The sequence below is a fragment of the Canis lupus genome, chromosome 18 (assembly GCF_048164855.1).
Source record: "Canis lupus baileyi chromosome 18, mCanLup2.hap1, whole genome shotgun sequence".
Taxonomy (NCBI): domain Eukaryota; kingdom Metazoa; phylum Chordata; class Mammalia; order Carnivora; family Canidae; genus Canis; species Canis lupus.
In genome coordinates, this window is record NC_132855.1 from 2,638,910 (window position 1) to 2,783,088 (window position 144,179).

The window sequence follows — 144,179 nt, forward strand, 5'->3', positions numbered from 1 at the left end:
TATAAATTTACTGTGGCTCAATAAATACAAAAAAATAATTTGGGGGCTTAGAAACACACACACACACACACACACACACACACACACACATCAAGCCAGTAAGTAAACTCCAAAAAAAGAAGAGAAATTACGTGGGCTTACCAAAATTCAATATAAAATAGTACTGCCATTACAATATGTTTAAAAGTGTTTTATTGATAAATTAGTAGAAAGTCCAAAACTGCCCACAATTTTGAATGTCATGTACCATAACAGCAGGGAAGATAAATATTTGATGAATGACACTGGACAACAGGACTGTCATCATAAGAAGCGAAGTTCCATTCTCTCCTGCGACCTTATGCATTTCAAATTTCTCAATGGATCTGGAATTTAAATATGAGAAATTAAACCATAGAAGTCCCAAAAATATGGGATAATCTTATAATATTGGAATAAATAAGTCTAACACAATATCTACATATTATAAAAAGTAATAACTTCATGTACTTTTAAAATAATTGTATAAAGAAAAAGGTATATAAAAATGACAAGGGGAAAAATGAGAATGTATCTGTAACTCGGCTCACATAAAAAGGGCTAAGTTCCCCGTCAAATACATTTGAAAGGTCAATATACCCATGAGCACAATAAAAAACAAAAAGGATATGAACCGAGAATTCAATTAAAAGCCAATACTTGACGGGATGAGCACTGGGTGTTATTCTGTATGTTGGTAAATTGAACACCAATAAAAAATAAATTTATTATAAAAAAAAATAAAAGTATACAGTATGGGCAAAAAAAAAAAACAATACAAATAGATTTCAAACACATAAATGTGTTTGGTCATACTCATAATAAAAAAAAAAACCCTCAAAATCATGATATGCCATCGTCCCTGGTTTCAGGAGGCACCTTTTGATGCCATACTTAGAGGAAGTGAGATGATATGCATTGTACTTTGATGTTTTGAAGTTCAACTATAATGCAGTTAGACATATTTACCAAATTTAAGATTTTTTACATACCCTGTAAGACAGCAATTGTATCACTTGGTTTGTATTAGAGGATGTGACGATATTTAACTCTGGTCTGACTCTGCATACGTGTGCATAAATATGCCTACGTACGCAGCTGTTAAAAAGAATATAGAAGCTGCATACATACTTACACAAAAATTTCAAGATATATCACTTATTAAAGACATCAGTGTACGGACTACTGTGTATAGTGGGCTGCCTTTTGGTGTATAAATGTTTCTGCTTACACGCCAATGCATGTGCATACCCAAATAATTTGAGACTATCTTTGAAAGCATTTCCAAGGACAGACAACAGTGGGTGCGTCTGGGAGAATAATGAAAAGCTAGCGGCAGGGGTAAGATCCAAGCTCATTTTCCCATACTGCATGTATTACTGTTAGCAATGGGAAAAAAAATAAAATAAAATGTAAATAAAATATAAAAAAAGGATTATACGCTTTAATTGCTCCACCAGTATCAAATCTATTTCATTTACCTTAAAGGGCAGCACTGATGCTTTATTTCGGTTATCTCTTCCTAAATACAAAATACATCTTAAAGGGTGTTCCTCTGCCTTGTGTTCTGGGAGAAGCGTATCTTTGAACTACCTTTATCCTGATTGTTCTTTCCCTCGTTCCATGTTAGCAGATTTAAATTTCACAGTATTATGTAGCTATGAGTTTGGATGGTTTATTTTCATTCTTTTTCTTATTCAATATAAACATTTAGAAAGTACAGCTGAAATGATTTCCGAAAGTCGGCTTTGTGATTTCCTGGACTCATTTACCTTTTGAACTTGCTTTCCTGAGAACATTTCTATTTGTTATCATTAGTAAAAATCAATTTCTTGAAGCTCATTTCTTTAACAGAGTAATTTCCTTTTCTCTACTCTGTTTATATTTAGGGGGTCCTCCCTCAAACTTGCCTCTCTCCACCTTTGAATAATGCCCTAGGTGCCTTTAATTAACCCCATGTTATATATCCAGCTATATGCATAAGTACTCTGGAGCTAATGTTTTTGTCCTTATTTGGCTCACAGGGAATGGTACCACTGGCCATTTCTAAACAACTTATTTGTTATTTATTATTCTTTCTAAAAACTCAGGACCCTCTGAAGATGTTGATGTAATAAGCAAACAATCTACTTGTTCTATTCGAAGGCTTTCTTTTTTTTTCATTTGCCTCCTTGATATCTGGAGGAAGACTTTTTTTTTTTTTTTTTTTTTTTGGAGGAAGACTTATTTAAGCATCATACCCAACTCATAATTTAATAAAGTGCAATGCAGGTATTTTCAAAGGGCTAATATTTTTTGTTTGTTTGTTTCTCTCTTCTTTCAGTGGGATGTCACCTTTGCTGTCTTTCATTCCCATTACTTCCCAAGTTGCCTCTCATATTTTGCAGTTTTTACATACTTATCACTAAATAATTGGTTTCTTGAACATTCCTTTTGACTTCTTTGAACTACCAGTCTATGGAGACCACTGGATGGATAGTTTTGCTTTCTCATTATTAAATATAGTCCCTAACAATATGGAAAATTAGCATCCTAGCTCACAGAGAAAGCGACTTTTTGAAGCAGGGCTCCGTCTTAGCCAAACCCAAAAATATGTGGCATTGACTTAACAGCTGCATGGCAAAAAGTGAGAAAACTAATACTGGAGACTTTAAAAACAGTAATCCATGTTTGTAACAGCAAAAGATTTACTTAATCATCATCTGCAACAAGGAAGGAAAAAAGAAAACCAAAAAAACCACATGTATTTGCTGGGTCAGCTGTTCCAGGGGAGAAGCTAGAAACAGGAAGAATATGAACCCTTGCTGGGTTGTGTGAGCTTCTGTGGGGCTGGATTAAAACCCGTGTGGGAAGAGACGGGTTTATACCTGAACGAACTGGCCAGCTGGCGGGCACAGACGAAGGGATGAAGGGCTTTCCAAGCTGAAACCACCGATTCTAACTCCAAACAATGGAAGATCCAGAGTTTTGGTAAAATATCTCTATTTGACAGTGTGCGGGAAAGAGAGAGAGAGAGGGAGGGAGGAAGGGACCACGAGAGAGTGCTCAAATTTGAGACCTGAATTGAGGTGGGGCACATGGGAGCAAAGCAGCAGGAAATAAAGCAGATTTGATACCTTTGATTGGGGAAAACTGCCTGCCCTTAGGGACGAACGCAATGTCTAGCGAACTTGGACTTGTGAAGGGGTCTTGTTTGCAAAGAAACCGTGAGGTTGAACTAAACACACCATTGACTTTTGGAATCACTGAGACCATTAGTCTTCCATAAGCAGTAGGCTTTAGAGGGAGTACGATACCCAGGGTGGAGGGCCCCAGAATACCCGTTCACAGAAGCCGTGACCAAAGAGCTCGATGGACAGGAGGCGTTTCTCGACGTGTAGAGCCAGGGGTCATGACAAACAATGGGCAAGATAGTTCCTCCAGGAGAAAAGAGCCAGGGCCTCATAAATGCTGGTGTTAATTTTTATTGTGACAGCCCAACAAATGGGCCCTTGTTAGAAACATGAGTCTTAATAATGCTCATCAAATTTTTAAAAAGAAATTTTTAAATTTCTTTTTTTTAATTAAATTTTTTTTTCTTTTTAATTAAAATTTTTAAAGAATTTGACTTGATTCATTTGTATTTGAGAAGAAGGGTGACCTCCAAAATGACTCAAAGGCCACACGTTATTGTTATTTATCATCTATACTCCAACAGAGGCTGTATTGTCTATTACAAAGTATATCGTTTTCCCTCTTCTCTACTAATCTGAACATGTAGGTAAAGGCACCCAGGCACGTGCACGTACATATCCATGTATAATTCTCTAAGAGTATAGCTACTTACATCAATGTTGAGGATTATAACCGCTATGTATACAGACGCACGTTGCTTTCCTTTGTATAAGGACATATTTTGTCTACTACCCGTAGGCATTGCTAAGTACGAAGAGAAAATTTATTTTTAAGAATAAAGAAGACTTCTGGAAACAAGATAGGTGATTACACAGGGAGGAGGTGGGGATGTCTCAGTGACGTGGAAATGCACGAACATTTATATACTTATCATTTACTGGATACTCTGTTTTGTGTTAAGATATTTTACTCACAGTAACTACATGAGAATATTATTGTCCACATTTAAATGAGGAAATATGACAAAAATGAGTTTTTTCTTCACTTTGCACAACCAATAAGTCATAGACTGAGATATATTTTATAAGTGAAAGAGGTACTGAATTGACTCAGTGTAGGGATGACTTAACAAAACCACCTTCAGGAAAATCAGGTTACTCAAAAAGGACACAGCAGTTATTCAGGGATCATTTTACAAGAAAGAGTCGAAATTAGTATTGGGGGTGGTGGTAGGCAGATGGGACTCTACTTGAGAAAGGCTCCCTCTCTGCTGGTTTTCTGCTAGGCCCCATTTACTCATGTTCCACATTTTGCCTCTGAATAAGCCAAAGATGCTGCATTCCCAGTTCTAGGGGAAGCAAGAAAGTTAATCATTCTCTGAATTTTGCCCTAGGCCCCAAACACCTGATAACACCTAACAAGAGCCAGATCCCAAACACGTTCCAGGACTTAGCTTCAAACCAACCTGGGCTGACACTGGCATCAATGCCCCTACCTTTGATTATTTATGGAGTAGCACCTATTGTTCACTTCACATCTGCCCTTGGTTGGAACCTACCCTGAATTTCTGGAAGAATGTGTACCCTCGACCCTTTCCTAATTTAACCCCCTAGCTCTACGTGACATCAAGATTCACTCTCCTTTCCAAGCCCAGACACTCTGTCTGCTATGCCTGTCGTTTACACTACACAATAACCCCTCTTTTCAGTTCCTCTGGCTCATGTTTGATTCCTGCCCTGCACGCAGCCAAGGACCCGATTGGCTAGTCCTGTGGGACCTGCTCCTGGGTTCCGACTGGGTCTGCTTGCATCAAAACTATTATTATATTCTCTTCTCCTTATTACCAACTTTTATTTTAGCGTGAAATTTAGATCAAAAGACTGCATATCAGCTACAAACACATTGATTTTTGAAATAAATTTACCTTTCTAATCATCATAGAAAGTCTGATTTAGTATACAATACAATTAGCATACAATTTAGTATACAATATTTTATTTTTTGGGAAAGTTACAGATTTATACAGCTGATTGGAGTACCCTTAAAACCTTGGGGATCCCTGGGTGGCGCAGCGGTTTGGCGCCTGCCTTTGGCCCAGGGCGCGATCCTGGAGACCCGGGATCGAATCCCACATTGGGCTCCCGGTGCATGGAGCCTGCTTCTCCCTCTGCCTGTGTCTCTGCCTCTCTCTCTCTCTGTGACTATCATGAATAAATAAATAAAATCTTAAAAAAAAAAAAAAAAAACCTTGTAACTACAAATCTAAAATTTGAACATTAGACAAATTATTGAAGGAATCTTTGATAGATAATGACTGATTTGTGAATGATTATGCAATTCATTGGTCTAAATTCTTTTAAACATTGCCTGCTAAAACATTATCTCTAGGTAAATTATTGATGTATTCCTTTAATGAGAATATTACATGCAATTTAAACACGAACTATTTTAGCAGAAATTATTTTTTTAATTGGCTCAACTGCTGATTGTAATCAACAATTAATTTTTTCCTTTAAGAATCTGAAGTCTGATATCCCAGACACACATTAGGCAAAGTAGTACTTCAAAAAAAAAGACTATATGATGATTCTAAGACATGGGGCAGCAATAATACAAAACTATAAAAGGATGAACATTTAGATGGATTATAAATGCAACCATTTCATGAACACTTTAAAATATTATTGTAGAAAAGAAAAAATCAAAGCATTTATTTTCAAAATATTTTAATGACAAACAATATATTTCAGTGTAAAGGAAAATCTAGTTGTCTGTATCTGCCCTGCCATATGCATATAATAACCCTGGAAACCAGTGAGTGACAGCGACAAATGTTAATGACTCACAGGTCTATTCATTTTTGGCTGCTTCTCTACTAAGCAATATGCTGTGATTTGCAGAGATGACCTCTGCTAGATTTAGCTGTGATTGGCCACAGACTAAGTGTTGGGATTAAGTCTCCTCATTCTAGGACACAACCTAAAGGAGCAGCTCTCCTCTGGGACGTGGGGTTTCAGGGAAGAGGAAGGATTCAGAGGAGTAAACAGAAACATCCAGTGCCTCTTCCTGTTTCTGCTCAGAACTAGCAGAAACCACCCCAGCTTGGGGAACTCCTGTGCCCTCATTCCAGGGCTCATTAGGAACAGTTCTACCCCAAAGTTATGTCAGGTGACAGTTTTACCAAATTTTGTTCACTATTTTACATGGGCTGAATATTTTGCATCTGCAATAACAGCCGAATGCCTGAACTATGAGTCTCTAATGCCAATGCCACGCTGTTGAGGTTTTGTCCTGGCAACGTTCTACATCTGGTGTCACTCTTGGCATCAGTCTGGTTTTGTCGTGATCATACACAACATTCAACTGGCAACTCTGATGTTCATAATGTCTTGCATTTAGGTCTTGCTTCAGCGTCTGAGAGTCTATAGTGACTCTTGAGTGCTCTACAGGGTTTATCGTTGCTGGACCTGGACGTAGGATGCAAGCTGGGTGAGACACTGCTCTGTGTGTTTCCTCGCTTTGGGATCCAGGATGAAGGGGCCTATCTTACATGGGATGTGTTCCCAGAGTGGTCAGTGCAAACACACAACATCTCTAAAAACCTCTGCTCGGTAATGGTAAATCTGTTCTATTTGTATTCCACTGGCAAAAAGAAGAAAGAAGAAAGAAAGAAAGAAAGAAAGAAAGAAAGAAAGAAAGAAAGAAAGAAAGAAAGAGAGAGAGAGAGAGAGAGAGAGAGGGAGGGAGGGAGGGAGGGAGGGAGGGAGGGAAGGAGGGAAGGAAGGAAGGAAGGAAGGAAGGAAGGAAGGAAGGAAAGAAAGAAAGAAAGAAAGAAAGAAAGAAAGAAAGAAAGAAAGAAAGAAAGAAAGAAAAAAAAATTACCTGGTCAAGGCAAAGGTCACTGGAAAAGTAGACTTTTTTTTTCCCTCCGTATTAAACCATGGCAAGAGTGAGGAAAAGAGAAGTATCATGAATAAATAATACAAAATAGATAAATACCCCTGCATTTTTTATGTGCTACTGTTAGATCTACTTTATTTCATAAATAAGTATTCTTGAAAAATTATTTCACGAAGCTAGATGACACCATCATCAAGCTGGCTCATTTTGCCTCTCTATGTTGTAAAATTAATGCTATAGTAGTGTATACAAATCATCAATTTTAAATCTATAGCTTTCAATCTCTACACAATAGAACAATACAAAGACTCATGTTTCTGAAATAAAAGGCTGAGACAATTATTAAATAATTATAATTATAGTGACAAGTATTCAAAGTGTGAATGTTTCTAGACATGTTGTGCATCTGGCTAATCAATGTCTCCACCTATATGTTAAGATGTGTTGGAAGAGGAAATTATTGATATTTTCTGCTCTCAAAGGCGCGGCAGTAGCAGAGGATTTGAAGATTATTTGTTTTTACGTGACTAACATATGCATACGGTCATCGAAAAAAGAAAAGGAGCTGTCCTTGCCTACGTGCACGGTGTCATGGATTTCATCACCAAGGAAGGATGTGTGCAGTGATGGCAATTGCTATTTTTCAGCTTTGACAAAAATCTAGCAATGTTATTAATCAGAACGATTCTGTAACGAGTTTGAAATGAATCTGTGCACAAGTAGTTAGACACGCCTACAGGAGACGTTTTGCCACTAAACTTCTTTGAATATGACAAGTCACTAATTGTTTTGCATTGATATTTTATTAAAACATGGCATAAACTAGATTTAATTTATACATTAGAAACTAAAATCCTTGTTCATTAAGACCGGTCGACACCATTTCTTAGGCACACACAATGGGAGTGAATATTACAGATATCGCCTTTTAAACTCAGACCAACCTCAAGAATCCTAAAATCACACAAAATGTTTTTATACCTGTAATGGGCATACCTATTACACCGAAAGCCTTGACTGTTTGCTTAGGGAATAGTGAGCGGCCCTCCAAAACCCATCTTTCCTTCCTTCTGGGAACATGGGAACAACGTATTTCTCTCTTCCCTCGCAGGGAGGAGCGTCCACCCAAGCAAATTACCAATGGAGTGTGAGCAGAAGTGATGTTTTCCACTCTCATGTTGAGTCCCCAGGATTGTGGCCGTATCCTCTCCACTGACAGAGCTGCTAGGGACCAAGCTGATTCAGCGTTGAGACAATGAAAATGCTGTACGGGATGTGGTTTCATGACGCTGGAGGTATCCAAGCTGCCAAATATCCACGTAGAACAGAATTGTTTTGTGAAGGCTGACGATTAATTTAGAACTATTACATAAAAGTGAAATAAATTTGCCTGTTTTTTTTTTTTTTCCAAACGCTGTGATTATGAGACTTATATAAACACCAAAGAACTCATTATGGTCATCTGATTTAGCAACAAGGTGGAGCAATTTTAATGCGACCTACTTACGTGGCACATACCCAGAGAGGTGCTGAGATACAACCTTCTCATCAACGAAAGAGTCTCTCTTCTTTTTCACTTTGTCTTCACATAGGTTAGCGAGTGGTATGTTTTTGGTAACGAAAAGGATGGATCCCATTTTATGTGATTTTGCTAAATCACACAAGATCAATATGCCAAACATCAAAAAGTACTATTGCTAAGTGATATAGCAATAAAAACATATCAGTTTTGAGGTTCCTCACCTAAAGGTAAAATTAGTTATCGCAAATTTCTTTTCAACTTTGTGTTTAAAGATCTTCTTTTCAAAAAGAGATGTTTCAAAGATGGAATGTACTTGAAAGATTCACTAGAAAACAAACAATCTTCAAGATGACATTTGGAAGGATTATACACAAAGCCTAAAGATTCTTACTGATAATATACACAAAAAAAAGTCACTCTTCTGTATTTTAACTGCTTCTCTTGAAATCTAGGGCACTTGGGTGGCTCAGTCTGTTGAACGTTTTCTGCTCGTGTCATAATCCCAGGGTCCTGAGATCGAGTTCCACGTCGGGCTCCGTGTTTCTCAGGGCACCAGCTTCTACTTCACCCCCGCCCCCCGCCTGTCCCCTGCTTGTGCTCATTCTATCAAATAAATGAATAAATTAAAAAAAAAGAAATGTAATTTTTGAAGTTCCAGGAAAAATAACTGTTAAACATGAAATAAGATTCTCTGTGCTTTATTTAAGATGAGTTCTTTTCTACAGTTTAAACCTAGAAACGTACCTAGGAGCGGCAGGGATGTAGGCACTGGCATAAAGCATAAGGATGAATACACCCTCCTGGACAAAACCTGCTTGAAACCTATTAGTACTTTGTAAGTATTGACTGAGTTGTTTGATGCATAATTTTAATGACTCTTGAATTAGTTGTTTTTTCCCTTGATCCAGACAAATAACAGAATAAAAAAGTTTAATCATTACCCACTTGCTCATTAATGACTTTTAAGTGTCCATAGTTTGGGTTCTCCACAGTGTAGTCCTGAGAAGCCCAGGCGGAGAGAGAGGAGAGTGGGACAGAGAAGAGCCCACAGTGAACATATTCATGAGGAAGTTGCTCCTAAGAGCGACGACGGCTCCATCCTGCCTGGGTGTAGGGCCCTCCGAGCATCACCGTGAAACTCACCCAGGACCCTCTTACCTACTGGAAGCAGGTTGACCCTCGCACTCTCCTGTTAACCCTCATCCTGCCCCAGGGGGAGCGTTGCTCACAAGGGTGATAAGCTGCAGAATTGCATCTGATGGTGGGGAGCAAGCTCCCTTAGTGGTGGAGAAGCTCTCAGGCAGAGAAGGGAGACGGACCAGGGCTTCTGGTTAAGAAATGCTGCAAACCGCCTCTAGCTGCCGGTGGCCTCAGATGGCCCAAGGCAGACGTGCTGGCTCATCGATAGCATCTGCCCTCTCGACTTTGTGACTATTATACTGTGTCTGTTTATTCATCCAATATTCATGGAGCATCTTTCATTGGGAAAGAGTTCTAACTGCTTAGGAAATAATGATCAACAAAACAAAATCCTCATTCTTGTGGACGGTATTTTAATAGGGGAAGAGGGACCATAAAAAAAATGCGTATATAATTGGGTGGTATAGATAGAATGGTTAAGATTTATTTTTTTTAATTTTTTAAAAATATTTTATTTATTTATTCATGAGAGACCCAGAGAGAGAGGCAGAGACACAGGCAGAGGGAGAAGCAGACCCCCTGTAGGGAACCTGATGTGGGACTCGATCCCGGGACTCCAGGATCACACCCTGGGCCAAAGGCAGGTGCAATCCCCGAGCCACCCAGGTGTCTCAAGAATTAAGATTTAGACAGTAAAACTGCCTATATCCTGCTTTCCCCCCTCCCACAAGCACCTGTGAGTGACAACCAGCAGTTTGGGGTTTATTTTAAGTAAATACTGTACTCTACAGGCACCTGAAAACAATGAAACAGGTTGTCTCTTGAATGAATTTTTATTGGTCAAGGACAATGTAGAACAATTAGTAGATTATATGAGGTGTTTGATTAAGTGATTACACTCCTTTCTGACTTTGAGAGAAATAATGAATTTTAAACTTTTTTGGATTCTTGACTTAACCTGCAAAAATTCTGACCATGTTTTAGAGTTAAAGAATAATATTTAAAATATTCATGTCACCAAAGAATATGCCTTGAGTCAAGCTGGATATGTCTTTTCTCACAGAAAATCTTCTTAACTGTGTTCAGAGCATATGCATTAATTATTAAATTTCCAGCCTGCAGCCTAGCACCTGACACGTAGTATGTGCTACATTATCTGTCCAAAGTATATACGCATGGACTTATTTTAAGAAATGATTTAAGTATCTTGAAATTATTATTGCATGAGCATTTTAATTTCCATATTTGTTATCAAGCCATCGTCGCATACATTTTTTTTCCACATCTATTTAAATTTTTAAAGTAAGTTGGCTACAGGGTTTAAAGAGGAAAAAAATTATCCTAAAATTTAATTGAGAATGTTCTACAATAGAAATTGTTTAAGTTTTCAATACAGTGATACTTATCTTCTACTGAAATGCATGTTAATTGTGGAAAGCATGCCCCAAACACACAGTTCCTAAAATTTCCTATATGAAGTGTTTTTGGTATACAAATACCAGAAAATGTAAAAGATTAACTTTATGGGATAATGTATACATAAGTTAAGTTGCTGACTTCTCTTGATTATTTTTCTCTGAACCAGAAAAAATATATTAAAAAATCATAAGCCTCTAAATAAATAGTGGAGATTCTTGCCTCTAGGAATAGTTTTAATAAAACAATAGTGCTATATAAACATCATCTCTGTTGTTTCTTCTTCTTTGAGAAATATGATGCAGATTCCTTTAAATAACCATATTTTGGGGGGAGAGAGAGAGCATGAGCGGGGTCGGGAGGGAAGTGAGAGGGAGAGAGAGAATCCTGAGCAGGCTCCATGCCCAGGATGGAGCCCCGATACAGGGTCGATCTCACGACCTTGAGATCATCACCTGAGTTGAAATCAAGAGTCAAACGCTTAACTGATGGAGCCACTCAGGCGCCCCTAAATAACCATTTTAAACAAGTGAGATGGGACACCTGGGTGGCTCGGTGGTTGAGCATCTGCCTTCAGCTCAGGGCATGACCCAGGGTGCTGGGATCAAGTCCCCCATCGGGCTCCCTGCAGGGAACCTGTTTCTCCCTCTGCCTGTGTCTCTGCCTCTTCCTGTGTGTCTCTCATGAATAAATAAATAAAATCTTAAAAAAAGAAATAAACAAGTGATAAGGCACATCATAGCTTAATGTGAATAAAGCTTCAGACATCCCAAGGAAATTACTATGTCTACTACACGTGTATACACACACACACACACACACACACACACACACACACGAAGCAGAGGCTTCAGTTAAATTCTATGGTAATTAATAAAGTTTGTATCAAAGCATTATAGTCTGATACTTCCAAATGAATTTTTAAAATAATTTACATACATATTTTGGTTGATTCCAGAAACTGACAAAATAATGACAAAATCATGGTCATGTGATAATTACTTTCCAGGGATCATTTCTATTAGGTATGTAGCTTAATAATAGTATTTGTTAAGCTACATGTTTTAGATTTCCATGAACTTTTGATATTTGTGTTCTAAAAATGTATCTACATATCTACATTACACCCTACATTATAAAAGAAAAATATAACGTTGGAGAAGATGTGTTTCTTAATCTATATTCACAAGGTATTCTTTGTGTTCAGTTGAGGATGACTTGAGATCTCCAATATAGATTTGTATAGATTTGTTTTTAATGACTTGAGATTCTGAGAACAGCCTTCCTTCCTCATGATGGCATTCTCAGTTCAGATTCCCAAAACACAGGCCTGGTAATAAGTCACGTTTCTGCTACACAAATAGGTAGTGTTATGCTATAGGGCAATGGTGGCCTGGTGTTGAATAAGCATAAGGACACTGTGCCTTAGGGGGGAAAAAACCCTAATTCTAAAATATAAGTGTCACGTTCATTGGATATATGTTAATCCTTACTTACTTGTCTCAGACATATCCTCAAACAAGTTTCCAATCATCTATAGGGAAAATGTAAAAGAAGTTCCTGGGTGGTTCAGTGGTTGAGCGTCTGCCTTCAGCTCAGGGTGTAACCCTGGGGTCCTGGGATCTAGTCCCATGTCAGGCTCCCTGCATGGAGCCTGCTTCTCCCTCTGCCTGTGTCTCTGTCTCTGTCTGTCTCTCATGAATAAATAGATAAAGTCTTAAAAAAAAAAAAAAAGATGTGGAAACGGACCTTATGGCCATTTCCAAATATCTAATTATTTCAATAATTTTGCTTTACTTAGATCATATCTACAAAGGTGATGTACATTGGTGCATTTAATGTAACAATAAAGCCGGTACATGTGATCCATTCATTATATCTCAATCTGGTTGCATGTTTAGATTCGGTCATATTTTCTTTCATGTGACCTGGTTTTATTATATACACAGTTCCTACCATATTGTGTCAGATACTGAAAAAGCCATGGAATAAGCAAACAAAAGAAACAATCCTTCCCTTCTAGTAGTCATAACAGCTTAAAACATTTTACTTAGGGATAGCCAGCACAGAAATAAAGCTTATTTTGTATTGAGGGATACTTGGTAGGACACAATTAATTTGGGTCTGAGTTGAAGAAATTAAGTAGGAGAGCCGTTTTTTTTCCTCCACCTTTTTTTCATCTTCTATATCTTTCATCTCCCCCACCCCAACCCTGCTTTCAGCTTTCCCCTTCTTGTCTCCTTCCTTGCCCACCTCCCTCCCTCCCTCGGTCTTTCTGTCGCATAATTGTATTCGATTATAGTCAGGAAAACAAATAAGAAAACCTGAATTCTTGTCTGCCCAGTGCTGAATTGAGCCGAATGCACAGATGGAAGTGAAGTGAAGGACATGAAATATTCCATATGTTGGTATTAAGCACCGAATACGTATCACGTCCTGAGGTGTATAAAAGAATGCCACACATTCTTTAATTTTCTTTTTCAGGGAAAGTTGGAGTCTATTCTTATTTCCTTTGAATCTGGGCTGGCTCAAAACTGCTTTGATCAATAGAGGTCTGTGCTCACACTCTAAAACATGTAGCAACTTCCATCTTAGCCTCTTGGAGCCTGAGTTACCATAAAAGATGTCCAAATGTCCAACTACTTAGGTGGGAAGACCATCTGGGGAGGCCCTAAAATTATATGGAAGAGGGGTTCTGAGCTCAGCCTTCAGTCTTTCCTCCCCCACGTGCCAGACAGAGGAGTGAAGCCATCCTGAACCATCCAGATCCATCTAACCGCCAGCCAGATACTACCACTGGGGCATTGCTAGGGCATGAAACAGGAAAGCCACCCAGGAGCTGTGCCCATATTCATACCTTACAAAACAGTGAGGCATATTCAGGTGGTTGTTGTCTAAAGCATTCAGTAATCTGTTGCTTATGAATAGATAAAGATCATGCCCTGCAAACATGAGAGAACTCTACTGAGTGTGCTGTTCATATGATTACGGCATATTTTTTCACATTATCAATGACATTTCACATCTAAATATTGTGGTTGTGACTTGGACTGGGTCCGAGTTGAGGAAAGAGAAGAGAATAGCACTGAATGGTTTCTTCCATCAAACACCTTGATATATTCTCTTTTCCCCTTCCTTTGTTTTATTATTCTAGAAAAAGGAACAGGGCCCTGACAGGAGTACAGATACACAAACAGGACAACCTTAGTGGAATGAGTCAAAAGCTAGCCAGCTTGTTGTCAACCCCCGTTAGCACTGATCGAAAGGAGAGACGCCTCCTCAACTGGGGTTGGAAGCTGTGATTCAGTGAGGGCATCGCTGCTTATAACTCTCCAAAGAAGTTACTGGAGAAGTCATGCTCTGTTCAGGCAACTTGCCGTAAGTCTGAAATCATTTTTTTGTGTGTGTGTTTCAGCAGCTCCCAGCTCTGTGACACAGTTTCAAGTTGTGCTTCAGTTTTCCTTTGAAGCTTTTTCTTTCCTTTTTTTTTGCCTACTCCACTGCTTATAAAGGCCCTCTTTCAGCTTTTAAAAAAGATAAAAGGGTTGCATGAAAGTCAATTATTTTCAGAAGAGTAAGATGGAAAAACAATAATAGGAATGGAGAAGTTGGGTGAGACACAATTTTGTGACCTACTTAAAACAGGTCAAAACATTTGAGATTTCTTGATGTCAACTGTTCAAACTGAGTTTAATAACATGTAGTCTTCCAGTCCACATACATAGAGAATTCTGTTCTGTGGTTGCATTGCCCTGGGGAAACGTCACCCAAATAAGACACAGGCGTGTGGGTAGTCACATCATTATCTGTCAGCTTATGCTGGTTTACTACTGACACAGAACTATAGAGAACTTCTCCCCTGAGAAGTGTGACTAAACAGTATTGGAGAAATATCTTCTCTGCTATGACCAAATAATTTGAAAAAATATGGAAAGCTGAGTTGGCTTATTTTGTGTTCATAAAAAATCCAAAGTAAAAGTCAGAATTTAAGAAGTCACCAGACATTTCGTTGCCCAATTTTCACAAAATATTTCAAGTATTTGAAAAAATATGGAACAGTACCCAAATTTCATCTTTACAAGGAAAAACCAACAATCTATTGCCAAAATCTTAGATGATTTTCTACTACCAGTTGCTTTAATGAAATATACAGCAAAAAATAAAGAAATTCTACAGTTTGAAATAATGACTTCCAACAAGGGCTGCTGAGTTCCTATTGAAATACTCATGAGAACACAGAAAAAAGATACAATGTTATAAAACTACTAAGAACTGGGGGTGCCTGGGTGGCTCAGTCCATTAAACATCAACTCTTGATTTCACTCAGGTCATGATCTCAGGGTGGTAGGATCTAGCTGTTTTGGTCTCCACATCGGCATGGAGCCTGCTTACGATTCTCTCCCTGCCCCTCTCCACTGCATGTGCGTACTCTCTCTCTCTCTCTCTCTCTCTCTCTCCTTCTTAAAAACAAAACAAACTACTAAAACCTGAACCTCTGGTCAAGAGTTTTCCAGGTCCCAAAGAAATCGTCACCAGCCATAGCAGAGATAGGACCTTAACACAAAAAAATGAAAGGTGTTGAGAAGATGATGGCAGGTTTCCATCCAATCCCAGAGAAAACAAGTCTTCCCAGACCAGAAAGGATAAATATATGTTCCATTTTCTTGCCAAAACTTACATCCATACACCTTACAGGAGTAGCCTCTGTTTTTTTTAAATTTTGTTTTGTTTTGTTTTTCCAAGAATGTGAACCACATTGGATGCTCTAGTTCTCATTCATTTCCATTTCAGGGCTGAGCTGGACATCCAATGGCCTGTCAGAGCTTAAGATGTGAAGTTCATCACAGGGAGGACAGAGATAGAAAAAGCTGGAGTGTTGGTGTGTAACAGGTTACAGGCACTCATGCTTCAAATATTCCAGTAATAAATTCCTGTCATTAAAAAAAAAGAAAGCCCTTTCATTCCTTTCCCCCCTTTTCATTTCAGTAGAATACTAGTTGGGGACACATTTTACAATTCAGATTCATTTCTGACTTGAAGAATTAGAAGAGCAGAAATAATTTACCTATTCTGTTTATGTCAAAACCTGAGCCAAGTCAGAGCTCTCCCCATTTAACGACTGGGAAACAAAGAACATCTGAATTCCTTAATAAAGCCAATGAGAAAAAGTCAACATAACAAGTAAAATAGCAGTGAAGATAAATATGAAAAAATATAATTGAGTTCTCCTAAAAATTCAAGAAAATATTGACCATATAAAATAGATAAGAGGTGAGATAGCAATTAATTCAAATGAAAAACGTAAGTGACTAACAAAGCATGGGGAGGTTGGTAGGAGGGGAGGGACACTCTCACTGGGATATGAAAATATTATAAGACATTTAAACATTTGTAAAACTTGATCTATTTTTTAATGAAAACAATATAAAATTTAATTAGTCATACCAATGAGAACTGTAGGAATGTACCTTATAATCCAAATAATAAAGACAAATATTTAAAATAGGAGAACATTAAATATAGGCTATTGATAATACAACAATAAATAACAGGTATAAAGGACAGGGAATGAAATGCAACTAAAGGGTAACATGTATCCTTGAAAATAAAAGAAAAACTGATCTAAATAATATAAACATGAATCTAAAAGTAAGAGAAATTGCAAAAATAATTCTTGAGAGAGCACATAGTAATAAGTGTTCAATTACAACAGTCTGGCTAGAAAAACTTTGATTTTTATCAATAGAATCAAACAGAAAGTAGAATCAGTTGTATACATGTTAAAGTATTTCTAATACAAATGGTGATTTAAATTTGAAAAAATGAGGAATGATAAATGAGTAAGGCTATCTGAGAACATATTTAAAAACTATATATGAAAACCCAATATGAGTATATTTTATACCAAGTTATTGATATGCATTCTAACAATATAGTACATAAGACATGATGTGCATGAATGAAATCATATATGGAGTAGTTTGATGAAAGTCAGAATTTATCACTTAATTCCTGCTAGGTACTATCCTAGTGTTTAACACAAGTGAACTTATTTAATATGCATGATAATTTTTTTTTCATGATAATTCTTTCACTTATGTGCTTGTGTCCATTGTCCATTGTTGCTGTGGAGAAGCAAGAATAGAACTGTCCCCTCAAAGGTTCTAGAATTGGATTAAGAATCCAATTGAAATGAGACAGATTAACAGGAGACAATTACATTTAATATTGACATGGAAATTCCAAAGACAGGCAAAGTGAGGGATATACATCACTCTGAATTAAGGAGAAGGGGTAGGGGTCTGGGACTTCAGAGGAAAGGAATGCATTTCACAGGGTGATACGAAGAACAGATGTTTGGTAATGAGATGTTTGCCCTATTATATAAATGGGTTTCTCATATAAAAATTATATCTGTTAACAGCTCTTATTTTGGGAAAGACCCTCAATTTAGATTCTTCTGTGTGGCTAAGGGAGGGACAAAACTTTCTCTTAAACCCAAAGGCTCTCAGGTACCTTCAGCTCAAAATAATCCACATGACAAAGAGGCACATTCTAGGGGGAGGTGGAGTGGGGTGTTTCCTGAACCCCTTCACTCCCATGACAAATCACTTCAAATTTAGGGCCTTAAAACAACAAACCTACTATTCATAGTTTCTGTAGGTTAGTTGTTCAATGAGATTTTTTGCCAGTCTAAAATCAAGGTGTCTCAGGGCTGTGTTCCTTAATGGCAGCTCCAGGGAAGAATCACCCTCTAAACTCACTTAGATGTTGGCTGAATTAACTTCCTGTGGTTGTAGGACTGAGGTCCCCCATTTCCCTGCTGGCTCTCTGCCAAGTACCATTTTCAGCTTTTAGCGGCTGCACACATTCCTTGACATGTGTTCAGAGCCAGCAACTGTGAGATAAGTCCTTCTCACACACGGAATCTCTCTCCTGCTTCTACTTTACGCAAGCATCTCTGGCTGCCTCCTTCCTTCTTTCTTCCTCTTCTGCATCTAAGGGCTCATGCAACTACTTTGAGCCCACCTGTGTAATTCAGGAAAACCTCTCTATTTTAATGTCAGCTGATAAGTAACCTTAATTCTATCTGCAAAGTCCCAAGACAGTGGTACCTAGGTTAGCATTTGATGGAATAACCAGAAGGTGAGACTCTTGGGGGGAACATCATCACAATTTTTCCTACCATAGCATTATTTTTATCTCAGCTTTACAGATGAGTAAACTAGGTGCTAAGAGGTTAAATATCCACTAAGGATATAGGGTCAAAGGCAAAGAAGCCGGATCTTGAACCTAATTACTCCATCTCCAGAGTCTATGGTAGCCATCATTATAGATAAAGAATTATGCCAAAGAACAAATCCTAGCATAACACTATGTTATTGGTGATTCTAATGCATCAGAAATGAGGACAATTACTAGAACCCTGTGACACAGAATTCACTAACATTAATTCCAAGGTACTAAATATTTAAATATAAAAGATAACATTTCAAAAGTACTAGAAAAAAAGTATCAGTGAATTTCTGTGTCAATCTGAGATGAAAAATGAATAACTAACTAAAAGAAAAAACACACAGAATGAAAACAACATTACCTTTGACTATATTTATAAATCGGTACTTTATTTCCAAATCTATAATAAAGGGGAAAAATTCCTTTATAAAATTCATTCCCTAGGTAAAAGTTCTTAAAAATCAATGTATAAAATTAATTGTATTCAGAAATACCTGCGTAAACAATTAGAAGACATTAGAGATGAAAAAGGATCTTCCTGTTGCCTCTAAATTTTGGCTAAGATGAGACAGAGGACAGCAATGTGCAAAGATGGCCTTCCCCTTCCCCTTGGCTCAACTAAACTTCAGACAGCCTCCCTCACTGGAGGCCCTGACCTTGCTTTCCTCAGAACATTCACTTTAGGAAAACACATATTTGTAAATTCTTTCTCTGTCCTGTTAACATGTAAATCTTTTTTAAAAGCCTCTTGCCAGCATCACAACCTAAAATGCCTGTCTGGAGGACTGAGAGCCATCCTTCGAAATGTGCTCCTCAAGGAAGACAGAGTACCTATCAGGAACCAAACTCTGGTGGGAGCCTTGCTCCACGTTGTAAAACTACTTCCTGCTGTGACGATAAGAAAAGGTTATTTTTTCCAGTGGGTAAAGCCAATTAACAAACACAGGTGGCCTAAGACTCCCCCCACTCCAGCTCTTAAAAACTCTCTGACCCTTTAGTTCAGCAGGACTGAGCTCAGACTGAGCGCTGGCCTCTCTGGCCTACTGCGAGACTGCAATAAGTCCTCCTTGCCTGTTCAGCTTTGTGCAGGGCAGTCTTTGCTTTGACAAAACACTTATATTGGACAAGGGAGGGGAACCCAGAAATTATAGAGAGGTTGGGAAACGAATGAGAAGAGACAGGGAAAGAATCTTCTCTGTCAGGTCTCCTAGGCCTAAGTCAGCCCTGAACTAGGGAGAAGGAAAATCTATGAACTTGAAGGGAGATTTAAATTTTAAATTGGATTCTACACTGGAGCCATTATTTTAATACCTCAAAGTGGGTTATAATTACTGAGATAAAATTTGTTTCTGTAACTCAAAGTGTTCTGAGAGCGATGGCTTCTATCTTAGCGGTCCTTCATGGCAGGGGAGGAAGATTAAACGATTTATTTAAAGGCACTTGTTAGATAAAAATATAGATATTTCTTGATGTGCCCTTCCAACTTCAGAACATTTAACCAGATATTTAAATTGCTTTTTAAAACGTATACCACTTATGGTGTTAGTACAGGAAACTATAACAACTCTTAACAAAATACATATAGGACTTTATTGGGGAAAAAAAACCAAAATAAATAAAAATATATACTAAAATTCATTATTAGAAGACAGTGTCTTAGTATGTTAATTATTCCCAAATACATCTGCTATTTCTATTTATTGATTTAAAGATTTATTTTAAAGAGGGGTGTGGTGGATAGGAGCTGAGGGAGAGGAAAAGAGAGAATCTCAAGCAGGACTCCGTGCTGAGCTTGGAGCCTGACATGGGGCTCAATCTCATGACCCTGAGATCATGACCTGAACTGAAATCAAGAATTGCACAGGTGCCCCAAATCTTTTATTTTTAAAATTCAAATTAGATTGCTAATGTTTTTCCTACTTTTTATAACTTTTACTCCACAATAATGCAATGCAATCCACATAGAGTAATGGATTACATATAAAAAGTAAAATCTATAGAATAAAATATAGGGACTTATTTTAATCACTTTGAGTAAGGGAAGACTTTCTTTCTTTTCTTATCTTTTTTTTCTATTTTTGTAAGTAAGCTCTATGCCCAAGGTGGGCCTTGAACCCACAACCCTGAGATCAATAGTCAAGAGTCACATGCTCTACCTACTAAGCCACCCAGGTACCTGAAGGGAAGACTTTTTAATGAAAGATATAAAAACTACAAAGCCTAGAGGGAAACACTGGTGAAACTGACTATATCAAAAACCAGAACATTTAATTAAGAAGAAATATGAATAAGGTAGAAACAAGGATCTGTTTTATATATCAGGAAAATGGCAGTAAACAAGACACATCTAATCTGTGCGTCATGGAATTCCAACTTGACAGACACTGGATTTAACTCCATTTTACTTAACTCCAAGCTCACACTTTTTTCACTATGCTAAAGTAAACATTTTTTGGTTAAATCTAATTTGTGCTTTATTATTTTTTTTCTTTATAGGTCTCTATTTGCCCTTTAATAAAGTAATTGATCAAAATCTCCTCCCCGCAAAAGAAACTCAAACTTCGTATACTTTGTAAAGAATTCAATTAAAATCTAAATTATCTGGATGAACTATTTCCCTTCTATACATCAGCTTGTGGATGGCCACCTGTTTATACTGTACTTAGAAAGCTGCCAAACAAATATATCCTTTCCAGTTGGTGATAGGAAACAATTTCCAGGCCATCACCTTCCACATTATGTTTCATCTTGGCATTAATTTTAATGAAATAATAATGTACTTGGCTCCAGAATATCATTTACCATCCAAGGATCTCCAAGTATGTAACAAACATTAATTAAGTAGCACAATAGCTCTGTAAGAGAAAACATCGTTATCACAATCCTGGAATTGAATAGATTGTCGAACAGGGAAAATAATGACGGGGAACCCATTTTGAACTAATCAGAAGGGGGCAGGTTGCCAACTTGAATCCTTTCAGTTCATTACCATACTCGAGGAAATAGAAAAAGGGTCTGGGATGAGTGGGGGCTGAGCTCAGAAGAGAAGGAACCCTAAACCCAACACTGGGGTAAAACATCTCAGTTCATCACTTAATTTAACGTATGAATTCCCTCTCATAATTCATTTAAAAAGATATTGGATTGACAGCATAAGAAACCTAAAAGCATTATGTGTAAGATCACCAAAAAGTCCCTAATTCAAACCTAGTCCTCAAAAGAAAGATGTTTGGAACTGAGGTAACTAGTTGAACACCAGGCACATAGAAATCTATTAGTAAAACACCACCACCACCACCACCATTGTGGCTGCTGAAAATGACTCAAAACTCCCATTCTGAAATTAATTATGAGATATTTGCTTATGAAATGTAACAACATATCTTTAAATCTAGTATAAAGAGCAAAGTTAACATTGTCATCAAGGGAAGTGACTTATCTGTAAATGAAGAACATGAAATGGAGGGGGGGTTCTTTTAATAATAAATTTTCCGTGTAACACGGAAAATAATAAACAATTTTCCGTGTAACACGAGGCTTTTAATTGCTGGGTCAGGAAGTCACTATGGCATTTTCCATCAGGTGTGGTCACATTTGATTCTTCCTTATCCCAAGGCCCAAGACAGTCGTTATCCCAAAAGAAAGAGTCAAATGAGAACTTCACTAATACGTTATCCGCACCCAACACATTTGTTTATAAGGAAGACGCCTCATTCTCTTTATCATGCAGCTTTGTATGGTTAACTTTATGTACTGTTAGTAATTGCTGGATTTGGGGCGCTTCCGCTCTAAAAAAAATTTCACACGTTTTGCTGATTCGTAATTGGCAGGGCCTCCCAAAGGTAGAGCTGTGAACATCCGTGTTAATGGGCTAATGTGTCACTTGGGTAACACACTACATTTGCATTCCCCGTAGCCCTTGTACAGGTGTTTCGTGTTTGTAGGAAAGATGGTCTTAGAGTTACTTCTGTCCTTTTATGCACAAGGAGTTGGAAAACGTTGAATGGAGATGAGATTGGTCATTAAGCTATGGAATATGCAGAGGACATTCTAATGCATTTCTGCATTTGGGTTGTGTCATCCAAAAAGAGCTCCTCAGTTATTCTGATGGCCTTTTCCAAAAAGACTTGACAGCTGCATGCTCTTCCGATATTAGGAGTTCTCGGGAACAGGCACGTTTGCTTAGTTATAATGTAGTAAAGTTAAGATCAAGCTAATAAATATACACTAATTAAGTAGTTTATTGGGCATTCTAAACTGCTTACTATGAGTTAATCTTCTGAAAAGAGAAATGTGAATGCTTTATGTATTGCACTTAAAAACAGAAAGGTAAATTGATTTTTGCTTAAACGTTAAATTACTTAAAACATATCACAACACTGCTTTTTTGACATCTTTTACCTGAAATGTTATCTTGGCTCCATTTATTCTTATTTCAAACTCTTTAATTTAGGTAAAACATTTCACAGATAGGCCTATTTCTTTAAGAGACTGTTACTTAGGAATCAGGAGTTTTGTGCAAAGAATACGACTAATAAAGAGGAACAAATATTTTCTGGTTCAAACATGTTAATCATAATACTTAATACCTATGGAACAAGCTTTTATGAGACATGTGGCCAATGCTTTTTAAGTATTTGCTCATTTAATCCATATAGAATCCTGTGAAACAGGCATTATACTAGAGTTAACATCATTGCATGTATGTATTCGAGGAATAGGCCCAAAGTAAAAACGTAATTTACCTGAAGTTACACCAGTGACAGACCTGTATTTTGAGCACAATACTGGACTGTGTCTAGCTAAGTGGGATCCATGAGGGATTCCAGTCACCTCTAGGATAGATGAGGGAACATAGGTAGTTCTCATTTTCTGAAAAACTTACAGATTCAAAGCCGGGAAATAGGACTTTGGTTTTCAATATTAGATACGAAAATCTCAGGTCTAGATTTTAAGATACAAGTGATAGTGTCTGTATCCGAAAAGGCCTGATAGATGTTGAAAAATATAGAAGTATAAAACGCTGATATTTTTTCTTGGTGATTATATTTTCCAAAGTTATTTATGAACCATCAAGCCAAGTATCTGTCTCTGTTCCTAGGTTCCAGGAAAGAACATTTTTCCAGATTGAGAGTATGAAATCTCTCCTGTCTCACAGATGATCACACAGTGCTTCCTTCGATAAGCAGACCTGAATGAATTGATCTCTGTGGGGGCTGTGCACTAGAGTCACTGGAACTGGTAATGTCGACTACAAATCGTAGTCAGAATGACATTCTGTACGCTGTGAATTGAAGAGTTCTAGGCTGTGATGCTAAGTTTAAAAGTCTATTGCAACTGACTTTCAGATTATAGTTATAATTCAATAGTCAAATTCCATGCAACACTTAACATATCTCACAGGAAGACACTAGAGCTTTTAAAACAGTATTAAATGCCCTCACGGTACCCTACAACATAAAACTGTAAACTAAGGCAATACTGTGGCAATCAGGGCCACTCATGCAACTGCCTGTGTGTCCACATATTGAACAGATCTACTCTGCAGGGACTGGCGCCCAAGGCTCATTCTGGCGGCAACAAAGCCTTTTGACAGCTGCACGTATCCTGTCACGCATACCATTTTCTGGTTAGCACCGAAGGTTGCTTTTTTTGTTTGCTGCCTAATTTTTTTCCCTTGTTTTTTCCCTGTCTTTCATTTGAAAGAAAAACAAAGTGTTTTGCAAATAGTAGTACAGGTTTTCCATTCAAGTAGAGCAGAACAGTATAGGAAAAAACTAAATCACACAAAGTGAAATGTTGCTTGGCCAGATACTTTTCTTAATGTAACTGACATACTATTATGAAATATCATTAGCATATTTCAACATTGCTCCATGTGAGAGTTAAGAACACAATTACGATCAAATATCTTGGTCCTAAATTTTATTTTATTTTATTTTTATTTATTTTATTTTATTTTTATTTATTTTATTTTATTTTATTTTATTTTATTTTATTATTTTATTTTGAGAGAGGGAGAGAGAGAAAGAGTGTGAGCAGGGGTGTGGAGCAGAGAGAGAATCTTAACCAGGCTCCACGCTCAGCATGGATGATAGGGCTCAATCCCATAACCCTGAGATCATGACCTGAGTCAGAATCAAGAGTTGGACGCTTAACTGACTGAGCCACTCAAGCGCCCCTCTTGCTCCTCAATTTTTCCACTGTTCATGTGTCCTGCTGGGGGTAGCTCTTTAAAGAAATACAATCATGATGTTTAAGCTTTGCCATGTACAACCACTATTCAAGAGTATAATCTAAGGAAATAATATTGGATCAACTAAAACATCGGTAAAGTTCTTATTTCTTTTGCTAGTTTATCTCAAAAATCATGTTCTGTTGGTGCTTCCCAAAATAAACTATGTATTTAAAGAATTTCCTAAAATTAAGAAGAAAATGAAAAAGAACAAAAGGGACGCCTGGGTTGCTCAGTGATTGAGCATATGCCTTTGGCTCAGGTCATGACCCCGGGGTCCAGGATTGAGTCCCTCATAGGGCTCCCCACCGGGAGCTTGCCTCTTCCTCTGCCTAGGTCTCTGCCTCTCTCTGTGGCTCTCATGAATAAATGAATAAATAATCTTTTAAAAAATGAAAAAAAAGGGGTGCCTAGGTGGCTCTGGCAGTGAAGCCTCTGCCTTCAGCTCAGGTCATGATCCCGGGGACCTGGGATAGAGCCCCACACTGGGATCCCTCTATCTGCTGCTCTCCCTGCTTGTGCGTTCATTCTCTATCAAATAAATAAATAAAATCTTAAAAAAATAAAAATATTAAAACTAAAAAGAGGAGGAGGATGTGAAGAGTAACATTACACAATGTATATCCTATAGGAGGTATTACCTTCAACACACTTTATTACCAAGGTACAGAGAAGCTACATAACTCCCCCCAAATCACATGAGTAGTGGAACTAGGATCTGAATCCCCATGATCTGGCTCTGGAACCTATGTTCTTAACTTCTACGTTATACCACCCTTACTATAACTTTGGAAAATGCTGCTTTCCCAATCCTTCACCTCTGTAGGTCTGTGAACTGTTTTTGAACATGAGAACCTACTGATCCAGAAACAGAATATTTGTTTTAAATTATTTTTTTAAATTATAATTTAGATCATCTTTAATTGCATCGTCCATTCACATGCTTGTAATCTTTCACAATGGAAGCGTACACTAGTAAGGTAATCCCTGAGTATCGCACAGCCGAGACCGTGTATATATGAGTTACCTGTAAGTATATCAATACATGCACCTGTATTGTGCTCTGTCCCCAGAGCCCATTCCTTGTCCTCGGGGAATTTACAATCTACTGGGGGGAGTTGAGCACTTAGCAGCTCAATGTCAGCGCAGTATCTAAGAGGTCAAGTACAGGTTGCGGAGGGGGCAGTCTCTACTTGGGAGAGCTAATTCAGTCTAGGATGCTCAGGGAATCAAGAGCATTGAGACCTGAAGAGCACGATCATCAGCTGGAAAGGTGGGAGGGGGGGGTAGAGAAAGGAGGAGAATGCGACAAACCTGCGGTACCATACTCTACAGGATGGCAGAACAGAACAATGGGGAAGGAAGATTCTTCAAAGTGTCCTGGGATTCTCCAGCCCTGGAGAATGACGACCCTCTAGCCCCAGATGGTTAAGTCCTTGAGGGACTCTAATTGCTGCCAGAAATATCTGTGCTTCCTTTGCTCTCCCCGCCAGGGTGAGAACAGCTCTAGCCTGTGCAGCAGGCCCTGAAGGAGGCCCCGGCATAAGAGGACAGGATTCCTCTTGTCTGTCCATTGTGTGGTGGGCTCCCAGTTCCCCAGGAGGATTCCGTTGTCCCTGCTACTTGGCCTCAGAGAGCAGCACCCTCTTTCCTAAGAGGAGAAAGCCGTGGGAGCTGTGCCCACCCCTACAGCACCAGTCACTGAGAAGTGTGCTCCTCCTCCAGCTGCCACAGCTCCCACTCCCTGGCGCCTTCTGCCCCGTGTCTTCCCCTGGAGGATGGAGCACAGCTGACTCTTCAAGAGAAAATCAAACCAGTCGCCTGGGGTCAGAACGATGAGCTGTCAATATCTTCTTTTTCTTCCAGTGCAGACCCCTTTTCTCTGTGTCTGTGACTTCGTGTGTGAGAGACCTAAAAGGCTGCCTCTGCTTAAGTCACATTGGTAGAGGGTTGTAAAAAGAAGGAACCCATCATGTTTACGAGGAAACCCACCTCTTAAAATATTTAGGGCCCTTGAACATACAGGAAACAAACCTGATTTCAGAAATTAGTAACGCACATTGGCTTGCGTGGTAAAAGCGACAAGCGATCTATCAAAATCTTGCTTCTTGTTTTTCACCAGGGCACACAGCACAAGCCACCATCCCAACCTTTATTGCACTTGGACATGGCTATAAACTCGGTTGTAATTAAAGTAATGTGAAGGGAGTGATATGTGCTCCCTCAAGGACAGACCCTGAAATTTTTGTATGTGCATTTCTCCACGCTCCTTCCCCTCTTGTTGTCTACAATTAGAGAAGCCACATATTGAAGATGGAAGGGTTCTTATTGCTCTGGGATTCCAAATGAACCCTTGGAGCAAGACTTCCCCACTCCCTCCCTCCCTCCCTCCCCGCTACCCCAGCCCAACTGCCACACACATACGCACAAGCTTTTTTTTTTTTTTTTTTTTTACTGTCCTGGAATCCCAGCCCTAGACTATTAGATAAGACAGAAATATGTAGGGGCGCCTGGGTGGCTCAGTAGTTGAGCATCTGTCATCAGCTCAGGGTGTGACCACAGGGTCCTGGGATCAAGTCCCACATGAGGTTCCCTGCAGGGAGCCTGGTTCTTCCTCAGCCTGTGTCTCTGCCTCTCTCTGTGTGTCTCTCATGAATAAATAAATAATATCTTTTAAAAAGAGAGAGAAATATATTGTTCTTCCCTTGAGTCTTTAACATTTTGTACGTTAGCTTCTGTAGCTCAGCCTACCCTAACTGACACAGAATCTCTAAGTTCTCATTCTACATTTGTGAAACATTTTATACTACAGATAAATAAAACTTTCTGGCCTAGTGATATGATTCACTTACCTCTTGATCAATTAAATTCCTTTGATGAGGTAAAAAAAAAATCATTGTATATTTACTTTTCTTTTATGGCTAATATGTTAAACTCATACAAGCCAAACTGAGAAAATAACATTTTTCATCCAAGAAAAAATGTTTCGCTTTAATGGAGAGTTCTTTTCTAGGACCACAATTTGGCTGAAGTGCCCTACGATGCTTAATCATGTATTTCAAATATACGAAATCAAGTTCTTGTAATATTTCTCTATGACTCTTAGGATAAGGATTCAAAATGATAAAACCTTAATTTGGACCTCAAATTTTCTCTATTTCAGCACATATTGTATAAATATGCTGGACTTTAGTGTGTTCTTCTGAAGCACAGCTATCAAAGTTTTCTTTATATAAAATTTTAAACATTTTAAAAATGTAAAACCTATTAATAAGCCATAGTGCTGGATATTATTAAAATATCTTTGCACCTAATTGGAAAATTATTAATACTGGTCATGATTCTAAAGTTACTAAAATTTTGCAAGAAGCCCTGATTTATCAGGCTGTATATATTATGTCATGAACATTCAAGGTCAAGGTCCCTGGCAGCTGTTGGTCTAGACCTATGCCTATGAAGGAGTCCTATGAACTTCCACTATATATGCCAAGGCAAATTTCTTCCCACCGCATTATCTTACTTTTTGTACAGATAAGCAAAAACCAAAAACCAAAAAGCAAAAACACCACAAACTCACAAAAATTCTTTCTTTGGTTAGTCACGATCAAAATACTAAGATGCCTACAAGGATCTTTTAACAGAGAGGACTTTTATAACAGGCTCAGTTTCCTGCAAGAGGAGAATTGTGCATCATTTAGCTTGAAATAAAACTGGAAAATTGGAAATTGGCCTTCATAGGAAGTAAATTCCTTTTTTCTCCTCCTAAGTCAGGGGTTTCTTCTTTGTTTAGTGGAACTTGTTACAACTTAGTTAAGTCAATTTTAATGCCATCTAAACAAGCCACTGCTTTTTTCTTGTATCCTGAACGGAAATTAGAAGCAAAAGTATTTTGTTGCCTATACATTCTTTTTGAGAGACTGGAAATTACTTCTTTTTTTAAAATTTATTCAGAAAAGGTAGCCATAGGAATCTCAGAAAAGTAGAGAAGGCAGTAAGTACAGATTCTCATAATACGTTCACGAAGTCAAGCACTCATCATCAATTCTTTGGCAAGGACTATCTCGATTCGAAATTGCCCCCTTCCCTGAATTCCAATAATATATATCCATACAAACATTCATGTGTAAACACATATAAATAATCAAAAATGCTCAGATACCAAGGGTAAGCTGATATTAACAAATAGTTTAAATCAAATAATGGTGATTTCTAACATTTGCCTCTTTTTTGTGTTAAAGAAAAAGGATAAAGAAAAATATAGTATGCTGATTATTAACTTCAGGAAGAAAATACAATGTGAGGAGATACTACTATATACTATGGATTAACCACAGTCATTGAAAAACTCTATGAGTGACTTGTGATTCCAGGAAGCGGTATAGAGATTCCATTTACACCTGGCAGACTAGACACATGCATTTATCACTTATTTTCCACCAATTTTAAATTGAATTCCTTTGAATTAGCAGGAAAGACATTCTTTTTAAATATACAATGGCGACATAACAGGAAAGAGTAAGGGTAACAAAAACTAGAAAAAAGAAAAACAGATGAGATCATGTTTGGAAAAGAAAAAAAGAAAAACCTATCAGCCAGAACAGGTACAAAATGGGACAGTTGTGTAGGTAAGAAGAGGCTTTGCCATACAAGCTACTGGGAAACTGCGAGTTCAGTTTATATCAGCTGAAAGTGAGCTGTGACAAGATTTTATGAGTACCTAACTGAAGGACTACTTAAGAAATAGATCATTCACTCATTGCTATAGGAGCAACTGGATTGTCATGTTTACCTCCAGATAAACTCGTAAACTCAAAAAGGTGGGAACTTCTTTTATTGTTATTGGGGTCAGAGATAGAAACGGAGCAGCAAACCTCAATATAAATCTAGACTTTCACAATAAATATGGAGAGGTAATGGGTGAGGAGGAAAGTCAGCCCTGCTGCTCAAACACAAATAGCACACTCCAAGTACACCTGTTCCCAATTTAGTCATTATAGGCGTCTCCATCTGGCTCCCTATGTCGCAACATGAAGGAAAACTAGCCTGTAGGACAAGGTCATACATTTCAAGATAATTTGGCAGTATTATTAAAAGTAAATATGGGGGAACACCTGGGTGGCTCAGAGGTTGGGCGATTGCCTTTGGTTCAGGGCATGATCCTGAGATCCTAGGATTATATCCTGCATCAGACTTTCTATATGGTGCCTGCTTCTCCCTCTGCCTCTATCTCTGCCTCTCTCTCTCTCATGAATAAATAAAATCTTAGAAAAAAAAGTAAATATGGGGGTGCCTGGGTGGCATAGTCAGTGAAGCGCTCAACTCTTGGTTTCAATTCAAGTGTTGTTTTTTTGTCATGGGATGAAGCCCCTCTTGGGGCTCTGCATTCAGTGCAGGGTCTGCTTGGGACTCCCTCTCTCTTTAAAATAAATAAATAAACCTGTAAAAGTAAATATGTACAGGTGCCTTGAATAAACATTTGCACTTCTGGTGTCCACCCTAAAGAAATACTTGAAATACTTGTACATATGCTTATATATGTATATATATGCACATGAATATTAGTTTAGCATTTTTAAAAAGGAAGAAGCAGCACTAATGTTTATCATTAAGGCACCAATAAACAAAGTACAGTACATCCTTACAAACCAATACCATCCTGTCATTAAAAATTGTGGTGCATGGAGTTGAAAATAAGAACAATGGAAATATTACATATCTTGATTGGAGGGATAGTTACATGGGTATATACATTTGCCAAAAGTCCATCAAACTTATTTCTACATTTTACTGGGTATAATTACATACCTCAACACTTAAAACTAACAGAGAAGCCATCATAACTTTTGCTGTGATGTGTTAGTTCATAAAAACTGGAGATCTGAGGACAAAATATTTTGTAGATATTTATGCTTTAACAAAAAGGAAGGTGCTTATGATAGCAAAGAAGAATGAAGAGTAACAAAAACATTTAAAATATATAAATGTATGACAGAGAATATGAATTACAGACTTTTCCTACCCCAGTAAATCAAAGACTATTTTGATATAAGTACCTGAGAATGAGCAGTTAATGGCTGGTTCTTCAACTTGGCTGCTCATTAAAATCACTGGTAAGCTTTACAGGAACTACTGATGCCTGAGTCCCATTCCCAAAGGCTGTGATTCCATTGGACGAGGGGATCACATGGGCATCAGGAGTAGGAGTGGTGAATGCCTCCCAGGTGATACTACGATGCAGCAAGTCTTAGGGACCAACATTTAATGATTCTCAGGTTGAGCTGAAACCAGTGGAATGAAACCCAAAGGTAAAGATGGCTTTAGAAGCATTTGATGTATTTCAGGTTACTGAATAGATGCTGTTGACATAAGTAAATGATTTAATACACAAACCGTCAAAAGATGGGTATGGGGAGCCATCCTTTTATGCTGCTCAACTAAATGGTATGAGATTTGCTAAAGAAGCTGCATTTCTTAAGATGAATGAAGATCACTTCTCAATCAATAGATTTGTTCTCATTCTGTCTTAGCCTCTTTTGTATTATCTACTCTGGCACAAAGATACTTACAGGGACACTAATTGAAAGAGAGTATATAGGTTTTTAAACCCTTCTTCCAGATACACCCTTCTGAATCTCATATCATGACTGAAGTATGAAAATGGAACAGAAGAATACCTGCTGACCGTCTCTGAAACCTTCCTCTGGTAACCTCACAGTAACATCCAAATACGACCAAGTTCTGGCTGATGGTTGGACTTCCCCCTCAGAAACACTGTTAAGAAACAGTCCCCCATCTCTAGGGACCAGTTAACAATGAGGAGATATGCAGAAAAGCATGTTTGATGACCTACTCTTAATCTTTTCTCCAAAGGATGGGGGCTGATGCCAATTACTGAGCCAGAATGAGCTATTCTTGCTTGTTCTCTAGCCAACATCTCTGTGTGCCCAATCACAATGATTTATACCCATGATGGAAGGACTAAACTCACAGGGGTAAGATAATCTTATCATGTGAAAGCCAAATGCAGATAAGCTGATTATCATGGAGGGTTTGAAGCAAGAGAAACTGGATACAGAACTCTAAACATTTCTTATTATCAGCAAATGTGCACAGCAGCTGCTGGTAATCACCAATCACAACAAGCAGATAAACAGAAAAGGGGAAAATATTGTGGATGCACCCAAATTCCAAATCTTGGCACCTAACTGAATTTAGCACAGAGCATCAGCATGAATTCAAATATGTGTGAATCACAGTAATCATGTGAAGTGCTAAATCACACATTTCATGGTTTATTCAAGCTATCAAAAACACGGTATTCCGTGTACAACAAGTTCTACCAAGCTTTTAAGGGTCAAACTTCTGGAGTCACATCACACATACATCCACACCCCCTTTCCAACAACATGATTTGTTACAGTATTATACAGCAGTTATTCAACAGAAAGCAAACATTAGGATGTATAAATTAGGGATTCTGATGAGAACATTAATCAAAATTAACAAAATACCAATTCAAAGGACTATGTATGTACATGTATGTATACATACCTCTGTCTATCCATCTACCCAACCACACACATAGACACACATACACACAAAAACATATATATGTATATGATTGGAAAATTTACTACTCAATATTTATTAAACATATCAATAGGCCCAATAAACTCATTGAGTCTATTATATAGAGAAAGTTAAGCACAATAAAGGTCGAAGTGAGAAATCCTTGCAGTGATAGAATTGTTCCTTTTTTTTTTGTTTGTTTTTGGTGGTGGTGTTACACAAACCTACTTGTGTAAAACTGGATAAAACCAAATAATACATACACACACAAAAAATACACAAATGTCTGAGTAGAACCGAGTAAGATCACCAGATTATATCAATGCCAATTGATTGTGCTCAGTTACAACGTTGTGCTTTTGCAAGATATTTACCATACGGGGATACTGGATAAAGGGCATGCAGGGTCTCTGTTATCTCTTTTCACTGCGTGTGGATCCACAATGATATCAAACTAAAAGGTTTACATATAACTGAAATGCAAGGACAAGCGTGCAAAGATAAAGGGAAGCACGAGTTGTCATGGGGCACCCGGTAGGGGTGTAGGATCTACATTGGGAGGTGAAAGGGTTTGAGTAGAGAGAAATTAGCCAATTAGCAAGTAAAATTAAAGCCCTCCAGGCCTAAAGATAAGGTTATGTAAACAATATTGTTTCCGTCTAGAACACACTGTGTCTGAGTATTGTTAAGTAATTTTGAATGACCTCTAGGCAAGAAAGAAGAGATTCTGTTAGTAAAAGAGTGAAAGAGTTAGTGAAATGGCCAGTTATTTACAGAATATGATTACGTTGATGCTTATGGATCCAAACCATAAAAGGTATGTGAAGCCCTTTAAGACTTGTATCTAGAAACATTAAAATGACTTAACGGCCATATAATGAATATCACGGAGGGGCTAAGACAGAGGCATGAGGAACACAAATAGTTGCCAAAATCCAGGTGAAATTAAAAACAGAATGCCTATCACAAATTGGGAACTGGGCAAATATTTGCTGAATGAAAGGAGGCAGTGGCTGTAGAAGTGATGAGAAGGAGATGTATAGCCTTCCTTGAATATCCATCCATTGGATATCAATGGTGTGGTAGACAAAGTAATCAAATGACCCCTAGATTTCTCCTTGGGAAAATTCAGAAAGAAATGACTCCAGGGTTACAGATATGCATCCTAAGTATTTAATTATACCTTTAATCTCCATATAAACACAAGTGTTAGCTTGCAATTCCTTTTCTTCTTTCTTTCTCCTTTCTCTAATGAAATACTGTGACCACCTTGTACAGGAAAAATTGAGTGACATCAAAGATCAAGATAACAAGATAAGCAGTTTCAGCTTTTTGTTTAGAGTATCCCAAACCATGCTAAGTCCTCCAAAAATTATAATATTGCATTACATTTTTTATTTCACTTTGGAAAGAAGTGTACGCTACACTTTTTTGTTCCAAGTATTCAAATAATATGTTCCTCCTGGAAATCAAAAGTGTAGCAGTCACCTGGACTACATAAGCAATGACCCTCAATAATTTGCAATGCTTTGAAGACTGCCAAATAGGTGGCAAAAACACTAATTTTAACTTCAAGATAACATAGTGCATTTCTTTTATGATATCCCTGCAGTGGTGAAAATGGAAATTATTGACTCTGGGAACCAGGCCTACAGTGCTGTTAATCACTGTATTGCTATTAATTGATTTCTTTAGGAGTAAGCCAGACCCAGGATGCTACTTATTAGACCTCTTTCCCACTCATAATACAGTGATTTTGATATTCCTTACAGAGTTTTTAGAGGAAAATGTTTGGTTTTCAGAACAGAGATGCCTTTGTATGAAATAAATAAGAACCCAACTAAACTCTACAGTAATAGGTTGACTCTTCCAATGAGACTTGAACTGTTCTTTTCTCCTTCTCAGCATTCTTATAAGTAAACAATTTGAGACTATGCATTCAGTTCTGTTACCTTGCATATGTGCATACAGACCTCAATAACTTTTATTTTGTTTTTTTTTTAAATATTTTATTTATTTATTTATTATGATAGAGAGAGAGAGAGATTGAGAGAGAGGCAGAGACACAGGCAGAGGGAGAAGCAGGCTCCACGCTGGGAGCCTGATGCGGGACTTGATCCCGGGACTCCAGGACAGTGCCCTGGGCCAAAGGCAGGCGCTAAATAGCTAAGCCACCCAGGGTTCCCCAAGAACTTTTATGATTTTGAAATAACATTGAGGGACCTTGCTACTTTGTCCAACATACCTAGAGAAATCATTCCATTTTGTCAAACAAAGCACCCAAATTTCTAAAAGCTAGAAGCTAAAAGCCACTACTTTATTTCATTTTTCCCCATCCATAACTGGCAATGGAGAGCATGAGATTAGATATTAAATAAAACTATAACTCATAAGAAAAAAATATTTAATGGTATATTCAAAATAATAGAACACTAGGCTGACATGAATACATTTATGGACATATTTAAACAATGAACATATGTCTATCTTAACTAGGCAAAATCGGAGCACTATTATCCAACACATTAGTAAGTTTGATTGATTGATCATTTTGCCCTTTTTCTTAATAGACTATTACAGTAGTAGACAAAGGAAGAAATAAAGCGCCCAGCCAATCGATCTGTATCATATTGGAAAGGTCAAAATAGAATTGTACATTACTACTGTCAGAAATGTATAAAACATTAACATTTCCATACTATATTCTCATCACAGAAATTGTAATGGGTACTGAAGAAAACACAATATACCTCCATTCCTATGATCAGAGTAGCTATTAAGTTGGAAATGAAATGGCATAAATCTAATCACGGGAGAGGTGCTGATGGAAGAAAATACTACGGATTCATTCCTTTCTTTTGCAGAATCTTGAGGTCTGGCTCAAGCCATCTTACACGAACTTCGATACCTTTCTTACAAGAAACGCTAACATTGACATATGTGTACTCAAGACTTACAGAATAATATCTGCTAGAAATCGGCCAGGGCATAACAGTATACTAAATAATAGTAAATTTAATAAATATGAGAAAAATAAGCATAATAATTAGGAAATCAATTAAGAATTACATTTTGTGGGGCGCCTGGGTGGCTCAGTCAGTTAAATGTCTGCCTTCGGCTCAGGTCATGATTCCTACATCCTGGGATCGAGCTCCCTGCTCAGTGGGGAGCCTGCTCCTCCCTCTCCCTCTGCTCTCTCTCTCTCATGCTCTCTCTCAAATAAATAAATAAATAATTTTTTTTAAGTCCATAACAGTTAAAAAAAAAAAAAAAGGAAAAAGAGTCACATTTTGCATCTTGTTAAACTGAGGAAGTACAGAACCCTGTAAAAAACTACACATAAATGTAAATATTCTATGAATAGCTTCAAACATTACGATATTTTTAAACATTTCTTGTCACTATTAGCTCTGTCACTGTGTTATTTACAAAGGATTGTAAAAAATACAGTATTTCCAGAGGTGCCTGGGTGGCTTAGTCAGTTAAGTGTCTGACCTTTGATTTTTGGCTCAGGTCGTGAGATTTAGGGTGGTAGGATCTTGCCTCAAGTCAGACATGGCTGGGTGTGGAGCCTGCTTAAGATTCTGTGTCTTCCTCTGGTACTCCCCCCTCTCTAAAACTAAATAAACAAATTTTTAAAATACAATATTTCTTATGGAACTCTGTTAGTACAATACCAACTTTGTATTGTATTATGTGAGATTTAAAAAAAGTCATAGTGTGTGCATGAATTGTACACACATGCACACACACCAAACCATGCATTATGTTACTTAATTAACATGCCTAACAGGACGACACTAGAAGATTCACAGAGCAAATTTTTTTTAGAGATATGAATTCTAAGAAGCATTGAAAATTTGCAGTCCTTCTTAGGCTTGGAGATAATCGTATTCTTTTTCTTCCTCCTGGCAATTCAGTTTAGGTTGAAAATTATGTAGCAGACATCTTATCATAATTCCTACCTCTGGGGGCCCCTGGGTGGCTCAGTGGTTGAACATCTGCCTTCGGCTCAGGTCATGATCCCAGGGTCCTGGGATCGAGTCCCACATCGGGCTCCCTGTGGGGCTCCTGCGTCTCCCTCTGCCTACCTCTCTCTCATGAGTAAATAAATAAAATCTCTTAAAAAAATTCCTACCTTTGAAGAAACTCAGTAATGATATTTGCATGGGAGGCTGCATTGTTATTTTTAAATGCCCTTATTTTGGAAAAAAATAGGTATTAAACTCAGCATAATTGCTGAAGACACAATATTTATGAAAATGAAAACCTCGAGCAAAGTGTTGTCTTTGAAAAAATCAACTTAGCATTAAAATCAAATGTAAATCAATACATATTTGAATGCCTAGAAAGTATAACACTTATGTATTTATTATGAAATACACACATGATAAAAAAAAAGGGGAATGTTCCCAAGGAGTTTATAATCTAGTACAGATATAATAAAAGGGCTGAATACCAATAATACTACAAAAGACATTAAAATATACGGTAGGGAAAGTTAGAGGAAAAAGAGGTAATACGGGTGAAAATATCAGAAAAAGCTTCATGAAGGAAGTGAACAGAGCTTAACGAGCAGAAATGTCAGAGAGAAAGTTTGAGATGGTTATGCCAAATGAAGACATAAGAAAGTATGCAAAATAAATGGGGTTAGTGCATGAAGAAAATGAGCAATCCAGGTCCATCAGAAAATGCTTTAAACATATAAAAAGGTATTGGAATATGAAAGCTGAGAAGTATAGTTGGGTCATATCGCTGACTGTCCTGGATTTTACTTGATAGGGAATGGGGAAATTAAAACTTTTTGGATAAAGATATGAAGAAGAAAGTTAACACAATTAATTGTTGTTGAATTTTCTGAGCCATTTTTCTAATTCACTTATTTTTCAAAAGGTTTTATGCAGATTAAAGAATAATCTTCCCATGCAAGAAAATGGACTCTTAAATTTGAGTTTCTATACACAGGCTTTGGCACCTCAAATACACCTAGTTAAAGAGTTTGGTATAGCGTTTGACACCCAAAAGAGAGGCAAAAAATGTTTTCCAATGATTGAAAGAATAAATGGTATAGAGAAATGGTTAAGCTTGTTTGAAGACCACAGTAATTCTCTAAACAACTAGAAATTAAGGCGTGACGGAGAAAGGAGAACCCTCTTACATTGTTGGTGGGAATGCAAACCGGTGCAGCCATCCTGTTAAAAAGTTAACAACAGAATTACCCTACCATCTAGCAATTACACGACTATTTACCCAAAGGATACAGAAATACTAATTCGAATGGATACATGAACTGCCATGTTTATAGCAGGATTATCAACAAGAGCCAAATTGTGAAAAGATGTCCATCAACCGATGAATGGATAAAGAAGATGTGGTACGTATATATATACATACACACAATGGTAGATAGATGATAGATGATAGATAGATAGATTGATTGATAGATAGATAGATAGATAGATAGATAGATAGATAGATAGATACAATGGAACACTACCCAGCCATCAGAAGGAATGGAATCCCCTATTTGCAACGATGTGGATGGAGCTAGAGGGTATCATGCTAAGGGAAGTACAGAAAGACAAATACCATATGATTTCAGTCATATGTGGAATTTAGGAAACAAAACAAATGAACCTGGGGAGGGGGCAAGGAAGAAAACCAAGAAACAGCTTCTTAACTATAGAGGACAAACAGATGGTTGCCAGAGGGGAGGCGGGTGGGGAGATGGGTTAAATGGGGGATGGCAATTAAGGAGGACGCTTGTGATGAGCACTGGGTGCTGTATGTAAGCGATGAGTCACTAAATTCTACACCTAAAACTAATATTTCGCTGTATGTTAACTACCTGGAATTTAAATAAACATTTGGGAGGAAAAAAGAAATTAAGGCACAAACTAGGACAGGGCAGTGGTAATAAATAGAAATACTGAAATTTAAGATAAAAAAGGGAAATCAGAGGTTTGATTTCAAGGTTTTGATCTAGAGGACTCAAAAGAATAGAAATCGACTCCTCAAAATACAAATGAAGAGAGAGCAGTTTAAGAGTAGTAGGATCATTCATCGGTGTTTGAGAACATGCTAGGGATGCCTGGGTGGCTCAGTGGTTAAGCATCTGCCTTCCGCTCAGGGCGTGACCCTGGGGTCCGGGATCCAGTCCCACATCGGGCTCCCTGCATGGAGCCTGCTTCTCCCTCTGCCTGTGTCTCTGCCTCTCTCTCTCTCCTTCTCTCTCTCTCTGTCTCTCATGAATAAATAAAATCTTAAAAAAGAGGCACAGAGAATACACTAAATTGCAACTATGCATGAAAGATAGGGTGCAGGTAGGAGGATAAAGTCACAATCATGGGACAGGATTTCTGGAAGGAGGTAATTTCTACATGTGAAGTTTTGTTGATAAACACACTATAGAAATGATTGAAACAATGGAATTAAATGCTACTAAAAAGATAGAAACTATGAAAAAGGAAATCAGGGTGCCCGGTGACTCAGTTGGTTAAATGCCTGACTCTTGATTTCGGCTCAGGTCATGAACTGATGGTCATGAGATGGAGCCTCACACACACACACACACACACACACACACACACACACAATCAAAGATGTTACCATTTAGAAAGCTTACGTATAAATGAAAGAGGGTGAGCCAAATAAAGAAGTCAGGCTGAAGGACAAAGATATTTGGACTGATGATGAGCATGATTCAGATGATATTGCTCATAACGAAGATGGAAATAACATTATATGCTAACCACCGTACCAGTTATTTTTAAAGCTTTTCAGATTTAACTTTCAGAACATATCTATGAGGTCTAGATTATTATTTTTCCTTTTTAGGTATTGAAGAAATGACATCTGGAGGGTTTAAAGGGAGACACAACCTCAGAATTAAAAAAAAAAAAAAGAGGGCGTTTTTGAACTTAAGGACCCTAGATCTTAACCTTAAAAATATTTCTTTTGATAGTAAGAAATGAAAGCAAACAAAGCAAAAAAACTCAATGCTGTGTGACCACAAAAATCCATCCTCCATGAAAGTAGGATAAATCTGCACACCTGGAAGCACAGTATGTAAATACATGAGACAGAAGAATACTATATAATAAATGACTTTTATTCATTTATTTATTGCTATTATTTAGCAAAGAGGAAGAGGTCATTCCTAATTGCTTTCAAGTTGAAGTGGGGGAGAAAAACTTAGCATAAGCTTTGGAAAGCTTCAGGAACTGCTGTATCAGGTGCTGTGAGAGCCTGGGCAGCAGTACAAAAAAAATGAGAGCTTGATGGGAAGTTGGTTAAAAAAAAAAAAAAAGCAGTCTATATTTGTCCCCCGTGTCCTATACCTGATATAGACACACAGTGTGGAAGTTTACTCTCTGCATTAGGTCTCTCACGAGCTACCCCTTTTTCCTAAGCAGATCCAGAAAAACAGCGGCCAGATTTATACCACGCAGGCGGGAGATCTGACTGCCTTACAGTAAATTCAATGCACACAGAGCTTCCAATCAATTTTTAGTGCCTCGTTTGTAAATATAAATGGGCTGCCAACATGTAAGGATGAATGATCTAGACAAAACAAGCAAATAGGAAAAGGGAAATGGTGACAATGATGGAAGGAGAAAATATATTAGTACTATCCTCAGAGATATCGGAGAAGATACAGCGGCTATTAAACGATACTTTATAATCATTCAGAGCAAAAGAAAAGAAACCTTGGAAATTTTAAATAGCTTTAAAGCAGTGAAATGATTGGAAGAAAAGTCAAATCATATCTCTCAGGGAAAAGAGAGGACGGTTTTCGGTAAGAGAAAATAGAAAAGAAAATTGGTAAAGAAACCAAAGTGGTCCAAGATCTGGCTACCAGATCTCCAACAAAAGGAGAAAAGTGAAACTAAAGGAAAGGGACTTTTGAAAGCGATCATTAAACCACACACACACACACACACACACACACACACACACACACACACACAAACTCAGAAATAGGAGCATGGATTTCCAGAGTGATAGGGTCCCCCAAACGCTCAGTGCAGAGAATGAAAAAGAGACCCTTATTTAAAGCGTAGTATCATGAATATGCAGGACACAGGCAGCAAGGGAAGGTGAGAAGGTGCCACCATGATGTTCGCGTCCTAAAATCAATATCGTTTGCTTCCCTGGCATTCGGTAGATGGGCATCGCTTCGAGTGGCCTACGGTGCAAGCCCCACCTCTCCTCCCTCGGCTGCTGCAGATGAGGTTCTCAACCCAAACAGTCTTCTTAGCAAAGGGATTGGGCACCCTTGCTGCTCATTCTTGAGTAGTGGGTCTCAGCTATGGGCTATTTCAGCCTGTAGTATTATTGAAACACGGCAATGATATCCTTCCAGGGGAGTGAAGGGCACCCTAACCTCTTGGAACTAAAAACACCCGCTTCCTGTGGTTTCTTGTCCTTCATTCTGTTCCTGAATGCGTCCTCCTGTAGCCCTGCAGTATGTCCTCCTCCCCTGGCCTGTAGGTACATGTGCCTAATAAATCGCCTGTTAATCTTCTCTGCTCACTGTCAGGGGTCACATGTTGGGACATCCCTGTAACCACAGAATGTGAGTCCCTCCCTCACTAATGGGGTGAATAAGGGGCAAATGAAACACTCAAACGTTTCAAAGAACAGAAGAGGCAAATGCAAGTGATGACACATCGGAAGTCAGATTTTTCAAATGTAGCAGTAGAAACAGGAAGACATCTGAGCCATGTTTTCCAAATTGTGAGGAAAACCATATTTACAATCCCAAATTCTCTAACCGTTGGATTATCTGACACATATCAGAGAATAGAAGTACTTTAGATTTTCCAACGATAGAACATTTGAGTCTCCTGTACCTTTTTAAAGGAAGCTGTATCTGAGGATGATTCTTGTCAAAGCAAGAAAATAAACCAACATAGAAGAACTGCGATCCAGGGAACAGGAGCCTCAACACAGCAGAGGGACGAAAGAAGTCCCGAGATCATAGCTAAGAGGAAGCCTCCATGTGATGGTTGTACGGTAGGCCTGGGGTGCACAAGGTCGTATTTTATTTAGTTGGAAGTCGGAGGTCTCCATTAGACATGTGTTCAGCAAAATAAAATATGCTTGAAAATGACTTGAAAGCTGGGACCATATGGAAAATTTCATAATGAGGCATTTTACAGAGCTTTTGGAGTGTGTGGGGTGACTTACTCATGACTTCAAAGAAAATCAAATCAAAGCAGCGTGGAACCCCCACTGTCGTTGACTTTTAACTACATAGAGGGGGTGCCTGGGTGGCTCAGTCCGGCCAGTGTCTGCCTTCTGCTCAGGTCATGATCTCCGGGGCCTGGGATCGAGTCCTGCGTAGGGCTCCCTGCTCAGCCGGGAGTCTGCTTCTCCCTCTGCCTCTCCCCACTGCCCGTGCTCTTTCTCTTCCTCAAATGAATAAATAACATCTTCAGGAAAAAAAAAAATCAGTGTAGAGAAAGGAAATGTAATCAGAATACATTTCTTGGTTCAGAGTGAACAATATCTGAAAAGTCATTGTGGAAATACAATGTTTTTAAGGAAAATTAAGGTATGCTTTTATTGAGAGGAAAACAGAAGGTTTAAGTCAGTCAGAAAGAACTAATAAAATCTTACAATAAGAAGCTATTAGATAACCTATAAATTGATTAAACAAGATATAGCAGTCTATTCACATTCTTTAGACTTATGGAGCTATTACCACTCTCCCTGATAAATAAAATCTTAAAAAAATAATTTCAGGGATACTTTTCTTTTAAGCCAGTTTTATCTCATGCATTTGTTGAAAATAAATATTATTTTTAAAAACCAACCTGGCCTAGACTTCTGATAATTGAAAATATGTCCCATAGTCATATCCACTGACAGATCACGTGGTGTTTTCCACTATTTTTTTCTGGTGAAAATGTGAGTGTAATTGCTTTCACTATGACAATTTTTGATATATTAATTCCATTTTTTTAAACTCAATTCATTCCCCTCCAGCTCACATGGTAAATTAATTGGAATCTTCTTAGGAGCCATTATGATGCTCTCATTAAGATCAGCCTTTTGGGATCAAATTATGTTAAAAATAAAATGATTTCTGGAGTTCTAAGTTATCTCTAGTTTATGGCAATTGGGGACCTCATTTATCTAATGATGTTCACCCTAAATCATTGGGTCATGGGTGGTGATGGGTGCCTCATCATTTTTTAGGATTTTCTATCTCTGAAGATTCTAGTTGTAACTTGAGATATAAAAAAAAAAGTTGGTGATTCATTAAAAAAAATATAGCAAAGTTACATTTAAAATCTACCCTTACAAACAAATGAAATCTACTCTAATAGAAAGACATGTAATTTTTTATTAAGGTATAACTGACATACAATATTATACTATTTCAGGTATAAAACAATGATTCCATATTGTATATATTGCAAAACGATCACCACAATAAGTCTAGGTAACATTCTTTACCATACAATGACTGTTGTTTTTCTTTTAATAAGAAATTGTAAGATTTACTTTCTTAGGACCTTACAAATATGCACTGCCATATTATTAACGAGAGTTGCCCTGCTGTAATCACATACCCATGACTTACTTTATAGCTGGAAGTTTTGTTCCTGTTTTTTCTTTTTTTGCCTAAGTGGGCTCCACTCCCAGCATGGAGCCCAACGTGGGGCCTGAACTCATGGCCCTGAGATCAAGATCTGAGCTAAGACCAAGAGTCAGATGCTTAACCAATGGAGCCACCCAGGTGCCCCTGGAAGTTTGTACTTTTGACTGCCCTCATTTATTTTGCCCACCCTCTACCCTGTGCCTTTGGCAGCCACCAATATACTCTCTGTATCGACAAGTTTGTGTTTTTGTTTGTTTAAATTCCTCATATAAGTGAGATCACATGGTGCTTGTCCTTCTCTGACTTATTTCACTTAGCATAATAACCTCAAGTTCCACTGTAGAAAAGCTTTTTCATTGTCTGATAATTCCCTTCAGGCCTATGTGATAAAGTGATAGATGATAATAAAAGGCCATTATTAGAACTGAGTTTGTAAGTCTACATTTGGAAACTAAGCATTACAGAGGTAATACCCTGGATCCTAATGTGCTTCCAAAATGATATTAAAATCTTTTCTTTTCTTTTTTTGGCTCTTCAAAAGTAATCCTAATATTAAACATGCTTTTACTTGTCAGAAAACCCGACACCCTTATATATGTAAGAACATGTACATTGCATTTGGTTCTAAAGCGATGGTGACGTGGAGATCTACCTACAAGTGAGTTTAGTGCTGTGGTTACATTTAATAGAAATCTGCACTGTGGCTCTGGGGTTAAGGAATAAGGGGTCTGTATCTAGCAGCACCTGTCGGGGGAACTGTCGGGGGAAATATAAACCATGGAGAAATCCAGAGAGTTGTGCCCCACTTAAGAGCATAACAGAAAGAGGATGAAGGGGGCAGGTGAAGGGGTGTGCCAAGGGGTATAAAATAGGAGCGCATGCTTGAAGCCACTCTAGGGCAATGGACATGTCGAAAATGGATCCTTAAATGAATGTCTCATTTTATGCAGAATTGTTTATTCTGACTTTTAAAAATTATCCTTGAAATTTAGATAAATCTAAAACAATTTATAAATTAAGATAACAAACAATAGTGAACACTTTTCGATTTAAACAATGGGACAATTCTCTTTGATCATTTGCTAAGCTAAATAGATTGAGTTCTTCTCTTACGTTGATGGAATAGGCTACAGACACAATCATCAGATCCAAGAGGAACCTCCGGTGAGGTGATTGGATGAAGAAAATAAATACCTTAATCAACATTTAAGGTATTTGTTTCAGGCTCATTTTACCCTTGAAACAAGACAAACATCTTAAAAAACAATTCTAGGGGTGCCCAGCTGGCTCAGTCAGTAGAGCATGAGACTCTTGGTCTCAGTGTTGTGAGTTCAAGTCCCACACGGGGCCTGGAGCTTATGTAAATAAAAATAAAGTAAAACAAAACAAAATAAAATAAAAACAATTCCAGTAGGAGGTGGCAGCCCAAACCAACTTACAGAAAAAAAAAAAAAAGGAAAAAAAAAAGACATACAGATGCATCAATGACATACATACAAATTAAGAATTAAAAATATTTATCTGGTATAACTGGATTATGATTCTAATTAAATATTATCAAAAAATACCACAATCTCATATGAAGTACCAACAGAATATGAATACCCATCAATCAATTCCAAATCCAAAATAACCAATTAAACCCAAGAAAGTTTGGAAAACCTATGGATTGTATAGCTATTTTAAATTATTCCAAGATTCTTAGGACTTAATTTATCTAGTTTCAGGGGCTTCTGAAATCTAAAAGGCAATTCTCATCATTTCAAATAAGATATCTAGGCACACAGGTTTGGTTTTACCCATGTCTAGGAATGTTTTTCCTTAAAACCTCATCTTAATTATACAAATAATTCCTTCCCGATCTCTCCTTGTTTCATCTATCCAGAAAGTTTACTAAATTTTTACAAGCTATGACACAAAATAATTGGCACTCTGTCATAACAGGTAGAAAGAATATATACCAGGAAGACAGGTGACGTTAACACAGAAATCATCATAAAACCTCGTGACTCTAGGGGGACACCTGGGGGGCTCAATGTTTGAGCACCTGCCTTCAGCCCAGGGCGTGACCCTAGGGTCCCAGGATCGAGTCCCCCATCGGGCTCCCCGCAGGGAGCCTGCTTCTCCTTCTGCCTGTGTCTCTGCCTCTCTCTGTGTCTCTCATGAATAAATAAATAAATAATATCTTAAAAAAAAAAAAACACCCTAGTGCCTCTAAATCAAGAACACTGACAGGAGTGATACCTCCTTCATGTTGTTACACATACGCTTCTGCAATTTGTGAATTGCTCAAGGGCAATGTCTCAGGGCAGGGCAGTGTCCAAGTGTAATGAGAGTAAAGTCTTCCCAATTAAGAAAAAAGAAAAAAAAAATCTTTTTTTTTTTATTTTTTTTTTTATTTTTATAAAGTATACAATGCCATATGGAACCAGAAAAAAAAAAAGAGTGAAGAGTTGAGGTCACTAGCCAGATGACTTATTGATACTCATCACTGAAATTGATCAAAACACATGGAACATTTATGCTGCTTCCTGTGGTCCTGTGCTTTTTTTTTGGGGGGGGGGAAGTGGCGGGGGGAGAGGGGGCTACAGTGAGGCTTTAGAAAGTGAATATTTGTCCGCACATGTATATGACTATGACTAACAGATGATGGTGTGATGGTGTCCCTTCCTTGAAAAAACTGAGCTCATTCTTTATTTCTGAAATTATAGAACTCTGTTCCCTGCTAGGGCTCATGTCCACGCTGGCTGTCATCTCGCTGCAGGAAGGTGCCTGTTCAACCCCGCCTGAGGGGATGAATAGAGCACCTTGGTTTGTCCTTCTGATGCATCAGTCGCTGTCACTCAGAAAGTGAGATATGAAAATGACAGAAAACGCAAAAGCAAAATGACATCTACTGACATTGTTACGCTCTGCCTTACACTAAAGCTTGCCCTGTGAAATTAAATATTAATTTTTTTTGTAGATGGGACATTATCCAAAAATAACAATGTCTTGAATTATCATTCCACGAACAGAAATAGAGTTTATTCACAGTTTCAATTAATGTGGTCCGAGAGGTTCTGCGAAGTGAACAATAAAGGGCAAGGGGAGTAAGAGGGGAGAGAAGTGGATTTCTGAAGACAGAGATGGCCGAGCCTTTATGGAACACCCGACTGTCCCTAGACGGGCGAGATTCTGAGCCTGATGACGTCCTCATAAGCATGCGATTACTTTGTGTTAGAATCTACTACTACCAAACAAACGTGACACACTTCAGAAAACACTGAGAAGGTGCCGAGTGGAAGAGGAAGGGGAAAACTTACAAATTAATGGGAGTGGGAGGGGAAAAAAAACAACCTACATCCCAGACCTGACCATACCTACGTTCTTAAAATAGGTATAAACAATGATTTTTCTTCGAGTGCGAAATCCTACTGTGCAACTACTAAAAATTGCTATGAGCTAGATTACTCTGCATTGTGTGTTACGACTTTAATAAGCACCTCAAGAGTAAAAAAATCTATCTTGGTAATGAATTGTATTAAATTAGTAGAGCTAAAGATCTAATCTATCCTTTTCTTAGTGATTCATGCAATCATTTTCTTAGGAAACTAAACCTAGAAGATTTATCTTACTGCTCAAAAATGGGTAAATGTTCAGACCCCAAAGGGAATTTAAGCATATTTAATTGAAATTTCTAATTTCTCAAATGAGGTAATTATAGCCCATACAGATGATGCTCACGCTCAATGGCCCAGAACAAACCGTTAACACCGGGTCCTCCCACTCTTACCCGCCACCCTCTTCTGTTGTGCCACGTGCTGCTCATGCCCGTGCGAAGGGGAGGAAATGTCTAATATGGGTACATGTCTAATATGGTCTAATATGGGTAAATGTCTAATATCATGTGACCTGGTAATACTGGAAATGAGTATGATGAAAGGACCAGTCCCACATTCAATTGTATCTGAATATCCGATGCCAGATACCTTTAAGTTTTTTTCCAAAGCAGAAGAGGAGGGTTCTTTATCAAATAGGATATTCCTATCCTCATCCCAGTGATTCTGTTTATGTGAAATGTTTGGGTGAAGAAGATAAAAAGGCCACCATTTCAAGACAGTACAGTAGGGAATTGCGGTGATAAATAGCTTTTCAAAGACATGATGACAGATGCCATTAAAAGCCGCAAGCTGTTAAATCTGGAGGCTCGTGTATGCTTTGTTCTTGATTTCTAAATATATCCCAGGTTGTTTTCAGAACTTAAAACACAGTCATGGGAGGTTGGTGATTAGAGAAACTGTTTGAAGTTTCACAATCAGAACAGCTGGTCCAGAGATGTCAGAAGATGATGCGGAGCTTCACGAAGCAAATGCAAAATAGTGAGTGGAGGGTGTTCGACAAGTAGTGAGAGACCCCATCCGAGACCACTGCAGGTGTCAGGTCGCCTTTGGGTTACGCACGTTTTCCAGACCCACTGTCTCAACTGGCCTGCTTGCTTCTAAGGGGAAAAGCTGTATGATTACTTGAGAACTATAGAAAGGGACAGGGTTTTGATTTCAAAACAAGCATCACACCAATATATGGCATGGGTGTTAAGGGAGCAGGTCACATGCTCTGGGGGCATAAGAGTGTTCTCATCTCTCACCCCAACTCTCGCTGTAATCGCTCCCTCACAGGTGTCCCGGGATAAATCTTCCTCCCGCAGAGATTATTCTTCAGAGATGATACACAGTAGCCAATTTTTTATTCAAGCCACCTCATTATTCTACCCCAAATCTCCCAAGGCCTTTCATCACATTTAGAGTAAAATTCAAGCCCTTTCCCTTTTGCCTGACTAGGCCTATGGGATTTGGCTCCTAACCAGTCCCCCATCCGCCTGCTTCCATCCCATACTTAGAACACAGTGGGCTCCTGGCCGGCGTTGAACACGCCAATCACCAATCAATCTCTAGACCTTTGCTCTTGATGCTTCCTTCCTCTGGACCAGGCATCCCCCCCCACCCCCCAGATGTTTGCGTACTTGGCTTTCAAACTGCATTCAAGTTCGTGTTCCAATGTCATCCCCTCGCTCACCACTCTCTGAAACAATTTCCATCGGCTCTAGCTCCTTATCCTACTTTATTTTTCTTTATAGTATATAACGTCACTCGGGTTCTGTTATGCATCTGTTTTATTTACACACTTGTGAACTTGAATACAAACTCCAGTGAGTCAGATCCTTGTCTGTCATGTTTACCTACATCCTCAAGGCCCCAAACAGTGCCTTGCACATGACGGCATTCAATAAATGTCCCACGGAGTAAAGATGAATAAAGTTATTTTTATATTATATAATATTGCCAAAGGATTAATATAGTTTTAAGGTAATCAGAGTAATTAAAGCTTAGCTTATCCAAAAGTACAAGGGCCTTTAAGGGCTGGGGGATGGAGACGTGTCCAATTTTATCCTTCATAGTGTCATGATAGACTAAACTTATGGTCCAGGATCTATCTCTTGACTTGGATGTGGTTCTGATAAATTAATACTAATATCTGTTATTAATGTCATCTTTCGGACTATCACTTGATTTTCTTGGCATACCATTTTAAACTGTATTCATTTCCCATGGTTTACTGTGGAAAATGATAGATTTCCAGTTGGTTCTCAACATTATCTGATTCAACAAGCGAAATATACACACACCAGTCCTCCTGTTCCCCACAGCTTTCCCCTAATTTTTTGTCCAAAACACACACCACACCAGCCCTGTGCTCTGATATAGATGAAATCTTCAGCTCTGGCTGATAGAGTGAAACAACCCCCCAACCGGATCACATCTCTGATTAAAGCAAAATCAGGGCTAAACCCTTCTGAGATACACTCAAAAGGCAGGAAATCATATTATTGTCATAATGCTTAATTTATTTAAAGTGACAACATCTATTACTACTTGGCAGTTAAAACATTTCTACATTTCTTACTCTCTTAAGCCAATTTGTACGCTATCTCAAATTCATTGCGCTGTCTAAGCAACGTCATACTCAAACTGAAACTGATGAAGTCTACGTGACACTTCTTTAAAAAGGAAGGCCACCGCTCCCAGCTGACAGATACGGGCGGGTGGCACAGGGCAGCAGGAAGGTTGGCCTGAGGCATGTGAGACAGATGCTTGCGTGTCCCTAGCCTCTTATGGTCTAAGATCGGGTGCCTGGAGGTCACAGCTTGGTTTCCACGTTGTGTTTCTTGAAGGCAAGTAGGATGGGTGTGCTCAAACGGTCTAATCCGGCGTGATTTTATTTTATTAATAAGAGGCTAAGATACGTCTAAAGATTAGGCTTGCCAAAAGGGCTGAATACACCTGAAAACCTTGAAGTTTTACCTCTGGTTCAGTATCATCATGGTCCTCACTGCCTTGTCCTCCTGCTGAGGCCCCGAATGCTTCCTCAAAGACATAAAGCACGAGTTCTGAGGCTTAGTATTAATGCCAAATGCCATTTTCCAGGTTCGGATCTTTCTTCGTGGTTCAGGAGTGAGGTTTATTTTGACTGTCCTTCCAGATACACGCTCGCTCTTGTCCACCCCTGCTCTATGTCCTGGGCAGCTGACCTCTATGGATTTCAGTAACGGGGGGATCCTCTGTGCTACGGCTACGAGTAGAGCATAAAGAGCATTGGTAGAAGCACCAGAAGAGGTTAGGAGAGTAAAGTAAATCCTGGCTTTTGTCTGCGGTGTCCTCTTTGGCTGCCTGTGTCTCACCACCTCTCTCTTCCTCTCTCACTCTCCCTGGGTCCTTCTCTATAGATTCGTCTGCCTGCCCCTTGGGCTTCTGTATGTTACTGGTGGGCTACTGCTAGGACTAGAAGAGCCCATGACTATCTGCATTCTCCTTATTTGGCTTCCTGCCTACACCTTGGTAAAATAGTATATTTATTAAGCTCTCCTCCAATTACTCAATTTGAGGCTCATGTTAGAAATCTGACTGGTACCATTATCCAAGGTCAGCCAAGGGGAAAAGTAAAAGAAAAGTCCTCTACCGGCCCCGGAGCTTGAAAAAACCATTTCTGATCCTAACTTTCCCCTAGGAGTCCACACCTGACTCTGAGGCAGGAATGTCTTCACACGTGTGTAACAAATAAAAAGTAGGCTTAAGGGAGTACAGATGAGTAACAAAGAGATGAAAATACTATTTGGTCAGATAGGTACTTTGACAAATCCTAGCCAGTTTAATTTTTGATCATCTTTCGAGATACCATGGCCTTGCTAATTTCAAGCAAATCTGGGAACGTGATCTTAAAAGTAGTAACTTCAAGGTATGCCCTGCCTCTTCCCTCTCTTCTTTAGGATGACTTGTTATGTGAATTGTGTGATTTAAAAAAATCAGAATACTCACAATACATGGATTAGTCTGGAAATGACACCATTTGCTGTTTTAAAATATTCCTTGGGAATTTTATTTTTTAAGTAGTCTCTACACCCCATGTGGGGCTCGAACCCACAATCCTGAGACTGAGCCATGTGCTCCACCACTGAGCCAGCCAGTAGCCGCTAAAAATATTTGCATTCACCGATTCAAATAATCTATCTACACTCTGCTCAGCTATGACAAACTCATACATGTATTTTTCAAAAATACTTTTTTTATATTTAGGAAAATAATTTTGTTTTTATTTTTTCTTTGATTTGCAAACTTAATTTTTTTTTTTTTTTTTTTTTTTTAGAGGCAGGGAGCAGGAGAGTAGGTTCCACGTCCAACGTGGGGCTCCATCTCACAACCCTGAGATCATGGCCTGAGCCAAAATCAGGGGTCGGAGACTTAACCCACTGAGTCACCCAGGAGCCCAGGCAAATTTTGATTTTAAGCTTTTATCCTTAATTTCGAGATTTATTTCATTTTAGGCAGAGCATATGAATGGCTGATGTCTTATTTTTGGGAATTCTATGAAGTTACATTTGTTATTTAAAATAGGATCAAATGTGACTTATTTTCTGTGGTGGCAAAACATGCATGCTTACAGTTTATAAAATATGAAATATTTAAAAAGGGGACTTAGTAAGGAGCACGTCTCTTCCTGTCTGAGTTTTGAACTAATTGAGAACTAGAACTGGCAGTAGAAGGAGAAATAGTACTAACTTTATTAATAGTGGGGGCTAAGACTGGAAGACATAAGCTACTATAAACCCAATTATTTATGAACTAATTCTTGCCCTGTGATTTAGAGTACAGGACTCCAAGGGGAGTTTTAGTTTACTTGACAGATAAACTCATCTATGTCTCTATCTCTGATAAGCCTAAGTGAATATTGAAAGTCCTCAATTGGCTTTGGGAACAAAAACCTAACACGTTTGATTCAGCTTTTCAACCTGGTAAGAGCTCTTCAAAATCCAAATCTATATTTAAAAACTCAGATAAAATCTTAAATTTGGCAGATCATTCTTTTCTTTCCTGATGCGTATCTCTCTAGCTAGCTACCATCAACTTATTTATCTACCCTTTTTATTTACTTTTTAAAATAACATAAAACCATATAAAAACCTTAGCATAAAAACTAAAAAAAAAAACCCAAACAGATAAGTTAATATTTCTCCATACCAAATACACAAAGTCATTTTCCTAAGAGGTAACCATGATGTATTTAATATCTAAACTTCCAGACCTTTCTGTATGGATTCACGTATTCACATTTACATGCCTACAGAGAAATATAGAGTTTTGCTTTGTATTGGTGTCTTATAAAGGTTTTTGCAACCCTCTTCATAAACTTAATATTTTGAACGAGAGATTTCATGGTTTACTGGAGAGAAAAGGCAAGGTTTCTTTATAATGCTTTTCTACAACATAGGGCCCTTAGGCAGAGAAGGAATGATCTGAATGGATCTGGCAGTGACTTTTCTACCCTGTGCAAAACACAGTAGCTACGGAATAAATTATAGCAATGGGTTGCATTTCCTCCCAGAAACATGGACTTTCTGATCAACCTGATGAGATCAGCATTCATAGCCTTTACCACTGGTATTTGCTGTCCTCGGGCCTGCTGCTAACGGCCAAGATAGCCATTTTAATATAATTATTTCCTTTTTCTCTAAGTGTACTCTTCTTTTCACCCCTTTCTTTAATACTCAGCATAATTGCCCTCTTGTTCCAGTTACATCCTTATTTTTTCTTTAGAGTTACAGTCATCACTCTTTCCCGGCGTAGTCCTTTGAGATTTCAGCAAATAAAACCATAAACAGAGAATCAGAAAGTTTTAAATCCCAATTGCTTGCTTTTCCATTACGTATCATTTTCCATTTTGTTCAACTTTATTTGACCTACACGGAACAAGACAGAGGGGGAAATATCAGCCCTTCTTTTCAGCATCATAAATGAGAGCTGTGCTATTGCATGCGCGGGAGAGGAACAATATATATGGAGTTCTTGACACAAGGAAGTAAACAACAACGGCATTTTTCAATGATCTTACAATATTGAGAGAAAAAATATGTACACCTGACAAAAATTTTAAAAAGCTATTGGAGTGAGGGGGCACTTGATTGACTCAGTTGGTGGAGCATGTGACTCTTGGCTGGGGTTGTGGGTTCGAGCTCCACATTGGGCATAGAGATTATTTAAAAAAATAATATCTTAAAAAAAAAAAAAAAAGCCAGTGGTTTGAATGAGAAGATGACAGAACAGAACCGTAGCTGGGTACAGTCAAGTGGATACAGTCCCGCTGACAGTGGAAGATGGCAGTGAACACACACTCCATGTCAGTCGCCAGCGATAGCCTAAGTCCCTGGGACATGCTGCCTGGATCAATGAGTCTCTGTAACCGAATCTGACAAAGATGGAACAGTCGTGCCCAAGGACTGCCTGCTGTCTGTTTGTGGACATGTGCTTCCCTGAATCCACTACCTTGAAGGAAGTGAAATTCCAGGCTAAGCTAGAACATGAATACATCCAGAACCTCAAAATACTACAAGTGGGTTTCAAGTAGTTTTCTTTTATTTTTATTTTTATTTATTTATGATAGTCACAGAGAGAGAAAGAGAGAGAGGCAGAGACCCAGGCAGAGGGAGAAGCAGGCTCCATGCACCGGGAGCCCAATGTGGGATTCGATCCTGGGTCTCCAGGTTCGCGCCCTGGGCCAAAGGCAGGCGCCAAACCGCTGCGCCACCCAGGGATCCCTACAAGTGGGTTTCAAAAGAATGATGTTGACAAAATAACTTCTAAAAAGGAAAGTTTCAGGACAATTTTTAATTTGTTCAGTGGCCCAAGAAATTTTTTGATGCAAATTCTGATGGAAAAGACTCTATGATCCTGTAGCTGCCAGGCAAGTTCCAGAAACAGCAGCAGCTCCCCCTTCGTTGCTCCAGGTCTGAACAAACCAAAGAAACCTCCCAGCTCGAGGGGGGGCACTCCCCAGAGGCCCACCGTGGCACAGAGAACCAGGGCAACCCCAAGACAGGGCTTGGCGAGGTGTGGGCATCAGGGAAGATGAAGCAGCTGAATGGATGCTCCAGGTCAACGTATTAAAACTTCCCGTCCAAGATGTGGAGAAAGATTTCTACTCTGGAAAGCCAAGGACCACTGAATGCACTTGCTAAGAGAACAAGAGGGAAAACAACCCTGATTGCAGAGGTGCGTGGACGTTCTCTGGGCCACAGACCAAGGCTTTGTGATACCTGCTGAAGGGAGCCCACGGCAGGGGCAGGCGAGGATCAACAGCCTGGACCAGCAGAGCAACACCCGAATGCTTCACTTTAAATCATGCGCTTAACTGCAAAATACTCCCTTGTATTTTTTTGAAGATTTCATTGATTTATTCGTGAAAGCCACAGAGAGAGAGGCAGAGACACAGGCAGAAGGAGCTCGATGTGGGACTGGATCCTAGGACCCCGGGGTCACTCCCTGAGCCCAAGGCAGATGCTCAACCCCTGGGGTCCCCAGGTGCCCCTCCCTTGTCTTATCCTTAGAGGACTCCCAAGTTTCTTTTCATAAGCAAAAGGCACCTCTTCTTAAGTGCCCTTTAATAGAAGTTTTACTCCTCTTCCGATGAGTGGGAGCCGGGAGCTCCGTAGCAGAGCAGGATTAACACCCAGCTGGGCCAGCTCCGACCAGGGGACTGGTCATGGGCTCGCGGGTGGGTGCTGCAGCGCTCACAGCTGGGGGGGGGGCTCCCCATGTAACATGCTCAGGGGCAGGGTGGGGGCTCGACAGAGAAATGCAAAGACAGATTTGAATTCTTGGCCTGTGTAGAATCTTGGCAGAGAATGTTTTAATAAATAAATGCCTTAAGAGGGGTTAAAATATGCTTCCATATTTCAAAATATAAATCATACGGTGACAGGTGTCTGTACGTGATGGACATGGTGCCTGGGAAGGAAGGGCCAGGCCTCTGGGCCCTGGGACATGCTGTGCCCGGGTGATGTGGGCCTGCGGAATCTGCACCCTAGACTAAAGCCCTAGACTTCACCCCGCAGGGGAGTTTCAAAGGTTGTACTGTCACCCTATTCGGCTTTACAGCCAGCTGACACCCCTGCTCCGAGAAGCAAGAGTCCCTCTCGGATGGATGAGCACAGGGTGTGTCTCAGCCCTGAGATGTTTGAGTTGAAGAGCTTGAATTCCACTGAAGAGTCCTCTACCGATTTTCCCAATTATCCCTGAAATTTCTATGTATTAGGTTTGTTTTCTTGGGGGGGTGGAAGGTTTGTTTGGTAATGAGGTATGTCCGGGTTTTAAATCTAACAACTACTTTTGAGGGCTGGCCTCCCATCTCTGGGATTTGAGTGGGGCTTGCGTCCCAATTTACTGTCTTTTCAGTGTAGGTTGAGCATGTTTCTTGCTCCCCTTCCTGCTGAGGATCCCTCTCTGGCTCCTTGAAGTTTGCTGCTCACAGAGCGAGCCCAGCAGGTGGGTGGCCAAGGGAGGTGCTGCGGGGGCAGGGAGGTGACACAGGGAAGGCCGCAGGAGGTGTTGCGGGGGTGGGGTGGGGAAGGCCACGGGAGGTGCTGGGGGGAGGGAAGGCTGTGGAGGTCCTGGGGGGGAAGGCAGCGGGAGGTGCTTCAGGGCGGCAGGGCGGGGGAAGGCCGCGGGGAGGGACACGGAAGGTGCTGCGAGGTGTGGGGGGAGGGAGGCCGCGGGAGTTGCTGCAAGTGGGGGTGGGGTGGGGTGGGGTGGAAAGGCTGTGGGAGGTGCTGCGGGTGGGGGGGAAGTGCTGGGGGGGAAGGCCGCAGGGGGTGCTGCGGGTGGGGGGCGCAGGGAAGGCCGCGGGAGGTGCTGGGGGGTGCGGGGGGAAGGCCGGGGGGAAGGTCTTGGAGAAGGCTGCGGGAGGTGCTGGGGGGGAAGGCCGCAGGGGGTGCTGCGGGTCGGGGGGCGCGGGGAAGGCCGCGGGAGGTGCTGAGGGGCGCGGGGGCAGGGGAAGGCCGGGGAAGGCCGCAGGAGGTGGGGGGGAAGCCGCAGGGAAGGCAGTGGGAGGTGCTGGGGGGGAAGGCCACGGGAGGTGCTGGGGGCGTAGGGGGTGGAAGGCCGCAGGTGGTGCTGGGGGGGAGGCCGCAGGGAAGGCCGTGGGAGGTGCTAGGTGGGGAGGGCTGCAGGGAAGGCCGCGGGAGGTGCTGGGGCGCAGGGGTTGGAAGGCCGCAGGGAAGGCCGCAGGGGCTGCTGGTGGGGGAGGCCACGGGGAAGGCCGTGGGAGGTGCTGCAGGGCGCGGGGGCAGGGGAAGGCCGCGGGGAAGGCCGCAGGAGGTAGGGGGGGAGGCCGCAGCGAAGGCAGTGGGAGGTGCTGGGGGGGAAGGCCACGGGACGTGCTGGGGGCGCAGGGGGTGGAAGGCCGCAGGGAAGGACGCAGGAGGTGCTGGGGGGGAGGCCGCAGGGAAGGCCGGGGGAGGTGCTGGGGGGCGCGGGGGTGGGGAAGGCCGCAGGGAAGGCCGCGGGGAAGGCCGCAGGAGGTGCTGCGGGCCGTAGTGGGGGTGGAAAGCTGCGGGGAAGGCCGGGGAAGGCCAGGGCCACCAGCACCACGGATGCGCACAGCCCTCCAGGCCCTGGGATACTTTGCCAGCGCGCCCTTCTCTTCGGAGATAAAATTCGGGAGCGTGTTTGCTAAATGTCACTTCTCTTTTGCAGAAAATAAGGTACCGCATCCCAGTGAATTATTAACATTTCATATGTGTGAGTCCTTGCCTCTTCCTCGCTGGCTCTGCCTCTCACCTTTTTATTCAGTTCCTGCGCGTCACAGGATTCCACAAAACGTGTCTCCCGCTAGTGAGACTGTGCGGCCCGATGTTCTGATGTGTTTCCGGTGGCAGCTTGCCCTAAATGCGTGTGGAAAGCAGGTACTTTTTGATAAAATTGTTGCGTAGTGCATGCTCCGTGTGGACCGCAGAGGAAAAACCCACATTCAGTGATTAACGATGCAAAAACTGCAAGTCACTAGCCGTTGTTCAGTTAACAGTGGTGCTATCTCCCTTTTGTGGCCTTTTAGAATTTTGTTGCCCTAAAATCCCATTTTATTGGGAATCCATTTTCTACGTGGTCTTTCTTGACAGGGTTTTTTCCTACATTAAACAGTCTCTAAATAAAATTCTGTATTTCAAGAAAAAGAAGCTATGAAGCTAATGTATTTATGAGAAAATAAAAGTTTTCTGATCTGATCACTTTCATCTTCCAAGTTCCTGTTTGTTGCTACCTTTTACCTTTCCTCGTATATTTCCAGAAATTCATAATACTTATGAATACTTATGAATTATGTATATGTTTGTAATACATAAACAAGCACATATGATTAAGTATTTACATATGCACATTTTTTTTACAAATAGTTACACACACACGTGTGTAGTCCTAGACATATATAGGCATATAATATACTAATCGGTAATTTACTTTTTTCCTTATTTTATCCCACATTGGTTTTCTCCCCACATCTATACTCATAGATTTACCTTATTCTTCTTAATAGTAAATGATACTTTATTGCCCGACGATTATCATAATTAATTCAACAAGTCTTGAATTTACATCAATTCTAGTTTTGTTATTAAAAACAATGCAACAAGTATATATATATAAATATCCTTATGCCCTTGGGTCAGTAGAAACTTTGGGAGACTTAGTAATTCACTCTTCATAGGTCTTTAAGGACTTGTGCAAGTGTAATGTTTTGAATTCTTAGCTTTTTATAGATGGACAGAGAGAGAGATATGCCTATCTTTATACCTTCGGTATTTCTCATTGCCTTTTAGGAAGACTTTGCTTGACTACTTTCAATTTATGACAGAGAAGGCATTAAATTCCTCATTAATACTCACATTTACTCCTTTGTGTTCTATCTCTATTTATTGCACTGAAACAAGAGATTTCAGATAATACTGTGCCTCTATCATGGCTTTTTTTTTTTTTTTTTTTACATGTATAACAGAGTTCTTCATAAGAGCCCATAATGATCTGTTCATAATCATGAACTTTTTTCCCTGAAAATTCCCAGATTTCAATATAAAAATTCTTATATAAGAGGAGAATGAAAATAAATATTCTTGGGAATTTTTTTTTATAGTTTTAGAGAATTGTCTAATACCCCTGAGCCACACCAAAAAATGCTGAGTTTAAAAATGAAGGGAGTTCTTCAAATTTCAGCATCTGTCTCCATGTTATTGCTACTATAGGTACAGGATGAAAGGGATTCTTGGTTTCCCTTCGGTTCCTGGGCTCTTGTTTATTTAATTCTGCATTCTCCAGGGGCATGTTTCCTCAGGCTCACCCTCAGATTGTGTTCCAGTTCTGCCTCTAAACTACACTGTTTGCACTTACTTTCTCTTTCCTCCCAGAAAAGACCACTTTTTCTTTTTTCTGCTGGTGATCATGACAGTAGTTTTTATACTGTGGAAATCTCTATTTTTATTGGGGACTTAGAATGTACCAGAAGCTCATTACAGCAGTAGAGCATTTCGTTGCTATCCTTCATTTACACAAGGGGAAATCCAAGCTTAGGGAAGTTGAGTAACTTTGTCCAGTGTCCTTGTAGTCTCTCTTTTAACCACAGTTTCCAACCCACAAATAACCCATTGTTAGGTTTTAACAGTGGGTGATAAGACAGAGATGGCTAAGCTCAATCCTAGGTGTTCTTAGAGGCAAAACTCTCACTTGACTCCCTAGAAGTGGTGCATGGACAATCATGGTGCTGCATATTCTCTGTTTGTGTTTGGACAATAAAGAAACTCTTAGTTTTCAACCCCAGTGGCCATAGTAAATTGTCTGTGGCCTGCAGGAAAGGAATTAATCCCATATGTATACCTGTGTTGGGAACAAAGTGTGCTCATCTCCATTTGGCTAGATGAGCTATTTGTGAGGAAAATATAATTCATGAAGGATATATTTTTCCTGAAATATAATAGTTGTGTGTTTATGCATGCCATGCAAATTAAGCATATATATTTGTGTGTATCCATATATATGCTTTGTAAATATAAATACATCCACAGGGAGACAAAAGCATAGATATAGAATGGATCTGGACATTACAGAACAGTGGTTCAGGGCATGGCTCTGGGTCAGACTGCTTGGTTTTGAATCTCAACCGTCTCACAGTTTCTTTATCTTTAAATGGCCTTGATAACCCATCTGAGGTCCAGTGGTAAGGCCGAAATGAACACTACAATGCAACATGGCAAAACCAAACCAAGCCAAAAAGAGAGAGAGAGAGAAACAAAAACAAAAAATGAAAAATAAAAAACCTTGAAAGCAAATAGCCTGGATTCAGATCAGAGCCCCACTACTTACTGGAAATAAGATCTTGGATGACTTTTTCACATCTTCATTCCTCACTTTCCAAATCTGAAAAAAAGAATAAAATTCCAGTCACCTCAACTAGCTGTGAGGAATAAATGAGAGTATATTACAACTGCTTATAAGACAAAATCGAAAGAAAATGTGATTGAATTCCAATATCAGCTGAAAAACACAAGAAATAGGTAATGTGAATGACAGACTAAGTAAGGTACAGTTTCTGTAAAGTAGCGGTGCCAAATGCTAATGGCACAATGAGGGTTTATGTCCAGCTCTTGGCCAGCTAGGCTGGCTTTCAAAGTTAAGGTTAGCTCAAGATCAGAGAGTCCACTATCTCAAATGTGATATCCCACTGAAGCAGTATATGGGTTCCACTTGGTAAGTCATTGTCAGAAATAAATATTAGCTGATAAAAATGTGATTGCCAGACCTCTGGTTTTGGTTAAGTGATCACCATGAAGCTCCAGTCAATTCCCACTGATAAGAATTCATAGTAAACTCTTAATATTTATAAGAATTCATAGTAAATTCTTTAATCATTAGTTCCTCCTTTAATCATTTCCCCCAAAGTGATCAATCCAAAATAAATTTCAAAATTTTACATATCAGGGACGTGGATGGCTCAGTGGTTGAGCATCTGCCATTGGCTCAGGGCATCATCCCTGGGGTCCTGGAATCCCGCATCGAGCTCCCTGCGAGGAGCCTGCGTCTCCCTCTTCTTATGTCTCTGCCTTTGTGTCTCTCATGAATAAATACAATCTTTAAAAAAACTTTTTTTTACATATCCACAGCATAAAAATTGTAGGATATGGCATAGTTTTTACAAAGAAACGGCATATCTAATAACAGTAATTACTGTTATTTACCCATCACTACATTTTCTTAGAATCATAACCATGTAAATGTTTATTCCAAATAAAATTGCTACTCTAAAATGATTAAATTTGGTAATAATTTTGATGTCAGCCCTTTTATGTTTTCTTTCAGAAGTAAGATAACGTAAGCACATCGATGTATTTTCATTTAATTCTCCACAATCTTTTAACACCCCATCGGTGACAATCATGAAAAATTTGATATGAGTATGTAAAATATTTTTATACTTTTCTGTGTGTGTGTAGACACAAGTGTATATAGTTGTTTGAATACATATGGGATGAAATATACTTTCTTACACATAACTTGGTAACTTGCTATTTTACTTTTTGAAAAATCTCTCACCATAAAACATACTTTCAGATCTCTTTGCTCCTGGTAATTCTATTAAATGATTTTATAATTTGCTTTTATATGAATAATTCACAGTTTATTCAACCATTCCCTACTAAGTGGATATGGATGTTATTAGTAATATGTGGCCACTATGAACAATGTTGCAGTGAACATTCATATATATATATATATATATACAAAATATTTTGAGTATTTCTGTAAGAGTCAACTTTTTAGATGAAATATCACTATTATTAATAATGCTGTGTATTAACAATCTTATATTTTTAAATATTCTAATATATGGACTATTTAAACTGTCTTAATTTTCAACATTCAGCGGTTTTGTTGAGCATCCCTGTTGACAAATTATAATTTATTTCTTTAAATCAATGCTTGTATCTTTCTTTCATCCATTACTCTACTAATTTTCTATACTTCAGGAAATCTTTATATGATAATCTTTTGCCTTCTATACTTGTGAATATTTCCCCCAAATGTTGTCTATTAACCATATTTATTATTTTTTAAAATATTTTATTGGTTTATTCATGAGAGACACAGAGAGAGAGAGGCAGAGACACAGGCAGAGGCAGAAGCAGTCTCCCTTCAGGGAGCCCAATGTGAGACTCAATCCCAGGCCCTGGGATCACGACCTGAGGTGAAGGCTCAACCACTGAGCCACCCAGGTGTCCCCATATTTATAATTTGTAATGCAGAGAATGTCTTCAACTTTGTGTAAGAAAATCTGTTGGCCATTTTGTTGATAGCTTCTGACTTTCTATTTGGCTTTCCTAACTAATGTCAAATTGAGTGGCAGGAATTATGGATGAAAAACTCAATTCAGAAAACGCTTCACAACAACGCTTCACAACACAACTATAAATTAGTGAGTGGGATTATAATTCTCATAACATTAGTATTCTATCAAAGGCCCCCTACACAGTTAGAAAAGATATGTAGACTGAGGGCGTGTTGTTGTTGCTGATCAGACTGCCATTTGAAGATATGTCTACACCAATCTCATAAGGGCTCTGCTTTACTATTTTAGAATAATAATTAGCATATGCTTTTATATAAATCTTGTTCTTTCCCATTTAAATGTATTTATCTTTTGATGTGCTAATGTTTGCCAGAACTACAATCAAACTACATTAAGAACATATCTTTGAGTATTTTTTTTCTTAGAGGTATCTATTTACAAAATATCAGAAAGTAATTTTCAGAGCAAATGTATTCACGCTGTTAATTTTTTATACCTTGTGCCATCACTATGTCTGTCCTTTCAAAGGAAAAGGAAAATGAATCTGATAATGCTAAATTAGTATAAGGTACTGTCTTAGTCTGCTTGGGCTACTCTAACAAAAATACAAAAGACTGGGTGGCTTATACAAAGAAATTTCTCATAGTCTGAAGGCTGGGAAATCCAAGATTAAGACATCAGTGGATGCAGTGCCTGGTGAGAAAGCACCTAGATGGCTGTCTTCTTGCAGCACCCTCACATGGCAGAGGGAGTAAGATAGTTCCCTGGGGTCTCTTTTAAAAGGGTAGTAATTTCATTCACAAAGACTCTACCCTCATGGCCTAATTAGTCACCTTCCAAAGGTCCTACCACCAAAGATCATCACAGTGGGGATTAGGTTTTTCAATACATGAATTTGGGGGTGGTAGTGAACGCAGACATTCAATCTATGGCAAATGCCAGGAAATGTATGTATCCCTTCTTTAGTGTGTTGTTAAGGTTTACTTGATGATCACAGGAAAAATATGAACTATATCTTTTAATAATTTGCAAGTGGAGAAAAAGAACTTGAATCCAGGTTATCTTATCCAAGTTCAGATATTTTTATTTATTTTGCTTTGTTTTCCCACTGTATAATAAAAGAAGTGACATTAAAGTTCCCTTCATAAACACTAAAATAACTTGAACATCGATTGTGTGAAGGCAAAAATTACACTGGGCAAAGTTAATCAGGTAAGGAAGACTTGAAGACTATTGTGATAGGGGAGAGAGGTTGGAACTAAGTCTAAACTCAACCCCAATGAGTTGCAAGAGGCTTTTAAAAAGATTTACATCTCAACAGGGCAGAGAAAGAATTTACAGTTACAGCTTTTCTAAAGTAAATGGTCTAAGAAAGGGGAGGTCAGAGGCCTAGAGTCCAAAAGAAGCTTTGTCTAAAGTGTAGTGAAGCTGAGGAGAACATTAAAGCCATCTTGATCGATACCAACTGAAAATTTCAGACTAAAAGTAGATCTTGCAAATGACGCCACTTGTAACCTCAGCATGAGATTCAAATCCCTCTCTCTGATGGATGTTTAAGTATCAGCTACATACAGAGATGTGCATGGTGAATTTCAGTAATTGGAAGAGTGATTTTTTTTTGATTGAGTGAACATATTTTGTTGCAATTCATCTTTCACAGAGGGTGGAACTAAACAGTAAAAAATGATTTATCCTACTAAATTAAATAAATAATCCCTTCTTCTAATTTAATAATAAACAATTTATTCTAAATTATTTTTATTCTTTACTAAACATTAAAAATTATACAGTTCGTTATGGTTTTTGGTTTTTCAAACTATGCAAGCTGTGTCATTTGTATTTACTTTGAAAAACCAGGTGGCTGTGGTATTGTACTTTTTAATAATCTTAGCCTATTCTTCCTTCAAAATTGCTTTTCAACCAAGTAAAATTTTTTGGTTTTAAGATATTTTACTGCTACAGATGTTAAAATCTAAGCCTCCATATTTTTTACTAGATTGTAAATTAGATCTGTGAGTTGTAATGATAAATTGTAGTTGATTATGGAGTATTTAAAATAATAACCAGTAATATATATTCAATAATAAATTTGGCATTCTGGCAAATGTCTAAGAGATGTGATATCAAAAATAATGTGTTAGAAATGACACATCTCTAGGGCATTGCTGAACAATATACTGAAAGTTCACAGGATTCATTGCAGCAATTACCATACTCACTGTGCCTTTAAATGTGTCTTCACTTATAAATCTTTGGGCGATAAGCTTTAACAATGCCAACACATTTTCACCTATCAAACACCACGTTTTTCTAAGCTATTATAAAATTCAAGCACCTTACAGTGGAAAAAAATATATATTACATATTAAATCTAGAAAAAAAGAACAGTCAGTGGATATATCCATATTCTGTAATATAAAAAAGTTAGAGGTAGTTAAAAGAGACAAAAACACTAACAACTAATATTTGACATGGAAGCCAAGAATACTCCATGAACAAAAGACAATAACTGGGTCTGGGAAAATTGAGCATTTACATGTAAAAGATTGAAACTGGATCTTGATCTTATGTCACTTAAAAAAAAATCAACTCAGGGGTTCCTGGCTGGCTGCCAGTGGAGCATGCAACTCTTGATCTTGGGGTTGTGGGTTTGAACCCCACGTTAGGTGTAGAGATTACTTAAGAATAAAATCTTTAAAATAAAAAAAAAGTCTTTAAAAAATCTTTTTTAAAAAGATAATTCAAAATAGATTAAAGATTTAAATATAAGAACTGAAACCAAAGAGGTCCTGAAAGAAACAGGGAAAGAAGCTTCTTGACGTGGGTCTTGGCAATGATTTTTTAGATACGACATCTAAGACACAAGCAACCAAATAAAAAATAAACAAGTAGAACCATCAAACTAAAAAGCTTCTGCACAGCAAAATAAATGATTAACAACATGAAAAGGCAACCTAGGGAATGGGAAAAAAATATTTGTAAACCATATACATCTGGTAAGGGGTTAATAAAAATAATAAATAAATAAATAGCAAATGATTTATTTAGTCAAATAATTGGCTAAAATCTGAAGAAACATTTTTCCCAAGAGGATTTTTTTTTATTTTATTATTTATTATTCATGAAAGACAGAGAGAGGCAGAGACACAGGCAGAGGGAGACACAGGCTCCCTGTAGAGATCCTGATGTGGGACCTGGGATCATAACCTGAGCCAATGGCTGAGCCGCCCAGGCATCCCACAAAGAGGATATTCAAATGGCCAACTTGAGGTGGTGTTTGACATCACTAATTATTTGGGAATGCAAATCAAAACCACAAAGGGTATCACTTCACATTTCTTAGAATGGCTACTATCAAAAAGACAAGAGAGAACAAATGCTGGCAAGGATGTAGATCTTAGTTATGTACAAGTTCTGAGCTCACCCTCTGATACCCAAAATATGATCTACAACCTAGTAGTAGTTTTCTTGCGGACCCTGATAGAACACGGCAAATATGAATGTGACATTGCTAAAGATGTCTAAGTTGAAAAGTATATTTAAGAAAATAATGGGATCCCTGGGTGGCGCAGCGGTTTGGCGCCTGCCTTTGGCCCAGGGCGCGATCCTGGAGACCCGGGATCAAATCCCACGTTGGGCTCCCGGCACATGGAGCCTGCTTCTCCCTCTGCCTGTTGTGTCTCTGCCTCTCTCTCTCTCTGTATGACTATCATAAATAAATAAAAAAAATGTTTTAAAAAAAAAAGTATATTTAAGAAAATAAAAGATTTAAAAATATTTTTTAAAAAGATCTTTTTTAAAAAACAGTGTACTAGAAGAAGTTACTATAAAATGTAAAATACCAGCAAATTCAAGATATCTTTATTCCTGAACATTTTAAAGAAGAGCATAAGCTAAATTTTTAATTAAATAGATGAAATTCTTAATCTTTTGACATAATATTAAGGAATAAAAAATATTAACAGACACACCAACACTGTACTAACACTGTACTATCTAGAATATGTCATATATTAAATACATGAAAATATGCATTGAATAAAACTACAAATAAGGTAATGTTGAGAGATGATAGAACAAAAGAATATCAGAGTACATATCATTGCTCTAAGGATCTTGGCCAATATTTGAGCCTGAATAACAACAACAACAACAAAAATGGCAGAACTTAACTGCAACACATCATTTCCTTTAAATATTAAAATATACATTATAATTAAAATCCTTAAAAAAATGGCTACCAAGCAAACCAACATGATTCTAGAAACTGAAAGAACCATCAAGAGTATTAACGATCAAGATAACTGAATCCTATAAATCCAAGGGAGCACAGGCTAGGCAGACAGAGGCCAGGAAATTCTTAATATTACCTTCAGATATAAAGAATAAAAATCTGAGGTTGTGTCTTTATCTTACATGTTTGAAGAATGGTGAGTTCTAGAAAAGGCTGCCTACAGGGAAGGTGTGGAAAACTTAAGGTACATTATATTTTTGTTTCTGAATATTTCTCCCCTACACTCAAAGCATATATGTCTCTTCCCACTGGTATTTCTATTCCTCCTCGAGGACAGCAGATGTACTTCTTCCTCAAAAGCAGGCATGGACCTGTGCCTTGCTTGCACTGATAAAATATGAACGAATGCAAAGTGTGCCAATTCCAGTTTTCTGTAGCATGGCATGAGTTTGCTAATTCTAATTGAAGTGTGAATTTCAAAGTACATAATGAATAGAAGAAACATTCTGTAGCAGAAGGATGATAACCATTCAATTATGTGACAGGTGTTCCGGTCTAAGATGGTTGTACCTTCTTTTATTGAATAATCATTTAATAGGTGCCAGGCTCTATGGCGGGCACTGAGGACACAAAACGTGGCCATTTAACATCATTGTGGAAATCAGAAGAGAACTTGGATTTTCTTTCCAAGAAGGTTGCATACTGCCTCACTCAAACTCTTTCCTTTACCTGTAATGCTTTCAGGCTATAGAGATGTATGTAAAACAGAAAATAGCTTCGTAGTAAACAGTAACAAAGTGCAGAAAACAAGCTATGTGGATTCGGTGAGAACACTATCAAAACATGTCAAAAAGCAAAGAAAAAAATCTGGACAAAATCAACCCAACCAGGAAAAAAGTGACCAAAAAACGGGTAATAATGCATACGAATATACGAACAATGTACATTAGTTTATATATGCTGGGATAGAAGAAAACTTTCCCATAAATGATATGAACACTATAAATAATGTCGTAATGTTTTTTAAACATTTATTTATTTATTTATTTATTTGAGAAAGAGAGAAAGCACTTGAGCTTCAAGCTTCAAGCAGACTCCCCACTGAGCATAGAGCCCATTGTGAGGCTCGATCTCAGGACTCTGAGGTCATGACCTGAGCTGAAACCAAAGTCGGAGGCTTAACTGACTGAGCCACCCAGGCACCCCTCTAATAATATTTTTTTCTATTATTTTTGTCAATTTTTTTCTTTTTTATTTAAATTCAATTTGCCAACATATAGTATAACACCCAGTGCTCATCCCCTCAAGTGCCCTCCTCAGTGCCTATCACCCAGTTACCCCGTTCCCCCCACCCACCTCCTCTTCCACAACCTTTTGTGTTTCCCAGAGTTAGGAGTCTCTCATGGTTTGTCTCCCTCTCTAATTTTTCCTGTAATAACATTTGTAATAAAATAATACTTCTAACACAGAATGCACAGGGGAAAAAAAAGATGGGATGAAAATGTAACTTGCAAGGATGCCTGGGTGGTGTCTCTCTGTCTCTCATGAATAAATAAATAAAATATAAAAAAGAAAATGCAACTTGCAGATTTAAAAAAATCAAGGACAAAAATAACACTTGAATAAATAAAATTAATTCAAAATAGCAAGAAACAGAATGGACAGGGTGAAGCTAGCATAATCATGCAGACTCTTTTTGATCCTTTATATCATCAAGAAACATTACAGAAGTTCAACTTTGAGGGAAAAATATTTTAATTACCAAACTTGCATATAGGGGAACAATTCAGCACCACCTCAAACTTCTAACACCGCTAAGTGCTTGAGAAAGCTGCACTGATGACTGAGAAGCCTTGGACGGTGGAAAGTGTAATCTAAGAATCCTGCACTCTAAAGAATGAAGACTATGCAAATCTTAAGTCTGCATGTTATCAGGTATTTTCCAAAATATGTTGACATTGTTTGTGTCCAGTTAGCAGACTGTGGTATTGAAAACACCAGTCCTTTCAAGCTTGAAATATTTCTAACCGTGCATAGCTGATACTTGAATTCTATGACTTCAACAAGTTAAGGAAGCACGGGTGTATAATATCAATTGATTAATCAGGTAATGTTCTGGAAAGCCTATCTTGCCTTAGGTAGGTAGTTCTCAGTTCATAAAATCATATACTCTGTGGACGTCACAATTGTTTTTGTTTGCAGAAAACATTAACTGGGGTTTCATAAGTCTTGAACTGTGGGATGATGGTTTAAAAAACACAGAAAATACATAGATGCAAAATCAAGGAGAGGACTATGGACAGAGATCAAGCAAGAAACGGACTGTTCTGTTAAAGGTTTTCTTTCTCTTCTTTTCTCTTCCTTTTAAACATATACACACAAAACTTCAACGGTGTCCTTCTCTTTTTCTATTTGCACACCCACCCACCCACCCATTTCAAGCTTTAACATCTTCTCATAGCAGGGAGCCTGGTGGAGGTACAGCAACAGTTAAGTGGCTGACTTCCTCTCAGGTCATGATCTCAGAGCCCAGGGCTGGGGCTCTGGGATAGGGCCCTGGGCTGGGGGCCTGAGCTGGGGCCTGAGCTGGTACCCTGGGCTGGGGCTCTAGGATGGGGGCCTGAGCTGGGGCCTGAGCTGATGCCCTGGGCTGGGGCTCTGGGCTGGGACCCTAGGATGGAGCCCTGGGCTGGAGCTCTGGGCTGGGGCTCTGGGCTGGGGTCCTGGGCTGGAGTCCACATCTGGCTCCATGCTCAGTATGGAGTCTGCTTCTTCCTCTCCCTCACCCTCTCCCTCTGCCCCTTCCCACCTCTCGTGTGAGCACATTCTTTCTTTCTTTCTCTCTCTCTCTCTCTCTCTCTCTCTCTCTCTCTCTCTCTCAAATGTGTAAATAAAATCTCTAACATTTTCTCCTAGTTCAGAAATAGAATTATTGAACCCTGTAGATTAAAACAGTATTTAAGAATCTCCAATACCACATCTCCTACCACTCCACTAAAACATCTATGAATACATACAAAATGATGAGAACCCGCAAATGTAAATATCAGAATAAAAGGAAGTAGACAGTGTCCGAATCTTGTAATATAGATCCATATCCAAAGCTTTTGTGATGAAGAAATTACCAAGCTTCCCTTCACTACATAGCTCATTTCTTTTGTTTCTTGTTTTCCTTCTCTCTCCCTCCTCCTCTGCCTGCATCTCTTCCTCTCACCTTTTCTCATCTTCTCCTTCTCATTAAACAGCAGCTGCCTGGGAAATGATAGAGGATGCTTTAAATTTCTCTTATGGCCTATCCACTGCATCAAAGAATCAGTCTTTGATGACATGAAAATCGAGCAAGCAAATATATTTTGGCTGTTTGCTGATTCTTTTTCTTCTAGACAAAGTATTGACCTTTGAGTTACCTACCATTTTTCACATGTATTCAAAGGTAGTGATTCTCAAGAGAGAGAAAAAATCACGGAGGATAAAAGAAGAGTGTGTTTGTGTGCGCGTGCGCACTTCGGGGCGGGAGGGGGGTGCTGCTACTGATGGCATTTTAAATTCTCAACTGTACAGTCCCCACAAACAAAGCACTAGAAAAGAGTGGTCAACAGAAAAAAATTTTTTAAAAAATAGTTCTCGCTTGTTTTGAAAAATCTTTGTCATGTCAAGAGGTACAGATGATCAAAGGGTAGGGTCACAAGAGGATCTTGCCTTGTTGGAGGAGAGATGTAGGAGGTGAGATTTTGAGGGAAATTATGGATTGTACTTGGAGCTCTAGATGATAAATTGTCCTTTATGTGTAACCTGCAAAGGGAAATGTGCAAGCAGCCAGAAAGCAAAGTGCAAGAATTACTATTATACAGTAGTGATAATGATTATTATATCAACCGTCAGAACAATAGCAACCACTAAAGTTACTAAATATTCCTCAACTCCAAAGCATTATATTAAGTACTTGGCACATATTATATGATTTAATTCTCAAAATAGCCAAGAAGCACTATGACTAACCTCATTTTATAGATCAGGAAAGAGACACACGGTGTTTAATCAATTCAGCAGGGTCACCGCCCTGGTAAACAGTACTTGAGGTGCTGACATCGTACACGGGGCTTACGTTTGCTGCAGAGACCTTGAACTGCAGGCCAGTCCTGGAGTATTGACAGAAGGTGTGATGATTTTAACAGCAACAACAAAACACCCACTGCATAAAATCTAAAACCAATTTTTATTAGGAACAATACTACGTCGTTACGTGTTATTTGGATATGAACCATCTTCCAACCTTGAATGCTGCAGAAATTTGTCTCATCCTTTCATCCTTTTTAAGGTCCTGTCTTCCCTTTCTTAATATTTTATTTTAAATGTTCTAAGAAATTGTCTAATTCTTTGCAATCCTAGGTCTTAATTTATTTCATCCTTAAATACAGAACTGCTAATGAGCCCTTTCCCCCTGAGAGTTATCTAACCTGAAACCCAAGAATGCCATAACCTTTCTGGAAGTGTTTCTAATTGATTAGCAATTACAAGTAATTCAATTAAATGAGCTCATTTTTATTTTTGATGAAGTTGTTACTCTAATAATTATTTTCTGAGCACCGTACTTCAAGAATCTAAACATACTTCTTTTTTGCCCACGTGAAAATTAAAACAATGCCTCTTTCAATGCTTAATCCTTCCCTCATTAAACAACCCCTTTGGCGACTTTGCAACATGCAGACACTGTCACAATATTTTCAGGTAAAGACGATTGTCACATGGTTTTACTAATTTATGTAAATATAGAATAGTTTAACAGGGCTGTGAACGCTCACATGGCTGCTTTTTTTTCCCCCAGTATTGAAAGATTGTCTGTAATGATAACCTGTCACAGACAGAAGAGTTGCAGAGCAGTTGAGGTGTTAATTAGTACACTTGGTTCCTACATAAATATTCTTAAGGACTGGAGGAAGAAAGAAAAACATGTCTTGAATAAAATAATAATAATAATAGAAAGGAAGGGAAAAATGAGCTAGAAAATTTTTAAAATTAGAATATTTCCAAGTTGAAAATGTCCAGTTAATAATTTAACTTACATGTTTTCTCTGACACAGGGTGATTTCTAATAAAGGAGAAGAAATTCAGCATATTTGAGAGTTAAAATAGGGCTTGGGGCACTGAGGTTATGTATAATGTTTTCTACATGCACCCGTATCTCTACGATATAATTACACGGAACACAGACACACGCGGCAATGGATGCGAATACATCAGAGAGGTTCAGTAGGAAGAGAATCCAGAAGACACCCCATGAAATAAGAGAAGCAAGTTATAGAACTGAATAGCATGCTCACCCCGGACCAAAGAGAAGTTGTATAAAAGGTGTAGGCGTTTCCAGGGGATTTAAGATGAATTGGTGATTTGGGTGGCTGAAACAAGGTCAATTTCCTCCATTTGTTGACCCAGGTAGACAAGGGATAGTGATTAATGAACTAACTTTTGCAGACACATCAGCTGAGAAATGGTATTGATGGGACAAGGGATGGAAGGTGCATAACTCAGTTGTCCTCGGCTTCTTATTTTTTTAAGGGATGAGAACAGAGCACTTATCATTCAAGAAAGGACACTGAAATCTGGAAAAAGAAATTTCCTAAATCTTTAAGCTCTTTCAGAGGAAATTAATTTCCTAGCACTTTTTGTACATTGAGAAATGGTTCAGTAAACTGTACATTATTAGGGAAATTTATTCAGTACATTGAGTGTGTTTGATGGTGTAAGATTGGATGATAGCAAAATGATGCAATATTTCCTTCTCTGAGTATTTTCCTAAACTATGAATGCCAAAATGCTTCACTGAAACATTCTCATTGCTTTAGCTGACCCCAATGTGAAGACAACTTTTGTAAAAAGGGAAATATTTATGATTAAATATTGGAATGAAGTCATCTTGCATCTTAAAACCAAGAAAGGAAAACCTTTATGGAGTAGAAAAGATCTCCAAACAAAATGCTCAAGAAGAAGGAATATATATTATAGATAACTTTCAAGGATTAGATTAACTACAATGGAATAATAGTCTTCATTCATTAGGAAAATAAATGTATTTTGATTTATCTGAGAGTACATAAATTCTCAGAAGATGAATATATCCCAGAAAAAAAATTAAAAAGCACCAAAGAAAGCAATGAGCTAAAAGGAAAACAGGAAAGCAAGTAAGTCAGTTAAGTATATTGCTAATCCATATGACTATATTTTTAAAACACAGTAGTTAGAATAATCTAATTTAATGTATTTAAAAGCTAGCTGGAATTAAAATTCTAGATGTTAATAATAATAGAAATTAGCAAGGAGAAACTTGAGAGGAAAATTAAAACAAGCTTTTAATTTACTGAAATATGCACATATATGTATTTTTTTGTTAAGATTTTAGGTGGGGGGTGGGGGGTGGATCCCTGGGTGGCTCAGTGGTTTAGTGCCTGTCTTCTGCCCAGGGCTTGATCGAGTCCCGCATCAGGCTCCCTGCATGGAGTCTGATTCTCCCTCTGCCTGTGTCTCTGCCTCTCTCTCTTTGTCTCTCATGAATAAATAAATAAAAATCTTAAAAAAAAAAAAAAGATAAGGTAGGGGAGATCTCTAAAAGCATATACAGAGGTATATATCATCCTAACCAATGGAGTAAGAAAAATGAAAGTAAAGTCCAATCAGTGTTAGAGAAATCAAGAAAGGTGAACGAAGAAAGCACACACACACACAAATTAAATACAAAACACAAAATGGTATATGTCAAATAATCCCAAATAAATCAGTAACTATAATGATCATAAATAGATTAAACATTCCTTTAAAAAACAGAGACTCCTTTTGGATTAAGAAAGAATGAAACCTATCAAGTAACTCCAAATAAATCAGTAATAACACACAAAAAAATTAACCTATTACAGATCTGATAATAAGCGCAGGTTTCTTTTGATTTAAAAAAACCCACAGTTACCTTAGGAACAGATAATATCAAATATTTTAAAATAAATATTGATTACATTGACTAGAAAGACAAATTAGAGAAAATAAGTATAATCAACTTCTTCAAAGGGGTTCTCCTGCAAAGAAGAGGAAAGAAGTACCACAGTGACTGGTGGGGAAAAGGATAAGAACAGCACTTTTTTAAAGAAGGAAAAGCAGTAAGGCTGTGTGTTTGTTCATGGAAAGGATACAATAGAGTAGTTTAAAAAAATGAGGATGGAGGAAACAATGTGGATAATTGCTGGAACAATGTTTTATACAGGCAACAGTCCCTGTGTATAGGTTTCAAATCAACAGATAATGTTTTAATATAATATCTGAATCATGAACATTACCCTTATATGAGGAAATCATTAAAAAAATCCTTAATGATATATATATATATATATATATATATATATATATATATACAGAGAAAGGAATAACAGTTAAGGTACAACTGTTCTAATTCATGATGGCATATCAACAAATGCTCTTAAAATTAATAAATTAGAACATAGGCTCAAGATAGATAACATATTACGTATCTATCACATATGTAAAATATGCACATATATACACACACATATATACACACATAAATGTACATCTATCATAGATACAAACAGTAGGAGACCTAAAAGCAAAAATGTTGAGCACTGGTTGCCTTTGTGAGTGAGAAAGATGAAGAGTGCTTTTATTCGGAATTCCATATTCTTCTTTGTCATTTAAAAATGATTACCACTTGTATGCATCATCACTATACTGGAACAAAAAAATAGGGGCACCTGGGAGGCTCAGCGGTTGAGCCTTGGGCTCAGGGCGTGACCCCGGGCCTGGGATCGAGTCCCACATTGGGCTCCCTACAGAGAGCCTGCTTCTCCCTCTGCCTGTGTCTCTGCCTCTCTCTGTGTGTCTCTCATGAATAAATAAGTAAAATATTTTAAAAAATAAGTTATTCTTATATTAATGAATTATAATACATTTTATCAATGGGATATATAAAGATGAAATTACATAGAATAAGATAAATCTATACAGGTTGACAATGAAAGATGTTCCAATATATTGTCATGTGAAACATTTCCAGTTGCAGAAAAAATATGTATTAAATTCTAAATACATATATTTATTTGAGTATAGAATGAAATTGGAGAGAACAACTTTCAAGTTGGACTTTTTAAAAAAACCGGAGCATGAATTACTCAACTATACTAATGAATAAGGTTCAGGAAATAATACCAATTCTAGAAGTCAGGAGTTTCTGAGAAATATTTGAATTATAGTGTAATGATATATGCCATTTTGGGGAATCAAATAAGTTTCTTCTTTTGAAAGAATAAGGAATGAGGTCATGGAGCGTCCATTAACTTTTATCAATTTGATCGCTTTTAGTGACATCAATTGCTGACCGCTGAGAAATGAGAACCTATCTTTCATTCAGAATTTCTAAAGAGATGAGAACAGGAAGTCAGACCTATCTTTCTGTCTTGACTCCCTGTGTAGCACTTGCTAGAACCCTGAATCTCTACATGTAAATTATGGTAATAATTTCTGTCATTTCATAGGGCCATCAGATGTTTTCAAATTCCGTTAGTTTATAAGTTAAACACAAATTAAACATTTTTATGATAAAAGGTAAATGTTTTAGACATTCCAAATTAAAATTGTATTAACCATTGCAACGTGATAAAGTTGTCTCATTAATATTTTGAAACTAAGTCTAGTTGTATATTTCAGAATTTAAATCCACAGACTCGGAACCCAGAGAGTACCTAAATTAGACCTCTTCTGGCTCTAATATTTACCAGTTGTGTGATTGGTTAAAAAAACAGACACCACTAACACGTCTGTGTGTTTCAGTTTCCTCATCCATAAACGAGAATTTTAAAGAAATACCTAATTGATGAGGCCATATTAAAAATTAGTGTTTGCAAAAGTACTAGGAAAAGAGCTCGATAGGTTATAAAATGCTATAGGAAGTATTTGCTAAATCAATTAAAATATAAATTAATAGGAAAAGAGTTAAAGTCTGGCAGTGTCATATGTTATATCACACATGGTCCAGATTTTTCTCTAGTCCATTTCTAGTCGTATATTTCAAGTTTTTGAGAAATTAAATTTTGGAAGTAGATATTAATTGAATGGAAACACACCCTGTATATATTATTATGTATTTTTTACATAATTTTTACAAAATTAAACAGCTATTGTATTATCTCATGTTAGAACGATACTGATGAACTCAAGCTGCAGGGCAATTTCTGTTCGAGTGAGAAAAGAAATCTAGTATATTAAAAATATCAAAGGCATCTACTGAACCAAAGCATCACGTTAACCGCTTAAGAGTTGGCTTGAAAATATGGTTCCAAACCTAGATAGTCACAAGGTTTATACGAGGAGTTTATGTAAACAGATATTCAGACTCCGCCCACCAACACATAATCCGGAATCTCTAGATTTTTAGGGCCAGGACCACAGAATCCTTTTTCAAAAAAGTAAAATAAAACGAAATCTTCTTTAGCTGCTGTAATTATAAGCACAGGTGGGAACCTCTGGTTTAAAAAAAGAATTTCTTTTTTTTTTTCTTAAAAGACTCTTTCAAATAGTTACTTCTATCATTGTTTTATTTAGGACTGTGCATCTGCATATGAACTAACTGCCAAGGATTCGTTTAAAGCCAGGAAACTTAAATTATGCTTTCCTTGTCCCATCTATGCTGCCCATTCCACCCTTAATGATCCAAGCGCTGCCAAGTTCAAATCTTTGTGTACAGGAGCCGTCAGTTCTCCACATGCTCAGTTTGCGTGGTGTGGGCAGTAGACTCGCACGGGAACATGGGCTTGCGAAGAGAAGGAAAATACTTCTCATTGCTGTCAAAAACCAAAAGTACAGGAGGCGCCCATGTGGCTCAGTGGGTTAAGCGTCTGCCTTTGGCTCAGGTCATGACCTCAGGGTTCTGGGATGGAGCTCAGCATCGGGCCCCCTGCTCCACGGGGAGTCTGCTTCTCCTTCTTGCTCGGACCCTCCTCCCCACTTGTGCTCTCTTTCTGTCTCAAATAGATAAATAAAATCCTTAAAAACAAAACAAAACAAAACCCTTAAAAGTACAGCCTCTACTGAAATAGGATCTTGCTTTCAAAATTCAACATCAGAGTCTGATGAGGTCATTGCCCAGTGACCCACTGCCCCTTGAACAGAGCAACTAAGCTGTAGCATATTTAATTTTTTATTAAGGAGACGGGTAGGGGAGGTTGCCATTCTAGTTCAGCATGGGCCAGCTGACAAAGCTCAAGCTATCGAGTGATCGTGCAGTGAAAAGAGGAAGAGGATATATACTTTTATATGACTTGGCAAATCGTGATTTCATAGTGCTATGCTATTTACTCTCTAGATAAAAAAGACGCAGCTACATCGTTAGTAAAAATAAGGTATGTGGCTGTTTAGAGGTGATTTGTTTAAGAAATATTAGGTATAATATCTCAGGAGGCAGATTACAGAAATCCTCTTGCTTTTTGCACCAATCTGGTATGAGTTGCTAGTGATAGGATTCAAGTAAATTGTAAGCAGACGGTTTATTGGGAGGCGTCCACACTGGAGTGTTGACAAACATTTCAAAAAGACAGCAAGGGTTTCCATTTCAGAGTCAAATCAGCTGTAACTGTCTATCTTTCATTGCCCTGTAATAAAGGGATGCATTTTAATAGGGTGTAATTGGTTTTAGATCTCCATGTCTTTCATCTCTTTTCCATAAAGGTTCTGGAAGTATCCTAGAAAGGCATTGATAGTTCCTTTATTCCTTTGGTCTTCATTCATAGTGATATTTAACACTAAGTCTACTGCTATGGGTTTCTATGGGAACCACGTTCTTGCTAACACGAGGAACTATATGGAAGGACTTAGAGTCTTAGACATTTTCACCTTCTGCCCTAACATGTTTGTCAAGCAAAAGGAATTGCTGTTCCTACCTGCATGATATATCACCAGTACTTCCTTCTATACAGCCCACTCGGTATTTTTCCCCATTAGGGTTCCCCAAATGTTACTTTTGTTCAGTTCTGTGATTCCCTTGCTTCCCATTTAACTTTTCTGTTCAGAAAATACATGTGTGAAGTCAAAGTGCTACTCCTTTTCAGTTTTCTTTTCCAAAATCACCAAGTTAACTCAACAAGAAAATCAAAGAGATTCAGACTAGTTGTGTCCTGACACTTATCAAACAGTCATGTGATTAGGTTATTCACACACTTCACCTTGTCTCTCTGTTTCTGTTTCTTTCTCTCTCTCTATGGAATCATGAAGGCAAAAATTATTTCAATTTTTTATTATTATTATTTTTTTACAAAGGCAACATTTGTATGGACACTTTATGTTATCAGAGTCCAATTTGCTTGTTTTGATACATGACTTTGCTACTGCCTTTCTCATAGGGCAGCAGGAAAAAAAAAAAACTGCTATTCTAAGTCATCTGGTAATCAACCTTGTTCAAGCTAAGTAAGAGTCGGTAAGTCTCACCTGGCAGATGGGGATCTGGTGCCAACAGATTCTCAAAAATTACTTTTTTTTTTAGTAGTCTCAACACACAACATGGGCCTCGAACTCACAACCCTGAGACTAAGAGTCTTATGCTCCACTGACTGAGCCAACCAGGAGCCCCTCAAAAGTCACTTTTACAAAATTTTACTTTTTATCAGCAAACATTCAATGTCTGAAAGGCTTAAATAATAAAATTTTAGAAGATAATTGAGAGCCATTAGGACTGTCACATGTCTTCTTTAGCAGAACAATGTATCTGCTCCAATATCGATGGACCGAGGACGGGAAACATACTTCCTTCTTACAACATCAAGAAATGGTGATTATTTAATTCATAAGACAACAAACTTGACAGGGTGCTACACCTGCTGTAAGGAGTAAAGAAGCTATTCAGACAAACCCCAGGCAATACTCTTCTTTGGAAGCCCCTGTTACGTGAGCACCACATGGAAGTTACAGTTCATTAAATCTCTTTCATACGGGGTTTGGAGAAAATACTTTGCGAAATGTTTTTATTATTCTGAGTTGACTAGTAGCTTTAGTAAATAGAACAGCCAATAATTTATCCAAGATTTTAATGACATAAAATGATTTTATAATTACATGTTTTGTGATCATACACATCAGTAATGTAATATCTTCTGCAAAATTTTCTCCTACCTGCATTCTTCTCTACCTACTTTCCTTTTCTTCCTTTTCTTCCTTTCGTCTTTCTTTCTTTCTTTCTTTCTTTCTTTCTTTCTTTCTTTCTTTCTTTCTCTTTCTTTCTCTTTTCTTTTTCTTTCTTTCTTTCTTTCTTTCTTTCTTTCTTTCTTTCTTTCTTTCTTTCTTTCTTTCTTTCTTTCCTTCCTTCCTTCCTTCCTTCCTTCCTTCCTTCCTTCCTTCCTTCTTTCTTTCTTTCTTTCTTTCTTTCTTTTTCTTTTTTCTTTTTTCTTCTTTTTTCTCTTTTTCCTCTTTCAGATTAGTCAGTGTGTGATAACCGTATAATTGTTGGCAATGGTATTGTTAACTGCAAATGCTTTTTTACATCCATGGGATTATTAAGTCTCTCTGGCAAGTACATTCTATGTCATGCACATGAGAACAGAAACCACGCTGTAGAACACTGTAAATTATACCGGCTGAGCTTTAAATGCCATACAAATGTAGCCTGTGAGTAGGTTTCAGTCCCACCCGCTGTATGAGCACAATACTAGATATGAAAAACTGTTCTGGAATTCTAAAGATGAACAAACATGGAAAGAATATAGAACAGCAGCTAAAAAAGAACTGAAGGAAGCACATCTCCATTTTCCCCCAAGATAGTTTCAATTATTCAGTGGCATCTATGACTACTAATAGATAAATAGTTCAGTACTTAAGTAGAACAATAAAAATTCAGTTAATTATGTTGATATGACTAAATATATTTTTCTTGTTAAAAATGACTACTTCCTTGAAAACTGTACCAATTTAAATCTAGTATTTCTTTCTATTTACTATGACTTAAAATGTCCTACAGATCTAATTTTAGCCCACGATATCGAGAGCCATATTCCAAAATAAAACACACATAGGTAAAAAAGCAAGTAAATATGCTAAGAACTGAATATGATGAAAACTTAATGCTTTGCAATCAATAACACTGGTACTTACCAGTCAGTGTTTGAAAACAGACATTTCATCGCACATAACAAAAGAAAACATAAAAGTCTGTTTTAGAAAGGAATAAGGTATCTGGACTTTGGAAAGAAAAGGTGGTAATGGAATAGGGTATATATTTTGGTACTCGATGAGTAGAAGCAAATTGTAAAAATTCAGTAGCAGATAGGTATAGCCTCTTCATCATGGCCCAGATCCCTAGAAATAAGTAAAAGATGTAAAATAGAAGATATATCTATATGAAAAGACACACGGATTTGAATGAAAGAGGAAACCACAGCTCCACAGGAGCAGGATCACTCACACAGAAGACGAGGGACACGGTGCAGCGCTGGTTATGGGAGTCAACATCTGAATTGACATTTGGAGGGTTGCTGGAGAATCCACCAAGCCAACCAACATTCTTGTTAATATTGTCGAGTAGGGTAGCAGGGGTATTGATCCCCAAAGAGGAGCAGTGAGTGTGAGAACTCGGGGAAGAGGCCGAGGGGGCTGAGCAGCCGATGAATCCAGGTGTAGAAAAGCCCTCTAAGCCACAGAACCCTGACTGCCCCAGGGCCCAACAATCTACAGCTCTACAGCACCACAGGAAGGACTAAAGAAAAAATCAGGAATGCCAGGAATTCGTTCAAGTGATAAGTGTGCAGTACGTGACTGCTGTTTTGAAGCCATTACTCATACCTTCTATTTCTTGAGATGACAACATCCTCATTTTCTTTTGAAAATCTACCTGTCCGGGCTGGAGTCTCCTGGTCCTGGGGCTGCTCTCCTGGGCCCTGGGGCTGCTGCTGCCCTCTACAGACCACATGACAAGTATTTTCTGGAGAGAAAGGCCACAGCCTGTGAAGCTTTATGTAGGAGATAGGAAGAACCAAGTTCTGTGACTTAGTACACCAGGTGCCCCGGGAGTCAGCAATCCGCTTGGCTCTCCTAGTGGACGAGCTGACAAATTCCCTTTTAAGTGGAAACAGTTTAAAGTGATCACTTGTCACTGGCAACAGACAGACTCTCATCCGTGGTATGAAAGTCCACAGACGAAAAGAAAGGAAAGTTCAAGAGAGAGGAGGCATTGATATAGAGGTACTAAGTTTCCAAATTTTTTTTTTTCTAATAGGAACTCCTGGAAGAAAAGTATATATTTTAATTAGAATAAAGAAAATCAAAATTGGCAAAATGTGAAAGGAAAAAAAAAAATCAGGGTCAGCTAATCCTTAAGCAGGATGAATCAGTGAAGACACGACATCTAGATGTTTCATGGGATTTTAAACTGGCGAGAATTTTAAAATTCCAAATTTCCAAACGTGGAAATTTGCTTGCTCTGTCTGACTGCATTTTTCAAACCTACCCCATTCCGTCTGAGGATAGGGTTGTTGGGCTTCGAGGCCCAATGCAGTGCCTGTCCTAGCCCTCTTTCAAAGTTCTTTAAAGATTCTGTGTCATGTCCTTGGTCTCTATGCTGTTTGAGAATCTTCTCTTTTTGTGTGCATGTCCTGGCCTCATATGTTTGTGAAATCGGGATTCAAGCTCTACCTCATTTCAGTGTAACCTACTTGTTTAAATTAACAAATTTATTATATGAATTCGGTTTCTATCTGCCTGCTTTTGGTTTCCAGCACTCCCTGCTTGGGGCAACCCCGGCCTTCCACCCAAACTTGTCCGCCAGGCCATCGGAGCTGCACTGTGGTCAGTGCGTTCTCTAGATGTGGGCAATTTAGTTCGCTAGGCGATTCACGTTGCTTTCCGTTGTAAACATGCTGAGCTACTGGAGCACATCGCAACTGGCTTCTGAATATCAGAGTAATGAGGAGTTACTACGGCTTCCTAGTTTACGGGCAACATGTACATTAAATGTGCTTATGAGCATTTTAAGAAACTCTAACGGTTTGTTCTTCAAGAAAACTCTAGGAGTTCTGCCAAATATTCCACGATTTGGCCAATACTCAAGAAGACTTTATGGGGCACACTTTTATTATCCCATTCTACGTGACATTGGTTTGCCTTTGAACCCAACTGAAGTCCATTACACTCTATAACTCAAGTTAAAAGGTCTATGTGTAGGAAATTTCCTTACCACAGCGGTATGACTCTCCATATTTTTTTATTTATTAAAATTACCGAATGCTCAAAATCCATCAACGTCTAGGCACTTCAAAGTATAATAAAAGATGATACTGGAATGTGTATATCTCTGCAAACCGACTATGAAATAGAGTATGAGAGAAGTTTTCCATAATTATGTAGGCCACAGAATTTTTTTTATCTTACTTGTCCAGATTGCGTAATTTTTAATTACCCTAATATACCATTTTGTTCAAATAATTAAAATATTTTAAAATGCAATGATGATAGGTAACTGTCCGGCCTATAAGTGGATGAATGCTTTAGGGTTCATATTCACATATATTCAGTTGAATTTTTAGTTACTTCATGACACAACTATTTTTCAATGGTTGGATGCAACCACCCAAAAGTGGTGCCTTTAACAGAGAAAGAGATTTAACTCTCAATAGCTGAGCGATGCTGATACTAATTGAGAGCTTTAAAATGGCTCCTCGAATATCCATTTTTTGAATGCCGAGCGAGCCACTAATCAAAGCAGTGATTCTGAGGATGACCTGAACTACATAAGACAGTCACAGCTGGTATCCCAAGGGGTTGGCAAACAGTTCACTGCAGCCCAACTAATCAGCTTCCAGATAATATGTCTGAGGTCCAAATGCTCGGTGGGAAATCTCAATTGCGTTTCCTTCTATGCCTCACGCAACATTATATTTTAGCTAACAGAAGCAGCTGGAGGGAGCGGGAGAAACAGGAGATACCTTCTCATAGCTGAACACACTTATGTGACCCTCCTTCACATGAATAAACAGAGCATTTCCAAAGCTCCCCGCTGGCTCAGTGGGTAGAGCGTGCAACTCTTGATCTTGGGGCTCTAAGGTCAAGCCCCACAATGGGTGTAGCAAGTACTTAAAAATGAAATCTTAAAAAAAAATAAATGAACAAACAGACCCTTCCTATCACTCAAGAAAACCCTGAGTGCCTCCTGCCCTCAACTGAACTCTTAGGGCACGGAGTGGTTTTACCTTTCTCTGCCCCTTGTACACATGGAATCCTACTACATTGCGCCTGACTTCTTTCACCCAGTGTTGTGTTTGAGATTCGACTCTATTGCCACACACGGATCTTTCATTCTGTTTGCTATACATCATTCCCTTATGCGAATTTGCTAGAGTTTAATTTCCATTCCTACTATTGAGAGCCCTTTTGATTTTTGTGGGTGGTGTTACTACTACTCTTCTATTTTGCCAAATGATTCTATGTTTATTTTGGCATTTCTTTTGAGTACATCCCTACAGTGGAATTTCTAGGCGATAGAGAATGTGTATGTTCAATTCTGCCCAATACTGACCCACAGGTATAGTATGAACTGTTTCTATTCCTAAGAATATATATGAAAATTTGAAATAAATGAAAATTTGGGCTCTCCGTCATCAGCCACATGTGGATTTCACCAATTTAGCAATCTTGACGGGTATGTAGTGGTATCACCCTCAAGTTTCAACTTGCATTTCTTTGAGGACTATATGAACTGGACATCTTCTCGTGTTATTGGTCTCTTGAATAACCTTTTGTGTGAAAAGCCTTTATGGGATCATATCCTTTGCGCGGTATTTCTAGTAGGTATAACTTCTCCAACTCATTGATTAAGGGAGTTTCAGATATATTATAGATGCAGGTGGTATGTTAGATACATTATTAACATACCTTTCCCACACCGTTGCTTGGGTTTCATTCTCAATTCTCAATGTTCCTCTCATTTGAGGAACATAAGTTCCTAATATTAATTTGTTTCTTTTTTTTCTTTTTTTTTCTTTTTTCTTTTTTCTTTTTTTTTTTTTTTTTTTTTTTTTTTTTTTGGTGAGCACTGTGTCTTGTTTAAGAAATCCACTATCTGAGGTCATGAAGGCGTATTCATTTATTCATTATTTTTTTCTGTAAATGTTTTGTTTGTATTTAATATTTAGATATTAAAATATTAAATCTACCTGGGGAAGCCATCTGGCCCTGGACATTTGTTTGTTGGGAGATTTTCGATTAGTTTATCAATTTCTTTGCTGGCTATTAGTGTGTTCAAATTTTCTTCTTTCTTCCTATTTCAGGTTTGGTACCTTGTACATTTCTAGAAATGTGTCCATTTCTTCCAGATTGCCCAGTTTGTTGACATACAATTTTTCATGATATTCTCTTATAATTGTTGGTATTATGGTGGTGTTGGTTATGATCTCTCTACTGGCATTCGTGATTTTATTTACTTGAGTCCTTTCTCTTTTCTTTTTGACAAATCTTGCTAGAGATTTATCAATTTTAATATTCTTTTTAATATTCTTTCAATTTTAATATTCAGCTCCTAGTTTCATTGACCTGTTCTGGGATTTTGTTGTGGTTGTTTCTTCGTTTCTATAACCTTTCTTTCTGCTCTAATCTTTATTATTTCCCTTCTTTTGCTGACCTCCTTTATTGTTCTTTTTCTAGCTCTCTTAAGTGTAAGGTTAGGCTGTGTACGTGAGATTTTTCTTATTTTTTGAGGTCGGCCTGCATGGCAATATACTTCCCTCTTAGGACCGCCTTTGCTGCATCCCAAAGGTTCTGGACTATTGTATTTTAATTTTCATTTGTTTCAGTGTATTTTTAAAATTTCTTCTTTAATTTCCTGCTGTACTCATTCCTTCTTTAGTAGGATGTTGTTTAACCTCCACGTGCTGGTGATCTTTCCAAATTTTTTCTTGTGGTTGACTTCAAGTTTCATAGTATGATAGGAAAATACGCATGGTGTGATCTCAAACTTTTTGTATTTATTTGTTGAGGCCTGATCTGTGACCCAGTATGTGATCTATTCTGGGGGATGTCCTATGTGTGTTCTGCTGCTGTAGGATGAAATGTTCTGAATATATCTCTTCAGTTGACCTGGCCCAATGTGTCATTCAAAGCCAGTGTTTCCTTATTAATCTTGTGTTTAGATGATCCGTCTGTTGACATATGTGGGTGTTAAAAGTCCCCTACTATTATTGTATTATTATCAATGAGTTCCTTTATTTTTGTTATTGTTTCATATATTTGGGTGCTCCCACATTGGGGACATAAATATTTACAACTGTTAGGTCTCCTTGTTGGATAGACCAACTTTATTATGATATAGTGCCCTCCTTCATCTCTTGTGACAGTTTTTGGGTTAAAATCTAGTTTGTCTGATATAACTAGGGCTACTCTGGCTTTATTTGACATTAAGCATGATAAATGGTTCTCCATCCCCTCACTTTCAAATTGCAGGTGTCTTTATGTCTGAAATGAGTCTCTTAGAGGCAGCATATAGATGGGTCTTGTCTTTTTATCCATTCTGTCTTTTGACTGAAGTATTTAGTCCATTTAAATTCAAGTTATTTTTTTTAAGATTTTTTATTTATTTATGAGAGACACAGAGAGAGAGAGACAGAGAGAAAGAGGCAGAGACACAGGCAGAAGAAGAAGCAGGCTCCATGCAGGGAGCCCCCATATGGGACTTGATCCCGGGTCTCCAGGATCACGACCCGAGCTCTAAGTGGCGTTAAACCGCTGAGCTCCCCGGGCTGCCCCAGAGTGATTATTGATAGATATGGATTTAGTGCCCTTGTATTACCTGTTAACTCATTGTTTCTGGGGATTTCCTGTGTTACTTTCTAGTTTTGTTGCTTTTGGCCTGCCTTGCCCACTCAAAGAGTCCCCCTTAATATTTCTTGCAGGGCTGGTTTAGTGGTCACAAGCTCCTTTGTTTTTTGTTTGGGAAAACCTTTATCTCGCCTTCTATTCTGAATGACAGCCTTGCTGGATAAAGTATTACGGGCTGCATCTTTTTCCCATCCAGTACATTGAATATATGCTACCCTTACTTCTGACCTGCCAAGTTTCTGTGGAGAGATCTGCTGCCAATCCTGTTTGTCTTTCCTTGTAAATTAGGGATTTCTCTTCCCTTGCTGCTTTTAGAATTTTTCCTTCTGTATTTTCCAAATTTTACCATGATTTGTCTCGGTGTTGGCTTGCTTCTGTTGATTGTTGGGTGCTCTCTGTGTCACCTGAATTTGAATGTCTGTTTCCTTCCCTAGATTAGGGAAATATTCAGCTATAATGTACTCGGATGAACCCTCTGCCTCCCTTTCCCTCTTGTCTTCTTCTGAGACTGATACAAATGTTATTACACTTTATGGAGTTGTTGAGTTCCCTAAGTCCACATTTGTGATCTGATGTTTTTCTTTCTGTCTTCTTTTCAGCTTCACTATTTTCCCTATAATTTTATCATCTATTTCACTTACTCGTTCCTCTACATCTTCCATTCTTGTGGTCGTTAGATCTAGTCTGTTTTGTATCTTAGTTATAACATTTTTTTAAATTTTGAGCCTGACTAGTTTTTATGTCTTACCTCTGTGGTAAGGGGCTGCCTGGTGTCTTCTATGCTTTTCTCAGGCCCCACCAGTATCCTCATGATTGTTGTTTTAAATTCTGGATCAGGTATGTTATTCATATCTGTTTTGATTACATACCTGGCCATGATCTTTTCTTGTTCTTTTTTTGGGGATGAATTCCCCCATCTCGGCATTTTGTCTAGGTCTCTGTCCCCTCTGTTAGGAAAGCCTGTTAAATTTCCTGCTCCTGAGAGTAAGGGCTTTATTAAGAAGAGGTCATATACTGTCCAGGGCCTGGTACTTCAGAAAGTGCTTCTGGAGTATGCTGTGTCCACTCTGCTGCTGCGTCTTGTCAGTCCCCTGAGAACTTCTTGCCTGCAGTGGGGAGTGTTTGGATCTTGTCCAGAGTGCGGCAAGTTTTAACTAGGAGTGCTCTGGTCTGCTTCTTAAAAGAGGCCTGATCTTATGTCCACTAGAGCTGAAGCTTTGCGGCACCCTGGTCAGCACCCACGTCTTTCAGAGAAGGGGGCACCTCTCTGACTCTCAGGTACATTTGCCCTAGTAGAGAAGCACCTGTAGAGCACAGAGGGGCAGGGCTTGGTGTAAGCAGCTCTGGCCTCCACTCTTGGAGCTGTGCTGCTCACTGAAGTCCGTCTGTGCTGATGTGTGGAGGGAAAAATAATGCAAGCCCACCCCCACCTCCCTTGAGAGGGGAGTTCATGCCTGCTGCCATGTGGGAAGCCCTCACAGAAGAGCAAACAAACTCCGCTTGTGTGTCCCAGGCACCCTTCAGATTCCTGCCTTCATCCTGTCTGTGTCTGGGCTGTCTGCCCTCTGAGCAGCACAGTGCACCTGTGTTTTATCTCCAGCATGTCAGCTGAGTTTCAAAACTCCAAACTTTAGGAACCTGGCATGGCGTGTACCATTGCTGGGACTCTAGGGGAGGGTCTTACCACACTGGGGCTGGTGCTTGTTTGTCTCAGAAGGGCAGTCACACCAACATGCAGGGGCTTGGAATTTAGAGTAAAGCACAGCAAAAGCCTGGGCCCAGGTTAACCACCCTCAGCAGGTGTCTCTGCCCCATGCTTAACGAGTAGAGGAGAGCTGTAGCATCCGTGGGCTCTTTTGTCCTTGGAGAGGCAATGCCACCTCTCCCAGATGCACTCCAAGAAGGGGTAAATGTGTCTCCCAGGTGTGTCCCTGGGGACCCTCCGTCCCCAGGCCTCTGTCCTCCTTCTCCACAGGTGCACTGCAGCAGCTGTTGGCCACAGCATGGACTTCCAAAACTCAGTCTTTGAGCTCCACTGGTTGTAAAAACTTGTTACAACGAGCAGTGTTAATCAGAACTACTCATTTTCCCAGTCAATGGTTTTAAGCAAGTATTTTTCTTGCATGACCCCCTGTGTGCTGCGTGTGCTCGCTTTCTCCCTCTTGCCCTCTCTCCATGATCAGGGCTCCTTCCTCTCCACAGCACCCAAAATCCTTTTCTCCTCCAAATCATATCTCTGCACCTTCTCCCTTCCACGATGTTGGCTCTTCTCTCCCTCTAGTTGTGTAGTTTGTTCTCTCATTCCTCAGATTGATTTCTTGGGTGTTCAAAGTAATTTGATATTTATCTAGCTGTTTCTGAGGGACAGGGCAGGATAGGGTCCTTCTACTAATCCACTATCTTAACTCCCTGATTCTTCCCCATATATTTTTAAAATTATTTTCTCACTACTGAGCCTGAAGCTCTCTGTATATTCTAGATACAAATGTTTTATCAAACATATTTTTGAAATAGTTTCTCCTAATCCATGTCTAGTCTTTTCACTGTCGTAACATCATCTCTTGAAGGGCAGGTATTGAAAAAAACAGAGAGAGAGAGAGAGAGAGAGAGAGAGATTTAATATTTGTAAGGTAGGTAGCAATGCCTTCTCATAGATATTCATTATCTCTCAATCAGCCTGAGGAGAAGAAATATTCTTATCAATCTACCAATCATGTCATTTTTAAACAAAATGATGCTCTTAAGCATAAAAACGATTGCACCTTTTCTTTATCTAGGACCATTCATATATAGACACTTCTTCATAAGAATTAAGTCTGTCTCACGACCGATGATCTTTGTGACTCCTGATAATTTTTATAAATGTTGAAGTTTACAGTCCTGTGCAAAGTCACCCAAAATTTCTCTTATTCTATTCAAAAGCCCCACTGTTGTTTTATATCTGAGATTCAGTATTATTTGCTTCATGTTGTTGGGCTTTGTAAATGAACAACCAGTAGCTTTCCGGGATCTCATAAATAATTCCCTTTGCTCTATTGCTATTCTTTCAGCCCCCTCAGCCAAACTGTGTTCCTTCAACACATCTCAAAATATATTTCAGTGAGTCTGTAAACATACTCCTCTCCATCACTTAAATTATCACACTTGGGTGGTTTATATCCTCCACTTCACTCTTTATTTTTTCTTTCAGTCCCAGCCAGTAATCTGAAAGATCTGTGTGGTCCAAAATGGTTCTGGCATCATCAGATAAGAATCTGGTGTGTTAAATACTTTGGAAACATTGGCCAAATTACACTTGGGCACTGAGATTGAGCAATACTAGAGACTATTTCTGAAAGTTATCAATCTTCTGATAATTTCACATGTCTGCATTTGAATGATGCCAAATTTGAATGATATTCTTCAAAATGGGAGTTTGTACTTTGAAGAGCTATATTGTTTCACAAAGTGAAGCTAAGAGCAGTCATGAATGTGGAGGGATTATAGCAAAAAATAGAGGAATACTTTGAAGTATTTTCATTAAATGTAAAAATACAGATAACAATATTATTGCTATCATTTAATAATTTTTCTAGAAGTTATGAAAAATGATTCAGATAAAAGAAGAATATCTAGTGGAGAAGGAGAAAAAAAACAGAAGTACACGGAATTCTATAAATATAAATGAATAAAATTAGCATCTTTCCTTATACCAGCAATAATAAACATGAGGAAATACTTAGGGAACCAATTTTTTTAAAAGGAAAAAAATGCAGATTGCTTATGCATATTAAAAATGGTATTGAGAGGGACATCTGGGTTGCTCAGCAGTGGAGCATCTGCCTTTGGCTCAGGTCATGATCCCAGGGCCCTGGGATCAAGTCCCACATCAGGTTCCCTGCAAGGAGCCTGCTTCTCCCTCTGCCTGTGTCTCTGCCTCTTCTCTGTGTCTCTCATGAATAAATAAATAAAATCTAAAAAAAAAAAAAAAAGAGATTGACTCTTAAAAAATGGTATTGAAAAATTGAAAAATTATATATATTGTGGCACTTTAGAGTGCAAACCATGTATCTTGCTTACCCATATTAATTTACAGGTTTAACATCATTCCCCAATATCTTAATATGATTAAGTCTAATTATATGATGCCATTCTCAGAAACATCTATAATAACATTCAGGTTTTAATAAATTTCAAAATGTTAATTATAATAAATGTAGGATATGACTGATGGATATACAAATACTCAAAACCATGTTACTTAAACCTGAACACTTTAGAATTAAGAGTTGGGATAATGAAATAGACCTGTGTATTAAATTATACCATAGAAAACTATAAAAAAAAATTTCCCCATGCTTAAGTTAATAATTTATTTTTCTCACCTACGTACTTTACTATGTGTTAGTATTATGTATTAATAGCATAGTATTGTATGTGTATTAATTCTATTCCCCAAAAAGGTCTTCAGCCTTTCAATTCCTTCCCATCTATGTTGTCTCTACACCAATAAAAATAACCATCATATATAATAAACTGTTAAAATAGTCTTGCAAAAATCTGAAATACAAAAGTGTGATCACGAGTCTTGATAAGTAAAAAAAAAAAAAAAAAAAATGTAAAGACCCAAGCATAATAGAGCACAGAATAAGCCTTAAAATGCAGCTAATATTTTCACATTACAAGTCTGTTTTGAAAATACAATCAAGTAAAATAAGAATCTGGTTTAGAGCAGCTATTTTAGTTTCAGACTATGGTAGATTAAACAAACAAAAAAAAACATCAATTTTTGCGACTCTCCTTATCAATACAAAATGGAAAGCTAGAAAATCGAAAACGTTGTAAGGCACAGAATAGAGAGGAAGAGGAAGACGTCTAAGGGAAGAATCACTGATGATAAGCAGATCAAGAATAAACTAAATTACCACTCAGCCATCTTCTAGAATTCTTATTTTAGTTTTATAAATCAGCATTTAGCTATTCTTTCTAGAAATGGACAATACTTTCTTTTCATTACAACCATTTAAAACAAAGTAATGTGTTAAATACATACTCTACGGGTAAATTTTTTAAAAAGACAAATTATGTATTAAAGCAAAAATGGATCTTCTATATAGGATGATCTTAGAAGATTTTTGCTTTTTAAAAAAAGGTTCTCATTGAAGAATAAAAAAGGTGCACAAAAGAAAGTAGAAAGGAAGGGTAGATAAGCAGCATGTCTTCCTTTGCCTTCCATTAATCTTTTTTTCTCTTAGTTTTAAAACTTGTACCTCTATAATAAAATGTTATCACTTTAATTCATGTCTCAAGTTCTGTTTCCTAGAGGGCCAGGACTGAGAAAATAACCTTTCTGAAAGTGTACCGAAGATAAAACAAGAACATTTATTCTTGTGTCCTGTAATCCAAGATTGCTTAATTCAACATGAAGGCTGGTAGGGTTGGACAAGACCAATACTGGAAAGTGCGATCGTATTATTAAAAGACAAGTCTGGGCAGGTTATAACAATATGAAAGAAGATGGATTTTCCTGGACTTATGTAATGCAACTCCTTTCATAAACTCTAACGCTGCTGGAGAGATGCAGCCTGTACACCCTTCTAACCCAGCAGGCCATTATTTTGAATTTCCCAAGATAGATGTTAAAACGGATATAGAGGCAGAGAAGAAGCCAGTGATCTAAATGGAAACCATAACACAGATACTAATAGGATAAACAGGGCACAGAAGCCTGTTGATTGCAGAGAGGACTTTCTAGACAAAGAATTAGATCTAAGGAGTATCAGACAACAGGATCTCCAACATTGCTTAGTAGCAATGGGTTTCCATCAAAGCAAACCAAGGAGGTGATAAACGCACGTATACAAAACCAAAACTAACAACAAAAATTACTTTTCAAAGTTGTATTTTGACAAATCTAAGGAAATCGATTTTTTGTAGCCTGGTCTACAGACTGTCTGTACTAGGGAAACCCTTAGGCTACTCTGGCTGCCCATCTAGACCACTGTTACAAGAAGATACTGGCCCCTAAGGAGCGCCCCGTGCAGAATGGAAGGCCACCTGCATGTTTGATCTCGAATACGTTCAAGAGGTGTAATAGGGGCCTCAGTCCCTTAAGTATCTGTCTTGGACTCAGGCCATGATCTCAGGGTCCTGGGATGGAGCCGCGTGCCAGGCTCCCTGCTCAGCGGGGACCTGCTTCTCCCTCTGTCCTTCCCCCTACGCATTCTCTCTCTCTCTCTCTCTCTCTCTCAATAAATAAGTAAAATCTTCAAAAAAAGATGCCTAAGAATAGGGGAGTACAAATGTAAAATGTAGATGTTGTAAAAAAAATAATAATAACAGCAACAAGAACAAAACCAGACCATTGCCAATTTAAGATGTCCTTTCTCTTCTATATTTTATGATGCACATGCTATGAATTAATAACAGTGATGTCATGCTTTCTACCCTCTCTTCTCAAAAAGTTATCTTTGTCTCCTAGATGTTTATTACGCTTTGTGGCTTAATAAACAACTATAGATTGCTAAACACTAATGACTTAAATCTGAGTTTAACTTCATTCTGGATGTGAAGAACATCCTGGATGTGAAGCTAGATGTCATGACTAGACAGGATTATTATAAGTCCTTTTGGAACCAGCACATATGATTTATTTACATATACACCTATTAGACGATACACGTGGATGTGGTCAGTCAGAAAGAGTGAACTCCGAATGCGTCATTGGTAAAGCCTCTTTGTTTTTTGTTGATTGCATCGAGGGACACAAAACGGAGGCGATCTTGAAGAATCTGAGAGGAAAGCTGGTTGAACAGAAGTGTCAAAAACTCAGGGAAAAAAATAAAAAACTCAGGAAAACTGGTAGCAGGTATTGTTTAAGCAAAGAACTCAGTTCTGCTGGAACCAATATTACCTCTCGATTTCTTGGGGAAGGAGGACAGTGAATTCTGTTATTGACTGACCAGTGTGAGTGGATGCCCTGCTACTAGCAAGTAAAGAGATATTACTAACAACAACAACAAACAGAAAAGAAAAAGAAAGAACATGGAAAATGATTTGCTATATCAGTTTATCTGCAATGTCGGTGATTAATCTCTTTAGTCACTGAGACTTCTAAAGAGGTACATATTACAATGATCTAGAAATTTCCTTGTTTAACCTGTGGCCTCACTCATCACTTCAGCCGTAAGTAACCATATACCATGACTCCTCAAAATATATATGAATTTTCAATGATATTATAAAAAAATCACAAAGACAAAGATGTTCTGTTCCCCTCTTATTATGTAGAATGAATACTCTAGGAGGACAAATTATATATTTTTTCTTTAACTTTCACAGAGGACTTATGATAATGATGTATTTGAACATTCAATATAGTCAAAGGAAGGATGCCTGGGTGGCTCAGTGGTTGAGCATCTGCCTTCGGCTCAGGGTGTGATCCCAGTCCTGGGATCGAGTCCCAGGTCGGGCTCCCCGCATGGAGCCTGCTTCTCCCTCTGCCTCTCTCTGTGTGTCTCATGAATAAATAAATAGAATCTTTAAAAAAAAAATAGTCAAGTGATTAGCTTTTATACCAGCACAGAGGGCTCTGTTGAATAGATGCTGTTGAAGGGCCTCCCCTCCTGAAAAAAAAAAAAAAAAAAAAAGAGAACTACTTCAGATGCACTTGTTACGATCGTGTCCACTTTAGCCAGCTAATGGCTATGGTTGAAACTATAATGCTTACCTTCAAACTCACTGGATTTCAATTTGTTTTACAGTGAATGGGGTTCCGCTATCTTCATGTTTACAAAAAACAACTTGCAATACATTCTACAATTTGGGAATTATCCTAGGTCCATAAGCCAGAGATACTATACTTTGTTTTGGCAGTCTACTAGCCCCTGGGATTGCAGTTAAATAAGAAATGGTTTAAAAGAATGTAGAATTCTGGGGTGAGAAAGCCCAAGAATTTAAATGACTTGCTTGTTGCAGACGCCTCCCTCTGGGAAAGCTGGAAGAATGCAAATTTGATTTTTGTTTTTTGAGTGCTCCCACTGCATTTGCTATCACACGCATGTACACACACCAGACCTTCATATAAGAATTTATCCCTTTAATGGTTTTGCTCAGACTCGTCTTCTCATGATGTATCACGAGGATTTTATCTTATGTGATTGAACCTTACACATCATTCTGTTTATCAGCTAAGAGCGAAGTTGGTGCTATCAACTAGAACATCTGGCAAGGCAGTAAGTGCTAAGTATAGAAGAAGTAAGGGTTCTGCTCTGGCAATTAGTTCAGGCACGACAGGAGGGAGATCAGGGACTGTTTATTATTGGAGCACCTGGTGGCCCAGTAGGCTTAGCCTCTGACTCTTGGTTTTGGCTCAGGTCATGATCTCATGGGTTGTAGGACTGAGTCACAGTTGGGGACTCTGTGCTGAAGGGGAAGCAATTTGCTTGAGACTCTCTCTCCTCTCCCTTCTTGTGCTTGAAAATAAATAAACAAACAAACAAACAAATAAATAAATAAATAAAATCTACAAAAAAAAGACAAAAACAAAAAACTATCTGTTATCGTCTCCTACTTGAAGACATTTGTTCCAAAGCATAAGAAATAGAGACTTATCTAATAAATAGACAAATATCTGTATGCTATTTGGTTATAGTAGTTATTTTTTAAAATATTTTATTTATTTTATTTATTCATGAGAGACACAGAGAGAGACAGAGACATAGGCAGAGGGAGAAGCAGGCTCCCTTCAGGGAGCTCGATGCAGGACTCAATCCCAAGACCCCGGGGTCATGTCCTGAACCAAAGGTAGATGCTCAACTGCTGAGGCCCCCAGTCTCCCGGTTATAGTAGTTCTTTAAGTCAGGGGGAAACACACACATTGTCAGAATGTACAGTATATTAGATTTTTTTTCTCCACTGCAAAATAGCTATTTCTTCCCAAGATTTACCTATTGGACATCTAATGAATTCAATATTTCCTCATAATATAAGCTATGTACAGATGGTTAAATGAAACTTCATGTTGAGAAATATTTACAAATACATGACACAGTAATACATGTTCCAGGTGAAATTCAGTAGAATTTATATTAAAAAAAAACTGAATTTCTGAATTGTCATACATTTTATATATGATTTGAGATTTTTAAAAATAGTGAAATTTCTAACATTGACCTAGTAAGGATACCTGTGATTCCCTTAAATATAATTAAACAGAATGAGATCTGTACAACTGCAAGAAGTATGCACTAGTCTTGAATGACAAATTTATTTTCTTAATATTGTCTGAAAGGACAGAATTTTAAAATTTATATAAAATAAATATTCCCAAAAAATAAATAAGATAAATATTTCCAAATATAGTTTCACATGTAAATGGTTATCAATATGATATTAACTCTACATACACACAGATACATACATACATAAGCGTGACAAGCAAAGCAGTGAACAGATTAGCCGCTTGCTTGAAACTTTTTGGTCAAGTACATCTTTTTTTTAACTAGGCCAGAAAGCTCTGCCTGCATAATATAGGAAGCTCTCTTAAGTCGCTTACTTATCAAACACAGATCTATATTGTCTTTAGTTTTTCTTCTGTACCCTCACAATTATATATTAACCTATGTCACAAATGTTTGAATACTCATTTTAGCATTAAGAAAGTTCGACTTTCAGGGGCACCTGGGTGGCTCAGTGGTTGAGCATCTGCCTTTGGTTCAGGTCGTGATCCTGGGGTCCTGGGATCGAGTCCCACATCGGATTCCCCACAGGAGCCTGCTGCTCCCCCTCTCTGTGTCTCTGCCTCTCTCTCTGTGTGTCTCATGAATAAATAAATAAAAATCGTTTTTTTTTTTTTTTTTTAGAAAAAGGAAAGTTCAACTTTCAAATCCAATCAAAACAATTAATTATATTTTATGAATCATATGCATAAGTAACTTGGGCTGAGGGGGGATTGGGGGTGCTAGCACCCATAACTTAAGAACACCTGCCTTCTGACCTATTAGCTTTGTAGCCATGGCAAATTATGCAACTGTTCTCATCTTCAGTTTCTTCACCTGTAACTCTGAAATTAAAAATGGTCATCCCTACCTCTTAGAATTTTGTGTGAAGCTTGCATGAAACCATGAGAGCACACCTGATAAACCGAAAATATCATATAAGGGTGAAGTGCTAACACAGAGGCCGAATAGTGGGTTAGGAGGTGCTAGGCGGTAGTAAGCCCTCAGAACATTTTTGCTAATTAGGCTACTTCACAGACTGAACTGGAAATATTAATTAAAGTTGGGAGTACTACTTTTCCTTCTTTGCTTCCCTTTTCCTTTCTATCCCATGGCCTCAAATAAAGGGAACCATCCTTTCTTCCGGAGCCGAGGCATGAGGAACACAAACATCTTCCGCAGGTTTTCAGGATGCCTACACGATTTCAGGCGTGAGGGATAGGGGTAGATTTCAGCAGATCTTTTCTATCCTGTCTGAAAGAATAATAAATACAACCCAATACACTTAAGAGCTGTTAAAGTATTTAAACAAGGAGGCCATTGGGCCAACGTGGCTCTATTCTAGTGCCTTGGGAACCTTCTCAAGCAGAACAAAATCTAAGCCAGAGTCAACGTACTTGAATCCAGGAAAATGAAAAATAAGGAAAGCAAGAAAAAAAGCAATCAACTAGGCTTCCCCAAATAAGGCAACCATTTAAACTCTAGCCAATGCGGTCATCTCTTTGCTTTGTTTCCAGATCTTCTCTATAAAAATCCCTCCCCTGGCTCCCATCTATGGAAGGTCCCTAATTACCTCTGTTTGGCACTGCCAAGCTAGACTGGAGCTAGACACAAATAAACACTTGAAAATTGTAATGTGCCTCAGTTTACAGTTTAACAGCATGCTTGAGTTTCTGCTTAGGCTTTAATACCTATGATTTTTAAGCATCTTCTTGATTTTATGTTCAGAAACACTTCTATGAAACATGCTTGTTAAAAAAAAAACTGTGTATCTATTAAAGAATTTATGGCAGCACAGACGTACAAATATCTACATATTAGATATTTCCAAAAGACCTGCATTGAAGAGTCTTAAATGTAAAATTGTCATATTTTCTAGAAATACTAAACTTTAAATCTGTAATACTTATATATTAATGGGATTAATACAGGCTTTTCAGGTACAATGTGCTTTTATACTACACAAAACTAATAAAGCATCTTCTTTATATGTATTTAATGCCATGTGCATGAGTTATATATTTAATAGCACGCACATATCAGTATGATTTTCTATTCGAAAATCATATTTTTAACAAGTGGCATTTGGCCAAGATTCTTATTCATTTGTCCTATCTAATCATGACTGAATTTATATCTGTAAAAATTGCTTTACTTTCACATTATGGATTATACTCAAATGTTATTTTGAATTAACATATTAACAATAATAGGCATTAGTGGAAGGTGTATCACTCCTATAAAAATGATTATTTTGAAAGGTCTTGCCACATCAGCATTGGTACTTATTCAAAACCATCATGCCTTTTCCTCCTATTAAAATTGATTACTTTGAAACTGAACATTTGAAGTCATGAAAAGGAAGGGCAGTACTATTCTTGATTATGTCTCAAGGTCAGGGGTTCAATCTGGAAGGAAAATACTGAGGTCACTCTGTAAGTTAATGTTTCACAGGGAAGAGTAAAAAGCACTTGAATTTTTTGGAACAGAATACAGAGATACACAAAACGTTTGGCAAAGATCTAAGCAGAACTTATTACAAGGTTGAGTTCATTGATAGTACTCACATTAATTTCTGCTGCAGAAAATAAAAGCATCTCGAGAGCAAGGGCAAAGTTGCTTCACAAGGAGTTTTCCTCTCATTTTGTGAAAACTGCTTCAATACTCAAAGCTTAAGGGCATTTCTACTTCCGCATCACTTGCAAAATGCTTCCTTCTGCTTCAGTTACCAGAGGAAGCCTAAGCTGATCTCAAACGTGTTTATAGACATTGTTCTTAGGTTGGCGATCTATGCAACGCTCTCAGCGCATCACTGCACAGCTAGGCTCGCTCTTGCCATAAAAGACCATGGGATTTTACAGAAGCTAAATTTTCATAGTTTCATTATTTCTATTTAATATTTGCGTAACAAAACACCTTTACAGGGTAGGCCATAAAGTGACATAACCTATTATTTAAATCAGTATGTCAGAGTTTATCCAAATGGAGACTGGGGTTTTGCCAGTCACTTAGTAAAAAATTTTGAAGGAGCCTTCAAAACATGTTGAATATCGTTTCGCCTGTCTTCTGCAGAGCTAAATATCTAACTTTGCTTTCTTTTTTTTTTTGTTTTTTTTTGTTTTGTTTTGTTTTGTTTTAACTTTGCTTTCTGTAAACAGTTGAGCTTAATTTGGAGTCAAACTACTAAACAAGGGATTAATTAAACTAATCATATTTTGGTGATAAAATAGACTGTAAGCTAAAACTTGTTTCTCTTTATTAGTTGTAGATCCATATTCTGTGGATAAGAAAGGTAAGAAAAATTTAAAGAATCTTGGATCATACAACACAACCGTGTCATACAACATACAACATGTTGTCATACAACACAACTGTCTAATAACACAGTTGTGTTGTATGATCCCACCCCCCAAAAAGAATATAGCTCCAGGAACGTGATGGTCTAAATCATACTACAAATGAGACCTGGCTCCCCAAAGAGCCAAAAGAAAAAACAGCGGCCCCTATTTGTTTGCCAAATAATTTGTCAAGCTTCTATAAAACACACTAAGTAGTTGTCGTACTGAAATAAATTGGACTGAGACAAAAACAGAAGGTTTTCTCTCCAGAGAGAATATGAGTCGGTATTTAATTACATTTCTCTTTGAAATATTTCCTATTAACGACTTTGTTGGCAAATAAGATGAACTATCTCTTTTCCTCCCGAAATACTACCGCAGAACTCCCCACCTACGTGAATACTAAGGAGACATGTCATAACTGATAAGACACAGGTTACTCTCTAGGTTTCCCGGGTATATTCACTTGGGTCTATTTTTTAATCTCATTAGAAGACAATTGTTTCCACCAAAAGTCCATATGGTAAAGGGCTCTTAGAGGATCTGTGAAGAACACCACAAGATGGCAGTATTTCAGAAATTAATCCGTGGAGAGAACATTTCTAGATAGTACCTAAAATAATGTCATATGTTTGGGCTGTATTTTTAGCGACTAAAAATATTTAAAGTCATCACTACAAGTGATTAAGAATTAATGATACCAGGATATCTGTTTAGTAATAAACAAGTTGTTTCCTTTAAGTAATATAACTGTCAGTCTGATTGTTCCAAAACATTAGTGAGCTTCATCAACATATAAATGAGTTGATGCTAAAGGATTGTCAGTGGATTCATAAATCTCATAATTGCTTACACATTGGTCTATTACCATAACCATATTTTTAAAATTATTTGAAAAAAATAAGATTCTAATAAAACATCCATTCTAGGTTATTTCTGCACAATTAATAGCTTTAGACAATAAATTGAAATTAGCAATTATACATATTAAATACATCATTTATGTTTTTCAAAGCTGTTCGGGATTGGGGATCAGCAAGTTCTTTTTTAATGGAACCACTCTCATAAAACTTTAAGTTATTATCTGTAAAAAAAATACGGTTTTAACAAAAAACTATCTTAAAAGTAATATGAAATATTTTATCATAGAAATTACATTTTTGCATCATTACCCTGTTTATACAGGGTGGCTCCTCTGGTTATCAACTTTACAGGAATCACATATAACGTGTCCTTTAAGCCATAATTTATCTATATTAAGTGGACCTAATTCCCCTATTTACCCCCCCATGCACTTTTGAAGGTGCAGAGTTATCCCAGAGGGATATGAGGAATAGCCATCAATTAAAGAAGGCAAATTTATCCTTTTTATATTTTCTTAATTGTTCAATTGAAATCTGGCGGTATTATTACTTTTATCAATTTTCCATTAATTCATTTTGAAGCTATGTATATATTTTTTTCTTTATATCTGTTTTTAATAGTCCATTCCACTTCTCTAGACTTTGCTTTGAGTTAGAGGGTAGGTACATGTCCCACATACTGTTATTTCTGTTAGTTCAATTCTCAACTTGCTATGAAATAAATTCCGGGATCTGACTAAGGAGAGACCTTCTATTTCATCCAATGATGACTTCCAAATCATTAATCCCTTTACTGGTGATTCTGAATCATTCTTAGATACTAGGTAGGGCATCCCTGTTCCTAAGAATATATCCACTCTACTTATTACTGTTCTCTAATCTTAGATTTTGGTGATAGTCCCTGCTCCATTTTTAACATTCACCTTATTATTTGTATCCTGAACATACACGTAACGTGCTCTGTGTCAGAGACATGTCATGGTTGTCCAATTAAAAAGCAAATAATGACAGTGTGTCTCCCTATATCTCTATTCTATGACTGGGTCAATACAAAGAAAACCAAGTTAGGGCAGCCTGGGTGGCTCAGCGGTTTAATGCTGCCTTCAGCCCAGGGTGTGGTCCTGGAGACCTGGGATCCAGTCCCATGTCAGGCTGCCTGCATGGAGCCTGCTTTTCCCTCTGCCTGTGTCTCTGCCTCTCTCTCTCTCTCTCTTCCTGTCTCTCATGAATAAATAAATAAAATCTAAAAAAAAAAAAAAAAAAAAAGGGAAAAAAAGAAAAAGAAAACCAAGTCAGATATCTTACTGATACAAAGTCTGTAACATAAGCCACAAACACAGTCCTTTGCTCCTTGGAGAATTCTCATCCTAGACATTAAGAAGATAAACACATCTCCCCAAGGAGTGGATAAACCAAGGCATATCCAGTCCATAAGACAAGGGGTTCTCCTAGGTCCTACCCTCATTTTCCCTTGAAATGGAAATACACACAGCGGGAGTTAAATAAATCTCCCAAATTCTCTATCTCTGCAGTTATAAATTAACTTCCCCACATTTGATCTTAAGAATTTAATCATATTTTGTGCCAACTGTATATCTGTACTATACATTACCTTCTTTCGTAGCTAGAATATTATCATCTCTTTATTTCTTAATTACCAATTACTTATCCCCTTGCCATCATGATGTTATTAAAATATTCTACTATGGGTCCATGGGAGGGCAGGATTTGCCACCCCAAAGTAGGTCTTTTTGGCATAAGAATTGCCATAGGTTGATTATTTTTAAAAGTCAGAGGAAAAGCTCTGAAAACCAAGTAGACATAACCAAGTAGAAGTTTGTAAGAGAAATTTACAATTGTAGGGAAAGTCACCATTTGTAAGGGTGTCTCCCTCCTGTACGAGGAAGAAAAGAAAGATTAAATTTCTAGAAATTGATCATTGGAGAAGCTGGCAGTTCAATCTCTATAACAACATCACCCTTGTTCAGGGTGTTTTTGTGTGCCTTTTTTTTTTTTTTTTTTTTTCCTGAGAGGCCCCAACACTGGCTCCCTCTTCCAAACATATATATATATTTTGTTTGTTTGTTTTTGTTTTTGTTTTTGTTTTTTTGTTTTGTTTTGTTTTGTTTTTATCCGGAGATAGTATTTAAGGTGGTGGATTGTGCAGTTTGGGGGAGTTACTCAGTTTTCCTGGGTCTCTCCCAGGTATACAGGAATTATACACATTACTAAACTTCTATTTTTTTTCTCCAGTTAATCTGGCTTTTTATTACGAGTTATTAACCCTAGAAGGGTGGAGGGAACATTATTTTTTCTCCCTTACAACTTCCTTCAAATACTGACTTACTCTATTTAGAGGAAAAACAATTTCTAAGAAAAATGCTGAAAACAAATTAAAAAAAAAAACTCCTCTATTTCCCAAGTGTTTTATTTATTATTAGTCAAATGGAGAGGTATAGGGACAATTCTTTAACCAGAATTTTTTCTAAAACATTATTTTATTATATCTTCCAATCCTCCTGACATTATGTTGATGAGTATTTACAGTTCGGTCTGGTCTTAGGTATAACAGGATTGCATTTAGTTTTATCTATTTCAGGTACTGTTACATTTTGTTTCTGATTTTCCTGAGTTCCTCTCCCTCCACCCAATAGTATCCCTCCCTACTATACACCCATTAAGTTGGTGCTTTTACTATATATTTATAGTAATATAAATATATATATAGTAATATATATATATATATTCTTTACAACAATATTTTCTTAATGCCATCCCTAAAAACAATCTCCAGTTTCCATTTCCTGTCATTTGGTCATGGCCCTTTAGGAACCTCATTTTCACCTCTTTTCACTCCCAATGACTAACTTGTTCTAGAACTAGTTAATTGTGAGTCTGTCTCTATCAGTTATATTGATTTTCTTTATCGGTTTGAGACTTACATGTAATGTTTTTTTTTTAATGTTTTATTTTTTACATGTAATGGTTATGATTGCATCGAGGCAGCTGTCCTCTGACCTGACCAAAACCCGGAACCACCACAACTAGAGGTCAGATTTCCTAATCTGAGGGCTCAGAGGATTACCTAGCCCTGAAGCCTAGATTACATTATTTTTTTCCCCTGTGTTTTTGTTTTGTTAGTTACTTAATCTAGGCCTTGGTACTAATATGCTTTTTCTAGTAGGGCTTTCATAGCTTTTTCTGGTTGTCTAGATTACGCCAGTGTTTATAATATTACAGGCATGAAATGTTTTTGGTTTAATGGCATGTTCTTGTTTTCATTCCCCTACTTGCCCACTGAGTTATCCCTTTTTGTTAGGTACAAACATCCTTTCATGCTATTTATACGTAGAACACATTTTGCCTATCTATCATGGATTTCCAGGTTTTTTTTTTTCTCGACATGTCTTCATCAATAAGGTCTGAACACACATGTGCAAGCAGGTGCTGAAGCTCAGACTTCCCCATCTGCGTGTGCCTAGGTGTGTATCGTGAACCGTTTCCCTTTTGTAATTTTTAAAGCATATTTATTTTGTGCATTTTCTCACTCATTCTTAAGACATCCATCAATCGTTCAATTTGTGTTCTCTATAGGAGCTATGACGTGCTACATACTTCTGTTGTATGCCGATCTCATTACTACTGTTTTAATTTGTTCTGTTCCTTCTACATATGGACGTCAGTTCTCTATACCTTTTTAGTATTGATTAGTATATCCATTCGATTCTCCCATAGTGGTTCCTAATTCAATGGCTGCTCTTCTGGTTTCTGATGGCTTTATTGGCTCAGACCATCTGTATTTCCATTCATTGAACACCCACCTCAGTAGAGACTTGATGGTATCTTTATGCCTGGCTATTGCTTTTACTTTTTAGTTATATCTGTCATCTCTAGATTTTTTAAAAATGTTTTATTTATTTAACTGAGAGAGAGAGAGAGGGAACATGAGTGGGGTGGGAAGAGGCAGAGGGAGAAGCAGACTCCCCACTGAGCAAGGAGCCCAGTGTGGGGCTGGATCCCAGGACCCTGACATCACGACCTGAACTGAAGGCAGGCACTTAACCACCTGAGCCACTCAGGCGCTCCTCTAGATTTTTAAATTTTTGTCGGCATATAGTTGATTCACAATGTTACATTGGTTTCAGGTGTAGGCCATAGTGACTCAACAACTCCATGCCTTATGCTACGGTCATCATGACTGTAGCTACCATTTGTAGTACCAACATCATATGTGACAGATCTGGCTTTACTTCTTGATCTGCTATAAAACCAGTATTGCGTCTTCCTTTAAATAAATAGGAGCTTCTGATTTTCCTGACTCATCGCAGAATCTTTTCCTCACGTTTTGTAGTTCTGTCCTAATGTATGCTCTGGTTTCTATGACTTCTGTCACTAGCATCCCTTTTGCTTTAGACCTTTTTTTGAAAATTATTGCTCTAGTTCAGGGATTCACCATCGTCATCCTTTATGCCAAGGAAACCATCCATAGAACTAGGACCATGTGGGTCATCAAAAGGGAGACAGTTGAACTTTTACGTTTAAGCCACATGAATTTCTGCTTCACTTTTCTGTCTCTTGACACCATGCGGGGTCTCTTGGCTTAAGTTTAGGACATGAAAAGGCAGCCAGTATGGAGAGATGTCGCTGGTGACGAGTACACACTTGTTTAGTGTAACATTTACATTTTTGTTTTTGTTCGACTAGCTGAGGGAATAAACTAAAAAGGAGGAAGGGCATTAGGGACACACTATGTTACCAGAAATGGTCAGCCTTTCCGTTGCCTTTGAATCCAGCCACTTTGAATCCCAACTCTGCTAGAAAGATTTTCTTTTTCTTTTTTTGTCTTAAAAAGGACATTGGAATTGCTTCACAGTCAGCATGTCACCATCTGCAGAATATCTGATTCTCTGTGAGAGACACAGAGAGATTGATGTCTGAAGCTCAAAGCTCAATGGTAGTATGACCATAACATTAAAACTTTTACTAAGGGACTCGAGGGGATTGTAAGAGCCAGACATCCCAGCATAAATCCTTATTACTGCTTCCCTGTGCTTTCTTTCCAAACAAAAACATCTTGTCTACATTACACACTTTTCAGGTAAAAACACATTTTCCATTATTTAACTTTTCTCAAAAACATATTCAAAAACAAGTTTTCAATAAACATGTTTACCACATTTCCTAAGAACAACATGTTTTTATTTTGCAAAGTAAGGTGAAAGCACTACCAAAACAAACTCATGTTTTATGGGGCAGGAGATGAACCATGCTTTGCTCATTTTCATGCAAATTAAATATATTACATACAAGCATATATTAGTTATGTTAAAGAACTAGTTTGAAATTTTAATTTTTAAATTTAGTGGAATGGAGCTGCCTGGGTGGCTCAGCGGTTGAACATCTGCCTTCAGTTCAGCGTGTGACCCTGGGGTCCTGGATCGAGTCCCGCATCCGGCTCCCCAGAGGGAGCCTGCTTCTCCCTCTGCCTGTGTCTCTGACTATCTCTGTGTCTCTCATGAATAAATAGATAAAATCTTAAAAAAATAAAATAAAAATAAATAAATTTAGTGGAATGTATTTTAGAGTTTTTTTATATCCCAAAGAAGAAAAGCTGTTAAGAAATCAAAGCTACATGTAAAAATGTTGATTGACCTAATGTAAAACATGGTCTCTGTTCCTATTCTCTACTTAAATATAATCAAATCTCCAATACAGAAATTCAAGTTGGATGATAATTGTTATTACCTCCTAGTTCCACATTTTGGAACACAGAATTTACTCTTACTACTCATACTGTTATCAATTTCAACTCCCAATCATTTATTTCTCTGATTATCTTACTACCTTTATGTCATTTCAAATGACTGGGATTGGCTTGCATTGTGTTATATTAATTTTTTTAAAGATTTTATTTATTTATTTGGGAGAACGAGAGAGAGGGAACAAGCAGGGGGAGGGGCAGAGGGAGAGGGAGAGGGAGAAGCAGATGCCTCATTAAGCAGAGAGCCCAACGCGGTATCACGATCTGAGTGGAAGGCAGGTGCTTAACTGACTGAGCCATCCAGGCGTCCCTATATTATGTTCATTTAAAATATGTTTGCTTCTGGGGTCCTGGCTGGCTCTTTCGGTGGAGCATGTGACTCTTGATCTTGGGGTTATGAGTTCATGCCCCATGAAGGGTATGGAGATTGCTTGAAAATAAAATTAAAAAAAAAAAAAAAAGGTTTGCTTCTTTGAAACAGTTCATATTAAAAGAATCAGATAATGTCATATATTTATTTTGTATAGTAACTGTTTTGTTGGTGGTATTATAATAGGTAAGTCTATATTTAGCCTAGCCTCACAGGGAAGGATGAATTAATTATGTTTGTCCATATTATTTAAGCTGTGGTCCTTTCTCTATTTCCCAATCCATGTCATATTTATGCTTACAGGGGATTTCATTCACTAGAACAATTTAACTTAGGGACTAAAGACATTTAAGATTTAAGCTAAGTTCTAATCCCATTTTCCCTATGTTATAGGCAAGTTAACCTTTAATATTTTTGTTTTTCATCTTGAAAATAAAGGTAGTTATAAAGGTAATAGTAGTTATCTCTTTGTTTTGTTCTGAGGAATAGATTGGGGTAGTGTGTGATAAAATACATACTTAAGACATTATTTTCTGTCATTTTCAGATGCAAAACAGAGACTCAGAATTTAAGTGCCTTTCCTAAGTCCATCCAAATTCATGGTAAAATAAAAATCAAGTTTTGTGTTCATTAATGAATATTTAATGAACACAAAATGACCATATTGGTAAAAAAGATCACATACTTTTATTGATGAATTTTTGGGGTAGGATAAACAATTTCTACCTACATTAGGGCATCTCAGAAAAGCACATTCTCTTATCCATTTCTGTCTATACAATTTGTTAACATGACCAAAGAACTTCTGATCACTGAGGGAGTAAACAGTGGAGATAGTATTTAAATGTAAATATATATATATGTTTATATACATATATCATATATATATATAGACTTTCAATACTAAGTTGTTCCCAATATATCACTAGTTTGCGTGTTATATAATATAGTCAATTTGGCAATGTACCCAGTAGAGTTTCTGCTTATAAATGGATAAGTCTATTTAGGAAAAAGAGATATGCACAATAAAAATTAATGCATGATGCATGTTATAAATGACATCTGAAGACAGTATGAAAGCTCACAAAACGACGTGGGAGTAGTTGACAAGCGACTGGTATAGACAATGTACATGGTATGAATTTAAATGAGCGGAAAACCTCTCTGTCATGCTTCTCAGAATTCAGCTAACAGTTGAAGTGGCAGGTCGGAGAGGCTCACACCAGTTTCCTATCTAGGCTTCATTTCTCATATCAGCCATTCACTTCAACCTCTTCCTTTGACAATTTTTCCTGTGCTTCTCAGAAGAAAGTTAAATGAACTGTTCTGGATTTCAGCTTTGATTACGTGCTGTGCGGGGGGGGGGGGCAGTATATGTTTTCATACATATGCTTTGCCAGCATCCATTCCTTTTCCTATCAGAAACCTTCCCTGACAGGAATGTAGTTATTGATTGGCTGAACTGTGTGCACTGTCTTGTACATTCAGAATTGCATCAATTGGCTTCGTAATATTCCTTGATACTTGGATCAGACTAATACACTGATAATGAACTCTTGGAAAGATAAATCAAGTAACAATCCCATTAGCAACTGCAACACAAATACCTAGGAATAAATTTAAACAGGGAGAGAAAAGACCTGTTATGATAGAAATTATAAGACTTCGGTGAAAAAAAATTGAAGATGCACATAAATAGAAAGGAGATATTCTGTGCTCATGGATTAGAAATATTAATATTGTTAATGTGCCCGTATTACCCGAAGGAACCTACAGATTCAGTGCAATCCCTATCGAAATTCCAATGCCATTTTTCACAGAAATAGAACAATCCTAAAATTCGTATGGAACCATAAAAAAACCGAAATAGCCAAAGCAATATTGAGAAAGAAGAAATAATCTAGAGGCTTCATACTTCCTGATTTCAAACCAAATTACAAAGCTCTTGTAATCAAAACAATGTGGTACTGACCGGCACAGACACATAGATACGTGGAACTGAGTGCTCAGAAATAAATCCATGCATAGGTGGTCAACTAATTTACAACCGAGTAGCCAAGAATACAAAATGGGCAAAGGACAGTCTTTTCAACAAAGGGTGCTGGAAAGACTCACAACCACATGCAAAAGAATGAAATGGGACTCCTATCTTACAGCATACACAAAAATGAACACAAAATAGATTTAAGACTTCAATGATGTGGCACCTGAATGGCTCAGTTGTTAAGCAACCACTCTTGATTTTGGCTCAGGTCATGAACTCAGGGCTCTGGGATCCAGCCCCACGTCAGGCTCTATGCTCATCGGGGAATCTGTTGGAGGATTCTCTCTTCCTCTCCCTTTCCTTCTGCATCTCCCCCTGCTTGCGTGCACACCCTCTTTCTCAAATAAATAAATCTTTTTTTTTTTTTTTTTTTTAAAAAGGCTTCCTTGTAAGACCTGAAACCATAGAACACCTTGAAGGAAACATAGGTAGTAAGTTCCTTGACATTTGTCTTGGTGATGATTTTTCGGATCTGACTCCAAAAGCAAAGGCAATACAAGAAGAAACAAGTGCGACTGTGTCAAACTTAAAAAGCTCCTCTACAGCAAAGAAAACCATTAACAAAATGAAAAGGCAACTTATGGAATGGGATAAAATATTTGCAAATCGTACATCTGATAAGGGGCTAATATTCAAAGTATATACAAGGCTCCTACAGCTCAACTGCAAAAACAAAACAACACAATACCAAAACCCAATTAGAAATGGACAAAAGACACTAATGAACACATTTCTAAAGAAGATATACAGAGGACCCACAGGGAAATTTTTAAAAAATGTTCAGCATTAGTAATCATAAAGCAAAGACCAATAAAAACCACAACAATATATCACCTCACATCTGTAAGAAAGGCTATTATAAAACAAAACAAAAACAAAAACAGACCAAATGAAACCATAACAGAATAACTAGAAATAACAAGTGTCGGCGAGGATATGGGGAAAAGGGAACTGTCTGCATTGTTGAGAGGAATGTAAATTGGTGCAGCCACTATGGAAAACAGTGTGGAGATTACATCCATCCATCCAAGAGAACTACCATATGACCTAGCAATTCCACTTGTGGATATTTATCTGAAGAAAATGAAAACACCAGTTTGAAATGATACCTACACTTTTAGGTTCAGTGCAGTGTTACTTATAAGAGCCAAGATAGGCAAACAACCTAAGTGTCCCCCAACAGAACAATGGAGGGACACTTGGGTGGCTCAGCGGTTGAGCATCTGCCTTTGGCCCAGGGTGTGACCCCGAGGTCCTGGGATCAAGTCCCACGTCGGGCTCCTTACAGGGAGCCTGCTTCTCCTTCTGCCTGTGTCTCTGCCTCTCTCTGTGTCTCATTGTGTGTCTCTCATCAATAAATAAATAAAATCTCAAAAAAAACCCCACAGAATAATGGATAAATCATGGTGTATAGACCCAGTGGAATACTATTCAGTCATAAAAAAGATGGAAATCTTGCCATTTGTGACAATACAGATAGACTGCAAGGGCATTATGCTCGGTGAAATAAAGAAGATACTATGATCTTATGTATACGTAGAATCTAAAAAAACCCTAGCGTTTATAGACACAAATTTATAGAGAGTTTACAAGTTTATAAACTGATCTCAGTGGTTGCCAGAAGCAAAGAATGGGGGGGGATTGGGTAAAGGGTAGAAAAAGGTACAAACTTGCAGTTATAAAAGGAACAAATCCTGGGATGTAATAAGAAGCATCATAATTAAGTATGGTTCTCACGTACTGCATGTTTGTATAGCAGGTCCCATATTGCATATCTGAAAGTTGAGAGTAAATCCTAGAAGTCCTCATCACAAGAAACTTTTTTTTTTTTTTTTTTTTTTTGGTAACTGCATGGTGGCAGATGTTAACTAGACTTATACTGTGGCCCTTATTTTGCAATATATACAAATATTGAATCATGCCGTATACCTGAAACGAGTATAATGCGGTGTGCCAGTTATACATCAATAAAAACAAAGGAATCCCCCCAAAACAATGTTTATTAGAGGTTTTCTCAGGATATACTGCTTATAAGACATCTCTAGAATATACATTATGGATGAACGGATGACGTCCGTCTGGGCATAAACTAGGGAAGAAAGTATGTGAGTATGTCGCCCTCAACCCAAGAATAACATTCTATTATCCAAGGTGACATGAGGACACCTGAGAATAGACTGAGTTATGCCGGGCTAATGATCTCACGGGTGTACTTGTCCTTTGCACGTCCAATGTGGATCGGGAGAAGAGTTCTGCCCAGCATGGTCTTCCAGGAACCCAGACTGAGCAACCACTATTGCATGTATTGCTCACCGCTCCAAGAAAGGAAAGGGGAAGAGCTCTGGAGGGTAGGACATCAGAATTTATGGCTCCAGCCTGGAAGTGACCTATAACCATTCAGCTTGCAAATGACGGGCCAGAGTTAGTTGCAGGCACAAGCCACCAGGCTGCCAGAGAAAGGGGCAGGGACATGGGACGTATCTCAATCGGCACCTCAACCAGGAGGAGCTGGGCCCACGTCATACTTTTGTCAAGACGGATCACGATCACGTCTAGAGACTGAGAGAGTGAGAAAGGCCTCGCCATCCCGGGTCAACACGGGGCCACTCGGCAGCCCACACTCGGCCTGGGTCTTCCACGAAGCTGGGCAAAGCTCCGACGAGTTTATGTAATAGTTTGACTCCATCCTCTGATCAATTCTGTGTCCTCCCCTTTTCCTGTTTGAGATACCCATCCCTAACTCATGCCTTGTGCCCTAACCTCCTGCAGCTGCGTCTGGTGCACCTGGCACAGGATAATGTGAAATCGGTTCACACTTTGTGAATGTCGCCACTTGACTTCATGGAGGATTTTCTTCGTTTATTATACTAATTGGCTTACAAATTTTCTTTGGAACATTTCCATTTCCAGGAGCAAGTAAATACATCTACCTACTGCGTATTCTGTGAAAATAAAAACAAATTGCATTTTATGTGCCGAAGGTCAAAGTTTGGTCTTACCATTTTTCTAACCACTATTTTGATAGGTTAATTGAATTAAAAAATATTGTGTTTTATATCCTTTTTTTTTTTTTTTTTTTTTTTTTTTTTAGTGTGAAGGCTTGGCAACTAGGGCTATTCTTTGATATTTATTTATCATGTTCATGTATATGACAAAAACCAGGGATTTTGTCCCCTAGTATCTCTCATTTCCTTCTTCCAGTAAAAGAGCCTTTAAATTTACCAGTTTTTACACTCAGAATAGATGACATTTCCCATCATTCCTTACCATAACCTGGATATTGACCACTTTACAACCAATAAGAGCTACAGGAATGGGGTATTACAACCAGCAGGACAGAAAAGGAAGATGTATCCCTTGGCCTTATTCTTTTCCAGCTTCTTAGAACATGGAAATGATGGCTGCATCTGGCTGTTAAGGACAACGAGGTCAAATAATAATCTGTGACTCTATGGGCAACGAGGTCAAATAGAATCTGTGAATAATCCTGAATTGAATAATCAATTATCACTGATTCATGAAAAACTTCAATTATTATTATTATTATTTTTAAAGATTTTATTTATTTACTCATGAGAGACACACGCACAAAGAGGTGGAGACACAGGCAGAGGGAGAAGCAGGCTCCCTACTGGGAGCCCAACAGGGCACTCGATCCTGGGACCCCGGGGTCATGCCCTGGGCAGACGCTCAACCACTGAGCCACCCAGGGGCCCCCAGAATTGTTCAATTCAATCAATATATTCACACACAACATTGCATGATGATTTAAAGATCAACTTTCTGACTCTGGAAGAGTTCAAGTCCCAATTCCAGCAGCGACTACAGACTGGCCTTAGCCAAGTTACTAAGACCTTCAAACCCCTGCTTTTTCAGCTTGTAAATTGGTGTCGGCAGTCCTGAGGGCCTTGCAGGGTTTGTCGGGGGCACCGAGTGCAGAGGATTAATATGTCAAATACTGAGCATTAGGCCTGGTACATATTAAAAACTCATGCTGTGACTGATATTATATATACTTCTGTAACAATAAACTCTCCTTGAAATAAATGATGGCCCATTTCTGGGTATTTAGGTAAAGGATAAAAAGAAATAAACATTCTGAAAGAAATAGCCAGAAGACTATTTAGTTCCCATAGTTTTAAGTCATGTGGAAACGCATGATTTATATGCTTAAAATGAGACTCTACAGATCATGATTTTTAAAAATCTTCTGTTCTCTCTAGTTATGACAGATTTTTTTTTTAAGACTACATTCATAGACGTTGTGCATCTTCTTTAGTACTCATAAAAAAACAGGGCAAGAAAAAAGGTGTTGACTCCATTGGGAAACATAAAAGCCTTTTAAAGATTTCCTGATACAACTTCTCACTTATTTAAATATCCATGAATATATGCAATCAGGATTCAGTTCTTTGTGTAATTTAAATGACTAAACTTAAAGCAATCAGTCCTGTCTCTGAATGCTTAGCTCCCTGTCTGTTGTGCTAGGGGGACAATCTTCAGATTGACCACATTCTTTGTCAGTAAAAATAGAAATTTAACCATTTTTTCTTACCACATTTCTTTCCATATGGTACTTTTTTTGCCCTATGTCACAAGTGCCCCATATACACAGACCCTATTTTTTTACCTAAAATGTTTGCATTTAATATATTCTCATTGGACATAATCTTATTGAAATGCTTAATTCTTTTAAGACTCAAGGTTACTATCGGTTAACTTTCTCCTTGGATATAAAACTAAGGGCAACTTCGGGGCATTCCCTGGTATTTGACACAGTTTAATTAGCCATGACCTGGGAGTCATGATTCTATCAACATTACACTGTAGGAATTTGGCAAAATCACTCCAGGTGTCTAAGTGTCAAGTTTCTAATAGTAAAATGAGAAGAGGCACCTTCTATAGGGGAGATTCAGATTTGTTGTTTAACGTATTACACGATCTGCCAAATACGGATCATCTACATCCTTTCTTGAATAATTGCCATGGTGAACTATAATACGTTATATAATAAAATATCAATTTTAGTGTTATCAGAATAAATCTGGGGGTGCCTGGGTGGCTCGATCAGTTAAGCATCCAACTCTTGGTTTTGGCTCAGGTCATAATTTCAGGGTCCTGGGATCGAGCCCTGCATCAGGCTCTGCGCTCAACAGGGAGCCTGCTTCAATCTCTGCCTCCCTGGTTCAACCTTGCTTGCATGCCCTCTCTCTCTCTCTCTCTCTCTCTCAAACAAATAAATAAATAAAATCTTAAAAAGATAAAAAAATAAAATCTAAAAAAAATAAATCTGATAGGTATATGCAGGGCTCTAATAGTAAGCTTGAGTGCAGAAGTTTAAAAACAATACTTTTACACATTGAACTAGTCTCAGTAAGTCTGAGAGGGCAGAGAAAACATAACTGCAATTTTGATTTCAGCACTAGCTTTTGTTGCATGGGTGGGGGTCATTTCTTAAATTTGGTTCAAGTTGTTTGATAAGAATAAAACATGTGCATAGAATCATGTAGCTTCAACATTATCTGGAATTTGGCCATATTATCAGAAATATGTGCAATTCATAACCCCAGCACCAAATAACATGGGTTTCCTTAGAAACCCATAATATACTTCCAGTTCAATCAGTCCCTCATAATTAATCATAAGAAAACTTTGTGATACGTGTGAAAATGCTCTCTATGCACTAAGAAATTAAAAAAAAGATTCATATACATAAAAATCAAAATCTATTATAAAAATGTGGTATTTTCTTTGAATAGTTCAGTGATTTTTTTAAAAAACCTGTGATTACTGAAACACCAAAGCAGCTCAGCTCAGAATAAATGAGTTCATTCTTTCAGTATCTCCTGCTGTGACCTTGTGTCCCGCTGGAGGATTAATATTTGCATATCACTGAACATTTCAGCTACTTAATTTTTTTCCACTAAAGCTTCAATAGCCTAATTGTTGGATATCTTGCCCTATGTTCATAAAGAACTTTTACATCAATGTGAATTCATGAATTGGGTTTCTAAATTCTTGAATTCCAAAACTATTTTGATCAAAAAAATAAATCTTTTCAACACTCTGTGAAAACAAAGCTATGTGACAACATTAACGTGAAATCAGGTTCAACCTCCAGGATGCATTTCATTGTCTTTGTTTATTTATTTAAGATTTTATTTATTTATTCATGAGGGACAGAGAGAGAGAGAGAGAGAGAGACAGGCAGAGATACAGGCAGAGGGAGAAGCAGGCTCCATGCAGGGAGCCCGATGTGGGATTCGATCCCAGGACTCCAGGATCAGGCCTTGGGCCGAAGACAGGGGCCAAACCACTGAGCCACCCAGGCATCCCTATTGTCTTAATTTAGATGATGCTAAATTCTGTGCAGGTATAAAGACAATGGTCACCTTTCTGACGGTCATCCGGCATACACACACATATTTTTCTATGTTAATGAAGGTCTGGTCCCATTTTTTTCCCTCCTGGGACACGGTCCCAGGACATGTCCCTTACTCTAGACTTTGGTCTTTCATCTTCAGGCTCAGCAATGCTGGAGCTTCAGCTCTGTGCACAAGATGAACTGCTTTTTTGGCTTGTTGTGCTTTCTCACAAACTCCTTGCTGACAGCCCTCAGCCTCCACCTCAGCCTTGCCAACCCCATGAGACCATCGTCCTGCCTGGGTCACCTGCAGCATCTTCTGGTTCCTTCACCCTCCACTGAGGCTTTTATTCCTCAAGGGCTTAGAACGTGCCCCCAGGCAGCCACCTGGGAGGAGAGGGGGCTCATTTCACTTTCTGTCCTCTCTCAAAGCTCACACACTGTCATCCAACAACCAAAAAGTGTTCCCTCAGATACAGTCGTCGCTTGAGACAGGAAGGTAGATGTGCTTCCAATTATACTGTCCTTGCCACTTATGAAAGCCATTTTTGCTTGCTTTTTTGAGATTTGATGAGGACTTCCTATCTAGTTAGTCTCTCAGTTTGGGGGATATTTTAGAATTTGTTACAGAAGTTAACCATCCTTGATTATCCAGATTTTGACATGCATTTTGGGTAACTGCTGAGGGAGGAAAACCCTCAGATACTAAAATGTGTGATATTAGATACACAGTCTGGAAGAATGTGATGGAAAAGGCTCAAGTGGAGGTAATCCCTTTTGGCTCTGACAGTGTACTTGGGGAAGTATCATCTGGGATCACTCTGAGCTTCTTCTTAAGCATATAGCTCTAGTGAAAAGTGTTTGGCAAAAGTAAATCAATCAATCAATCAATCTAATGAGGTTGACTGCTCCCCATTAGGTTTGGCAATTACTACAGTAAGAGAGCTCAAGAAAGAATTTGCCAAGGTTATGAGTAGAGATGCAAAAAAATACAGTAGTCAAGATCATTTGACTGCTGTTAGCCCCCAAACAGGTAGAAATATGGCTGAAAACGTCTGCAACCAAGGCCGGTTAAGACTCTTCAGTTAAGCAAAGTTATTTTGCACTAAGGCAAAGATCAAAACAGTATGGCTTCCCCACCAAACTTACTTTTTTTCTGGATTGTGTAGAGAGAAGCATATTCAGAATGAAATGGAGAAACTTGCGTGAATAAACAACCAGGGATGAAGACAATGCCGTTGTGACATGGATGCTCACGGAAGCAAGTAGGCCAGAAGCCTAGATTTTGATCACATTCACTGTATTACTAAGTTTTAGGATATTAAGAAAAAACCCAACTCTGTCTGAACCTTAAAACCAACCTCAGGTGCCCACATTTGACTAAGCAAGACATGTGACATAGAGGCTAATAAGGGATTAAAGAAGGAATATGAAGACATTACAGTATTCTAATGTGTGATGATTAAAAAGAAAAATTGAACAGGCTTTTTTTTTATTCCTGCACGTACTTTCTTTCATGACAAGCTTATTTGCAATATGGCACCATCAGTTCATACTGTTATGTAACCTTCCTGCTTCTTTCTTCTACTCTCAAGTCAAAACTCAAAGCCGTAAAATGTCTACAAGGCCCCAAATCATCTAACTGTATCCACCTTTAATTTTGTTCTGACTTCTTGGCTCCTTGCTGGTGTTCAAACATTCCAGACACATCTCTGAATCAGACGCTTGACACTGGCTGGTCGCTCTACTTGGAATACTCTCTCCCCAGATGTTACATAATCCACAGGGCAGCTGTGAGTAAAGGATTAGTGAAGTCTCTTTTCCCTTTTGTGCAAAAATGTGACCTTCAGTTAAATGTTTATTCTCTTTTGTAACGTTATAAGGATGATACTGTGAACAAAATTAATAGGCAATGTTGCATTTCATAAAAATGGTCCCTGATTGGGCAATTTTATTTGGAATGAGTAGAAACATATGGACCAAAATATCCGAGGAGGACAATGAGTTGGGATTGTTTAAATGTAATGACTTTCAGTGACGCATAAATGAGCATGTCCCTTGCACAGTCCCCAGAACCAATGTATTTAGAAGTATTTAAAAAAAAAAAAAAAAAGGAGGGGGAGTTTGAGCTCTTGGGGAACATAAAACTTTCAAGTCAAGCCATTTCTGCCATAGATCTCTTCTCTAGGTACCATATGCTGTATGGACCACGGCAGGGATATTCACCGAAGGGGAAGACCATGCTGTAGCTGCTAAGCTGTCTGAGACCGGTGCCAAATGCAGCCAGCCTAAGAGAGTCTAGTGAATCTTAATGTTTACATGCACCAAAGATGACCCCCTTGGTGGTTACTGCTGTGAGGCCTTACGCACCACCTACGCATCTCTGACCAAGCCAAATAATTCTCAGACAAAACCTACTTTGTGTAAATCTTCCAGACTTAGGTCATCTGTCTGAATTCCACTTGCAGTCTAGATATTACTCATGCCATAAGGGTGCTTAGGCCAGGTCACTGTTATTTCTGGGTACTGTTCATCTAAAGATTAGCTTTTGGCAATGCCTATTTTCATCTGCCTCCTCCAAACCGGTTTCTCCATGGATTGTGTTTGTCGCAGTCCTAAACACAAAGCATTTAAATGTCGTTTCCATAAATGCTGGGTACGCTGTTACAACAGGTAATTTAATACCTCACTCTCTAAATTTATGCATATATACGTTAATTTTATATTTATGTATTTATTTTTAACCCCAATAGTCTCAAATACACACACACACACACACACACACACACACACACACACACCACATAGGCTGTCTACTGCACATCCAAGGTCCCCAAGCGATAAGACATTGTTTCGATCTCTGATACTGATTATCCTGAAGACTTGGCTTACAGTGACTTGGCTGGGGCATAGCACGCTCAGATATTTGGTTAAACACTATTCTGGGTGTTTTGTGAAGGTGCTTTCAGAAAGATCAACATTTAAACAGGTAGACTGAATAAAGGAGATTGCTCTCCCTAATACGGTGACCTCATCCAGGCAGCTGAAGTTCTGAATAGATCAAAAAGACTAATGCTCCTCTATGAGAGAGAATTGCCTCTACCTGACTGCCTTTGAACTAAGACATCAGATTTTTCTGCCTTCTGACTAAAATATCAGCTCCTCCTGAATCTCAAGTAAAAGCTGGCCTCACCACTGAAGCTCTCTTGAGTCTCTAGCTGGCTGGTTCACCCTGAAGATCTTAGGACTTTATATGCATTTATATATTATATAAATTGTATATATTAAGCGAATGTATAAAAATTCCACCCAAAACTGTTAGAACTACTAAATTCGGTAAAGTTGCAAGATAGTTTGTATAGAAATGTAAACTGATTTCTCTCTCAGAAAGAGAAATTAAAACAATCCCACTAACAACTGCAGCAATAAAATACCTAGGAATTTATTTACCTAAGATAAAATACCTAGGAATAAATTTAAACAAGGAGAGAAAGTCCTGTAAAATGGAAATTATAAGACACTGATGAAGAACACACACATGAATGAAAGATATCTTATATTCATGGACTAGAAGAATTAATTTTCCTAAAATGCCCATAGTAACCCCAAGGAATCTACAGACTCAACACAATCCATATCAAAATTCCAGTGGTATTTTTCACAGAAATAGATCAGTCCTAAAATTTGTATGGAACCACAAGAGACCTTAAATAGCCAAAGTAATACTGAGAAGAAACCAGCTAGAGGCATCCCATTTTCTAACTTCAAATCAGATTACACAGCTGTAATAATCAAAACAGTATAGTATTGGTGTAAAAATAGACACATATGTCAATGGATTTGAATTGAGAGCCCAGATATAAATGCATGTATATATGGTCAATTAACTTATGACAAAGTAGCCAAGAATATACAATGGGGAAAGGACAGCTCTTCAATAAGTGATTGTGGGAAAAGTGGACAGCCCTATGCAAAAGGAAGAAACTAGACCACTGTTTTATGCTAAAACAACTCAAAAAACAATTCAAAATAAAGACTGCAACGTAAGACCTGAAACCATTAAATCTAGAAGAAAACATCAGTGGTAAGTTAGTTGACATCAACCTTGGTGAGGATTTTTTTTGGATTTGACACCAAAAGCAAAAGCAAAAATAAGTAAGTGGGACGCTATCAAGCTAAAAGTCTCTTCACAGCAATGGAAATCATTAGTAAAATGAAAAGACAACCTGTTGAATGAGGGAAATCATTTGCAAACCCCATATCTTATCTGATAAGGGGTTAATATCCAAAATACATGAAGGACTATAGCTGGACAGTAAAAAAAAAAAATCCATTTATAAAATATTCTGAAAAGGGCCTGAATAGGCATTTTCCTAAAGAAGATATGCACCTGGCAACAGGCATATGAAAAGGTATCCAATAGCACTATTCATCCAGGAAATGCAAGTCGGAATCCCAATGAGATACCCTCTCCCACTTGTTATTAGGCCTACTATCAAAAACACTAGGAATAACAAGTATGGACAAGAATATGGAAAAAAAGGGAACCCTTGTGCACTCCCCGTCTGTGGAAATATGATTGGGGTAGTTACTGTGGGAAAACAGTACGGAGGTTACTCAAAAAAATCAAACACAGAACTACCATATAATACAACAATTCTGGGTATTTGTCCAAAAACAAACCCAAAACAAAAACACTAACTCAAAAAGATACCTGCACCCCCATTTTCTTTTTTTTTTTTTAAATCTATTCATGAGAGACACACAGAGAGAGAGGCAGAGACACAGGCAGAGGGAGAAGCAGGCTCCCCGCAGGGAGCCCGATGTGGGACTCGATCCCGGGACTCCAGGACCATGCCCTGGGCCGTAGGCAGGGGCTAAACTGCTGAGCCATCCAGGGATCCCTGCACCCCCATTTTCATAGCAGTATTTATAATAGCCAAGACCTGGAACTCAAGTGCCTTTTGATGGGTAGATAAAGACATTGTAATGTGTGTATACAAACAACAACAACACACACACACACACACACACACACACAAATACTATTTAGTCATTAAAAGAAAAAAAAAAAGGAAATCCTGCCATTTGCAAGAACATGGGTGAATCTGGAGGATATTAAGCTAAGTTAAATAAAAAGCTAGACACAGAACAACAAATGTAGCATGATATCATTGTACAAGGAATCTAAAAATGTTAAACTGCTATAACCAGAGGAGAAGAAATAGTTAGCAGGGGCTGGGAAGTAGGGGCAATGGGAGATGCTGGCAAAGTATATAAACTTTCAGTCGTAAGATGAATAAATTCTGGGGATCTGATGCACAGCATGGCGACTATAGGAAATAACGGCGTATTGTACCCTTGAATTTTGCAAAGAGAGTAGATTGTAAGGGCTCTTACCACGAGCGCACATGCAAACACATACACACAAGCTGGTAACTATGTGAGGTGATGGGTGTGTTAAATAATCTTATTGTGGAAATTTCAGATTAAATCATTATTATATAAACCGTATATAAGCCATTTTTACTTGTCAATTATGACCCAAGAAAGCCAGAAAAAAATGAGCTGATATTGAAATTTCAAAAAAAAAAAAAAAAGTGTTTCACATAAGCCATTATATCAAAAAAGTAGATTACAGTAAACACATAGATTTCCCGCATGTGTCACAACTCTACACTGCATCCTGGAATCTTTTCTTTTCTTCCAGTCTCCTGGATAATAAAACTCCTTGGGAATATGAGAAAACATACAAAAAATATATTACTTATAATATAGCTGACTCTAGGCATTTTACATGAATTCCTGAATCAGTCTTGGCTTCCGTTAGCAGCTTTTTTCTTTTTTCTCTCACCAGACATAAAAAAACAAAATAAAATAAAAATAAAATAACTTGTGCACTTAAAGAATCTTCTTCTCGAGTAGTTGCTCTGACAACTCAAGGGCAGTAGCATCCCGAGTGCGTCTCTGGCTTGTACACGTATGCTGCACGCATGTTACGAGTTCTCCAGGGCATAGTTTTTCTGGGTAAAAAAGCTACTTGCAGATAGAGGGGAAAGAAAGCAGGGCACGTTGTTGTATTCATCGCATCAGAGCACCTTTCTTTCAAAGAGTAAACAATAGTTTCTTTTCTCTTTTCATATCAAGGTTGTTCATTCCCAAGCGAGCCGAAGTCAAGGGTTTGGGCGCCAAGCCAGCAACTATTGTCTGATCTTCTCATTCTTTGGAAGTAGAAAAGAAGCAGGTGGTGTTTCCACTTTGGTTGAATAGGTAGGAAAACTGAAACAGAAAATATGACCTTGTTTCTTGTTTCTCAAAGGTCATGCGACGAGCCAGCAGGGCGATATCACAGTCTCCAGTGGATCCGGTGCCTGTGTGACCAGAGGCGCTTTGTAGATCTTGTAAATTTTAATATACGTTTTAAGCCTTCAACTGTTATTCTTATTTTTCTTTAATTAAAATCATGAGACTTAGGCTCCGAGACTCCGTGACGTGCCTCCAGTCACAGTGGTAGGAAGCCACAAAGCTCCTGGGTATCACAACGAAGATACCCAGGCCTGAAAACTCTCCAATTCCCACCTTCCAAGCACACCGGCTACACCGCTACTGAGTTAAACCGTGTTGTGGATGCTGAGGGGAGGCGCCGTCGGGTTTAGTGATGGGAGCGGATTTCCTGAATGGGAGTTTTAAAGGAAATGCAATTTTGTCATTTTCAAGTTACTTAGAAGTGTTTTGTTACCAGGGCTACTAATGGAAGCCTGGGTAATTTGATGAATACATTTTTTAGAATCACGCTATGATTTCTAACTACTCCAAAGTGTACACATGTGGGAGGATTTAAGTAATTAAACATGACTGCCATCTATTTACAAGTTTGGTTTTTATATTTTAAGGTAATGAAAAGGTATCTCTTCTATCAATCCTCAGATCACATGATCACAGAGTTCTTTATGTTTATGTATTTATTATTTTTTAAGAGAGAGACACAGAGGGAGAGAGAAAGAGAGAGAGGGAGAAGCAGGCTCCCTTCTGAGGACAGAGCCCCATCCCAGGGCCCCGGGACCATGACCTGAGCCTAAGGCTGAACCCACTGAGCCACCCGGGCGCCCTCTGATCAGAGTCCTAACTGCCAGATGAGAATGAATGTAATCTCTCTTCCCTGTTCCCTAAACCAGGGTCTTATTTCCTAATATCCCACAATTATGTGGATGAGAAGGGATTTCTTCTGCAATATGAAAACAGGGAGAACAACTGCTTCTTAAGTAGCTCGTAGGTCACAAATAATAGTTGCTTCATGACGGGGAGAAGAATGTTTAACATGTTTACTAGCCACTGACTATTTACATAATAATAATGATGATATTTTGCATTTATATTGAACTTCTTAGAGCAATTTTCGAGACTGCATCCAGTAAATGTAAGGTAGTAGACATTCTTCTTTATAATATGCCGAGTCATATACCAAGGGGAGGACCATCAGTGTGTCATTCGAGTAGAAATTTTAATAAACAGGAAGAACTGGCAGCGAAAATAAAGTTAAGTAGCGTATAAACCTGAGCAGCAGGGGGATTATTTCCCAACTCTAGCCAAAGGAATATTTGCTAGAGAAAAGGGATTGCTTGGTAGAAAGGAGAGAGCGCTGCATCTGGATTCAGACATCCTATGAGCTCTCCCAGCTGTAGGACCTGATGCTGATCACTCAGCTTTTTTTCTTAATTCTAAAAGGGGAATAATCATTCATGACCAACGTACCTTCACGGTTAATGTAAAGTCAGACATTTTAGCATGTCATACACTTTAAATGACAGAATTATACAAAATAAGGTATTTTTCTCTTCATTGCTACAGTGACTGTTAAGTTGGTTCTTATGGTCAACCAAACAGATAATTGGTAAAGCGACTAACGTATTATTTAATCCTAGTATCATTTCATTCCTGCAGCTGACTATATTTAAAATGAGTCTATATACAACCAAGAGTAGCTGCCAACATGAATTCACATTACCAGGATTCATACAAAAAAAAAAGCAAGAGTCTGGTAATATACTACTGCCTGTCTTAGGCAGAGACAAGTCTGGTTAGAATACAAAAGTCCGGAAATTAGCTTGTATTTTATATTGATTAAGAGGCCTTTTTATTTCTATGAAGGATTATTCTCACTCTCAAAGGTCGATTTTCTGTAATTGTGGACAAAATTACACACCCTACAATTGGTTCACAATATCCAATAATAGAATGGTGTGCATTTTCCTGCAAAATGTGTCCGTAGTACTCTGAAAACGATTGAAACTTTTGTCTTTGTAATTTATGTAGATGAGCAATGCAAGAGTTATGATAATGTACCATGTACCAACATCTTCCTTTGGGTCTATGTGCTAATGAGGCAAACTCGTCTCATAATACTGGATGTTTCTATAGTGACCTCCTCAACATAGTACTCCAGCAGGTGTTGCCAATTAAATGCCATTTAGTCTAATTTGTTCTCTCTGAACTATGGTCTGGTATAGTCCTAAGAAGTAGGTCATGGGGGCAGATTTTCAATTCTTAACTTAGAGAAATCATGTTCTTAACAGAATTCTTAAGTATCTTTCCTATTTTCCTGTGATTCCCTATATGCTGTGACATAAAAAAATAGTAATTTAAATATATACATGTCTTTCATTAATTCAGCATATTTATATGAATAGTATCATCATTGTTGAAAATAGTAATAAGTTATTTGCTGAGTCAAAAAATGTATAGAGGATGGACAAGAATTTTGCTTTTCATGCAGGAAGGTAAAACCTAGTATATTCAATATAAATGTTCTAATACTATTCAAAATTTATGAGAGTTTTCAAAACATGGATGACTAGTGTCTGAAAGAGATACTAATGAGGTGGGCCCATGATCACAATTCCATGATTTGAGACAATTTCTCATTGTGGCATGGAGAAATTGAATCCAAGTAGAACACAGTTGTCCCAACTGGTCTGAAGATGCAGAAATCAGAATTTGGTGTCACAGTAAACATTTATCTTTAAATCTTAATATCTATGTCATCCATGTCTCAGACCCACTGTAGTAAAGCCTACTAAGCCCTGGCAAAGTAGACAAGGGAATTAGGTCCAGGAGAGGTAGAGGAGCTTAGAAAATGAAGTACAAGAACAACACACATTCAAACTGATTACTCATTATTTTAACTGTCTGCTATTGAGATTTTTCAGAGGAAAATAATAAAGCTCAGAGTTTGTGACACATATTACCCAAACTCCCCAATGTTCCATCAAAAATTAATAGACTTGTAAAGAAACAAAACTGTGACTCATAATCATTTAAAAAAAATGCACCTGGCTGGCTCAGTCAGAAGTATATGTGACTCTTGATCTTGGGGTTACAAGTTTGAGACCCATGTTGCAGGTAGAGTAAAGTAGAGTGAGGACCTCTGCAAAGTAACGAAAATTATTTTTAAAAGTTAGCAGGAGATTTTAGATCTAAAAGATACAATATCAGAAATGAAAAACTCTTTGAATAGGTTTACCATCATGTTGGAAATGGTAAAAGAAATCAGAAAACTAGGAAACATACCAGTTTTCAAAACTGAAAAAAAAAAAAAGGGAAAAAAATTATGTGTCTTTGTAAACGACGGGACAATTTAAGGTGTCTACCTTGCATATAATTGGAGTGTCAGAATGAGAACAAAGTTACAGAATTGTTTCAGGATACAGTGACCTAGGGATGTCCCAGAGGCTCAGTCAAACATCCTCCTCTTGGCTTTGGCTCAGGTCACAATCTCAGGGTCATGAGATCAAGTCCCTTGTCAGGCTCTGGGCTTAGTGCAGAGTCTGCTTGACATTCTTTCCCCCTCCCTTTCTCCCTCTGCTCCTCCCTTGCTTGCTCTAAGTACATTTCTTTTTTCAAAAAATGATAATGACCTATATAACTTCCAAAAGCTTTTGACTATCAGTGATTTACATATTAAAGCAGGGTAAGTTTATAAACAGAATCATACCGAGGCACAGAATCGTACAGCCAGACACCAAATTTGAAGGAAAAAAATTAAAGTGGTCAGAAATAAAAGATACATGGTCTACCAGCCAACAAGGATAATGATGACAGCTGACTTCCTGTGAGAAGGCAATGGGGCAAGAGCTAAGAAAGCAGTGCCTGGGTGGCTCAGTTAAGTGTGGACTCTTGATTTTGGCTGGGGTCATGATTTCAGGGTAGTGAGATCAAGTCCTAAGTCCGGCTCCAGGCTCAGCAGGGAGTTTACTTGAGATCCTCAATCCTCTCTCCTCCCTCTCCCTCTGCCCCTCTTCCTGTCCTCATGCAAGCAAGCATGTACTCTCTAAAATAATAAATAAAAATAAATAAATATAAGAGCTAAGAGAAAGAAACTATATTTACAATATTATGCCAATATTAAACCTTCTTAAAAAAACTGATATGACAAATAATCAATTAAGAGTATTCACTACAGGGACACCTGGGTGGCTCAGTGGTTGAGCCTCAGGGTATAATCCTGGGGTCCTGGGATCGAGTCCCTCATCAGACTCCCTTCATGGAGCCTGCTTCTCCTCCCTCTGCCTAAGTCTCTCTGTGTCTCTTGTGAATAAATAAATAAAATCTTAAAAAAAAGAGTATTCACTGCAAGTCCAAATAACACATTATAATAAAACCTATAAATGATGCCTTTTAGGTTGAAAGCAAATGAATGACATCATATAGAAAAATCTTACCTGTGGAAAAGAATGAAAAACACCAGGAATGATAAATACATGGACAATTACAAAATAATATAGTTTCTTTTTTATAACTTTCTTGGAGGAAAAATCGAGTGTTTGAAGCAAAATAGTCCAATAAAATGGTATTAAACTATATATATGGAAGTCAAAAAAATACATAACAGTCACCCGAAGAATGTGGGATGTGTAAATAGAATTACAGAGCTTAATGTTTATTATATTTGTAAAGTGGAAAATGGGAAGCAGGAGATGGAAACTGGGTGTGGGAAATAGGAAGAAATCTGAAAATTGAGAAGGGTGATATGTCAGATGTAGAGTATAAAGTATGAAGATGTGATCAAAAATAGACTGAGAAGAAAAGGATGCATATTGTTAAGTTTAGAGCAACTAAAATTAATAAAAGGAAGTGCAATTAAGGAGATTGGAGAAAACACAATGGAACTCTAAACTTTCAATAAATCCAAAATAAGGCACATAGCAAAGAACAGAGAAACAAACACCAGGATGGACAACAGAAAAGGAATTAGCAGGATGGTAGAGTCAAATCTAAATATAAAAGTCAAAAACTGCAGATCATGTGACTCTAGATCATGAGTTCTGAGTTTTAGCCACACGTTGGATGTAGAAATTACTTAAAATCTTAAAAAAGAGAATTAGCTGTAGGTGGATTGAACATCCTATAGATTCTGAAGTACATTAAAAAACCTAGCTAAATGCTATTTATACAATATAAATTTTAAATAAAATGATATGGACAAAAAATGATATAGACATTTTGAAAATAACTGAATGGAAAATGAAATGCCTAGTAACCAACAAGCATAAAAGAATTGGCTTGGCTATTTTAGTATCGACAGGAGACTTCAGAAAAAATGTGTTATAAGACACCTATCTATTCATCATATGTATAATCTATATTTCATATATATAATTATATATTGACAAATTATATTCTACATGTAAATCATATATATTATAGAATTATAATGTGTTATATAATAGAAGGATCAATTTACTAGAACAATGTCATATCTATTAAATCATCTAAACTCATGAAGCGTAAATTGACAGAATTAAAGACAAATTTACAATAACAATGAAGATTTTCAGTCTTTCTCCATAATTCATCAATAGACAAAAATAAATAAATAAAGGAATTATATCAAAAATCTAAAAATAACAAAATCACTTGGGTGGCTCAGTTGGTAAGTGTCTGCCGTCAACTCAGGTCATGATCCAAAGCCCTGGGATTGAGTCCTGCATCAGGCTCTCTGTTCAGTGGGGAGTCTCCTTTTCCCTCTCCCTCTGCCTCTGCCTCTCCCCCAACTTGTGCTTTCGCTCTCTCACTCCCTCAAATAAATAAAATCTTAAAAAAACTGCATTCCAGGAGTTCCACCTTCATGATCTTATCTAAACCTAATTACTTCTCCAAAGCCCCATCTCCTAATATCATCACATATGAAATTTGGAGACACATATTCAGTCCGTACCAGAAACAAAATACAAATGAACAGTATTTGAAATGAAAATAGGGTTATCACTGTAAGTCTCACAGACATTCAAAGAATAAGGGAATATTATGGAAAAATTCATGACAATAAATTCAACAAATAGATGAAATGGAAAAACTTCCTTAAAAGACATAACTTTCTGAAATGGAAACAAAATTAGTAAAAGAATCTAAAAAGTATTACATGTGTTAAAAATTAAGTTTTTAATTTAAAAAATCTCTCATTAACACTTCCAAGACTGGAATGTTTCAGTAGTCAATTCTGATAATAATTAAAAGGGGAAATAATGCCAATCTTATATAAAATTTTCAATTTTACATAGGAAAAAAGAGAATATATCCTAATTTGCTTTAACTTTATAAGGATAGCATAATCAATATATTAAAATCTGAGAAAGATATTACAAGAAAAGCAATATCAGGAACACACACACACACACACACACACAAACCCTTAACAAAATTTTCAAATTAGATCCTAAAATAGATAAAAAATATACTTCTTGATCAAGTGAGGTTTATCTTAGGGTGGGATGTATGTTGAAAATTAGGAAGCTATCAATGTTTTCAAGAAGAAAAATTGTAAGACAGATTCGGTGAGTAGATATACTAAAAGCCTTTAACAAAATTCAACATACCCATTAGGTTAAAAATTCTCCAAATATTGAATTTAGAAGTGTGGCAGTCAGGCCAAAAAGGTGATTCCCAACAGTCCCTGTGTCCTGGTATTGTGAAATTCCCTTCTCTTGAGAGCAGGTCGAACCTATGACAAAGGGAATACAGTAGTGGATGGATGGAATGTCGCTCCTGTGGCTAGGCTACATTCTCTAGGAATTTTGCTAGCTGACTCGCTAAAAACAGTCATTGCTGGTTTGATGAGGAGATCATGTCAAGAAAGTCAACACATGCCAGAGAATGCAGGTGACTTCCAGAACATTCAGCAAGAAGTTACTGCCCTAGGTCTTCCAACCACCAAAAAATTAACTCTGCCAATAAACTGAGTAAGCTTGGAAGTTGTTTCTTACCCAGTTAAACCTCCGAATGAGAACATAACCTGATTGAAACTTTAAATGCAGCCTTCTGAGATGCCCAAGCAGAGGATCCACCTACATGGACCCAACTCTCAGAAGCAAATAATATGTGCTGTCATACACCACTATGTTGGTGGTAATTTGTTGGGCATCGATAAGAAAACTAATGTAAATTCTGATACAGGATGTGGGGTGGAAGTAATTTTGCAAGGAGGCATAAGGATAGAGGCTGGTAGAGGTTTTCTTCTGATTGATTTGTTAATATAAAACCTCTTTAATTCCTGTTTTCAACTTTAAGAGTTGGTTACACTTGGTAGAGCTTTGCTAGGTTATTATTTTGCTTAGGGCTTTTGCATTAATACTGCATGAGAAAACTGACTTATACTTTCTGATATATTGGTTGAATTTTGTTTTCCAATTAGGCCTCCCTAATAGAAATAAAATAACCATTCCTCCTTTCTGTCTTATTTGGAAAAGTTTGGGTAAAATTGCAATGAACTGTTTCTTGAGAGATTATCATTTGAAGGCAGTAATTATGCCTTTCTCATCTTTAATTCTTCCAGCTTAATAGGAGTAACAGAAATAGGGAGTCAATAAATAGCTATAAACTGACTGGATATAAGACTCTTTCAGTTGTTCAAGAAATTTCTTAGTGGGGAAATGTACTGGACTTCACTTAATTGATAAACAGTATATAATACCGGGATTACAAGTAAATGTCTCAAATATATTTTACAAAAGAGAGCTGCAATACGTACATACTCATAAAATAAAATCAGAAACAAAGAAAAGAATTATAAAAAGTTGTTTGAAATTTTATGAGATGTAAAGGATTCAGGGTTTTCAAAAATGTGGTATGCACAGAAAAAGTTCAGCAAAAACCTAGAGATTATGGTTTAAGTGGACAGAAAAGCAAAATATTTTTGGTAATTATGGATTAAGTTAAAGACAAAAGAACTTGACATAATGCAACATATGTTTAAGTCTCAGTTGTATTTCTTAAAAGCCATGTGATTTTGGGGCATCTGGGAGGCACATTTGGTTGAGCGGCCAACTCTTGCTTTTGACTCAGGTCTGACCTCAGGGTCATGGGATTTAGCCCCACATCAGGCTCCACACTCAGAACAAGTCTGCTTGACTTTCTATCTCCCTCTGCCCCTTCCCTCTTCTCTCTCTAAAATAAATAAATACATCTTAAAAGAAAAAAAGAGCCATGTGATTTTAAGAATCAAGTTCTCTGAATCTCTGCCTTTTACTGAAAATGGCACAATTATTTACATAACAAGGATTAAATCAGGTTGTGTATTTTAAGTACCTGTGAACTATAAAGCAATATACAAATATAGAGTGTTATTAGAGCTGATTAGGTGTAAACTGAAACATGGTAGCTGAAAATAAGATTTTAATGAGAATATCACATGAGATTCTAAAATCATTGAAAGAACTTTTTTTTTCCTGTATAAAAGAATTAGCTAGGTAATTATTGAAGCTAAACTTTCAAATGCACTGTTCAGAAATGAAAAAGGGGAGACAAGCTACATGAATAAAACTATAGAACAAGTATTTTCTCTAATGGATTATCCACATGCAATTATCTACTCCTTGATTGGAGACAATGTATGGCTTATTGGGCAATATTCAGTATAATTAAGTGGCATCCACTGGGAGGATACTGAAGGATTTCAATGATGAAAGGTGGGGAGATGTTTCCCTAAATAGGCAGCCTATAATTAATTATGCGGTAGGTAGCATGGTCTCTAAAGAGGCCTCCTAGACTCTGTGAATGTTATGTTGCAAGGCAAAAGGGAAATTGCAGATAATACTTTAATGCTAAAGACCTTAAAATAGGGAGCATAGCCAGGATTATCCAGGTGGATCCAATTTAATGCATGACCCTTAAAAGGAGAGAACTGTCTCCAGCTGGAAGCAGAAGGAAACTGTAGAAGGAGCCAAACCTGAGAAAGATTTATTTTATGACTGCTGCCCTGAGGTACAGGGTCTTAGGTTCATTGACCAAAAAATAGGCCTCTAGGGATTAAATGCAGTACTCAGCTATTAGCTAGAAAGAGAATGAGGATCACAGTCCCCAAGACCTCAAAGGACTGAACTCCATCAGCAATCTGAATGAGCTTGGAAATGGATTCTTCACAGTCTCCCCCAATAATGGCCAAGCTGGCTAACATTAGGATTTTGTCCCTACGAAACCCAGAGCAGAGAAACTAGTTGATCAGATCTGGCTGGAGTCTACAGAACTGAGCTATCAAACTTTGGTTAATGATGGCAGCAATAGAAAATTAACCCAAGCCAGGAGGAAAGAACTGAACAGAATCGGCTACAAGGAAAGTAGACTGAGTGATTAAAAATGTGTCTCGGGGTTTTATGCATAGTCCTAGAGACTCAAGGAATAAAGCATCCATTCACCTGTACTATGGAAAAGATTTGTTGTGCCTAATGAGTATTAGAAACATTAAGAAATTATGTCTCGCTGATTATTTAGTTTTGGAGACAGAGGTAAGAAATTCCAGCTTTTAGAAAAGCCTTTGAAAAGATCCTAAATGACTATTATCAATTACATTTTTAAATCACTGTCCTTACGGGGTTCCTTTTTTTTTTTAAATCACAATGAACACTTAAATATTAAACTCCCCACATATACTTAAACCATAATAATTAACAAAAGGAGCAAAGAAAATTACACATAAATAACACTTACAAGAATACCATGAAATTAAATCTGTGTATGTAGTGAAGTACCCAAACCTTAAAATGAGTTCCAGATACCAAAGGAAGTGGGAAGAGATGGTGCGGGATAGGAGACACAAGGAGATAAAAATCCCTGCTGTGTGAGGCAGTTTTACTCTGAGTGGGAAAACTCTGAATCTTGGGGAGTCAAAGGAGAAGTTGCAGGGAATTAAAAAAAATAAATAAAAAGAAGAAGAATGACAAGAAGGGGAGCCTAAGGAAGACCATGGTTATAGGGAAAAGAGATGTCTTTGAAGAGGGAAGTGGCAAAGAAAAGCAAGAAGTAGCACTTAAAGTTGTATAGAAACAAAGGAATATCTCGAAATTAGAAAACAATATTCTCTTTCTCCAAAAAAAAAAAAAAAAATACATGCCACCCATTAAAGAAATTGCACTTATACTAACAGAAAAACACAATATTGATTTAAGAAACCTGAGAAGCTGCTGGAATACTTCAATACTGCTTATATAGAAAAACCTTGTATGGATGTTTCAGGAAAGTAATAGAAACTTATAAATACAAAAAAAAAAAAAAAAAAAGAATAGGCCATATCATAAAATGCTCCTAAAGGAAGAAAATAGAAATGATAAAGTGGTAGAGGTGATGCAAAAATTCCCCTTGAATCCTCGATATTGTAACAACACTTCAGCACTAAATATTCTTAAGCACCGAGTGATATTAAGATTTCAAAACAGAAATTTTACTCCAAATATAAATGGATTCTAAACAGGAAAATAACTATGAAAGGGGTTACTGAACCAAGTAAAGGACATAGTACCCGAAATACTACGTCAGTAGTTAACGGTTAACTGATAAGATGTGCAACGGAGATTAAACTCCACTCAATAAGGAATATTGAGAAGAGAAATAAAACAAAGACAGAAATCAAAAGGAAAAATTGAGGGGCACCTGGTTGGCTCAATTGGCAGAGGATGAGATTCTTAATATTGAGGTTTGTGGGTTCAAGCCCAATGCTGGGTGTAGAGGTTACTTAAAAATAAAATATTTTTAAAAAATAGACGGAAAAATGAGTAGAGAAAATATGATAAAAAGCATAATTAGTATAGAAGAGAGGCAAATATCCAAAAGGGAGGATACTGAAAAACTGAGGATCCAGGAATCGAGAAGCTAGTGGTGGTGAGTTCTCTGGGTGTTCTTGTTGCCTCCTAACTCCCAGGCTTCCTGGCGAGATTGACTCAAAGCCCCACAGGTGGGTGGTATTTTTCTTTTACTCACAGTGGCAAAAAAGCAAGTCCCACCCCCCAAATATCTCTTCTCTCCAGCCACAGGACCCTTGAAGGATCAATTTAGCAGGAGTAAGACTTAGAAATTAAGTTCCTCTGTGCCACCCTAACCCCAGAAGAAGAGAACTCTCATCCCTACCCACCCCCAGCAAAGGCAGGCCGTGTGCTGCATGAGGGGGTCTCCCGGAGAACAAAATCAAAAGAATGTCTACCTCTCTACCAAGAGATTTATTTTTAAAGGATTGGCTCACCTGATCGTGGGGGCGTGGCAAATCCCAAATCTGATGGAGCAGGCTGGCAGGTTGGAGACCTGAGCCCGAGCTGCGGCCCAAAGGCAGTCGGCGGGCACCACTCCTGCCCTCTGGGCTGAAGCCAGCCTCTACCCCGTAAGGCTTCACCCGACTGGCCGAGCCTCTCCCACCCTACAGCCTCTCCCACCCTACAACCTGCTTTACTCACAGCCCACCCACTTACCTGTCAACCTCCCGAGAAACAAAGAAATAGCAAAAATAAGACCGCCTTCCCAAAAAGGTCCAGAATAACGTTCAACCAAATGTCTGGCATCAGGGCCCAGCCAAGGGGTCACCTAAAATTAACCATCCCAGATGCCTAGACTGCCACTGGGCCAGGCCCAAATGAGTGCACCAATCACCACTCTGAGGGAGCCTTCGAGGAGGCTAAGGAGCTGGGACTTTCTCCCCAGGTGGTAATAAGGTGCATATTGTACTGATCTGTGCCATCCACACAGAGAAGTACGCAAATTTAGACGTTAATGTCTAAATGAATTTTAGTAAATTGCAAGGAGAAGCTGTACCTCCGCCCTCACCTGGCAGTGGGGAAGCATCTGTCCTCCACCGCTCGGGGGTGGGCGCCAGGCCTCGGAGAGCCAGGAACAGTCAGTGGTTCCATAATGGAAGTTGGAATGCCCACTCCTGCTTAGGAGTAACGAGGAGCCCCCCTCTCCTCTTTTCTCTTTTTCTTTTCTTTCTTTTCTTTTCTTTTCTTTTCTTTTCTTTTCTTTTCTTTTCTTTTCTTTTCTTTTCTTTCTTTTCTTTTCTTTTCTTCTTTTTTCTTTTCTTCTTTTCTTTTCTTTTCTTTTTTCTTTCTTTTCTTTCTTTTCTTTTCTCTTTTCTTTTCTTTTCTTTTCTTTTCTTTTTTTTCTTGTTTTCTTTTCTTTCTTTCTTTCCTTAAGATTCTATTTATTTATTCATGAGAGACATAGAGAGAGAAGCAGAGGGAGAAGCATGTGGGACTCAATCCCAGGACCCCGGGATCATGACCTGAGCCAAAGGCAGTCGCACAACCACTGAGCCCCCCAGGTGCCCCTGCTCCCTCCACTTTCAATGGAGGCCCACTGGGAACTTTGCTCTTTCCGGCCAGTGCCATGTCAAAACAAACCAGCTAAAAAAACCCCCAAAATTAACAAATAAAAAACCAAAACCAAAACCAAAAAAACCCCCAGCTAAAACAGTGTTTACATAAGGCCTAGCATCTCACAGGTTAATACCCCAAATATGCATCTTTCACTTGAAAATCAGTCATCGCACCGAGAACCAGAGAAATGTCAGATGACAGTGAGAGTATTAAGATACTGAATGCAGCTAATTATGAGGGGAATGTATATTAAAACAAGAATGAGATTTAATTTCACACCAGGCAGAGGCTTCATATTAATGTCAAAACTGTAATATCATACCCACCTGCCATTAATGACAGTCAGGTAAATGTGCTTAAAATAAAGTGACCAATAACAATTCCCCGAAGGCCCTGACAGTCTAATTATTTTCACTGGATTCACACTTATCATATAGCAAACCTGCCTTTTTCCTAATTTGTCAAATAAGGACATTCACCAAACTGATCAAAATTCTGTTTCTCTAAAAAAAAAAAAAAAAAAATCCTGTTTCTCTGAATGTCTTCAGAGAGTTCAAAGTGTTGAGTGCATTTCTGGGGATTATAATTTTTATGCATTTAAAATGCAGCAAGTAAAAAAATAAAAATAAAAAAATAAAAAATAAATAAAATGCACCAAGTATGCCACAATTAGATTTAAGAAGTCGTTTGTGGTTTATGTTTTCCGACATATTTCAATCCATTTGATAGCTTTGACTTACTTTCTCAATGCTTGAATTTGCCTTGTGCAATGGGAGGAAGTAGGGCGAAATTATCAGTAACGCAAAGGATTTTTGCAGAAAGAATATAGATTAATTCACAACTTTGAACAAAATAAAAAGATGTTTCCTATTGTATCATTTCTTCAGAAGTTAGGGCGCATCTTTCTGTCTTCCCCAAATTCTTTAAAACCAGCTGGGGCTTACTGTCTTTCTTTCTTTCTTTCTTTCTTTCTTTCTTTCTTTCTTTCTTTCTTTCTTTCTTTCTTTCTTTCTTTCTTTTTCTTTCTTTCTTTCTTCTTTCAAGATTTTTATTTATTTGAGAGAAAGAGAGAGAGCATGAGCAGGGTGGGAGGAGAAGCAGAGGGAGAAGGAGAAGCAGACTCCCCACTGAGCAGGGAGCCTGAACCCAGGACCCTGAGATCATGACCTGGGTAGAGGGCAACTTAACGTACTGAGCCACCCATGCATCACGTCTTTATCTGATTAAAATACCTTCTCCTGGGGATAGGCCACGTCTGTTTTATGGTTTCTGGTTCCTCCTCACTAGCCTTTCCTTGTCTGTCCTCTGTTTGTGTTCCTTTGAGGGTCAGAAGCTGGCTCTTCTAACACTTCGAATTACTATCCACTATTTTTTTTAATTAAAAAAAAAAGGCTGTAGTTTCTGCTTTAATTTTTAGTATTTCACATGTGCATCAGAAATCTAGATTTCAGAAACACTTTTTAAAAATCTCGCAGCAAAAAAATGACTCTTGTCTCCAAGACCATGATCTCAAAGCTTTACCTATTTCTTTTTAGATGCTGCGGTTACTTCGCTCCATGCCTCTCAAATGTCCTGCCTCTCAAGGCAGTGAATTTATTTATTTATTTTTTTTAAAATTTTTTTTTAATTTATTTATGATAGGCACACAGTGAGAGAGAGAGAGGCAGAGACACAGGCAGAGGGAGAAGCAGGCTCCATGCACCGGGAGCCCGATGTGGGATTCGATCCCGGGACTCCAGGATCGCGCCCTGGGCCAAAGGCAGGCGCCAAACTGCTGCGCCACCCAGGGATCCCAAGGCAGTGAATTTAGAAAATTATCAATTCTTCCTCAGTGGTAGAGGAAGAAATGAGAGTACAAGATTTTTGGAATAAATCAGTCTCAGTATGTCAAAAATATTACTCCTTACAGAATTATTTGAACAAATACAGCTTTACCTTGGCACATGGAAAACCGGCATGTCACTTTCTTACATCTCTACTTCTTCTGTAAGGAAGAAAAAAATTATCAACACCAATAAAATCTTTGTGGTGGTAGCACAGAACCGGACTGCTCTTCAGTAAGCCAGTCAGGACACAGCTCCAGACAAGGCATGCTGCAAAATAAAATAGAGGATATAAAATTTTTAAAGTGCAGCGTTTGTCCTCCATGAGTTCATAAACCAATGCAAGAAACAGACATATGTCTAAATACCGAACATATTGCAAGTGCCTTGACAGAAGTACGAGCACAGGACTAGGTTAGAGATTAATTCCAAGTGACAAAATTTGGAAAAAATATTGAGGATTGAGTAATATGTAATTGGGTTCCAAGAGAAGCAGGATGGCATCTCCAAACTCATGTGAACATTCAGGAAGGGATAAATCATTTAAGGTTAATTTAGGGAAACAATGTTGGGCGGAGAGGGCACCCGTCTCGAGAATGTATTAGATCATTAAACTTCCAATAGAAGCAGCCTAAACTACACCTATTTTTATACATATATATTTATACAAAAATATGGACGCATATGTGTGTATTTGCTGTGTGGCTGGATTTCGGTGGAAACGTACTGACAAGACACAGAATAGACATTCCCCGCATGTAACGGATCCACCTGAACGATGACAAAGATGAGTTGAACCTGCCCTGAAAATTAGCTGTTCAATATATTTGTCACGGATTTGATATTCAAGGTAAAAACGTATAGTGGGGGGGGGGGGGACTCAGCGGCTTAGCGCTGCCTTTGGCCCAGGTCGTGACCCCGGAGTCCCGGGATCGAGTCCCGCATCGGGCTCCCTGCATGGAGCCTGCTTCTCCCTCTGCCTGGGTCTCTGCCTCTCCCTCTCTCTCTCTCTCTCTGTGTGTCTCTCATGAATAAACAAATAAATTTTTTAAAAAACAGTATAATGGCATAATGCATTTTACCAACACATCCCTCTTATATCTACTTTTCCTCCTCTCCCTTCTCTTTCCTCCTGTCTCTGTTTCTCTCTCTCTCTCTCTCTCTCTCTCTCCCTCTATTGCTCTCTGCATCTCTGTTTCTCTCATTTCATTTCATTTCTCCACTGGAGAAAATGATACAGACCACCTCGACCCATCATCAGATTTATTACCTTTAACATTTAGTCTTATATATGCCTGATTTTTAATGCATTATTTACGCCTCACAGATACATGTATGAAGAGCCCTGTTAATGTCCCTCATCCTCTTGTCAAACAATATCGATTCCTTCACATTTGAATTTTATTATTCCAAAACATGTTTTATACCACACTGTATATGTCCATCCAAAAAGACACATATTGCATTGCATGGTCGTTATCATTCTGAAACTTGCATCGCTGACAACTGGTTTTTGATCGGTGTATCCACATTGATACGTGTATGTAGCTCAGGCTCATTCATATTTTTTGCTACACATCCTTTCATTGTGTAAAAACCACAAAACATTTGTCCATGCTCCTATTGACATAGATTTCAATTGTTTCCCCGTGATTGCTCTTATAATAAACGATAGTGTGAAATATATTCTTGTAATAGGAGTTTTAGGGTAATAGGTGCCTTTTTGTCATTGTTAGGATCACTCTCAAAAGTGGCTCTACCAAATTACATTTCCTCCACCATTATGGGCAGTTTCCATTGTTTGACACTTAAGCCACATTTGCTGTCATTATATATTCAAATTTTTGCTAATTATTTTTTATTGGAAATTTATTTTTGTATTTCACTGAGTATAAGAAGACGGTGAGCATCTTTTTACAGGTTTTTTTTAAAACTTTTTGTTTTTCCTCTTCTCTGAATTGCTAATTCACATTCCTCACTTTTCTGTTGGGTAATAATATATTTTCCTCATTTATTTGCATGAGATATTTGAATATGGGCTATAATTCTTTGTTAGTTAGTTACATGTTGGACGTTAACTTCCATAAGTATTTTGCATGATTTGTGTATGGTTTATGGTGAGATTTTTCATAAAGTTAATGTAGCTAAATTTATCAACCTCTCCTTATATGTATTGTGTCCTGCTTTTAAATGTTTAGGTCATAACAATATTCGACATGATTTTTTTTTTAATGTTAGAGTTTTGGGGATCCCTGGGTGGCACAGCGGTTTAGCCCCTGCCTTTGGCCCAGGGCGTGATCCTGGAGACCCGGGATCAAGTCCCACATTGGGCTCCTGGTGCATGGAGCCTGCTTCTCCCTCTGCCTGTGTCTCTGCCTCTCTCTCTCTCTGTGTGACTATCATAAATAAGTAAAAAATTTAAAAAAATGTTAGAGTTTTGTTTTTGAACTTTAGAATTATATGCTAACCAAAATTACTTTCCATATACAGTGTTAAATCAGAATCAATATATTTCTTATGGAAACAATTGACTTAGGACCCTTTATTGGAAAGTCTATATTTTCTCTACTGGTTTGTCATATACATTTTATCATGAAAGTAATTTTCTGCTAGATCCTCTATTTTATTTATTAGAAGTATTTGTTGATCTATTAACCAGTTTCACAATGGCTTAATTATCACAGCTTTATATTGAATCTTGCTTAAGGAAGAGCATGTGCTATTTGCTATTCTCTTTTCAAAATAGTTATTTATTTATTTATTTATTTATTTATTTATTTATTTATTTATTTACTGTCCTTTCTTAAAATAGCACTGGTGAATCTGTCAATTTCCATGGAAAAAAGTGTCTTGAAAAATTCTTAAAAATATGAATTTAGATAATTATGGCAAAATAATATTATACTAACAAAGTTCAATCTTACAGAAAATCCGTTATCTTACAAAGTGGCATTATTTTACACTCGGAATTAATATTCAAGAGTTTCAATGGCTCTACATCGGGCTCCCTATTCAGTGGGGACCCTGCTTCTCTCTTGCGTCCCTGCTCATGCTCTCTCTCTCTCTCTCTCTGTGTCAAATAAATAATCTAAAAAATTACCAAAAACCAACAACAAAAAACTGGTCTTTCCTTTGCTATGTTCAATATGTTGTTAAACTGTCATTTCCTTCTTTTTTATTTATTTATTTTTTAAGATTTTATTTTATTTGTTTTAGAGATACAGAGAGACAGCAAGCGGTAGGCTGGGGGGGGGGTGATAGAATTTCAAGCTGACTCTGTGCTGAGCTCAGAGCCTGAGGGGGGCTCACTGTCAGGACCCTGAGATCTTGACCTCAGCTGAAACCATGAGTTGGATGCTTAACTGTCTGAGCCACCCAGGCACTTCTGTCATTTCCTTCTCATTTAGGATTTCTATTTGTCCTCTGAAACCTCCACATCTTCATCATGATTCCTTTATTTTACATATTGGTAATAGATGTATCAAAATCTTTGCACATCCTAATAAGTTCATAATAAATTCAGTCTGTGTATAAGTCCATTTCTATTGTCAGTGTTTCTTACTGATCAAGGTTGCCTTTGTCATGCTCTTTTGCATATTTTATATATTTTCATAATTTTCTTCCAGACATTGGTTATAAAATAGTAGGGATTTCAATTGTTATTGTTTTGTTCTGCTAACACTTTAGGATGATAGATGAGAAGGCCTAATTATCTAGATTCTTCCTTGAGTTATGTTAAGCAGGCAATGACTGGGAGCTATAAATAGATTGAATTCACCTGTGATTAGACTGACTTTCAAAGTCCTGAGCCCTCAACAGCTTTTGGACCTTGTAAGCATTTAAACTGGGAGCTCAGTAAGCTGCAACATCTGATATTTTCAGCGCAAAAACTGATTCAAGTCTAGCGAGATCCTAGAATTTAAGGACGGAAACAAATTGTACAGGATCTTGCATTTTCTTTCTGCTTTCTTTTCTCTTCTATGGGTGGATTAGTCAGGTCTAGCCACTTGTCTTTACATTCGCTACCCTTCCATGTCCTGACAAATCAATTCTACCATTAACATTTTCATTGGTTTCTACATTTTTGTTTGTTTGTTTGTTTGTTTCTACAATTCTCTGAACATCTCCACTAGCTTGGCCAGGCTGTCCCTTCGTATGATGCATGTAATAAGCCAGGTGCACATCCTTGAGTCAAGCAGCTACCAAATATCAATTGTTTATTTCTCTCTGGAATGGATTTAGTGAAGGCTTCTTTGCATCCACTGCTCCTTGTTAGGTCATACAAGATTCTGACTTCTTAAAATACTCTTGTGATTACTGTAGAGGCAAAGATTTTCTGGATTCTTCTATATCCTAACCATAATCAAAGTCGTTAGCATCTAGTTTTAAAGTATGTTACTTGGATGCTACTGAGAATGCTAGTTACAAAATTAGTGATTTTACTGCTTCACATCCTAGTTAAGTGAGTGTACCTGCTGCTCTTTGCTTTCATTCACCCATTGCTTGCTATAAGCATTCAAATATAGATATTATTTGCATATTTATTTATTTTTAAAGATTCTTAAAAAAATTTCCTCATTTGAGAGACATAGAGAGAGTGAGCCAGATCAGGAGCAGAGGGGGAGGGAGAAGCAGAGTCCTGGCTGAGCAGGGAGCCGGACACTGGTGCTCTATCTTAGGACCCTGAGGTCATGACCTGAGCTGAAGGCAGACTCTTAACCTGCTGAGCCACCCTGGTGCCCCAAGATATTATTTTTTAGAAAAGGCAAAGCTGAATATCCTTGATTTCTTCTTTCTTCTTAGTAGCTTAACAAAGAAGCATGTTTGAGCACAATTTCAAAAAAAAAACCTGATATGAATATAACTACTCTGGAGTTCCCACTTTCTAACAAGGTCGTTATCATAACAAGGAATCTTTATCTTCCTTCCCTTCAAGTCTGCTGAGAATTATAGGTGTAGGATTTTTTTTCCATGGATCATAATTCATAGTGTGTACAATTTAGTTATGCCTTGATGCGGCCCACACCTCTAAATGAGTTCCTTCTTTATCTTGCCTGCTAAGCAATACCTCCACTTCCAAGTCTTATCCAATAAGCTTTATTTCATATTGCAATATGTGACACAGTAATATTGTGTGAGTTCATGCCTCCTTAGTAGGGCAGACTTTATTTTGTGATCTTCATATGGGGTCAGGAGTCTACCTCATTCCTGAACTTCAAGCAGTAACCTTGACGTTAGTCTATCATCCTGCATGAATCATGTTAAGACCCTTCATGATCAGTCATCAGCACCCTACATGATTCAAAAATCCTGACGATCTTTTTTTTTTTTTTTTTTTTTTTTTGCTTTCAAGTATGACCCAGTGTGCCCTTGGCTATAGTCCTACTTCACCATTTTGCTTTTCTTTTCCTTCCTGTCTCCTTATACCCACAAAACGTTCAATTTGTTTTTAAATGCAGCAACATATGAAGGGCATTAAATCTAGAGATAGGCTATCTTAGATATGAATTCTCCTACCACTGTTAGACTGCATGATATGAGATCAATTAAATAACCACCCTTGGACTCAGTTTCTTAAACTAACAATAATAGTAATAACAAATATCAATACCTACCTTACAAAGATGTCATGGGAATTAAATAAACTGTATATGTTCAGAGAATACCTTACACATTCTAATCATTATGAATGATAATCATTTTTATATCATAACATCTAATATCATTAAGGGTTTAGAGCAGAGGGGTATTAACAGAGAATATATTTGTTTTGTTCCATCTATCTTCTTCTAAATTCTCCTCCTTTTCTTCTGTTCTGTTCTCCAATTTATTTTATGTGAAACAAAACAAAATAAAACATGCGCATATAAAACCATATCATTAGTTCTAAAAAGATCTTCCCAAAATAGTCAAAAAAAGATTATCACTCTACTAGTGGCTTAGATATTCTGGGAGCCCTCCTATTAAATTACACAAAATGTATATTTGGTGCATTTTTATGTTTACTAGTAAGCAGTAAAATTTTCTAAAACCCAATAAAGTAAAAAAAAAAAAAAAAAGAGAGAGAGAGAGAGGAAAAAGAGGAAGGAAAGAAGGCAGGAAGGCATGAAGGAAGGGAACATTGAATTAAGTAGTAGGTGAAAACTATGCAAGAAGCAGTTAGCAGTACAGAGAAAACAAGATAAAAAATGAGCAAAGTTAACCTCATGATGAAAGCCTATATTAAAGTAGACTAAGACTTTGGCCAAGGGGAGATGGGGAAGGTATGCCTGAAAGAAACTGAAATGGCTCATAACAGAAGCAAATGAAATACTTCTCTGCTTGAAAGTATCTTACTATAGGACTATAGTACACTCGTGCGTAATAAAATATGAATTTGTAGTGAATTAGAAATCACAAGAATCTAGATTCTGTGAGTAGGAGTGACTAGAAACAACAAGCAGGAGCAGTAAGAACCCACAGATTCTAGATATGTTATGGCTAAAAATAATATATAATGTGAAATATATCATTCCAGATTTGCACACTTACTAGATGGTTTGCACAGCAACTTAAATGCAATGGCAAAAACTACTCAGAATGTAGCAGAGAGAGACAGAGAATGAAAATATGAAAGAGAAACTAAGTGACCACGAAGATAAAAACAAAAATCGATACGCAAATTATTTGAGGTCCAGACAGAGAAAATAGAGAGGCAGTGACTAAAAACATAACATCAAGAGTTTTCCAATACTGGGGAGCCCTGGTGGCTCAGCAGTTAGTGCCGCCTTCAGTCCAGCGTGTGATCTTGGAGTCCCAGGATTGAGTCCCATGTTGGGCTCCCTGCATGGAGCCTGCTTCTCCCACTGCCTGTGTCTGCCTCTCTCTATGTCTCTCATGCATAAATAAATAAAATCTTAAAAAAAAAGAATTTTCCAATACTATTCAAAAGTTTGAATTGATAGTTATAGAAATTACATTTAATATTAACAACGTAAAACTGCTCAAGCATTCAGAAATCAAATAAATATTTTAACATTCGGTAATAAGGACAGATCACGTACCAAATAGAAACAATTAGGCAGATAATATAACTGTCAGTATTAGGTTGAAAATCAGAAGATGATTTTGAGAAATTTCAATCAGTCTAAAATTGTGCATGAAAAGTATCTTCAAGACAAGGTAAAACAAATATTTCAAGTGAGCAAGAAATGGTAGGTTTGCTTCATATAATACATTTAGATTACTTTGTCACATTATACCTTGCTTCCAAAATCCCCTCTATGTAAATATGTTTTTAAGTAGTATATATTAAAGTTTACTCTTTTTGCTATAATGTCCTATGCATTCTAAGCATTTCGACTAATGCTTAATATCTTCTTTTTACCATTCCAGTATTACAGAATGATCTCACTACACCAAAATTCCTTGTACTTAACCTGTGCAATCCTCCCCAACACAAGTCTTGGAAACTATTGATCTTTAATAGTCATCTGTACTATTTATTTGTTTCAAAATACTGTTCAATTGAAATAATAAAGTATCTAGTTTTTTTCAGACTGGTCTTTTTCACATAGGAACATGCATTTAAGATTAATTAGCTTTTTTTAGTAGCTTGGTAATTTATTTTTTATTGATGAATAATAGTCTATTGTATGTTGCCACAATTGATTTACACATTATTCATTACCCAACTCACTGAAGGAAATTTTGTTTTTTTCAAGTTTTTAGTAATTATGCATACAGCTGCTATGACTATCCATGTGCAGGTATGGGTAATAGGTTTTTTAAAACAGTTGGGTAAATAAGAGTATAATGACTTAATTGTACAGAAAGATTTTGTTTAGTTTTTTTTTTTTTTAATTTTTATTTATTTATGATAGTCACAGAGAGAGAGAGAGGCAGAGACACAGGCAGAGGGAGAAGCAGGCTCCATGCACCGGGAGCCTGACGTGGGATTCGATCCCGGGTCTCCAGGATCGCGCCCTGGGCCAAAGGCAGGCGCCAAACCGCTGCGCCACCCAGGGATCCCCTGTTTAGTTTTTAAGACTGCAAAACAGTCTTCCAAAGAAGGCTTCCCATTTTGCTTTCCCACTGAAATTACTGAGATTTTCTGCTACACTGGATCCTCACCAGTAATTGATATTGTTAGTTCTTTAGATTTTAACCATTCCGATAGAGATGCATAGGGCTAAATCTCTGTTTAAATTTACATTTCCCTAATGACAAACAACATTGGACATCTTTTCTTATGCTTATTTGTTATCTGTATATTATCTTTGGTGAAGTGTCTGTTTAGATTTTGCATGCATTTTTATATTGAGCTGTTTGTTTCCTTACTGTTGAGCTTTAAAAATATTTTGTGTATTCTGGATACAAGTACTCCATCGGATATATGTTTTAAATATATTTTCCCCAATTTATGGCTTGTCCTTGTGTATTCTCTTAACAGTATCCCCCAGAGAGCAGAAAATTTTTATTTTAATAATGTTAGACATCATCCTTTTTTCTTTTAGGGATTCCATTATTGATGTTGTATTTAAAAACTCATCACCAACCCCAAGTTCATATAAATTTTCTCCTATCTCTCCTCCAAGAGTTTTTTATAATTTTATATTTCAGTATAAGATCCATTTAGCTAATATATTTGTAAGCAGTAAAGTTTGTGTATAGATTGACTATTTTGCATATAGATATTAATTTGTTTCACCACCATTTCTTGAAATGACTAGTCTTTATCCATTGAATCGTTATTTCTCCTTGATTATGATTTGACTATATTTATGTGGATCTATTTCTGAGCTCTTAATATATTCCATGGATAAACATAGCCTCCTGCCCATGCCTCGTCTATACTTTCACTAATCACATGCTGTCTTCTTTCATGCAGCCATATAATATGTCTAAAAATTGGGTAGTGTGTGTTTTCCATCTATGTTCTTCATCTTCAGTATTGTGTTAGCTATTCTAGGTCTTTTTTCCTTTCCATATAAACTTTAGTATATGTGCTGCCGAAGCGAGCACTCCATATAAACTTTAGAATTGGTTTGTTGATATCTCCAAAATAGCTTTCTGGGATTTTGTTTGAGATTATTTTGATCAAATCTATTTGATAGCTTAACAATCCTGAGTCTTTTAGTCCAGAAACACAGTACATCTCTCCATTTATTTAAATTTTAATTGATTTTTAAAATTACTCTTGTAGTTTTCCACATAAAGGTCATTTAGAAATTTTGTTAAGTTTATTACTATGTGTTACTATAAATATTTTTTTCCATTATCTTCAAATTCCAAGCCTTACTCTTGGCTTATTGGAAAACATAGAATTTTTATATTAACCTTGTATCCTGTAATGTTGCTCTAATTGCTTATTAGTCTTAGAAAATCACCTTTTTATCGAATCTTTGAGATTTTCTACATAATCATGTCATCTCTGAACAAAGACACTTTTATTTCTTTTTTATTTTTCTGTCTGCATACTTTTAATCATTTTATTTTACTATTCTTTTGGATTTTCTACATAGATAATGTCATGAGAAAAAATAATTTTATATATATTTATATTTTATTTTTATATATTTATTTTTATTTATATACATATAAAGACTAGATATACACATCTATCTATCTATACCCATATCTATATATCTATACCTTTTATTTCCTTATCTTGTCTTATTGCATTTGTTAGTACTTCCAGCATAAAGTAAAGAAGTTGTGGGATGGAAAATTTTGCCCTCTACCTGATATTAGTGGGAAGGCTTTGGGTTTCTCATCATTAAGTGTGTTGCTAGCTGACTTTTTTTTTTTAAATCTTTTTTAGCTTGCAGAAGTGTTCCTCTGTTCCTAATTTACTGATACCTTTAAAAATTATAAACTATATTGTTTTTTTTTTGCCAATTGCCTTTTCTATATCTACTGATATGACGGATTATAAGAACTGATTTTTTAAATGTTGCAACAACCTTGCATATTTGCAATAAATCCCACTTGGTCACTGTGTATAATTCTTTTTATGCATTGTTGGATTCAACTTCCTAATATTATGTTGAGGATTTTTATATCTATCTTCATGAGAGATACTGGCTTATAGTTTTATTGTGGTGTTTTTGTATGATTTTGGTATTAGGGCCTCATAGAATGAGTTAGGAAGTATTCTTTCTACTTCTATCCTCTGAAAGAAATTATAAAGAATTGGCATTATTTCTTTAAATGTTTCAGCCATTATTATCTCAAACATTCCACTGTTTCACCTTGTTTTTCTTTGTCTGCTTGTATTTCAAATATACACATTACACCTTTTGAAATTATCTGACAGTTCTTGGATATTCTCTTCTTTTTTTTTTATTATTCTTTTTTTTCTCTTTACATTTTGATTTGTGAGATTTCTATTGACAATATAATCAAGCCTTCTATTTTGTTTCCTTGGCTGTGTTGTCTACGAGTGAGCTTATCCAAAGCATTTTTCATTTGTTAAAGTGTCTTTCATTTCTAGCATTTCAATTCTTTTTTAAAAATTGTGTTTCTGTTTATGTTACCCACCTGTTTTTTGCATGCTGTCCACTTTTTCCCATTAGAATCATTAACATATTGGTCATTGTTTTAAATTCCCACTCTATCATATGTAATTCTTGTTTTGATGCTTGCTTGTCTTTACAAACTATCTTTAGTTTCCTTTTGGCATGTCTTGTAATTTTTTGTTGAAAGCTAGGCACTTTTTCAAATAATAATAATTGAGGTAAATGAGCCATTAGTGTGAAGACTTCTGTTAATCTGTCTAGGATTTAAGAATTGTTCAAGATTTGCAGTAGCTATATATTCCAGAGACTTTATATTTGATTGTTCTTGTCTCATTAATTTTTTTAGCTTGGACTTCCCTTAGCACTCCTCCTAAGAGACAGTCTGTGTTTGAAACTCAGTAATAATTCCCTATTATTCTGGAGCTCTGTTGATGTGTTGATAAGGTACAGAGAAAAGCATTCTATAGTCTTTCAATTACGTCTTAGTATTGTATGGACTACTGTCTCTGGCCCACAACATTTATAGGTGTTCTTTTTCTTGCTTCCTTTTTTTTTTTTTTTTTCCTTTATCAAAAGTAGGACCTATGCCCAGCATGGAGCCCAATGTGGGGTTTGAACCCACTACCCTGAGATCAAAACCTAAGGTTTGATCAAGAGTCAGAAACTTAACCAACTGGGCCACCCAGGCGCCCCAACTTGTTTTCTTCTTATGTAACCTCCCCCTCTCTTGGGCAGGACAGGAAAACTAGAGTGAACAGAAATCAAAATAATGCCTTTCCTCCACTGCTCTGGGACAAGGCTCTAATGATACCCTCCTCCCTGGAAAATAAGTCTTTGTTACAGAGAAGGTTCTAGAGTGTTTCACAATAGTTACTCTGCCCCTACTAGATCCACCAGGGTATATTTCTCAAATATATTTTTTACCACAAGAACCTGGTAGGATTCCTGGTAGTAAAGCTCAGGAAAGTGTCAAGGAATACCTTCACTATTATTTTAGCTATTAATTCTCCAGCAATTCATCAAAATCACTATTTATGTACATGAACTACTTTTTGGTTCCAGCTCCAACAGCTTTTGTGCTGGGTAAAAAGCCTCAGCTTTAACTTTCTGGATTTGCCTCAGGGAACTTCTTTCTTTGACTGGTCTAAGAAGACTCATTGATTTTCAGTTTGTCCAGCTTTTCTCTGTTGTGAGAAGATTAACAACTCCCATGCTCTTTACATGTCAGAGCTAAAAATTCAAAATGCCAAATAGTTTTTAAAATTAAATAACAAAATTTTAAGGAAAATTTATATAAAAGAGGAAATCTTTATAAATTACTTTTGTCTAATTCCCATGTTAGATCTATTTAATTTTAAGTCCCTGAATCCATAGGTCAATAGTGTGGTTCGTTGTATTTTCATGCTGATTTAATAAAACCATGAAAGCAGAAGAAAAACTGGACTCAAATGACTCTGTAACTGAAATTCTGTAATTAATAATTTATGTTCTCCTTGTGTGGATAGCCAAAGAACTAAATCCTGAATAAATCTTGCTGCCAGTTACATTTCGAAGGGCATTTGGGAAAAAATATGGCTAAAACTTAAAAATTAAAAAACATTTTCCCTTTTATTTTCTCATTTGTAACATTTTACTTCACTAGTTTATTTATTCAGTATGTTCACACTTATAAGCAGATGTGAGCAGTGTTTCTATCTTGGCCTATTCTTTGTATGAGTTTAAATAATAAAAGACAACTGGTAACTCAGATTTTCTAAATTC

General features: G+C 37.8%; 1 long non-coding RNA gene, 1 other non-coding gene and 1 pseudogene across 2 annotated transcripts; 2 read left to right on the forward strand and 1 right to left on the reverse strand.

Annotated features, from left to right (window-relative positions):
* Positions 1 to 229: 229 nt before the first annotated feature.
* LOC140609416 (uncharacterized) lies at positions 230 to 68,820 on the reverse strand. Its single transcript, XR_012011248.1, has 3 exons — positions 68,690 to 68,820; positions 58,476 to 58,529; positions 230 to 365 (listed from the first exon to the last, which is right to left on the reverse strand). It is a non-coding gene; the product is annotated as an uncharacterized lncRNA (long non-coding RNA).
* Positions 52,448 to 53,481, forward strand: LOC140608514 (microtubule-associated protein RP/EB family member 1 pseudogene; annotated as a pseudogene).
* Positions 68,821 to 90,905: 22,085 nt separating the features above from the next.
* Positions 90,906 to 90,986, forward strand: TRNAR-UCG (transfer RNA arginine (anticodon UCG)). The gene has a single exon. It is a non-coding gene; the product is annotated as a tRNA-Arg (tRNA).
* Positions 90,987 to 144,179: the final 53,193 nt, after the last annotated feature.